Raw genomic sequence first — 141,869 nt, 5'->3', positions numbered from 1 at the left:
CAGAGTGATTTTTGAGTCCTTGTAGGTGAAGATGGTTCATTCATTTATTTTTTTTTTTAATGCAAAAATTACTGTGTCCTAAGAGGTTTTTTAAAATATTTTGGTTGTGGAAGGTCTCACTCTACACAGATTTATTGAGCTCTGTAAGTATACCTTCTGAGGGTCTTACTAATCTAGTAAAATGAACATTACTAATCTCCAGTGTGAAGCATGCCTTGCATGAAGTGAAGCATTGTTAAACCAGCATTACCTCTGTGGCTTTCAAGCCATTTTGCTTCATGAGTTGAAGTGCTGAGGAAGGTCCTTATATGGGCTGCTTCCTGTCCCAGTCTCCCATCGCTTCTTTGTCAAAATGCGTCATTCTGGTGAATGCTGGAAAGAGGTTTCCAAACCATTGTTGGTCTGTATATCAAGAAATGCTATTTAGCAAAATTTATTAAGAGAACTACCACGGCAGTAGGAGTTTTATTGGCAGATAACTAAGGAGTAAGTATTAAAGCGTCCATGCGTTTGTCTGACAAAACGCTGGTATAACTAGAGTAGTGAGCGCTCATGAAAACTGTGTCTTTTTGTTCTTTCTTTGTTCTTTCTATGTTATACCAGAATTAAATCTGATTTATTTCTTAATCAATAAAGATCCAGCTCCAGGTCCTACAGGGGGTCTTCCACCCCAAGAAAAAGATCTTACTCAAGCTCTCGCTCATCATCTTCCCCCGAGAGAAGCAAGAAGCGAAGTCGTTCTAGATCCTCTTCATCTGGTGATCGCAAAAAAAGACGATCGAGATCACGGTCACCCGAAAGGTTTGGGTTTATGTAGAATAAGAATGGGTGTATTTAAATGTGTGATTTTTTTTTTTTTTTTTTTTTCTGAAGGACTGAGATTCACTGGGAAAGAATTGAATCCGATCAGTTATTCTGATATTAAAAGTAGTTTTCTTACTTCCCCTACTCTTGCTTCCTATTAAAACCTCTGTAGTTGCTTTGGTTTCCTGCGCCCCCCCCCCCCCCCATGAAACTTCCTCCTGCTAGGAGCATGTTCCGTAGAAAGACCTGGGTCACCATTCTTTAGTGTGTGAAAGTGTTAATGTGTACATTATTGATTCAATTTCGTAAGTAAATATTGCATTTAAAAATTGTACTTTCAGTATTAAGCTGATATTTTTAGTATTAAATTCACATTCATGAGCTTAAAGTGGTTTAAAGTTATTTCTACGTTCTTATAAGGCCCCTATCAGATATACTTGGCTTCCAGCTATGATAGGATACAGACTACTCAAAAGTGGATGCTAAAATTAATTTCAACTTATTTCTTTGCATGCTTTCTCCGTTTATATCTTACAGACGCCGCAGATCATCATCTGGATCTTCCCATTCTGGTTCCCGTACAAGTTCTAAAAAGAAATAATGTATTAAAGCTCACATTTAAAAAAAAAAAAAAAAAAATCCAGTCAGTGCATGAGACATTTCGAAGAAGTTGGTGTCTTACTTGGTCAGAAGTGCTAAATCTGCTAGTAGAGGTGCATGTCTGTCCTTGCTTTCTGGAAAACTGCAGCTTTGTTCATTCATGAGACAAAAAGTGAGGTAGCATTTTAAGCCATAAACTTCCCAGAGGAGCTGTGAAATTTTATCGTTTGAGTCAGGGGTGGGGGTGGGGGTGTGGGGGGTGGGTGTTGTTATTTTTAAAGACTCAGTTACTCAATTCCTGGCTCTCTTACATGTAGGAGCAGGCACAGGTTGGGTATGTTCTAATACAGCTCTGCTCTTCGTGTGACAAAGAAGTAGCTGAGGAAAACGGGAAGAAGTCACCAGCTTTCTGCATCCAGCCCCTGAGCTCGTTCGGTGTAGCTCGTATGGGACCACAAGATTAGCGTAGCTGTAGGGCGGGTGTTTACCCACTGGATGGCAGTAGGGAGGGCTTGGGTCTAACTTTTTTTTTTCCCTGTGTCGAAGTGAAAGTGTAGATGGATGCCCCTCTCTTTCTCCTTAGCTCTGCTCAGTGCAAAATAGCCATTAAACACCCAGCCCATCGCATGGTTCTGTAGAGACTGAATTAGATGTCATTCCTTCGCAGCGAGGGGGTGCGAGACGCTGGGCGCTGGCCTCTGCGTCGCTCAAGTCTTGTAGCTGCTGGTGCCTGTCACTAGGAATCACTTGCTGCAGCTGGCAAAGCACCCTTTCTGCAGCGGGCACTGGCTGTGGTGGTCTCCTGTGCATGGACCCTGGACCCTGCGATCCTTTCTTGCAAAAGGCTCATGTAGGAGCTGCTCCTGAGATGGAGGAGTGTGGAAGTAGCTTCTTGGAATCAAGTGAAGCTTCTGCAGGTGGTCTAAAATTCATTTGGGGCTGACTAAAATTTTCAAGGTATCTGAATTTTATTTATATTTAAAAGTGAGAATTAATAAATGTGTAGAAAGTTCCAGCATCTTAAATGTGTTCTTCATAATCATTCTTTTTCCGTAAACATAATTTATGGCTTAAAATGCTTTATTGAATCTATTTTACTAGCAATATCACATTAAAACTTGGTCTCTCTTGAGCTCCGTTTGGTTAAGAAAGGTTTAAGTATCTTCAGTGCCATCACAAGGTAAGTATGCTAAGGAAGATTCTTTTTAAGCAAGCAAACAGCAATATATCTGCATTTATTTCAGTAGTAAAACTTCCAGATTTGACCACTGCTTTTTTTAAATGAACTGCACAAAAACAAACGGAGCAAAATTTACAAACTACATTCTGCTTTCTTTCATTTTTAAGACACTTCTTTTGGACTGGTCTAGAAGCAAAATGTTTTTGGTGTAGAAATATTTTGATAATCTTTTTGCAGAAAAAATGCTCTGCAGTTTCTTCTTTAACACTTTCTTTTCTATCTAATTTCAACGCTAAATGTGTGTAGATTGCACAAGAGCAGGTTAGTCTTGTAACTGTGCCTCTGACTTCAAAGTCCAACTAAATTGTAAAAACAAGATCAAATAGATGCTATGTTGTTAGGCTTTGGGTTTTTTTTTTCTTGTGCTTTGTATTAAAATTGTTGCTGTACTTAACAGAAGAAAGTTTTTAAATTTAGCAAATGATAGGCTATAGACAGGACAATTATGGTTTCATTTGGCTTAGATGAAATGTAAGGCAAAATGATTCTGTAGACAAGTGTAAATAAAACCTGTGAGTTAACTGTGCAGTGAGTGCTTTCTCTTGGAAACATAAGCAAATCTTTCCTTATAATCTGTACCGACAGATTATTTCCTCTTCGTTGTTCTCTGGGGGCGAGAAGGGCAGTACATGTGCTTACCTGGCCATACGTATTGTAAATTTTCAGATTGTTTCAGTTCTTTTAAGTACAGAAAATATTTTTTGATTTAAACAGCAGCACGTTTAAAAGGAGCTTTTATAAAACTTTGAGGTATTTTCTTCTGTCTGTGTTCCATATCTTCAGAAAGTTTATAGAAGCAGCAGTATGTTTAAATTGCCTTGATTTCTGCATTTCACAATACGAAATCACAGTGACAATGACAATCTTTGCACACCTGTTAGAAAGGACACAAAATACCTCTCTAGTTGCTGGATTGGCGTGTAAACCAGAGCCAAGCTCTTGGAACTAAACATGGTCAGCCAATGTCTAGTAAGACACAGTGCTGGATTAAGCTCAGGCAGTAGCAAGGTGTGGGTTTACTGTAGTTAGGGGGGTTGTGTGGGTTTGGGGGGGTAGAATTAGCTCCGGTGGCCTAGTGGTAAATTTTTCTGTTTCACTACAACATACTTCCCTTGCCCTCTGTTTAGCCACTGAGAGCAGATAAAGTGCTGCCTGTGGAAATAACCAGGTGTTTCTGTGCAGCCTTATCAGAGATCAGTGACATTTGCCATGGTGAAGGAGGAAGTGTGGGGCAGGTCTAGGGCTAAGGTGCTTTTCCAAGAAAAATGCATTCATGAATAGTAGTGTGTTTGTGTAAGCATTATTCAGCAGTAACTCAAAATGAGAAAGCGATGCTGAAGAAAAGCAGACTGGTGTTTAATTTTATATAAATTTGGCAACAGTAAAATCCACTGCTGAGAAATGTTTCTTTTTTTTCTTCAGGTCGATAGTAAGTTAATGATAAAAACGCACAGGGACACATGACACACGTTGCAGCATGGGCTCATATTGATTGGCAGGCCAGTGTTTGATGGCATGCTAAATGCAATGGTGACATCATCTGCCACCTTTAGGGAATAATTGGGCGTAAATAACGCTTCAAGAATAATGAAAAACGCTGACGTTGCTGAAGACACTTGAAACCTTGCTGTAATTTCTGCGTAGCACTGCTAGACAAGCATTGAAGAACAAAGCCCGAGTATAGCAGGGTGACTGCCACTAGTAATAGTGTTTTCATCCAGGTATCAAAACAGGCTTCTTTAAAGTAAATTTTGCCGATCAAGAGCTGCCCAGTGGAGTTTGGCACTCCGGGGTGGTGCGGGGTGTGCACGGAGAGGTTGGGAGCAGAAGCTTCATTCTTCGCCTTGCGTCACCTGGCTGCAGGGGGGAACCACGAGGTTTGCTGTCTGCCGTTGGTGCCCACGTCCTTTTCAAGTCGGGTGCCAGCTGAGTCACTAAGATACAAGAGTCAATATATGGGAGGATACTTTAAATGGGGAAAAAAATTTGACTGAAGCTGCTGGAAATCCCAAGGAGCTGGCAGTCCCACCTCCCCTCCAGCCCCAGCACCGCACCATTCCCTCCCCTGCTGACGGCCACACCTCAGGACCAGCCTGGCTGTACAACTCGCTGCTGCCGGAGGAGTCTCTCTGCTGGGAGTGCTGCCTCTGCCTGAGTCCCTGCACTAGGTGCATTTGGTGAAGAAACTCCAGCTGATGCTTTTAATCAATTCCATAGTTTGTTCTTGGAGCATTAATCAAAATGTATCACTGGTTACAGAATCTTTTTCTATAATGCCTTTAACATAAAGGAGTTTTTGTTCTTTAATGAGAAATAACATAAGCTAACAGGGTGTTTGTTTGGGGTTGGTTGTTTTTAAGTATGAAAGTGTAGATATTTGTACAAACTTCCAAAATTTGGGCAAGGGAGTAATGCTCCTGTAAGCATTCCATTAGGACAACAGCTTTGAGCAAAGTCCTGCAGAATTTAACTTTATCTGTCCTCTCATTATCAAAATGAGTAGTATTCTTATTGGAAAAAGAGGTTGCTTACACATGCATTAAAAAAAAAAAAAAAGTCTGTGGAACGCTTCATGCTTAGTTTGGAAAATGGGACTAGTAATTTGGTGCTTTCTCATAGGCTGGTGATGGACCCCATCCAGAAGCAGCGCACAACTGAGCTCACAGGGTATGTTCCCCTTGTGAAACTGCAAAGGATGGCACAAAAACATTCCAGATGGCGGAGGGGGGCCGCAGAAGATGTGTGCTGAACTCATGGTGTCTCTGAACCAATGGGTCGCTGTCAGAATTAAAAAGGGAGGAGGAGGGGAAAGGATATTTCCCCCCTTACACTTTTCCAGACTTTGTACTTTAAGCAGGTACAGCTGAGTTTAGTGTGAACATTGTTCCCCCATTGAACTTGCTTTGCAAAGTATATCTGCAGATTTATGTCTGGATTCCTTCATTTAAAGGCAGATTGTTGTACATGTTCTAGAAAGTAGAGAATTAGCAAAGAAGCCACAGCTTGATAGTGTATAAAGCAAGCCCTAGCTTCCAATGGGGCTCTTATTTATGAGAAATGGGGCTCTTCCCATTTCATGGTTTAGCCTGTGCACGTGTGGTCGTACAAAGTAAATCCCGAGCAGGGCAGCATTTTAAAACAGGCTTTGTTCATAGCGCTTTTAACCCGTAAAACTGTTACAAGTTCTGAAAACTGTTAACTCTGTATTCACAGGACAGAAGCGTTACATCAGCCGTAGCTGACTACGTAGAACGAGACCAGAAATTCCTGCTCATAAGCAAAGAAAATACTGCAACACGAAACAAGGGTTTGTAACGATAATTAGCGTCATTACCTACACCGGGCGCAAAGCCAGGTCCCGCCGAGACCCTGAGAGCAGAGAAATGGCAAAAGCTGAAAGTGCCTCAGTGCAGGGAGTGCTGTGGCCTGTGTCTGTCCCCTAAAAGCCGGGGCTGTTCGTTTGTTTAGTCGTCGTTACTCAAGGCAGTTACTGCCTGAGAACGGAGAAACGACTTGTTTGAGCCTGAACTGCGCTCAGGCAGAGCCCCGAGCGCCAGGCAAAGCAGGGAAAGGAAGGAGACGCGGCAGTCCTTGCCTCCTTCAACACAAGGGACGTCCGACAGATGCCGAGCCGGCGGGGTCGGGGGGGGCTGGCCCGGGCCAGCCCCGGTGCCGCCCGGGGGCAGCAGAGCCCACGGACCGGCTGGAGCAGCGCCCGCCGCCGCGATCGCGCTGGGGGCCGGCCGGCAGCGTCCCCCCGGTCCCTGAGGGAGCCATGGCCGCGGCCGGTGCCGCCGGGCCCTCAGACCCGTACTGGGGCACGGCAGTGCTGCCGGCCCCGCGGCTGGAGGGCCACGATCGGCCGTGCCGTGCTGGGCCGCCTCTCCCTTCCCCTCGGGGCGGGGAAGGCCGGCCCCCACCCGCCCGCTCCCGCCTTATAACGGCTCCCGCCCGCTGCGCGCCGACCGGCGGTGCCGCGCCTCGCCTCCGCGCTCCTCGCCGCCATGGGCCGGCCCCTCGCCCCCCCGCCGCCGCCGCCGCTGTAGTCCGCCGCGATGAGCCGCTGGCCGCAGTGCCAGGACGGCCCCAACGGCACCGAGCCCGGCGCCATGGGGCAGCGGGGCAACGGGACGGGGCGGGCGGCAGAGGGCTGCAGCGCCGTGTCGGTGGCGTTCCCGCTGACGATGATGATCACGGGCATCGTGGGCAATGCCTTGGCCATGCTGCTGGTCTCCCGCAGCTACCGAGCCAAGGAGAGCCGGCGGAAGCGGTCGTTCCTGCTGTGCATCGGCTCCCTGGCACTCACCGACCTGCTGGGGCAGCTGCTGACCAGCCCCATCGTCATCTCCGTCTACCTGTCCAACCGCGCCTGGGACGCTGTCGACCCCTCAGGCCACCTCTGCGCCTTCTTCGGCTTCAGCATGACCGTCTTCGGCCTCTGCCCGCTCTTCATCGCCAGCGCCATGGCCGTGGAGAGGACGCTGGCCATCCGCGCTCCCCACTGGTACGCCAGTCACATGAAGACGCGGGTGACGAAGATGGTGCTGCTCAGCATCTGGCTGGCCGTGTTTGCCTTCGCCCTCCTGCCCGTTGCCGGCCTGGGCCAGTACACACTGCAATGGCCCGGCACCTGGTGCTTCATCAGCACCGGTGACAGCCAGCTCACCGGCAGCCTCTTCTTCGCCTCCACCTTCGCCATCCTGGGGCTCCTCTCCCTCGTGGTGACAGTGGCCTGCAACCTGGCCACCATCGAGGCCTTGGTGTCTCGTTGTCGGACCAAAGCGACTGCGTCACGCTCCAGCAAGCAGTGGGGGCGGATAGCCATGGAGACGCTGATCCAGCTCTTGGGGATCATGTGTGTCCTCTCGGCCTGCTGGTCACCGCTGCTGGTAGGTCGCCTTGCCGCCCAGGCCTCCTCCCGCCCTCCCTCCCTTAGGGCAGGAGGCAGGGTGGCCCCGGGAGCAGGGTGGGAGGCACCAGCCGTTCAGGTTTCTCGTGGACAGGATGGCCGTGAATGGCCTCTGAGGAAAGAAAGCGGGGACAGGGACAGAGCCTGGGGGATGGCAGGTGTGGAAAGCTGGTCGGAGAGAAGCTGGGAGAGGTCTAAGAGGATAGCCAAAGAGCAGCGTATTTGGAAAAGTAAGACAAAGGAGCTGGAGTCAAAAGAAGTGACCTTGAGGAAAACAAGGGCCTTGTACAGAGGAGAAAGGTGAGGATACCGTGGGTCTGGGAGCAAGAGGCTGAAGTCGGCGCTGCTCGTGGCACAGAGCTGTAGGCACTGGGCAGGTTCGGAGGGAGGGGGAGCGGCTGACACTGGCAGCGGGCTCCGGTGGCAGGGGTCAGGCTGTGCTCTTGCCTAGCATGTCTCACCCACCCCGTAGCACATGGGGGTCTGCAGGTGGTGGCACAAGAGGAGCCAGAACCTGCTTGTTCCTCATTTAGGGCAGCTTGTGAGGAAATTGGTATCGAGACCTTACTGTGATGGAGCCCTGTGCCTGTGGGAAATGGCCGTTTACAATTTGCTCCCACCTTGTGGCAAAACTTGCTTCAGTGCTTTATGAGAAAAGGTACAAGTTGTGACTTTGCAAGTACCATCTGGTTTTCAGCAGATAGCTCACTGTATCTTATTTGTGGCAGCATTCTGGGCTACTTGTTTCTGTTTTTTTTTTAAAGGAGCCTTGCATTTCTTTCTGCTATTTTGTTATTCCTCACTTATGCCCTTTCTTTCCTGTCAAACTGGGATAAACCCCTCCTCATGATTTAGGAGTGGAGGAGGCTGAATCCACGTCTCTTTCTGCCGTGTGGGACAAGGGCACACTTGGGAGCCCACTACCCCGGAAGGTACGGCTTATTCTGCTGTCAGAGGATAGTTTGATTTTTGGAAAGTTTGTACTTGGGATCCATATGCAGGAAAGGGCTGAAGCTAGCTGTGGTAGTTTTGAAGTTACGTGAAAGGTACTTTATGGCTGCAGAGGGATTTTTCTTCCTTCTTTTGTGTCCAGAGAACTTGAGCTTTTGTAAATGGGGCTGTGACAAAAGGAATGGCTGACCGCCCAGTGGGGTGAGGTAAAGATAGAAAACAAATCAATTTAATGATGTTACACTCATAAATTAGTTAAAATTCCATCAAATCTCAAAAATAACCCCACCCCAAAATAGGCCAGAGGCTGTAAGGTAACGTTCTAGAGATCGTTAACAGCTTGTGACAAAAGTAAAATACAAAAATTTAGTGAGAACATGAGAGCAAAGAACAACGTTCTGCTCCTCAAACCCCGAGGAGCGTTGGATATGGTAAGTTAAACCAGGAGACTGCCCTGCTGCTGTGTCTGTGTCTCCGGGCACTGCTTCCCTGCAGCCCCAGGCACCCTGGCTGGCCACTGGCATCGCTGTGGCATGTCCTGCCGTCTCGCTGACTGGTGCCGTTAAGTCCCAAGGGGACACGCTAGGATTTCTTTATTTCACAGAAGTTAACTGTTGCATGCTTGTCCATAATGAAACAGATGAAAAAATTGGAAAGCATTTGTTAAATGAAGGAAGCACGTTCGCCCCTCAGCCCTTGCTTTTGTAGCCTTTCCCTTGGGATGCAGGTTCTGCCCTGCCCTCCGCAGCCGAGGCGGTAGAACCGCTGGTGCTCCCTCAACCAGCCCCAGGGCCATGGAGCTGTTGTACCTGGGAGTTTAACGAGCCTTGTCGCATGGAGAGAAAATCCCTGAGATGAGGAACGCTTTTTCTCTTCCTTCAGAACCTGAGTACTCAGAAAGATCGATGAGGATGCAGGGATTCCTCTTGGTGGTTTGCTCCCCATGGTGTTTTTGCAGTTTTAACAGACAGAAGTCAAACCGATACAGCTGCCCCCTCTCTACTGACTGGATCTGTGGGAACTGTTAATGGGATGAGCTGATGGAGCAGAGCCCAGGTCAGAGAGCCTGTTGTAAGCAACTCCGACACCTCCAGAAAACGCTCAGGGAGCTGGTGAGAGAGAGCAGGGCTTCTTGGAGGTTTGGCCATGGAAGGTGACCTGACTCCCTGGTGAGGAGCCTAGTGCTCCATGTCAAAGGCAGGGCCAGTTGAAGAGCTACTGGTTGACAATGCCTTGCATGCCTTTTATGATGGTAGGAGGACTGCTGCCCTGCAGGGGGACACAGCTGTGAGCCAGGGTGAAGCTGTAAACAGCTCACTTCCCCGTGTGGCAGCACACTTGAAACCATACAGCTTGTTCTGTGGAGTTCTGCAAAATTTCTCTGTCTAGTCAGTGTGTTCTCCAGTCTTCATAGTCTCGGAATCTAGAGTCATGACTACAGGAGCATTTTTATACATCCACTTCAACTTTTTCTGCACAACTGAAAATATGATTTAGGAATAAGAGGCCAGAATTCTGGAAGAGTGACCATGGAGCAATGCAAGTGCACTTTCAGTGACAGCCAGCTTGTAGAACTCATTTAACCTATAGCTGCATCATGTAGCAGTTGTAAGAAAATTAGTTGAAACAGGAATCCAGGGATTTTCAGAGATTTTTGGGTTTTTTCTTTGGTTTTTTTTTTTAAAAAAAAAAAAAAAAGAAATCTGAGTTTTATAACTGAGAACTGGCGGGCTCTGACTACTATTACTATTAGGTAAACAATGCCCTTTTACACAGACAGTATTTTTAGACTCGATCTGTTGATGAAAATGACAAAATCAAATATGATTTAAGAGAAAAGTGAAGCTTCTGACGACAGTGGCTGTGCTCTAAATGGCTTAATGAAGCGTCCTGCCTTTTCTTGATTTATGCTGGATTTGGTAGGAGAGAGGAGGAGCACCCATAATGCAGGTATTATCTCCTTTTGTTGTGCGCTCAGGATCTTACTTGAATTCAGCATGGAGAACCTGCGAAAACGCTCCACTTAAATAAGATACTGCTTTATCGTAACTGCTTTCCAGTTCATGCTAATCTTCTGTTTATTTTGGTGCTCAACTGTGGAGCATAACCATTGAACTAAACTGACAGCAGATTGAAATAAGCAAAATAGAGGAAGCTATTCCTTGAGTGCACAGAAACACTGGTGCAGCACAAACTGGAATTCTTATAATACTTCTCTTAGAGCTCCAGGCTACAAAATTACCCACTCACAGAGTTGTTTCAAGGCTATTTAAAGCCAAGATGCTCAGGTATTCTGCTGCTTTTCCTATTAAAATACGTTTCCTCCTTAATCCTCTTGTCAGACAGAAATTAAATACATTCTACTTTACAGGTATTTTTATTAAAAATGTATTATTTTGTGATATTTTTAGCTGTGCAAAACATAGTTATGGAAAGCACCTTCACTTAGAAAAAAAAAAGACAGTGCTATCTCTGAGCTGCAAGGAAGATACATAGCTCCTTTTTATGAATCAGTAACTCTTCCCACTCATGTTCCGCTTCCGTCTGAGGGTGAAAGAGCCACCGGTTTCAAAACTGCCCCAGGGTACCGATCGTTTCAGTTTGTCCGAAAGACTGGATTTTGTTGGACTGTATTTGTCCAGACAAGGTCACAACCAAGTGGTAAAAATTAGACCATGGTTGTTGGAATCCCGCTAGGCTTTGATGGGATCTTGTCATGATTCCGTACATTATTATCCTCCGTAAACATGTTCTTACTAAAATCCTCAGCCTTCTCCAGTAATTCTCCTGGAGGATTGCAAATGATTTCACTATCCTGTGTTTCTCGGAAACAGAGAGGTGATTTGCTGGAGGTTGCTCCACCAGCGAGTGTCCTGCGGTGAGAGAGCACTGCATGCCGAGCTGCTAGAAGGTTGCTAATGAAGATAGATCGTCGGGTGCATATAACCGAGGTCCTTTCTGGATTACTGTCAGTCTGATGGATAATCAGCTACAGCGAGGGGGTGAACCAAGGTTAAGGTGGTACAGGTGCCCAACATGCCACTCTGTAGTCTGGTTGGCTGGACTTGTCTTAGCTTTGCCTGCCACAGGCAGTGTTTCTGCTTCAAAAAAGAAATCCACGTCCATGCTAGGCAGCAGGAAGTTCTCCTTCAGGGGTCCGTACGTAGGGTCTGTAACAGCGTTTGGCCTGCTTGAGCTGAAGCCCTCCGTTCTGCATCAGCTTCAGCAGGGGCAGTGGAAGAGAGTCCTAGAAATTTAAGGAGACAGTCACAACTGATTTTAAAACAAGGTGGTACATGAATATAGGTATTATTAGTCATTACGGGGAAAAATCATGTCCTCTTCATCGTGGCTTTCCATGGTTTGCTCACCATAGCCACTGTGTGTATTTCATCAGAAGAATCCTCTGTGCTTCTACAGCTTGCTTCTCTATGTGTGAGAGAACTATGTAAGCAACGGATTAGGGCTAATGGGAGAGGAGAAGCAGTGTGAAAGGATGAATCTCCCTGTCTTCACGATGTATAGAATGTTTGGGTTTTTGGAAGCCATCTCAAGAAAAGATTTTGCAGTCTGGGACCAGGAATTTCCCATCAGATTCTTAGCCCATGTTCCAGATCAGCTACTCAGCTCTTGCTTGGCTGAAAAGTGTGCACCATTAAGCATATCAGCTGGATTTTTCTCCATCTTTTACTGCAGATAGCAGCAGTTTCCAAAATAGTTTGTAAAGCTGTAAAAATATCTTTGGGAAAGTTTTTGTCTTTTTGTTGTTGTTGTTGTTTTCCCCGTGACTACAATGGAAGTTCACTCTAAACTCTTTGCAATATAATGGTGAGCTGCCTGGGAGTCCCTGAGGTGACACAGGCTGCTGGTGTAAAGTTAAGCTAGTGGCAGTATGGTGCAGTGGTGGCTGCCAGCTGGGGAGCCTGTGGAACAGCTCTGAGAAGTTCCGGTGTGCTACAAGCCAACTTTATTCAAAACGCTGTAAAGACACCTCACAAAACGCATCTTGTCTTTGGTTGTTAAGTTTGAAAACTCAAAGCAGTGGAGGTTTGATGTTATTATAAAATTACATTCAGTGATAACAGTCAAGTTTTATCTGCTCTAATTGAATGGATACAATTATCAACTATATGTATTTTGAGGCAAATTTTTTATTGGCATAAATTGTGTAGTCCCATTGACTTTATTCCACCTGATGTTGTTCCTCTACCTTTTGCAGTTGTTCTTTTAATTCATTTAGAAGACCAGTACAGGCCATGATAAACAACCTCTAAGGATATCAAACAAATAAAATTTCTGGTAGAGCAATTATTGGTCCAACAGATATTCCAGTAAATGAATATTATGTAATAAAACCAAAAATAAGCAGCAGTTTTCTGCTTGGGAAATGTATTTTATTAGCCTGATATTTTTGTAGCTCCATGCATTCGCTAACCAAAGAACAAGACAACAAGATCTGCTAAACAAGGGTCACTGCAGAGTTCCCAAAGGAAGAGCTGGAAGAGCTGATCTGGGTGAAAGTAACCGAATACCAGGAATGACAAACGCGGTGTGGTTTCCATTGGCTGTAACGCGGGCACAGGTATTTACGTAACCTGCAGCTTGTTACAGCATGGTGATGCTGCGGTCCCTGTCAGGAGCCGGGTTGTGCTGGGCTCTGGTGAGCACAGGGCCACAGGCAGCATAGGCCGAGCTGTGACAGTGACAGTGTCCTGAACAGCTGGAGGTGACAGAGGAAGGGGTGGGTTTGTGGTTGTGTGGGTCTGGTGCACAACTGGCTGTTTTGTGTGGTTGGGATCTGTATCAAGCCATATTTTTGAAAAGCTCTAGCACTGGTTACTTATTTCCATTTTCATTTAAAGGAAATGTAGTAGATGGAATCCTCAACGGCCTCTATTTAAAGAAACAAAAACATTCCCACTTGGCTGTCTAAACTGCCCTGCCTTCCGGACTCATCTGAGTCTTTCCAAGGTCAACACATAGTTATTGATCCGGCACCCAGAATATCCCTTTGAATGGAAAAATCCTCCCCCGTAGCCCCTGCTCCCGGTCACTCTTGCTCTGACTGTCCCAGTTTGTGGCGACAGCAGGAGTCCAGATGTGACCTTACTGGGTGACGCTCCATTCTGTAGGCAGCCTTCTGTGGGAAAACCTTGGCTGGGATCACTCGGCTTGCGCTGCTGCTGGTGTGGATTTTCATGGTTCTTTTGGAAGGTAGAAGTCAAGAAGTCCGCAGGGCTGTGAGTAACTGACCACGAGTCTCCTCCCTTGAGCTGTTCACTGTGTTTTCAGGACTGGCCACCCATTTGTTTATCGTATGGTACCCCTGGCCTTTGCGAAGACAGTGGATTAGGTGTGTGTTGGAGCCATCATGTGTAGGTATCCATCTCCTTGACAAACACAGTAGACACATCAAAATGTGTGGACCTACTGCACCTCAGTTCTGCAGGGTTTCTTGACAGTAAAGTCAGACAGTCAAGATCTTCAAGTCATGCCCAGAAGAGATTTGCAAGCCAAAAAAGGACCTGTCCAGGAAAAGTTGGTGTTCAATAGCCCTGTCCTCAGAGTAGAGAGGATAGCACACAGGCCCTACCCCTGGTCACTTCACACTGCCACACTTCAGCCCATGGCAGGACCTGGTACCCAGCAAGAAGTCTGCTTGCGGTTACCTGACATAGGTTATGAAGCATGTCCCGCCCTCCTGTCAGCTCTGCCTCTTGCCTTGCTCTAAAGTGCCCGAGAGCTCCGTTGTGCGTCACAGCCAGGTGTAAGAGCACGGGTATTTTCCCCATTATACAGCTGAGACGCACGTCATTGGACAGCAAGTGCCTGCACAGGAGATGTTTTGATCCCCGTGTTTATGGGCTCCTGGGAGAAACACTGCAATACAAAATCTAATGTAGCTTATCTGTAGAGATGCAACTAAAAGCCTCTAAAGTAATGTATTTTTAAGCAGCTGTAGTCAGTACGGAAAGCTCAGGAGAAAACTTCAGACAATGGATACCGACTAAACCACGGAAAATTGTATCTGTCTTACATCTTTCAAAATGGGATTCGTGTCTCCCATGGTTGTGTATTAGTATAGGAGAGCAGCACAACAGCAGCTCTGGTGAGCTCTCTCACTAGCTTTTAAAAACCAACCAAAAAACCAAACAAAGCTTCTCACTGGTTTTACCTGAATAAGCAGCACCCTGACAGCAAGTCCCGTGCTTCCGAGGCCGGAGCGCTGCACGGCAGACCCAGGATGGCTGCTCTCTCAGTTCCAGAATTTCTGTGCAGCCAGCAGCAGCCCTTGGCTGTGCCTTACCTCTCCAGTCTGTAACATGAGGCTAAAGGTGTCCTCGTGTTTCAAGGCTCATGGCGCTGATAGCTGTAAAGTAAGTTTATGTCTTAATTTGGAAAATGAGGATGTAAGAAGTATTGTTATTTTAGTTGATTGAGTCATTACAGTGCAGTCTTCAGTTTACAAGTCTTTTAAAGATTGTAAGCTTTTTAGCAACCCATAAGAAAAATGGATCCTCCCTGCTGCCTGTACCGTACCAACAGCACCTATCTTCGGTGACACTTTGAAATACAAGTGACAAAATTACCTTAAAGTGCAGATTTTGGGGTGAAAGTGTTAAACAAAGCTGCCTCTTCATTGGCTTTTCTGAATAAACGAGTGACTGTTGCTGACCGGTGCTTATGTTCTGACCTGTGCCATGCGTGCAATGCCCATGATAGGACCCCAATAGCCCCATGCTGCATCACTGGTATTGCAAATCAATATGCTGCTGTGTCTGATGGCGTTAAATCCCCCAAACCCAACTTGCCTGGAGCTTTTGGCTCTCAGGCCAGAGCTTGCTGGTCTGTGCTGTGAGGTATGGGAGACATCAGATACGGAAACATCCACTTGTGCGAAACATTATCCAGTGTAAATAGTGTCTCTCAGTTGTGCCAGTTCAGATGCTGTGGTAAACAGATTCCTAAATACATCACCCTGCTCTCTGCGGGGGCTGAACTGAGCAGGGAGGGAGGAAATACAGGGCAGGTTAGCTCAAAATGCGGTCTGTGGCTTTGAACAACAGAAAAAGTTTATTTTTTTTCTGTTAACTTAAAATGTTTTCTTGACTCCTAGCCCAAACCACCTTTATTAACCCTTTTCTTTTAATTTGGCTCCGTTCGTAAGCAGAATAGTTTACCTTAAAATCAGATTCTAGAATCCAGAAGTCATAGAATAAAATATCTTAGCTTTAAAAAAAAAGAGACATTTTTGTATTTGAAATTCTTTTTACCTTTACTGTTCATAACGTAATTTTGAAGTGTTCTGCTCATTGTGAGTTATTCAGTTGTTCCCTGTAATTGTTGATTATACGATTGCTGATAATACGATAATTGATAATACAATCATGATAAAATGAGCCCCTTTAAGGCATTTTGCAAGGTCAGTAATTTCCCTTTCTAGCCAAGGCCATCTTGAACCTCCAGGATTTGGCACACAGCTTCCTGGGGTGTCTCAAGCAGGGAAGAAGCATGTGCTGCCTTGTTTTAGCATGATCTATAAATAAATCTGACAGATAGCTGAAAGGTATCATGTGTATCGCTCATTTTACACGCACACACAAACTGAGCTGTTCTCAGTGCTTATTTGCTCTGATCACAGTTTGGATTGGCCGAGGGAGGAAGAAGATTTCTAGACAGGAGTTTATCTTCGAGGATATTTGCATATAGTGATATACAGATAACTTCTCTTAACATACATCACTTTTTCCTCCTAACTTTCCTTAGATAATGATGTTGAAGATGATCTTCAGCCACACGTTGTTTGAACACTGCAAGAGATTCTCCAGTGAAGCCCAAAGCTCAGAACTGCACAAAGAATGCAAATTCTTCCTGACAGCTGTGCGCTTGGCCTCACTAAACCAGATCCTGGACCCGTGGGTTTACCTGCTGCTCAGAAAGATCCTGCTGCGGAAGTTCTGCCAAGCAGCCAGCGCTGTCTCCAAGTGCTCTAACAACGAGTGGAAGGAGAGATCGATCACCTTGTCAGAGGAAATCCGACGGACGGCGGCGTGAAGGAACGCTGATCCCTTTGCGCGCAAGCTACTTTTGCCAACAAGTAGTTTTAACTCTTACTGTGAATTGGGGTGACTGTAACATGTTAGTGTCTGCATAAATAGCTGAAAGTGGTATTGCTGAGTGGACTTCTAATGCCAAATAATTATTTATCCAATGTGCCAAAAATTCTCAAATACAGAAGAAGGAATTGCTTTTGTTTCTACATTCTGTCATTATTACCATTCGTAACTGCGCTGCAGAACATGATGTTTTGTGTGCCTAAAACAGGGCTTGGAGGGAATTTTCTTGCCTTAAGGTAGAAAAAATGTTTTTTCTATCAGGGGACACTTGGAACAGATTCAAGAGATTAAATTACTGAAGAGACCCACTCCTATATGTATTTTATACTATGATTATCTGCTTCAGAGAGTCCTTCCTCCTCCTTTTTTTCTGGAGAGACAAGTGGGAAAAGGGGCAAAAGATGCAAGAACTAAAGGAAGACAAAATTAGGAGACTTTATTTGGATTTCAGTGGCTTAAAACTGAAAAGGTTGTGTTCTACCAACAATGGTACATTGTTCTCTTTCGAGAGCTGAAGGTGGCACAAGTCTCACAACACATGGATTTGCCCTGATAAATACTCATTCTGCATGGACACTAAAGTGAGTTCATCTGCTGAGGAGGGTGTAGTGTTGGGATGAATAGCACAAGTGAGAAGTCTGTGATTTTATTTTTAAATATCAGCCTGTGATATACTCGGGCATAACAAGAACTGCTGTTTGCAAAGCACACTATAAAACTACTTTGAGCAGATGGAGAGAGTGATAAACAGGTTGTAAGAGACAGTAAATGTTCTTCCTGTAGATTAATGGCAAAGGTTTACAGAGCCAAAAATACTGTTTTCGTATGAGTTCTTTTATTTGGAAATGCACAAGTCCAGGAATAAAATGAACATCAGATGATTTTTAGGTAATGGGGATGCCACTCAAAACTTCTTCATTACTAAAATGTCCTACAAAGTGGCCAAAATAGTTCCCAAAAATAGTTTATTTCTTCTTTCCTCCAGAAAGACAGCTTTGAGCAATATGGCAGCTTTGGGAATTCATAAAATAAAGCAGACTGGAAGAGGTGGGTATGCGTTAGTGTGCATTAGTCTGATCTTTCCCCTAAGTCACTTTCAGGTTGTGTTAGAAAACCGAGTGCTAATCCACTCCTGTCACAACTGAAGTTTATTTGTAAAAGGGCTACATTTTTTCCACATTTTCTTCACTTTTTGTAGATGATAGCCTCTAGTGTCTCCTGTTTCATGGCCTCTTGGGTAAAATTAGATGCAAATACTATAAAATACAATGTATCATATAGCTGTACACCATATACTATGTGCCATATGGTATCAAATTCAGGGGCCTTAAAGGCAAATGTAGTCCTGCATCTGCGAGGGATTTCTTGCCCAAAATCTTTATTTTTACTTCTCTTCCTTTGTTTAGAGAAGTGACTACTCAAAAGAGAAACTGGCTACTGACTTTTATTGTTCTGCCACCGTGTTGGCTAATTCCTTCTCTTCATATCAGTCAAACAAAAATAATAAATCTGACGGCAGGAGTCACTGGCTACATAAATCGAATTTTATCTGGATGGTGTTTGAGTGCAACCTAAAAGCCAATGTCTGTCTTTAGTTCCACAGCCAGCCTGAAGCCACAGAGGCACATTTGGTAAGGTCCTGCCTTCTTTTACCGGTACTTATCATCTTCTTCAATTTAACGAAATAAATTCCTTTTTCAGTTACGAGTCGACCGCACCCTTCAGGCTGGGGACCCACGCCCGGAGCCGTGCAGCCCTGGCGAACTGCTGCGCTGTGCCTGAGCCGGTGTGGAGCCTAACAGCGGCGCACACCCGCTCGTCGACGATCCTGCTCACCCCGCTTCGTTTGCTGGCCAGCACTCGGGGTAACATGGGGAAAGAAAAATTGTACTCGTTCTCTTTGAAAAAGTGCCTTGTGGGATTCATACTTTCTAAAAAACATTATTTTGGAATATAAAAAGCCTGTTGTTCTGCCCAGAGGATTCGTATTGTTCGGTTTATGTACAGTAGCTTTTTAAAACAAATAAACAAACTCAGTCACTTGTAAAACATGTCGGGGTGACCTTAACGATCAGACTGAATCCTTCTTTGTCAAGGCGTTCCTGAGCAGCAGCACCAACAGAGCATGCAGCTTATCTGGGAGACCGAGGAAGACGTTCTGCGAGGAAGAGCGAACCAGCCCCCCTCTGCCAGCTCTTGCCTAGGGTCAGGAGGCGAGCGCCACTGTTCTTGTGTGCAATCGCAGCCGCGGTAATGAGAGAACAGCTCGGGGTGGCGTTGCCGTAAGTCGGTCCTGGGAAGGGACCCTTGTTCAGTTCTAGAGGAACTGGGCACAGGCCTGTTCTTATATGTTGGGGTGGTCTTGCTTTAGCTCGCTTAAAATCCCTGTGTTACGCCGTGCCTTTTTTAGAGAAAGAGGACACTTATATTTGGAAAAGGCCGTTCTGTCCATCTGTGAGTGCGGTAATGTGAAGAAGCTACTTTAAACGTCAGAAAATGGGAAAGAAAGTCTGCTTTCAATTTGTTTACAGCAAAGGAGTTTAAGCACTATTTGCCAGCCACGGCTGCCGTAACGGGACATGGCTGGAGGAATGCACTTTCAAAAATTAATTCAAAGAGCTTCAGCGTAAATGAAAGCTTTTAGCTCCCGTTTCCTCGTTTGAGTGGGAAGCTGTGTTTTTGTTGCATTTATTTTAAGATGCCTTTTATGTGATGTATTTAAATCCCACTACAGTAGTATTTCTAATACTGGTTTTAGAATGTTGTACTTCCGTCAAGATGTTACGGAACTTGTAGTGTATGGAAAAATGATTTTGAGATTGTTATTTGCCTTAGAAACTGGCTTGTTTGTGTACCAAATCAGTGTGTGTTGAATCAGTCAGAATAAAAGTTCGGCGGAGTAACTGGTCTGTTTCCTTGATTACTCTCACAGAGCACACAATGCCACAACTGTTTCAAACAGCCTAGACAGAGCTGCGGGTGGGAGCGCAGCCCCTGGTGCCTGCCTGTGCCCCCTTGCCGAGCGGATCCTGGCGAGCGGAGCCGCAGGGTGCTCACCCACTTTCTACCTGCTGCTCGCTCCCAGTGAGCCGTGCACGACAGCCGTAGGGGATGCAGACGGTCGATCCGAACATGCAGAGCATGATTCAGACCTTCCCACAAATGGTTAAGTGATTCTTGCAAAAGCACCACCTGCCGATAGAACACAAGGGGGCTGGACGGGTTTATGCAGATCAGATTTTATCTGCACAGTCTCCCAGCTAGTGACCCGTGGGAACAGGTTTTTTACATTTTGTGATTTTAACACAACCTTTTTCAGCTTCTAAAGCAAGTTTGTACAGAAGAGCAGCGACTCCACTAAGGTGCTTGTTCGGTTCTAGAGGAACTGGGCACGGGCTTGTTTTTCTTACGTTGGGATCGTTGGTACGGGCAAACCCAACAGAGCTCGGTGTGCTCCTCCAGCAAGCCAGGGAAATGTCACCACTTATTTCTCCCAAGTCAAATGACCTCCAGAAGAGAAATAGCAAATTACTATATGCAATTTTCCCTTATTTCTTGCCTGTTCCCTTCCTGTTCAATGGCTTTATAGCAATGGCCATGCAGCGGTACCATGTTTCAGTGTGGACTGGCACCCCAGAGAAACAGCCACTAGCCAATACATGGAGGGGAGATACCCAGTGAAGATCATCACTCAGATACAGCTTTTCTCGGCTGCTGTCCTGAAAGAAGATTCTCCTGGAAGAAGGCATCCTTCATAAAGGACTTACTGAAGTCTCCCGTGGGTGGGTACCCCGGGGCAGAAACCTGTTTATCATGTAAACCTCTCCTGCAGCTGGGGCAGAGCCTGAGCCACTGGGCGCAGAGTTAATGTCAACAGTCACAGGCTGATGGAAACCTTGAAATCGGTGCCCTGCAATATCAAAAGCATCTTTATTTAAACTTTCTCGACCTAGCATGTCACTGCAGAACTTGAAATACTCACCATGACTTAATTTTGATCTGTTAGCGTGCAAATGTGAGCAGCTGGCAATCAGCAGCGATGGCTATGTTGAAATCTTTCACTTCTGGGGACCAGAAGGGAGCATGAACCACTTCATAGGTGGATGCTTCAGCACAAAAAGGGACATTCTGTGTATCAAAAGACAAAAAACAAATTACAGACAGAGCATCTCTCACGACACACCCAAAGAGCTGTGCAGGGCCGCAGCGGTACTGAGCGCGGTGGTTGGGGCTGTGGTCACTTCGCAGCGTCACGCATTGTTCTGTGGCTCTGCGGCCCCACGTCGGGTCCAATCAGGGGAGAACAAATGAAGATATCTGCCACCCGTGGGCTGCCAGCAGCCAGAGCAACACATGCGGAGCCAACCCAGGGCTTCAGGAGCCCAGGGGGTCCCAGTGGCTGGGGATCCCACAGGACCATCACCAGGCCCAGGGGGAATCTGCCAGCCTTGCCTTCAGCTTCCTCCCTTTGGTGGCCACCCCTCACTGAGAGGCACTGAAACATCAGCCCAGCTTAGCAGAGCCAGAGCAACTCTGTGATCCTAGCATGACCGACAGCAGCACCGCCTGCCTCCTGCACTCTCGCAGACGGTCTTCAAGGTGGTGATGGATGATTTCAGTGCTGATCCCTATCGCTCCAAGCATGTGAATTTGAAAGCAAACAGGTGGCACAGATGCAGCGTTACCCAAGGTGTTTATTTGCAAAACAAGCATGTGAAAGGAGGCCCAAATCTTTGTAATTATGAGAAGTCATTATGAGATGTGTTTGCTGCACGGTGGGAGAATAAGGAAGTTGAACAATGCTCAGTGGTAAAGTGTGAATCACTCCCCAGAAGAGCAAGACAAAACTGGCAAGGAGGAGATGTCAGGCACTCAAACTGGCCTGATGCACTGAAGTAAAACCTCAGACACCAGGGAGATCACCTGCTAATTGCCACATTTTCTGAATTAAAACATAAGCTTTAGACAGCAAGAGTAACTAGTCCCAAATTGGTTTTTTTTTTTTCATTCACCTGACATTTGTAGAGAACATTAAACAATTTAGAACAAAAACTGCACAGCATGCTGGTCAAAGACTGAAGTCTTGTAAAGACAGCAGCAGTTCAGTACAAGACCTCTCCTGCACTGGTCACCCCCATTGTATTTAACAGGTTTGGGGGTTTTTTTGCTTAGTGACAGTTTTCTCCTAGTGGCTTATCAGCTCAGAGTAGCAGCTCAGATGCCTCGATAAGTGGGAGGATTTAGAGGTCAGGTCACCAGCAGGGCTGCCTGCAGCTGGCAGGCGCAGGGGCTGGATCCTGATGCCATCCCTCACCGTGATGCAGGGCTGCTCAGCAGCATCGCTGGGGCTGTGGCACCAGAAATTCACCAGGGAACATGCAGCACTCAGCCTCTAGCATAAAATGTAAGATTTTAGACAGAACATAGAACAAAGGAACCAGTTAGTGGGAGAAGAGGGCACTGCAAACCCAGGGCTGATGTCTCCAGCCCAGTCAGGAAAAGGTAAATGTGAAGAGGGGACACAAGGGGAGCGGTGGGGCTATGCTGGGTCTTTGTTGTGCTGCCTTGGGGCCAGCTTAGGGCTTCAGCCCCATCGTCGGAGCAGTGGGCATGGTGGGATCAACCTGAGCGCTGGCGGCTGGAGTTGCCAAAGATGGTGCTGGGAGAGGAAGGTGGCAGCAGGTCTCAGCAGCTCTCCCACCACCTCGCACGGGCTCCTCTGGAAAGTTTAGGAACAAAACACTGGTATCAGATAAACCATCCCTGCAGAGACAGCTGAGCTCAGTGCAGCACCCCTGGGCGCATCCCTGTGGCTTGGCTTCCTGCAGCTTCTGGCCCTCAGCATCCCGCCAGCACTGGGACAAGCTTCCCAAGGCACTCAGCCTTGCTGCACCTCCGCTCTCGGTGCGAGTACCAGATGTGGTGGCAGGAACACCCTACCACCCAGCCCTGGCCCCCACAGAGCATCTAATTTTAAGTTTCCTTTTATCAGTTTTAAACAATCTCAGTTTAAAAAAAAAAAAAAAAACAAAGCCAAAAAAGAAACTGTGTTTAAAAAAAAGAAAAGAAAAAGCAGAATGCAGGAGAGCATTAAAGGCTGTAAAATGAAAGACATGGGACCACAAAAAGCAAACCTATTTTATCTTGAACAGCAGCAGGAAGAATGACAGCTGATAGGTCTGGTTGCCCAGAGACAGCAGAAAGCTCCCCGAAAACACACTCTGCGAGGATAAACTGCATTTTCAAATAAATGTGTGGTACTGGGTTACCCGAGTCATTGACAGACCGGCCTTAGGGGTGAGCTGATCTCTGTCGAAAGTGGGAGAACCTGCCTGCCTGCCAATAAGATGCTGTATATTCAGTGGAGTATTTTAGATCATGCCAATGAGGTGAAAGATTTGGGACCAAGGATAAACTGCCTGCATGAGTGAGGTGGTTTGGCCCTGGCCAGATGCCAGGTGCCCACCAAAGCCACTCTATCACTCTCACCCCCTCAGCTGGACAGGGGAGAGAAAATATAACAACAGGCACGTGGGTCAGATAAAGACAGTTTAATGAAGCAAAAGCCACGCGTGGAAGCAAAAGCAAAACAGGAGATCTAATTCTCTACTTCCCATCAGCAGGCAATGTCCAGCCACTTTCTGGGAAGCAGGGCTCTGGCACGCATAGTGGTTGCTTCGGACGACAAACGCGAAACGAATGTCCCCCCCTTCTTCCTATTTTCCCCAGCTTATACTGCTGAGCAGACGTCATGTGGTATGGAATATCCCTTTGGTCAGTCTGGGTCAACTGTCCTGGCTATATCCCCTCCCAAGTTTTTACCCACCCCCAGCCTACTGGGGAAATGTTGGGGAAACAGCCTTGGTGCTGTGTGAGCCCTATTCAGCAGTAGTCAAAACACTGGTGTGTTATCTAGCTACCACTGCGCAGCATGGTAAGGGCTGCATCTCAGGCAGACCCATTACAATGAGCTGTGTACCCAAGGCTGCTTTTCGTGAGGGACTGAGGCGTTCCCCTGGCTCGCAGTGACTCCTTGGCCCACCAGTCCTCCAGGTCTCCTGTGCCCAGGACGTTCACCAGCTCCCTCCAGCAGTGCTGGGCTTCACTAACCCTGGGATCCGGCCTTGGCTGATGATGAATGCATGAAAAGCCCATTTATTTCACATATATATGCACGACAACCTGTGCACTGTGCAGATACACCAGTCTGCTATTGCACTTGCTCCTGTCTAATCCCAACTGCAATCCTAGCCAGCTTCCATGAGGCAGCTTCTTCCGTGCTCCAGTGTTCAATGAAGAAGTTCCCTAGACCCAGCAGAAGCTTCTTGGGACGGTCAAGAGGATATCCACCACAGCAAGGGCTGGGGCAGCTGCATTACACGGACGCACCAAGGTCACACCTCTCAGCTCCCACAGGCTGCGTGCGAAGGGGAAAGGAAGGAATGCCTGCAGTCGGGGGTGCAAACGGAAAAAGAGCTGCCTGCTAGCACCCAGGAATCCTCAAGGACTTTCAAAAGAACAATAACCCAAACTTGGCTCATGAAACAACAACTTGCAATACACAGGCTGACTGGGTCCAGCAAGGGTGGACCTTTTCCAAAAACTGTTGGCAAGAGCAACAGGACCGGAAAGGTATTTACAGGCTGAGTCCTGCAGATCACCGCCGATTTATGGGGACTCCAGCCACTGCAAATTAATGTTCCTGAGATTCCTACTTTGAGGTGGCTGGCTGAGTCCCAGCTCCTTTCCGTGCATTATTAATCTGCAGCCATTTCATTTGAGACCAACAGGTTATAAATTAACCAGCTGGTACTTCTGTGGTTTCCTAGGTTTTTCTCAACAGAAGCGTGGGCATTGTGGTGAGCACCATCCCGGGGGCTTGTGCTGAAAAGGGTCAGAGCTTGTCCTGGCTTCAGCAAGCAGCGGGGAGTTATTCCCCCAGCACCCAGGTGGCAGCACACGCCGGCACCCACAGCGCAGGGGACTGTCGGGCCGAATCCAGCCCTTCCTCAGCAACATTGCCATCAAAACTGAGCATACGCTTGGCAGTTATCCTGCTCCCAGGCTGCACGCACTGCAAAGTTAATGCTAGCTACCCTTGAGCCTAACACCCCCATACTCCATTTTCCTCCATGTTTCCATTCCCAGCCACTGACAGTCCTCTGGCCGGCTTCATCAAGCTCTGATTTCCCTCTGAATATTTCTGATTTTTCAGGGATGAAGTCAAAAGGAGAATTAATTCTGAGTTCATCCAGGCTTGTCCCTGCCAGCATCACCCTAAAGTGCAGAGGCGTCTCGGCAGGCCCCAATGCTGATGCTAACAGGGGATGCACAGGCATTCAGCCCTCGCTTCAGTCTGCTGCAGAACATAAAACAACCACTTTGAATACAAAGCATGTTAAATATGTTTGAATGCATTTTGTTAAAGACAATGTATTTATGTTTTGGGCCACTTTGTTTTGATAATAAATTGTAGCGGAGGATAGAAGCCTCAGTTATTATGACTTTTTGTAAACATACTGATTTAATAAACCTTGTCCACCCTTCAACATACAGGCTGTTTGCACAGAGGGGAGCCACAGTTATTACACGCATCCATTAGGAAAAATAAATTCAGCATTTATAAAGGCTTTTGGGCTTGCAGATGAAAAGAAGTATACAGCCCATTTTAGGGTGACTTTATAACATGAAGACATAATTCCCAACAAGTTTCAGTTTATATGACAGGTTGGAGTCAGCTGGGTTTTGCCTCATGTACTTGCAATTCCCTGGCTCTTGACATGAACATGGTTTGAAGAACAGAGACAAAAACATGCCTGGAAACCCTCTACCCACATTTGGGCAAGGTTTTGTCCCATCCTGTCAACTTAGGGAAAGGTCATAGCCTGTCTCTCCCACCATGAGAGCTGTGCAATGTGCAGACGCCTCCAGTGCGCCTCTGAGGCAGCTCGCCCACCAGCGAGTCTGGACCAGTCTTCATGGCTCAGTACCGCGCAACAGCCCGAAACGAGAGAAGTTCCCCTGGAGCTGGGATGAAGCCCACGTGCCGAGGGCGACTGCACGTACAGGAGAGTTTGGTGTGGGAAGTCACCCATGTTGCAGAGCTGGCCCACCCCAGGACATCGGAGGCTGATGATGCTTCCAACCTGCCTCGACCACAGCCTCCCTCCACCCCTCCCCCAGCGCGGGCAGGTAGCACGCTGGGGGCCTCTTCCCCACAGGGGAGAGCTGGATCCTGTACCTCGAGTGTAAGGGATCTTAAACCTTTAAATACTGCAACTTAAAATACTTGAAACTGAAGGAATCTTTGAAATACGAACATGTTTTATGGCACATAAACACAATGAAGGAGAGGCAATACCAGCTTTTTGTAGGGCATGTCATTTAGCAGAATAAAACGCAACAAGGTTCAGTGGCTCAAGACTAAAACCGGTTTCAAATCACAATTTAAAAGTGCTGTGTATATGAAACAGTGAATGTGGTCTTAGACTACAACCTCCAGGTGCAATAGAGTCTCTCTTTCCTGGAGCTGTCAAATCATGATTCTGCCTCGGAAGAGGACAGGTAAAGCCTCCTCCGCTGACACATTCGCCAGACCCTTGCACTAAACCACCTCACTGCCCTTTCTGGTATTCAAAAGCTGCTCAGTTTTCTATTAAATCTGTGCTATTACCTTGCATCTAATGAAGAGGGGGAGAGTTGCCAATTTACAGGGGTTGGATGTGTCAAAACGCTCTGGAAATAAATGGTTTAGTATCAGGATAATCAGGTTTCTCCCCTTCTCATCCCTTTCATGCTGCTGCACTTGAGTTTTTTGAAGGCCCTTGAAAGGACGACAAGACGAGGCTACAGACTCTGCAAATTACTGTTCTCTCCAACTGGAGCCTTTCCCTTGTCAGCCATCCCTGTAGTCAGTCACCTCCTGAGCTAGTGCAGAGCAAGAATGCCTCGTTACTTCCACCATGACAGTGACAAGCTTCAACTGGAGTCTTTTAATTACGAAGTTTTATCCGAACCATGATGATAATTAAACGATCTCTGCTTCGCTGAAGAACGTCCTTTTAACTTGTCTGGCCGCTGGCTTCAGAAGCAGTCAGTGCTGCTGGTGACGCCAGCCCCGCATCTCGGTCAGAGCAGCGATAAAGCAGCCCGGCACATTAAACCTCCAGATAAGTTTACATGATGAAAGGCAGGAACTTACTGTCCTCTTTGTCCTCTGCCAAGGCTGCTGTGTCCTCCCTGAAGGTGACAAGCAAGGGCACGCACTCATTGACCGTAGAGGGACGTTGTGTTTGCAGTGGCAGCTGCCAGCAGTACCCAGCCCAGAGGATGGGGGGCGAAACGTTTACTCCAGGAACACACAAGTCCCACCTTTGCAGGGCTCCTGCTGGATACAGGCTCCCTTCTAAACCCTCTGAGGTTGTCATCAGCCCCAGGTCATTGAATCGAAGGTCAGGTCAGTCTCTACAAAGCCCAGCAGCGTAAATGCTGCATTACCACAACATGTCTCCTTCCATGTCCAGGGTACGGAGGCATCTTCAGCACAGCCTGAGAGCAACCTCCGAAGACAACCAATAGTACAGACCCATTTAACGCCACGTTTACTTTTCCTAAATATATAACAAAAAAAAAATAACCCATGAAGATCAACTGAAACCTGAATTACTGCAGATCGTCTTAACTCATACATATCCTGTACAGTAGATGATTCAAACTATCCTACAGCTCAGCCTCAGACTAAAATCCTGGGGAAGTACATCTTAGTTTATGGAAATGCCTTGCAACCAAACAGGGAGTTCTGCAGGAGACATAAACCATCCCGACTCCATCAGAAGTCACTAAACCTCTGCTGGCCTGCAATATGACGGGATTTCACCTGTTGACAAAATTTATTTCTAGTTTTAAAGTAGCCATTCCTGAGTCTTATAAGCTGAACAGAAATGTAATAAAGGTAACATTATGGTTGCCTTTAGGATGTTTAATAAACTGAGTTTTATTTTTTTTATTGACTGCACACCCAGTTCTCTGGTACCTCTCGCTGGCACATCGTTTGGTCTATGACGGATACCAATACAGTCTAACTGAAGAGCTTCTGACAGAGCGTTTCCCATCATCCTCCCCAGTATGACTCAAAAGATCGACAGCAGCAATATGTCAGATTTTGCTGCCCAGGCTGGGGTGTAAATCCACAGGAGTGAAGCCAAAGGCATTAGCTGACTCTTGACCAACGTAACCTAAGGCAAGAGCTCCTCCAAAAGCAACATGCTACAGTGGTAGCATCCATCCGTCTGCTCTGCACCATTTATTGAAGGCCACATTCAAACCTGCCAGGGTTAGGACTCTCCTTCCAGACTGGTGCTTTCAAAACTACTGTTGCTTCGCTATATAACAAACCCTGAGACACCTTCTTCACAATCCCGCAGAACCTGGCTTCTGCCCACCTCACCCAGGCTTCACTCCTGGGCTGGATCCAGATAATTCAGTTTTCATTCGTGTGTCCCCAGCTGACACAAATAAAGCTCCTATTTGCTGATGTCACGGTTCTTTCAAATAGTATCTAATAACATGCTCGCCCAGAAGTTGTTTTGGTAAATCCCCCAGAATTAAGTTATGGATGAGTCATTTCAATCAAAGTAAAGAAAAAGGTACGATCTCTGCTGCAGAGGCAGTGGGCAGCTGAACCACTCGTCTCTGAGTTACACCACAAGTCGTTCATAGAAGACATTCCCAAGTTTGCAAAGCGCATGGATTCTTACCTTCGAGGGAGGAAAAATATCCCAGATCTTTTCAGAACCTTGATTTGATCTACTAAACTGCAGCCCCCAGAACCCTGTTGCAGCTGACCTCAGGCAAAGAGGTGCCCCAGCATGAAGAGGAACCACTACTGGGTGCAAGTAGAGGGATCATCTGCACCGTGACCACATCAGTGCAAACGGGCAACATGCGCAAACCCTGCAGACAGGTCCGAGCTGTCTGTGTGCCCTCCTCCAAGCTCACAACATGGTTTGCTGTTTTTCATAATAAACATGTCAAAGCCATGGGCGGCTTTGGAAGCCAGCACTTTGATGCATCGTTTGCTAATGAAATAGGAAATCCCTTTGTTCATCACGGAAGATCTCTTTGCTATTAATATGTCTATTGTTTGTGATTAGAAACTGGCATTTAGGCGATCATTGGGTTGCAGCTTAGCTCTGTAGGTCACCTAATGTGACTATCCTAAAGATTTTCCATGGGCCACTTTCAAAGCCCCACTCCGTGGGCTCTCTGCAGAGCCCTGGGTGCTCCACGTCCCTGCCGACGGGCAGGCCCGGTGGAAGCCTCCGCGCTGCCACTCACCTGCCCAGCAAGCTGGCCAAGCCCACCCAGGTCCCGCTGCCAGGCACGGACGCAGCATACACTGCAAAATCCAGCCCAGGATCTGCAGCTGGGATTTTAAGACTCAGAAACCAAGATTTTGGCTTCTGAGCCTGGGTTTCATTGCTCAGAGAAATGGCCTGAGCGTTGCTATTCTTGGCACCTGTGCTGTGCACGGCAGGAGACAACAGCTCCCGCTTCCAGCAGCCAGCTGCCCGTAGCCCCGGCACTGGAACGCGGAGGCATGGCTTAATGAGGCTGGCTACGAGCTGTCAAATGCTCAGGAGCATTTATCCCCATGATAAACAAATCAGTTGGGCAGCAATATTCAAACACTGGTGACCAGATGCCCAGGCTGCCCCTCCTGCCACCCACTCACTCCCTGCTGCTCCCCAACGGTGGCAGCATCCCCTCCCTACCCCCGGTGTACCCCAAACCATGTCCCTGAGCATCCTCAACATCAGATCCCACAGTGGCAGTGGCTGCTGGGGCTGGGAGAGGGGCTGGGTCTCCCCACCCCCTCTGCTCTGCCCTAGTCCTGGTCCTTCGCCTGCTCCAGTCTTAACCTGTGCTGAGAGCATGAGGAGCTGCCACAGTTTATTAACAGCAGCTGAACCACCAGTAAGCAATAATAACTAAAGGACCCAGCAAGTTGTCTGGGAAATACAGTCCGTCCAGGCTTTCCCTTCCCATGCCTTGCTCCCCCAGCTCCAGGCTAGGGTGGGGTATGGAAAGCCATATACACCAGTGCATCAAGCAGGCTCAATCAGTGCATTGTGCAAGCTTGGCCAGTGCATTGCATGAGCTTGGCCAGTTTGTTGCATCAGCTTGGCCAGTACATTGCACGAGCTTGGCCAGTGCATTGCACGAGCTGAGCTGGTGCATCGTCTGATCAGTGCATGGCAGGAGCTTGGCCAGTGCATCACACAAGCATGGTCATGCAGCCATCAGGATCCTCAGAGCCACATGCATCTGTTGGCAAAACATCCTACCAAAAGCAGTCTCAAGGCCAAAAAGACGCACTAGAGCCTGCGCTCGCCCGTGGTCTGCACTTCACACATACACAGTCGAGGGTGCACAGGCTGTGGTGGGCAGTGGGACGAGCCCCGGGTGCCCCATCCATGCCCCCACGCTGGTAGCCCCAGCACCCACCGCAGCCCCGACAGAGCTGCTCCGCGCCTGCTGCCTTTCCATCTGCTCCCCAAGCTGCGCAAGCGCTGGCTGGAGCCTGGCAGGGTTTGGTTTCAATCACCCGCTCTCGCCCAGAGCCTGGTTTTGACAATTCATTTATCAGACTGGCAGAAGCCTGACGGCTGCGATCAGTTTATACACATTCATTTGGGGAAAAACAAAACTGACAGGCCCTGGGTGCCAAGTGCCAAACAAGCTCTGTTTATCTCCTCTCTATCCTCTCCCTTTCTTTAAAAAACACAATTACCACAGTGGGGTTTGATCCTGCTCCCCTGTCCCCTCATATGTATTGACATAGCAGAATTATCTGAGTTACTGGGAATTATTATAGCAGCTATGTCAATAAATTAGTTTGATTACAGTAACAATGTCAAAGTTAATAATTCAGCTGATATTTTACTGGACTATGCAGTCATTGCCCGTTATCGATCGGTTTTATTCAGGTACTTGGTCTCAGGTAGATATCCCTTTTACACTGAGCATCTCAAAACAAAGTACAGGATCACGTTGCACCCTCCCTGCTCTTAGTGCTCTGTCTCCCTTGCTTCTGCTCTGTTAAATCAGAAAGTTCATGCTTTCAGAATAAAATAATATAGCTACTACATGCAGTCCTGTTTCCAAAGTAGGTGCATACATTTCACAGCAAATGCTGCTTTGAAATGACAGGTTGAGCAGCGTCTTGCCTTTCCAGTCTCAGGGCTGGACCCTGTGCAGGCTGGCTGAAGTTGGGTGATGTTATCCACCTTTCTCTCTGCTGCAGCAGTTATTTGAGCACAGGTTGAAATCCTCTATGTCAGTGTAAATGCCTCTCCCAGCTCAGCCCCCAGTGAGGGCTTTGGAAACCCTCCACAATGTGCAGCATCCTGACGAGTGGCTCGTGCCAGTGCCCAGCCCCATGCACAGCCCACCCACACTGGTAAGCAAAGGAGACGGGTACCGTAAATTCCTGCCTTGCCCAGGGCTTTCTGCTGGATGAGGACACAGTGCCAGGGTCACGGTGGGTGGGCAGGCATGTGGCCGGGCAGACCTATCACCAGTGTTATTGGTGTCCCCAGCCACTTTGCTGGGATGGGAGCCAGCACTGAGCTGGTCCCTGCTGGCAGCGATCTGGGGTAGGTGCAAAACAGGTTCTGTGGGATGCTGGCAAGACATCTCTTTCTTTGGATTTTTCACCCCAAATTAAGTAAAATTAGTAGATGATTTTTTTAAAAGCCTTTAGTGGCTCCAGCAGTGCCATTCAATGATAGCTTCAAACCACCTGCTTTGGTTATGATAGGGCAATCTAGCATTTTTACATGCTCCAAAGAGCGAGGCAAACACAAGGTGAGATGCTTCGTTGCTTTGGGAATGCATCTACTAAACGTCACAGCATCACTTGGTTCCCACATCACACCTTCCGCCCCTCCGCATGGAGATCAAGGCACAGAACCCCCATGCTGGGCCCAAGGGCTCCCTGAGGTGGCACCAGCAGGGGAGGGCTCGAGATCAGGGCTGGGTACACAGGCTGGAGGTTACAGGTGAGCACAGAAACCTGCACAGTAATTTGGGAAATGCCAGTTAATAATTTACAGAACATTTTATGGCAATTCTGCCCTGTGTTGGGTGGAAGGTCCCCTTCCAGGAAGGGTCTGTGTCCCCAGAAGTTCCCAGCAATCCTGATAAATAATTAAGGAAAGGCAGTGAAAGGCAATGAAAGGCAGCACTGCTATCCCCCAGACCCCTCAACCTGGGGGCTGCACTCTGCCTGCGGCTGCTCTGGATGCTCCCACTGATGCCCAGCTCTGCAGAAATACGGCTTTAAATCCATAAAGCTGTTAGGATTTCCTAAGAAAGCTCTCCAGCTGGTAAAACCAAAGAGCAAACAGACCTTAGGTACCTCCCGGAGCAGAGGACCAGCTGCATTGCTCATCTGCTGCAGTGCCTGCAGAAACCGGGCGTTTTATGGCACTTCTGCGTTCGCAAAGTGAGTCAGGGGCCACAGCGGTACGATGAAATGCAGCAAACCCGTGGGGTTTGCATGTGAGCGTGTAACTGCCCTCGCTCCTCCCTCCAGTGCCTGCGGTCCTGGCACAGCCAGAGGAGGCCAGTGGCTGCCGAGAGCCAGCAAAGCCGTCCTCCCAGAGAAAGTGCCTGAGTTCAAAGAAACAATGAAGATTTTGTGTGATTTAGTGAATCTAAATGTGTTTGAACGAGCCCTGAAAGCTGAAGCACTGATGAAATCGTGGTGTGCTTTGAGCTATAAGCATACAGTCGGCATGACTCAGAGGAAGCATACGTTCCTGTGCTATTTATAAACAGCCAGTGGGCCAAGTTCCCCCTCATTTTCATACAGAACATTAACAAATCAAGGCTTTAGAAATACTGGCCACCATATTATCCAAGCATCTTATGAGAAATAAATAGATAGATATGTAAATTAATAATTGACTAAATAAATAAACAAATTACATTCAGCAACACGCACATGATGTTGTCACCTTCCCTCGCTAGAGGTGGTGACTGCAAATTCTTCTGACCCTCAGTATCAAGGCCCCGTCACTGTGCAGAGGATGAGCCTGGAGAGGCAAGAGCTGCGCCTGAAAACACTCTGCAAACCTCAGGCTGGGTCCCAAACACTTCAGTGTCACAGAACTGGCATCAAATTCGTATGCAAACCTCAGATTTAAGTCATTTTAAAGCTTCAAGTGAGCTAAATTACAAAGCCCTCATGCTGAAGAAGGGATCCACAGGTGTGGAGCCGAGGGCAGTGTCACTGCCAGCTCTCAGGGGCCCCTTTTACATCCCCACCAAACACATGGGACTGTTGTTTCCAGTTTCTGCTCCCACCACACAGGGACATGGGAGAGGGAGGCTGCTAAGCTGCGGTGCAGGGCAGCAACACAGCACCGTCAATGGCTGCAGTGTGCCAGGCTGATAGGCATCAGCCAGGCTCTGCCCCCAGCACCTGAAGGAGTTTCGACTCTAGGTCCTCACCAGAGCTTCAGTTTCCTCAGTGCCTCTCATGGCAGAGGCTGGGTGTCCCATCGCTGTGTGCCACACGCAGTCACTGGTGCGAGTGCCGTGGGGCAGATCAGCAGCTGTTTGCAGTCACTTGGCAGAGGTGTGAGCAAAGTGCGAGGTGCTGGCACAGGAATCGAGCCCGTCCCCAGGAGCCTAGAGGGAAGGTGGCCGGTGCATCAAGTATGGTTCTGCTGAGCCCTGAAAGCTGCAGTGGGAGCTGAGCAGCCTTTGGAAAACCAACTGCTCACTACCGACAAAATAAACATTTAGAAATACCACGGCATCCTGTTGTCCTTCTCTGTCCTGAATTAACTGGGACAAGCGGCAGCCCAGAAAATAAAAGCTGTTAACCCAAATAAGAGGTCTTTGTGCAAGCATGACCTTGAGATTTCACATCACCAGCAGCAGACAAGGGGTGAAGTCCGCCAGGCTCCCTGTTAGACATTCCCCATCTGCGTTCCCAGTATCACATCTCTCGAGACTCACCCTGGCTTTGCACCAGCCATAACCTTTCCCAGACTGGAAGCCCGCCGATGCTGCTGCCGTTGTTGAGAAAGGGTGGTGAGAGTGCAAGGGCCGATGTGCCAAGGACCGGCGTGCCAAGGGCCGGCGTGCCACAGCAGATGGCGAGGTTTCACCCCGGCCCCCAGCCACGGGAGCACCCCGCTTGCCCTCGTGGTTGTCACTGTCACTACCCGGTTGCAGCACGACAGCCAGAAGCTCCACTCCCAAAGCACTTTGGTTTATCTGTGCAGGGATAGAGATGCTTGGACCTGTTTATAACTACGTGTTATATACAGCCTGACAGTGCTGGAGTGCCAGATATTGCCTTCCCACTGGTTTTCTTCCATTTTTGTGCCCAGCAGGCACAGGCACCCAGCAAAAGCCTGGCAGACAGATAAGGCACCATCAGATTCCACCTGAAGCCACCTGGGATGTGCTTCAAGTGCTTTGAAAGTGAACTTTATTTGTGCTTATATTCACCGTCAAAAGCTTGTGAGGCTTATTTTGCTGGTAGTTTAGCTGATACAGGTGACATGTGGGAGAAGATTCAGGTGCACCAGCAACGTTAGAAAAATACAGCTGGAAGAATAACCTCTATATATCTTTCATGGACATTTTCTGGATGCTGGTAAAGCTTGTTTTTAATTTCAGTTGTTTGTCAGCAATCCTTTTCCTTTGGGACACAGTGTTACTTTGGCAATGCTCCTCAAAGGGATCTTTGCTGAAATACTGAACACGTTTCATAACAGAGCCTGGCGAGCTTGGCGGGACACTGGTTGTGTAATGAAAAGGGTGATCATTAATTACCCTGCCGTGTAGCAGTCATCAGCGGTAAAAGCAGAGCTCTGCTCCTCCAGACATCTCCTGTACATGAGTTGGGGGGGGGACGGGGGACGGGGGACGGAGGACTGGGGGACCTGGAATCCCTTACCTGTGCCCAGTAGCAGGTCCTCACCCTGCCTCCCAAATTCCCCCTGCCTGGGCAGGAAGCAGGGCTTGGCAGCAGGAGCAGAGGGCAGGAACAGCTATGTGCCACCCAGCGAGGCAGTGGGCTCAGCAGCAGTGCCCCAGCAGCTCTGAAACCACAGCAGCTGGCTTGCTGGCGCTTGGGTTTCATTATTTCCCATTAAAAAGGGCTCTCCTTCCTAGAAAGCTGCTGCTTTATGGTAGGTGAGGGGAGGAGAAAGGCACTGATAAAAGCATTAACAGCAAAAGAAATTTGGAAATGTCTGGATAGCACCTAGTTTGAGATCTTTAGTTAAATATTGAGCACGCGGCAGTTCAGTCAATGCTACTTGCAGAGAAAAGAATATCAGGTAACTGGTAGAGGCAGAGCGAGCAGCAGCCCTCACTGTGGTACTGCAGAGAGCAGTGGGGAGCATCTGAAATGAAACTCAGCTGCCCGGATAAGTTGTCAAGGTAGAAAAGTTTGCCAGAACAGCCACAAAGGGGATCACAGCAAAGCACTTCAAAGAACTTTACTCTTCATTAGCGAATCCAAAATTGCAAAGGCTTGAACTAGTACAGCAAGCCGTAACAACAGCAACATCAGTTTTCACTGAAGGGGATCTTAGCCAGTTCCTGAAGGTCTAATTAATTTCCCCTCACTCTCCTCTCAGCCTCTCTAGTTAATATCTGAGGTCGGGTAAAAGACACCCAAAAGTGCTTGGGGGTGCAGAGCAGAGTGAAGGGAGCCGTGAGGCTCCCTGGGGCCATGCTGTTGAGTCGCCACTGCCGCTCCCGACTGAAAACCAACACCCTTCTCTTTTTGTACCAATGATAACCAGGGGTGCTTTCCAACTTGAAAAAAGTGTGTCAAAAAACACAAAAGGCTGGAGAGGGCCCAGGTTGCGGGCTCCTGACGTTCCCATCTCCGCAGGCTGCCGTAGGCCCAGCTGCCGCCTTTCTCCTCCAGACGGTGTGAGAGCCACTGAAGGCAGCGTGTGGTGGAGGGGCTGGCTCCTCATCAGACAAGCTCATCAGTGCCTGCGACATGGAGACCTCTGTTAGCACAAACAGCGCAGCTGGACCACAGCGAGGGCATCGGCTGCAGGCAGCTTCTAGGGCAGTGCTGCTCCCGGCTTCCATCCCCGCTCCTTTCTTCCTCCAGCTGTGAAAGCTCAATGTTTGCAGGATTTGAGGATTTTTTTTATTTTTTTCTTTCAGCAATTGATTTTACAGTTATGAAGAACCAGCTCACCTTGTTCCTGAGGCGAGTACACAGGTTCTGCTGTTTCAGAGCTTACTATAAAATTTGAATAGCCCATCCCAGCTGTACTAAGTGCAAAGGACAGCTGTTTGCTTTCTCCTGGCTGCCACTGAAATACCACTTGATGTGGCTGAGCGGTGTCATTTTTCCCTGCAAAACAGACAGAAGTCGACCAGAAGCAGAGACCCTGGCCAGGGTTCAAAAGACATTTCCTTGTCCGTCTGGGGTCCTGCCTGCAGTGACAGAGCTCTGCATCATGCTGTTGCGACCAGGGGCAGGATCCCACCCGTCAGGTCCACTGAGGAGGGCACTGATGAGGACATAAAGGGTCACGGGGCTTCAGGAACAAGGGGACAAAGCAGAGAGGCAAAAATTGAAGCTGAACATAAAGGGAGTGGTCTTTACAGGGCAAGAGCAAAGAATGGTGATGGCCACAGCCCTTGAGCAAGAACATGGCTGTTGCCAACTCTTTGTGGCAGATAACATATGGCTGAGCCAGAGGGAGAGGAGCAAGCACACCGTTGGGGGGGGGGTGGACGGGACGGACACGACAGGACACAGCCTCCCAGACCTGCAGCCTCCTGCCCAGCAGGCTTTGGGAAGGTGGGGAACAGCACTGAGAGAACTACAAGAATGAGAAAAGACGGAGTTTATCTTCCTCTGGGCACACACCAGCTCTTAGCCATGGCCGTTTGAGAGCCCCACGCTCACAGGGTCTTTGCTCCTGTTGTTGCTTTCCAGCCGAGGAATGCCTGTCCCTGCAAGGTAAGCCTGGGGCTCCAGGTCCCTTCCCTTTCCTCCAGCTCCCCCGCAGCCACCGCAGCCCCCAGGTAGCCCCTCACCACCTTTGCCTCCAGGATGCAGTGTCAGCAACTAGGGAAGCACCACATGCCATCTAAAATTACATCAATGGCCATTATAACAATAACGGCGTATTTTTGTGTCAGACGTTTACACCAGAAAAGTACCAGAGCCATTTACAGAATTACGCCATTACTGGGTTACTGAGGGTACGAGACACGAGCACAGCAACCTGCTGCTGAAACCTCCCCTGGCTTTGTGCCGCAACTCACAGCTCTCACAGGGAGAAGGAGTCACTTTTAAACCCACATGTAAGGTATCACGGACCCCTAATTCAAGTGATATTAAGCATCTGTGTGAGAAGCTTCTCTGGGTAAAATGCAGATGCTAGGAAATGTGTCATTTGTTATTTGTTTAAGCCATTCTGTGTATGAAAGAAACATAGATAAAAGCTGCTGAGACATTAAGCTAGCTACCCATAAGCCCTACCTCCCTCTCAGCCCATGTTCTGTTTAACGTGTCGGGGAGAGGCTGGGTCACTGTATAATTCCCCATTTCTGCTCCCATCAACAGCATATCCCCAACTGTCCTTCGGTGAGTGAGACCCTTGGAAAGGATCCTCGGGCGTCTGTCTGATAGGACCACTATAGGACATGATCTTCCACCTTTTAATTTAATTGCTCATTCCTAAAGTTTCCACCACAGGTGGTCTTCCACGGGTGGGCACAAGCAATGCAGAGGGGTCTGCTAGCTGTTGAGTTTGAGGTTTGCAACATTTTTGGAGTATCGAAGACATTACAGATCTCTTGGGATTACCTAGGCTGGTGCAGGCCCAGCAGGGATGAGGAGGGGGGGTTGGCCACAAGTCCCAGTTTCCTGAAGCCACCTAGGAACCCTCCATGTGGTCCCATTCAGCCCTGAACCCCCCAGAGCTCCACAGAGCTGACGGTCTGACACCCAAGAAACTGTGCGTGGGAATTAGCTGGGCAGGACTCAACCCGGTGCAATACACTGCCCATCTCTATTGCATTATAAGGCACAACTTGAATAGCAATTCCTGTCTTCTGCTAGAAAATGGAATACCACACACCGGATTGCAACACGCTGGTCCTCTTAGAAACCTTCTCTTGCCTCCCTTTGGCACTGACGCCGGGCAGGCGTAGCCTGTGACAAGCCAAGCCACAGGGGCTGCACCTTGGTTTTCCCAGAAGACTTACTGAGCACTGTAAATTAAGCACAAGAGCAACAATTTATTCCTTTTTTGGGAAGCTTTGAATGAAGGAATTTTTATCTCCTTTGAAATATCTCTTCTCACCGGTCAGTAACAAATCCTCCCCCTCCAAAGGCAGAGGAGAACCCAACCCATGAAGGCTGAGGCTGAGACAGCAGAGAATGTATTTGTATGTTGCTCACTACTTATGTTCTTTTTCAAAATCAACTTTTCTAATGTTACTTAATGACCAAGTACATTTCGTTTTCTTAAGCTCATCAGTGTGCAAGTAACAAGGACTCCCGAGGCTGAGTGGGCCAGCAGTGCCCAGCCTGATGCACGGTCGCAAAATGCCATTCTCTGGCGCACTGTATGGTCATGCTGAAAAAATGTGTGAACATTTTGTTCTTGATCTCATCTTGTTTTTTTCCTTTTTCTTTGTCATACACTGTGAAGGTTGCTCTGACTGTTTTTTCACTCGAGTGTCTGTTAAGAACTGTCTGAGCTCGTTACCCATTTCATTTCCCTGGGTGCTGGAAGAAGAAAGACGCCAGCAGCGGAGAGGAGCAGCTGGGGCACCCGGCCATCGCATGGTTGCTGGAGTGAAGGTTTCTGCCTTGCACAATGTCCCTCAGACTCAAAGCCACGCAGGAAACAAACAACTCAAGCGTCTGAATTTCAGGGAAACTTGAGTACCTGGAAAAAGCATTATCTGGCTGCAGATTGGAGGCACTAAATCATTAGGAGCTGGCTCCTAGTGTCAGAACATCTCAAGAGGTTGCAGCACTGGGCTGGGGATTGATTCGGTCAGGGGAAGGATGAACACAGTTTAAAAAAGGAGAAAAAAAAAACCAACAAAACAAAAACCACAAAAACCGCAACAACAACAACAAAACAAGTACCAGGAAATCTACTTATTTCACAGCTGAGTCTAACTCCAGTCCCAACTTTTGTTTTACATCCACCAAATCCGTCAGAGAAGAATAAATGCTGCGCCTTGGTGAGGTATTTTCCAGGGACCTGGAGGGGATGAACCAGAAGTTTCATGGCGTATGGCAGATGAGGCTTCTGCCGCGGCCACTCCAGCCGTTATCTTCACCATCTGCCCGCATGTAACTTGGGTGCAGCGCTACCACATCTGCCGTTTATTTTAACATCTATGCACTGTTTATTTTGGTTTCTATGTCCCTCATTAGAGCATCGCACAGACTTTTTTTTTTTACAGTATTATTCAGTGGTTAATGTTTTATGTCTGCCTATTCTTTTTCTGATCTTTCTTCAAAGTGTTTTAACAAGGGAGAGCCAGACTGGAAGGCCTGGGAAAAGCTGCTGACTTTTCCCGAGGGCTGGAGCTGGGTGCTGGCGCTGGTCCTGTGACCAGCAAGGGCAGCAGTCAGGGCCTGGCAGATCCCCCCAACCTTCCATCCCGGGGTCATGCTCCCCGGTCCCCCATCCTGGGCCACCTGCAGTGGGATGGGCACCAGGATGCTCTGCAGGGACCCCTGCCCTGCTCCTCCCGACCTCGTGCCGCTTTTGGGAGAGAGGGTGGGCTGACCCAAGGGAGGGCTACAGAGGTCAGCTTTTGAGTCCCAACACTTGCATGTTTTGCAAGTAACCGAATGCATTTAGGGGGGAAATTCAGCCATTGCTAAGATGAATTATTCCATTAGGCTGATTTCTACAGCTTTAGAGAACATAAATACTATGTTTAACCATATAAAGCTGTTACTAATTCCAAAGAAAGCAAGCTGAAAGGTGTTTCTTTTATTCTAAGTGTTTGCAGACTGAAATTAAACCATTCACCAAAGGAAGATAAGAAATTAATTATTTTTTTTTAATTTTCACTTTCAAACATAGCATTAAATATTAACTGAAGTGTATTTTACAAAACCCATCTATCCATTTCCTGTGCAGAAAGGAATGGCCCTTCATGTACAAGAGAAGCTTTGATGCATCTAATGAAACCCTGCACTAATAACAGCAATGGAGCAGCATTGTGCAGGACCCCCTTGTGAGGACCTTGCACACAGCGCCCATGGGGCATCAGAAGCCAGCAGACCCAGGCTTACACCATCAGCACCCAGCATTTCCCCGGAGTTTCTCTCCTGCCTTTCTCAAAACCTCATTACTTTTCTAACTTGCACCTCACATCAGGGGCTGCTCTGTATGTGGCTGGGGGGGAACCCTATTTATTGAGTTTCCCTCTAGAGAAGAGGGGGGACATCAGCTGCTCCCTTTCAAGACACCCTCTGTCCAAGAGTAAGGTTAGTCAGTGCATTTTGCTGGGGAAAAAAAGTAGTTTAAAGAGTTCATTTTCATTAGTGCCAAGTTGCATGTATCTCTGCTATACCAATATTTCACTGATGTATATGTAAATGTACACAAATATGATTATAGGCAGTCTAAGTATCAAATAGAACAAGAACGGGTCAATCAGCAGATTCTTTCATACTGTTTCTTACAAAACCAATAATGATTTCTCACATATTCTCCATATGCACACCATGTTGGAGCATATGCTCTAATTTGGGCAGGACGTATTGCACCTCCAGACAGCCACAGTAGTCGTATTCCTCCTGAAGTGCAAAAGATCATCTCAGAGGTTTGCGACAAGGTTGACCTCTTCCTCCACTTGCTTGCCACAGCTTTTGCTAAGAAACCAACAAGTGCAGAAACAGCAATGGAGTGGGCACAGCATGGTCCTGGGTTACCAAAAACGAGCCTGCCTGTAATTAGGTCATCTGGCAGCCCTTCTGCTATGAAATGTGTGTTCTAACACCGCCCCATCTTCTTCCTTGCACTCGCCACGCAACGCTGCAGTTCTGAGGCAGCATAGGTCAGAGCAGTAACTGGATCCAGATACCTCATCTCACAATTTAGTTCATTTTCATCCTGTGTGAATGATCCCAGCGGCGCAAACACAAAGCGCTTGCAAACAGCAACAGAGCTTCAAACGCCGTGGCCAAGAGCCAGCATCCCTGAATGAGCAGCTCAGCTGCCAGCACGGCACTCACAGCAGTTTCTCAAGGACAAAAGGCACATTGGCCATTGCCACCACTCTGGGCTTGAGGTTTGCTTCTTCTTTGGGGGGCGAAAAAAATAAAAATCAAACCATGAAGATATAAATAGAAGAGCCAATCTGGCGAACTCACCCCTAGAAATATGAATTGTACTGGCCATAGCGTAACATACTGAAAGCAGGATATTCCCCTATGGCCAGCAGCACCCTGGATTGGAGAGCAGGATAGTGAAAAATGGCTTGAGACCACTTTCCCTCATAACTAGGATGAGGTGCTGTGTCTTAAGCAAGCAGCATAAAATTAAGAGAGATAACTTCAAAGAAACTTATATTAATGAAAGACATTGACTGGGGCAGACGAAGCCCCCCCCTGCAACTCAAGCCAGTCCTGCTGCCCACAAAATCCCCATTTCAGCAGAGCTTCCCTCTGCGTCCAAAACACCGATCCACAGCGATGGGCAGGGGGAATGAGCGACAGAGTCATGCTGGCGAGACAAACCATGGTTTTTGGAGCCGAGATAGTTATCAGTACCGAAGACAGGAGAGGTCATTGCCCAAGCACGACCTAAGGAAGGGGCTCTTCGGCAGCGACTCCCTGTCGCTTTAAGCAGCAGTGATGTACACCAAAGTACTGACACCGAAGCACTCACCCCACCTGAATGTCTGCTGGGACCGAGATGCCTGTGGGAGGAAACCCAGATGTCACTGCAGATGCTGCAGTGAGAATTTCTGAAGGCACAGCTAGCATGGCGCTTAGTTATTTCCATGGACTAAAGATGTGCGTAAAAAATACTGAAAATTTATAATGCTTATACAAAAGCCCAAGGAACAATTTGACTTGGGCTGCTAATGTGGTCCTCCAGAGCAGCAGACATGAAAGGGTCCGGAAACAAGCATGGTGATGATTAATTGGATGGAGGACTCCCGTAGCAGAAAGGGTGGTGGACTGTTTCCGTGGGATCACCCTTCTTCTTCAAGACACACGAAAACTGCAGGACTCTCCAGCATTGTTGCTGTGCCTCTTCCCGCAAGGTTTCTTCCAGAGCCATCCAGACAGGGAGCCCACAGCTTTGGTACCCGTTGCAGGCAGCGAGGGCCGCTCCTGGGGGAACCGCCTCCCGGGGAGCGGGGTTCCTGCTTTACAGGAAACATTCCTGTTAAATCAGCCAAATAAAAGAGGAGAGAGGTCATTCCACCACGCAGCAGTCTGAGTTGTGACTGCCATACAGAAACCTGGGTCAACCAAAGATGTTCAGCGCATTGGGGAGAGAGTGCAGCACTGTTACTAGGCACTCTGACTTCTCATCTTTTATTCTAATATCCAAAGCTATTAACAGAATATAACACAATTTTATGGCTTTTTAAAAAGAATTTTTAGGAAATAGTCATCCTTTTTTTTTCCCCCTGAGAGGTCTGATTGCTTAGCCACATTTTGTTGCTGCAGAACGTGACAATAAATTTTTAAAATGAGTCTCCTGAGGTTAATGAGTTATCCTAGTGCATATAGCAAAATACTGGATCCTAATATTGCCACTGCTAAATCTGGGTTAATTACATCTGGGGCCTCTGGTGCTCACCCATCCTGCTCACACCTCTATTTCCAGATCTCCCCAGCTTGTGAAAGAGGCTTGCCCACACCATAGGCCCTGTGGGCAGACCCTGGGTACCAACACACAAACCATCTCCATTGGGTTTGGACTCTTCAGGGTGCCCGAGCACTGTGTGGGGGAACAGTCTGGCACCCATCATTGCTTTACTCACTCTTAACAAGCTGTCTTTAAAACCAGAGAGCATGAGCTACCTCACATACCACCAGTATTTGTGGTCACCTCTGAAGCTACAGGCACTTTGGATGTGCCTTCAGAATTTAAAGTATTAAAGACCCTAAAAAACAGCTGTCAAGAGCTCTCGTGTGAACACACCAGCCTAACATCAGTTCATGCAGCTTACACAGATAGGGAAATAGAAACAGATTCGACAAAATTCTAACTCCTTGGCACAGTTATGCTGTGTGTTTATTTTTATGCAGTTTTATTTATTTCTGTGCACAACAGCACTTAAACATAAAAAGAGAGCTTGAGCAGAAACGAGTTGCCCATATGTCTATGCGTTTATTCACATGCGCGAGTATCGATTATTTAGCAGTTAGCCAGTTGCTATGACACCAAACATCACCCATCTACAAGCAAACAAGCACTCTCTCCCGTAGTTCATAAATACCAATTATGGTAGAGCAGCTCAAAATTTTCCATTCGGATAGTCTCATCCAATTTCTCCCCCATCTTCTCTCTATATGACATTCTTTACTTTCTATTAAAAATTTACCTTTTTAAACTGCCTTTTCCCATTTTGCTCAATCCCCAAAAGCAGTCCATGTACAAATGTGTAGCTATTTCATGGTCAGTAGTTCCAGGGGCCTCATGGTGCGTTGGCATCTCCTGCCCTGACCCTGGGGAGATGCAGAGCCAGCATCTCGCAGGAGGTGCTGCAAGCTCACAGCACGAGCCCTGTCCTGCCAGGCACAGTGAGGGAATTCAGGAGGGTGGGTAGGGGAGCGGGGTTGGAAGGGAAAGCTGAAGCTGCAGTGCTGTTGAAACCTTTTAGCAGTTTTTAAAAAGAGTAAATTACCCAGAAATCAAAATAATGGTGCTTGGGTTAAAATACTGCCATGGCAATCTGAACCAAAGCGTCACACCCTCAGATTTAAAGCTTGCAGTACTCTGTGCCACCAATTCAAAGCTAATAAAACAACAACATGGACTAAAAATGTTAACTAAGGTATGAGTAACCTGACAAGTGCTCCATCCACCCAGACATCTTGCACAGCACAGCCCAGCAGCCTGGGGAGAGCCAGGGCTGCTGGCAGGGCAGGATCACAGCACTGGAAGTCCCCCAGAAGCTGGGGCACAGAGCATTATGACACCTTTTAAGCCCAAAAGAAACAATACACATGCGCTTTTCTTCAGAGATCTTAAAGCAACACCCTGTGTGCAAGGCCAAACTCAGCTGAAGGGAGCTGGCTGGTGGAGTGTCGCATCTTTGTGGTCAGAGAGGTCAAAAGAAAGAGGGAAAGAGATGAAAGACCATCTCTAGAGTCCCAGGAGCACAAGACCAGGCACCTGAGAGCCTCACTAGATACACAGGAGCTGGAGGGAGACAAGAGCAGGAGGCGAGTTTGGGGCATGAATACACAGCCCACCAATTAGCACGTGCACCCAGTGCTCTGAATGCGTTCAAGATGATGAGCTCAGACTTCATCGGTACAAAGACACTAATAGCAGCATCTGGTGAAGATCAAGTCTGCTCTACATCTTCCAGGCACTGATCTGTAGGTCTGTGTTTTCCTCAGCTCCTGGTCAAAGCAGAATTTCTGATGAACCTGACTTGAGTCTGGACCAGGTACTCAATAAACAAATGAAAATAAAACCCCACCAACTGGTGCAGCTATGTTGTAATTTCCAAATTCATTTGCTCCCATTTCCTTTCCACTTCACCTCGTCACACTGAAGCCATCCCACAGATCTGACTCCGTCTGATGCCTTTTAGCCTCAAACCTCTAAGAAATCGTCTAACTTAAACTCCATAACTTGAGATATCCTTTAGTTTATTTCTTCTGTCCAGGCTGGAAGGTTGTGGCTTCTAAGTTTACAAGATGCAGGACGGAGGAGGGGACATGAAGAGTCTGTTGACATGGGAATAGTTTTAAAGATATTCCAGAGCTGTGTTCTGGTGAGATTCAAATTATTTTTTAAGCACCAGTAGGTTGTTTCTGTTGTTATAAATCAACAACAGAGTGTTTGGTTGAGTGAGATCTGTGTACAGTACTGGTGATGGAAAGCAGTGAAGAAAGTTGTTTAAAATTTAAAAAAAAAAAAAAAATTCAAGTTTTTTTCACACTGGTAGCAAGCCAGGTTATGTTCTTCTAAATATCCTGCCAAGATATACAATATATGACAGTCTCAGCTTCCAGAAATCCAGAAGACCCAGCAGTCTGCAGTGCTGCTGTGGCCTGAGCATGTCACAGAGTGTGTGAGATAACACGTGCTGCATTTTGCTGAAACGACACCAAATGCCCACCATGAAAATACATTTTTCAAAGCACTATCAGCATGAACACTTGTTTAAACACATGATAAGTCCAAGAAAAATGTTGTTCCTATTGAGACAAGCTGAGAAGAGTCATAAACTTCAAGAGGCAACTCGTGAGATTGCAGAAGTGGACAGGACACAGGCAGGACCCTCAATATTTCATCATCCCAGGCCTCTTCCGCGGCCGCTGCCAAGAGCCGCCTTTGAACGCCGAACACACTGAGTCAGGCTTGCCAGCACCCGCCGGGGCCGTGCAAGTGCCCTCAGAGCCTTGGATGTGTGCTTGGACCTTTTTTTTTTTTTTTAAAGACACCATGTTTAGATTTAATTTTATTGTTTAATGCAAACGCAGGCTATGGGCAAGCTGTCCAAATGGGGCAGCAGTCTGGGAAACAAGGACTGCAGGTGACGAGTGTTACGCACGGATGGCCAAGCATCACTGCCCGCACTTTTCACAGGGGAGGGGAAAAAGCATAGGTGAAAGGAGAAAATGATTTGTTCCGTGGTCAAGACACGGGTCACTGTTTCCAAAGCACTCTAAACTGAGTGCAAGGTCTCACAACAAACGGAGGGACCCAAGTCCCCCACCACAACCAGACTCATTTCCTTCAGAGAGCAAAATTTTAACCATTTCTCTTCAGAATTCAGATCCTCTGGCTTTCAACAAGCATGGAAGGAACAAGTCTAAGGAGAGGGGATGACTGTTCTCCTCACTCACACTTTCCTGCTATAAACCTTAAAGAAACAAACAGAAAAGTAACCAGCTGACCCCAACTCCCACCTCTCCAGGGCAGGCAGCATCTCTGTGGTGCAGGGTTGGGTACAGCAGGCTCTGCAGAGACAGACAGATAGAAGGATGGACTGCAGACTCCCACACCACAGAGCCAAACTTCCCATGGCCTGCCCAGAGCACCGCCCGTCACCAATGGGGACATCCCCTGGGCAGAACCAGGTGTCAATGCAGGCACTCTGCTGGACAAGGGGGTAAAAAAAATATCAAATAATAATTTAAAAAAATCAAACCTGCCTGAAGCCAGAAGCATGCAGGCTGCAATAGCACTGTGTCACTACAAACTGGAGTCAGCACAGTTTTGCTGCTTTACTGTGATTTTGTCTTCATTATCAAACCGTGAAAACTACAAGCATCTGAAAGATAACTTGTACATGCTCGGGGGAATTTTGTACACACATGGATTTGCATTTGTCTTTTCCAGCCAAAACTTACTTCTACCTATTTGTTAGCATAGTGGGTCCACATTACCAATACATACTCGAGGTTTAATGTAAATCAACATGTTTTTACAAAGCATTTAAAACGCTCATTTGAGAAAAGAGGACACCTGCTACAAGGCAGCTTTAGATGGGCACAAGACACACCCATGTAAATACTTTCTCCTCATCTGATTTCTTGCATAACCATATACCTGCAAACTTGGGTTCCCAGGCAAGTTTTAGCGTCTGTTAAAGACCACATCTGTGTCCTGTTCAGTGACGCTAACCCCGCCTCTTCACGCACACCAGGTAAGGTGAACATCACCAGCCAATGATGAGGTTGTCTGGATCCTGCTCTGCAGCTCTCAAATCTGGGACGATCACAGAGATTAATCTCCTTGCTTTACAATGGACCAGTAAGAAACACCTACCCAATGTGGAGAAGAAATTTCCATGTACACAAGTTTTCCAGATTAACAAAAAAAAAAAATTTGTTAATATATATCACTTCTCTCTGTGGTTGTATTTCACAGAGGAAAATTTTCAAAACAACTTTGACTTTTATTAGAGAACAAACGTTACGAACATTTTTTTAATATTTTTATTTTAAAATGAATCAGCTGTTCCATCTCCAGTCCAAGCCCATATCCTCAGAAGAGAATCTATAAATACCCTCAGAAGATGACTTTGAGAACCAAGAACTGAGGATTGATTTGAAACAATTGTTTTATACACTCAGAGAAAATTAAAATCCTAGGCTTATGAGATATTTCACGCTGGAAGGGACCTCAAGAGATCTTCAGCCCAACCGTCCACTCAAAGAAGGGTGCTCCAAGATGCTCAGGACCTTACCCAGTCTGGTCTTGACAGCCTCCAAGGATGAAGACTGCCCATCATCTCTGGGCAGCCTGTGCCCCTTCCCAACAGTCTGCACGGGGTGGAAGGTTTTCCCTATGTCCCACCTGGACCTCTCTTGGTTCAACTGGCACCTGCCCATGTCCTCTCATCCCCCTCCATGCACCACTGCAAAGATCTCAGCTCTGACTGCCCCCTCTAGGTGAGGTCCGCAAAGCCACCCCTGCTCCGAGCTGAACGAACCTCGCTTCTTCAGCCTCTCTTGCAGCCATGAGAGCTCCAGCCTCTGCCCATCCTGGGGGGGCCTCTGAAACTCACACCAGTTTACTCCTATCTTGCTTGTACTGGTGGGGCCCAAAACTGGAGGCAGTGTTCCAGATGCAGCCTGACAAGTGCTGAGAAAGGGGGATGATCAACCCCCTCCTGGCCATGTTAACACACACCAGGATGCCACTGCCCTTCCTTTCTCAACTCACTTTAATTAAATTACACATATACGATGTCTTTATCTGATCTAAAGCCATTCTCATCTCCTTGGCCACTGTAACACAAGAGGTTGTGCTGCCCATTGCTACACTTTGAAATCTGGCTGACAGGAATTAATAGCTTGCAGGAAAGCAGAGCTCTGCCAGGTGTTGTAAAGCCAGTTTTCTGTCTGTAGTGCTAAGTCAGGACTACGAAACGTTGCTCACATATGTTGAGCGACAATATCAGCTCTGTTCCAGTTCTGCTCCAGCCACCAAAGCCTCACTGATGCTGCAACATCGATGAGAGGTTACAGCACAACCCCTCTGCAACGTAAGCTGCAAATATTAAACAGAGCATGAACTCTTGAGGCTGAAACCTGAACCCTGAAAAATAAAATAAATCCCAGCAGCTCGTGCTAATCCTGTTTGCTTCAGCAGCTCTGCTTTGGAGAAAACATTCCCTGTGATGGACAGGAGCCTGGAGCTGGGCTGCAGCCCTGAGCTATGATATCACAAAATGTCTGGACACTTCCATTAACATTATCTTCTTTGTTCTATATTTATAAAATTAATCTTCCAAAACCTGTAAATTTTGTATCAGCTCTTTCTCTAGGAGAGCATGGACAGATGTTTATGTGTACCTCTATCTAGTCCTCATCAATCCCCAGCAGGCTCTTTCCCTCCAGCTCTTTCTTGGACCATCTCTCAGGACACCCAAAAGCATCCTCATTCCCTCATGCAGCCCCTGAGGAGGCAAGAGACCAGTCACGGGGGCTAAAACCAGAGCAGCAGAATGGATTTGTGGGCTCTGGGGCCTCTCCAAAGCCCTTGCACAACTCTTCTGCTTCCTTGGGGCATATGGGTGGCTGCTCCTTCCCAACTGATCTTGGTAGATAAAAGACAAAAAAGAAGCAACACCAAGTACAGAGAAGTGGGACGCGAGCTCTCCCCAGCTGCCCAAGGGTCAGGGCACGCACTGGCGGTCGGTGTCTCACCGAAGCAGGATGCCCAAAACCGTTGCCCCGTCGCTGCCCCGTCAGAGGTTGGTGGATGCCGCACACAGATGGGGCAGCGGAGGAGCAGCTCCAGTCCTGTGCCGTGGTTGGCAGATGAAGAGCACAGCAAGTCTGGGGTTAGGAAAACAGAGAGGTGAAAGCGGGCAGGCTCAATCCACGCTCTCTGAATCCACCTTTCTGCTTTCCTCCCTCCTTTCTTCCCCCTCACTTTGTAATCCTGGGGCTGTTTCAGACAGTGGCTTCGGGTTTGGCTCTTTAAAGGCAGAGCATCTCCAGGCAGTGATGTACCCAGAGCTCCAGCCGTCTCCTAGCATCGGTGCAGCCTCAGACTCAGAGCCCGATTCCTGCAGGGTAAACTGATTCTCAGATCAGGAGTGGGGACCTGGCTCCTTACCCGGCAGCAGGCAGGCAAAGGGAAAAGCACCTGCTGGATGGCAGGAAAGTGCACATGCAGGAATATAAAAGTGGTAGTTTATTTTTTTTTTAAAACAGCCTATTAACTAAAACCGTAGTAAGTTAGCTTCTCTCTCATTTTATGCCAAATCCGGTATAAAGATAAAACTGTGCTATTGTGGTACATCTGACCAAGATGCTTTATGCCACATCCTTCCTCGCCCAGTCGTTAAGGCTGAATTATTTTTGTATCATCCCTTCAAAGAGTAGCAGGAACAGAAATGCTCAGCACAAAGCTAAGATGCACGACTCTGGCTCTGGTGCCTGCTTTTACACTCCCCCTCCCCAAGCACAGCTTTTCTCGATTCAGTTGTATGTCAGTTATGTAATTGACCAATAAGCGAAGGAGAAGACACATGTTTCAGGACAATGTTATTCTCTCCTCATTTGTAAATAACAATCAGTTTATGTATTTTCTTTGTATTAATATATATATTTTTGTTATATGCATTTGTTTCTAGCAGTAAATTCATTTCCTTGGGTACCCCTAGATTACCAGCAGTGGGTAAGCTTCTTGTGATTCTACAAACTGGATATCTCTTGGGAATTTCAAATTTTATTTTTCCCCATGAACAGCAACAAGTACATTTCCCTGCAAATGAGGAGTGTCGTTACTGTAGCCTATGCAAAATCATTCCACAGTCACATTGGATCCCTATCAGGTTTGGGAGAAAAACAATTTCACCCAAATAACCATGTAAGAAAAACGTTCTTTTATCAGGTAGAACAAAGGAGAACTCTGCCACTGGGCCATAAGCAAACAGCAGTTGCAAACGATAACAGAACAATGTGCCACGTGAAGTCAGGGGAGACCTGCTCAGAGAAAAAGGGACACCAGACCCCAGGTCTTTATTGAAAAATAGCTCTCCGGACACAGTGGGGCTCTGCATTTGCTGTGCTTTGTTTTACCTGCAAACCTGAGGGACGATCTGACAGCAAGAGGGTTTGTCCCCGGTCTGAGCACTGACAGGAGTTATAACACCTGTGGACCAGTTTTTGAACTCCTGTCCACAGCCAAGCAGTTTATGCTCTTACACAAGCCTGGAAAAACATATCTGCCTCCTGACCCACAGTTTGAGAGCATAGGTTATTAAACTGCATCTTTAATGACTAAGCCCAGAGGCTGAACAGTAAATTTTTTGCTTTAAAGATTAAACCAGAGAAGCAGATGAATTGCAGTGCCTCGGTGCTGTTGTTTTTGTGAGGCAGGGAACTGTGAGAGTAAAACAACTGACTGATGACGGGACGTACCTGGCGCTCACGGTCGGCAGCCATAGAGGAGGCTGGGACACCCCTGCATAGCTGGAGGGCAGCAAGGACTGCTGCTGCTCTCCAGGGTGCCCCACTCCCCCAAGACACTTATGACCCTCTCCCCAGTACCCCAGCATCCCACCACCCGGCACCACAGATCCAGGCCTGCCCTTTGCTGTGGGCTCAAGAGACCACCTCTCCTCCACCCCCACACCACCAAAACCCATCACTGTGAGGGGGCTTTGTCTGTGGGCTACGTTACTTGTTAAAGAGAAACAGGGATTACCTTTAATGCATCTGCTGGAGGATCATGAGTCATGCCAAATGAGGCTAATTCAGTTTGTTAAACAAATCCAGCTGAAGGTGTGCCAATATTTGCTCAATATTGATAAAATAAATGTTTTAAAGTGAGAAGTACATTTATGCAATTTTTTTATGGAGGCGCTTTAATCAAAACACTGGACCAGGTCCCCACGCAAGCTGTGACATCCCCATCGTTAGGGATGCTCAAGCCTGCCTGGCAGCCCAGCTCCAGGAGACCCTGCTGGGGCAGGGCTGGACCCAGGGGGCTCCAGGGGCCCCTGTCCACCCCAGCCCTCCTGTGCTTCTCACTTGGACATGTTTTTCTTCACTACCTCTTGCCCAGGACCTAAGACCTGTCCCAAAGGTGCTCAGAAGCTGTGCCTAGTGCAGCCTTTTCCCCCTCCCAGGGCAGGGTCCGATGAGGCAGCCAGCACCACAGCCAAAATGCTCTGCCACGTGAGCCGAAAGTGGTACCCTAAACCCACAGCAAAGCTCCTTTTTGTAGTGAAAGCTTTGATTCACCCTAAGCAGCAAGCAAGTGGCTGTGGCACCAGAGTTGGGCCCAGCCACAAAGTGCATCCAAAATGCAAGCACGGGGGCAGCCACTGCCCTGTAGCACTGGCACCATCATGGGCCAGGCTTGTGGCATGTTCCCGGGCCTCTGGGAGAGTTTTGCAGGGGTATGGAAATGACATAAACTAGAGAAATGATGCAGCTCTTTGAACATAGATAATCTGATGAATAACAGCCCCTTGGAGGAGCGTAAAAAAGCAGTAATTCATAGTAGTGAAAATAATCTTGTTAAAGGGAGGCGCAGTGAGGAATGTAACCCAGCCAGGGAAAAACACAATCTGAAATACAGCCCAAGACATAACAACTGTCAGGGCATCCCCTCCTCTCGAAACTGTTCAGCACCTTTTTTCCCACTCCATCCTTAAATACAGCTCCGTGTGCCTCATGACACTGGCCAGAGGTGTTTCACCACATTTCCCTGTGGCATTGTCAGGGCACACAGGCAGATTCCCAGTATTTCAGCAGGACTTGTCAGGGCACACAGGCAGATTCCCAGTATTTCAGCAGGACCACAGTGCATGTGAGGGCAACACTTTGGCTGCTCCACATGATAAAGCAATTACATGATTACAGCCAGATCTGGAAGATCCTGAGCGGGATGATTCCTGAAAACCTCATGCCCTAATCTTTTCAACTCGAACCAGGCATATTACGAAGGCGTGTTTTAAATAATTGCTTTGCTTCGGCAGCCATGGGAGCAGTAAATTCTTCAGCACTTTACACTAGTTTTGGTGCACATGCCATACCAAATTTAACTACATCATCTTAGCTGGAACACATGAAGACAAGCAGGCAGGCAATAAATACACATTACTGCTCTACGAAACAAGATAAATGTCCCTAGGAATATATACGTGGCCTTTAACAAAAGTTAGCATCCCCCCCATCTGAAGCACACAGTAATTATTTTGTGCATGTCAAGAATCCCTCTTTCTTTATTCTGTCTATTTTATCCTTCCTCTCCACTGCTGTTTTTGTAACTTCTAATGATCATTCGAAAATAGGAGTTTGTGCTCAAAACGAGAAGAATTTTCAGCATAGCAACAAGAAAAGGTATAGGATAAACATGCTGCTCTGTAGAGATTAAGTGTGGAGAACTGTCTAGACAGCTAAATTCCTATGGATTTCATTTATCGGATCCGTCACGCCAAGATCTCCATTGTTTCCAAACAAGGTCTGGCAAAGTCTTCACCCCACCACAGCGCCCAGTCTCTCCCTCCGGCTCAGCAGCAGGATCTTCTCGGCCTCGACAAGGCGCCAGGCAGGGTTTAGGGTGATGCATGTAGGTGCTGGTACCTGCTGTGCCACCCAGCATCCCTGCCTCGCGGTGTTCGTCCACCAAGCCCAGGGGCTTGGTGGCCCTGACCTGCAAGACACGCATGGGGTTGACCATGGCAGTGCCCCAGCCTGGCAGGTCCTTCCCAGAAAATCACAGTTCACTGCTCTCCAGCTGTAGCTCCTCAGAGTGTGCTTCCACCGCAGCAGATAAACATCTTTCTTTCTCATTTATGTACAATTGAGGAAGCTGTTGCTTTGAGTCCCAGTGGTCAAGAGATTAAAAAAGCCCACGATTTACGTGCAGCCTTATGTCCATTGTGCATTACCAAACTTTGAGAGACTTGCACAAAGTCAACTCAGTTGTCTGTAAAGCAAATCAATAATACAGTATTGATAATCTCAGCATATTTAAACTTTTCAACTAAGGAATCCTGGGAGTAGGGTTATGGTAAGCCCCCCCCAGCTCATGGTGTCAGCCTGGGCAAAGGGGAGGTGGCACTGTGGCTGACACTCGCAGAAGCGTCCAAAGATGCCAGTGCAAGACCTTAACACCCTGACTGAATGCATGCAGCGTTTGCTAGCTGCAACGCGAGACTGAAACGCTGAAGCCCCCTGACATGCCTATTGCAGACCCTCAGCAGAGCAGGCAGTCAGCCTCTTCGCTGGCAGAGCGTGCACCCACATGGGGCAGGTTACGGCATCACAAACCCCACCTCCATGCTGTATTTGGCAGTGGAAACCTCAAGGAAATGTTGGCAAAATAAGGATTTGTCTCTGAGTCTTGTCTGTCATAAATTATTGCTGTTTCTGCATGGTCACGTGCAGCTAATGCCAACTGTCCATGACAATTAGTATCTGCATTAATCACCATGTAGTTTTCTGATGCAGCAGAGGTACAGAAAAGTAGAGTCAAATCATACTTTTGTAGAAAACCTGCACAGGGGAGCAGGAACATCCTGTTTTCACTATTATGAGATTATAATATTAAACAGGATGTAATTATTTCCTCCTTAGTTATGGTTATACACGTTTATTTGTGGGATTAAATATTTCTATTCAAACCACAAAACTCAACCTAGCCCAAAAAAAACCCCACAGGACAGTTTTCCCCTCTGAAATTAAAAAGTTTTCCTTATGAAGAATGCCAGAGTGTTAATAAAATCTCCTAATAATCAAATAAGCAAGTAACCAAATAAGCAAGTAACCAAATAAGCAAAACTACCACTGGGATCTCAAGTGCTACGGCTATGGCACAGTGGAGATGGCTGAGAAATGACAGCACTTTCCTCCTGGCCAATCATGGAGAAGATTGTCTGGGCCAAGGAGAAGGAGCCCCTGGAGAAGGAGGTCCCACCGGTGGAGCATCCCCCTGCACAAGGGTTGCCCCAAGAGAAGCACTCCAAGCATACCCAAAACCTTCCTTGGCTGCAGGTAGAGGGTTTGTCAGCAGGAGGGACAGGAGCCCACTTTCCTGGGCAGGCAAGGGGTGGTCCTGCTCCTGGGAGGACCAGGGTGCTTCAGCCAAGCTGGATGTCAGCTGCTTCTGCCATCTGCATTGTACAATAACAGATTTGATATTTCATTTTCCAGAAAATACAGCAGGGGCCGAGGGGGGGTTGGTGGGGTGATAGGCAGTCCCCAACCCAGCCAAGGGGTTGCTTGGGCCATTGGCAGGGGTGCCATCATCGCGGGCTTCTGCTCGCTGCTGGGAGGAATGCTCTCCACCGCTTCCCCTAACCCGTTTGTTGCCATCTGTTAGACCTTCACCAAGAGGAAGAAGTAAAGCCAAAAGGAGGAGAAAAACAACTGTCACAGGAGGATAAATCAAGACACCAGAAGGTCTAAAGACTGCCTTCAGCCTGAGCTCACCCTCTGTGCAGCCCAGCCGCAGAGCTCGCCGGGGCCAGTAGCAACCACAGCTGACGGATGTGCAGCCACAGGGGCTTTGAGCCAGGTAGGCTCAGGCTGTGCACGGACCCACAGGCCTTACTCCCATTTTCCTTTTTCTGTTGCTTCATCCATCCACGAACAGCTGCTACACGTGCAATCTGGGGTGATGGCTCACCTCTGCTGGGCAGCAGAGCACTGGCAGGTCCCTGTCAGGCTCACCCAGCAGTTCAGGGAACCGCACCATAAGGGTAGTCACACCCACCACCTGAAATGGTATCTCTCTTCAGAGCCTAAAATATTATTTATTTTCTGATCTGTCTTTTTTTAATGGCAGAGGAAAGCTTCATTGCCTTCCTCCTCATTTATTATGGGCATTAAATTAAACATTGTTTCCTCTTAAATTCATTCTAACTGAATTAATATCAATATTGTACCGAGCCAGGCTAATCTAGTTAGTGTCGATATTTAATATATTTTCTGCAAGTTGTGCTGAGAATGAGCTTCTTGCTTTCCATCATTGAGCCTGGAAAGAAGAAATAGCATTTTCTTCCAGTTCATGAATCCATAGCGAATATGAAGAAGGAAAGACCTGGGGCATTAAGCATTGGCTCCCTTGGCTCCTCCTGCACCCTGTCCGTGTGCATAAACGATGCTCCGGGAGCTGCGAGGGATTGGCCACCCGGGCAGGGCATGTGAGTGCTCTTGGAAGCCAGCAGTGGTAATGCAGAACTCAGCTGCTGGCACATAACTAGCACACACTGAAGCCTCCCTGGAAGAGACAAAAAGTTCATGTCAAAGCTTTGGCTGAACTGGTGGGACTTCTCCCCGTGATAGTCCTGGTGGAGTCTCCCTGGGGGACAGGTACGAGTGGTGGAGCTGGTCACAGGACAGTGATGGGACCCCCCAGCCTGGGGGCGGCTGCGTGGGGGGAACACCCCCAGCACCACTTCGGCTTCACATTTACTGGTCAGTAAGTGCTCATTCGAAAAGTGGGTGCCATTTCTAATGGGTTACCAACGGGTACAGTTCGCAGCTAAAGTGTTCCTCAACTCCCTGGTCCCTGGGCAACACACTTCCACGCGCAGTTTTATTTCATTAGTCCTTTAGAGACACAGAGAAAAAAGAAATCTCCACAATTAATCACCTTTATAAAGTACGTCTTCCTCCTCATGGCATTCTCATACATCCACCAGACACAGCAGGAAAAGCTGACAGGAGAGACGGGTGTACAAACACCAAGTGTCCTTCCTCAACACCTCCCAGCCATCTGCTCCAGCAGGGTGGAGGCTCCAAGCGTGATGGCTCATTAACAAGCCAAGAAGTCATCGGATTCGCTTTTGTTAGTGTTAGCTGATTGCAAAAATGCAGGGTTAGCAAGCTGCATGAGTTACCGTACACAATAGTCACTGAAAAGTAAATAAAATAAATCCAAGATTCCTACATGCAGCTGTCATGAACAACACAAAGAGCTCAGCATTAAGTGCTATAAAAGGAGTTTCATCCTTGATTACTGCAATAGTTATGGTCCACACACTGAACTGGCCTTACAAGTCATAAAATCTGCTGAACACCGTAACTCGACTGGGCAGAAAAAATTATTCACTGGTTACATGAAGGGAGCAGGCACGAACTGCCAGAGGTCAGAGAAAGGCATTTTGAGTAGAATTGCACCGTATTTCGGTTCTAGCAATAGCAGCAAGTTAGACATGATTCGATATTATTCAGAACATAATTCCCTTTTTGTTTCAGACACAGCAGCAAGTAAATAACATCATTTCATGTCAAGAGCTTGTGGAGGCAATGTAATGAAAACTCCACTGTTACCAGCTCCGAAAGTTCAAAAGCAAGAGGTATTCCTCCCCTCAAATCATGAAACTAATATTTTCTTTGCAAGATCACATGTTTTTTAGGGTAGACTACTTCCATTCAGCCTTTGATTCCTGAGGCTGTCTACCACATGCTGGCTTGTGCCCAGGAATATTACTATTTTATCACAGGTAACAGCCTTAGCAGCAATAGCAGTACTTGCAGTAGCAGGAAAATTAGTTAACTTGCTCCTACCCTAACTCATCTCAGCTCTACAAGCCCATTTTCAAATAATTTAGTGTCATACCTCAGCCGCCCTGAACAGCCACCAGTATACTCATGGCTTGACCGCAGCCCTGGGCACCCCTCTCCCAGCATCAGCAGCTGCAGAGGCTTTTTCCCCATTTTTGTAGGAGGGGAACTCAGCACACATGTTGGAGGAGCAACCAGAAGACTTTCAGACAGCAAGAGCCCTAGCTGCCTTGGTCCAGCCAGCAATGGTGCGAGGAGGGTTGGCCAAACCCTCTTCAAGGGCCTGGCACAAAGCATGTCCCAGGCTGGGCTCATCTTGCGCTCCCCCTTGCCCCTCAGCCCCAAATGACTACTTTTTCCAGCTGTTGTGGCTGGCAAGAGGCAAGCAAACAGAGCAGCCAAAGAGCATTTTCCCAACAGTGGTCAGAAGGCATGAACATCGCCAGACAATGCAGCTGGCTTCGGGAATGCCTGGAGTCCATGGCCTCTCTTAACATCTCACTATTACACACTTAAAATACATAGCGTTTTCTACCAAGTCTCTTCAACTTTTATGGACAGAAGAAGGTGGGTTTGTGGTTCTTTTTCCACCTCCTAGTGATAAGAAACCATCTCCTATAACTCTATCACTCACTGCGGTCTGGGAGTGCCTTCACCAGCAGCTGCACTCTTTCTGTGGTCTTTTCTTCAAGGTTTGTCTGAAATATAAGAACTTTATACATAATTAAGGTTATTAAATGAGCCACATAGTCATTTGGCATATAATTGAAGTCAATGCATTTAGCTGTGCCCCTTGCTTCAGGGAGGGAAGGACCAACCATGTGCATAATTTCAGTGGAGCCTCGGGCTTCTCCTCACCTTTCATGTGGGTGCAGATGTGGGGAGGACCCCGTGGCGACCATGGCTTCCCCGCAGGCTCCACACACACCATCCAGCCACCCAGACCTCGCTTAGCCCTTCTTATGGACTGTGCCCACACTGCCCAGGGGACGGCTCTCCTGGGCTTCCCACCAAATTGTGTCTGCTTTTCCACATTTCCTTTGAACCATGGCATTTGGAACCGGACACAGTATTTTAGCTGAAATCTTACCAGCATTGTGGAAAGCAGAAAACAGTCCAAATTCCCAAGTAAAACTTGGCGGTTTTGCAGAGTTGCCTGTTCCTGTTCAGTATGCAGTCCTCCGGACCGCAGCATACAGCTCTGCTGCCTATCTAGCGTTGATGTATTCTACTTTTTTTTCTGCTAAAGCCTTAATTTTGTCTAACTGATAGGCCTTGACTGGACTATCTCCAACTTATGAAGATCATTTTAGGCCTGATCCTGTCAAATGCAGCTCCTTTCAGCTCAGTGTCATCCACAAACATCTTCTGTTCTTCACGTCACCCTGTAGAATGGTCATCATCATTGAAGCAACTAATGAAAACAGTAATGTGGGCATGCCTGGGACCAATGCCACCTGCAACCTGTGACAGCAACCAACAGAACTTTTTTTTTGTATCTTTTCCACTACTATCGTCACCTCATGCACTTTTTTTTTTTCATATTTTCTTTATGAAAACCCAGAAGATAATCAAGCTCCCGACTACAGCTCATAAACATCCTCTGCTGCCTCTCCCTGCCAGTTGCCTTTTACACTGTTGACTGCATCTGTTCCGACATCTCGTTTCCTTTCGTTTTCTCCCCATCTTAGCCTAGATTGAATTCACAGCATGCCTCTGAATGGCTCTCCAACCAGAGAGACCACCAGATCCACCAGATCATTTCCATGTCAATCTCTGCATCCATTTCTGTGGCCCTTTTCTCAACAACTAAGGACAACCCCACCATCCCGTCAGTAATTAAGTCCCAGAACCTGATTGTCACGTCTGTTTTGTACCTTTGCCCCAGTACGTGTGTCCCCAGTGACACGGGCAGATGCTCCAAGTGTGAGGAATGAGAGGGTGAGGTCAGGTTGCTCCTGCTCAAAGTCCCAAGCCAAATGGCATAGCTCCCTCTACCCTGCAGTGTGTGTGCTGCAAACAGCTGCTCCTGCTGACTAGTTTGGGCTGTAGGAAGATGTCAAAGCCTGCAGGAAACCTCCTGACAAGCCTTCAGAGCCAGATACAGAGGAGCGGTGGAAGTTCTGGAGTTACGTAAATATTTTTGTTATACAGTTAAACACAACCACTTTTACCTTCCTCAGCACTGCAATAAAAAGCACATTTCAAATAAACAGGTTTTCAAATGGATGTTTACATTTTGCATGCTTTACACTTTTTTTCATTCATTGGAATATAATCTGGCTGCAAGCACTACAGGTGAGACCCCCCAGCTCCATCAGTTAAATCTGGAAAACACGCCATGTTTCTCCAAAGCCTTTGATTCAGAGTTACCCTTTGGCTTAAACTATAAAAATAACCATTTCTGGAAAAGACAACTTAGACTACAACTGCTTGCTCCATGTTTTTTTCTGGCTCACATGTTAGGAGTCCCTCCTGGGGCAGAGACGATGTCCCTGGCCATGGGGTCAGCTCCGGCTGGGACCCCATGGGCAGAGACGATGTCCCTGGCCATGGGGTCAGCTCCGGCTGGGACCCAGCAGAGACCCCACCACCACCCACTTCAGCATCCCCCAACCGGGGCGCAGAGCCTCCTCCCGATGGCCTTGGCAGTTTGACATTAACAGAGATGATTAAATTACAGAGAGTAAATTGGTTACTTGAGGAAATAGCATTTTTTTCCATTAAGGAGACATTCAGAAACCGTCGCAGATTTCTGAAAGTCTATTTATTTTCAGTAAGCAGCTGCAAAACCGCTTGCAAACAAATGTCAGCCGCGCATATGTTTGCAGGCTGCTCAGCGCCGTCTCAGTCAGGTGGTTTCACATTGATCCAATGTTCTGTGCGCAGCTCTGGTCACACCGCCAAAGCTTTGCACATGATATTAGTATGGATACTTTCGTACTTGTTTAGTGAGCAATAAACGCTCCAGTTCACACGTGAGCACAGCTGACTGTTTGTGTGCAACACGGCCACATCCCCGCATGGTGAAGATAAAAATAGTTAATGTAAATGTTCCCCAGGCGCAACTAATAAGGGTTACAGACGGAGGAATAAATATTATGCTCAGCCCAAGCACACTTTGCTAACCCTGTGTTCCTCTTTGACCAAATCCTACCAAAGCCAATGAAAGCGAAGTCAGATGTTGTTGCAACACAAACTCGTGAGAGAGGGGTTGGCTTTCCCAGGCCCTCAACTGGAAAAACTGGGGATTCACACCTTAGAAAGGACCAGAATTTAAACCAGTTTTCATATGACTGAATGGCAGGGGTCAGAAAAGGGCTGGCCTTTGAAACCTTTGCTATGAAGTATGCTGCAGTCTGCAGGAAGCATGGAATTAAAACCTAAATAGCTTTAATAAACCTGATGAGTTCATTTCAATTGAAAAGAAGTTATTACAACAGCCCTTACTGTCTTATCAGGACATCTAAGCAGGCCCCATTAAAAGATTAGCAAATATTGAGCATTGTAGGGCTTCTTAAACACACTGTTTAGAATATTTCTGTTCAAAAGTATTTCTGTTCAAATACTTCTGTCTAAAAACGACATTATTGGTATTAGGCGTCCATGTCCAAATTTTGGACCACAGGTTTGAGAAGCCCTGAGACCTTCCCCAGGGGCTATCCCCCACAGCCAGGGAAATCCACCTTGGTTTGTAGAAAGTGTTTCCATTCCCCTGAAACACAAAGAAAAAATACTTCAATATTCCTTGATTTTCTAATACTTGTCATCTCCTGCAGCCCAGACCGAACCCAAGAGAGCTGCCAAGCACAAATAACTACCGTTTCCATAGATTAGGAGATGAATCATTCACGTTATTTTTAGCAGGTCATTAAGGGCTGGCAGCAAAATTTGCAAGCTGACTTGTGGGGCTTTTGATTCGTGTTAGCATAACCTTTTAAAGAAAACATAAACTGGGATTTAGAACAAAGAAAACTGAAGGACTGGAAATAATATCTCTAAGTTTTAAAACGACAGTGAGAGATTAAAATAAATAGACTTCATGTGACTCTCCTACTCACTCACAGCTCTCTCATTTGAACATAATGTAGCTAAACAAATACAAGCGAGGGGGTTTATATAAAAGATGCTAAGATAAGGATTTCTTTCCACCCTGCGAATATTGACATGCCCTTGGTAGGGGTGCTGCAGCTCCTGGGAAAAGCTGGGTCCCCACGGCAGCACAGACCGAGAGGGAGTTTTGCACCTCGCCCGCCGTGTTTGGGAACAGGAAAGCTCCCTTTGGCTTCAGAGGGGCATCAGGGCAACTCAGAGGAGTCACTGGGACAGGGCACAGGAGTTGGGTTTACAGTGAGTGGTCTCTGTAGCATGCGGGGGCTGAAGAGCTTTTCACCCATCAGTAGAGCAAAACTTCCTAAATACATGTTTAATAAAGAAATAATAAGCTACATGTTAAATATTCACCTTTTAACAGATACTTCTCTTTTGCTATGCACTTAGCAGCATGATGAGTGCCGTTCTCAGATGGAAATCCGGGGAATATCCTGTGAATTTTCTGAAAACTAAACACAACTGGAATGACCCCAAAGAGGCACCCGCATGCCCAGGGAGGGCCAGGCAACTTTCAGCTCACCAGCTCTTAATGGCAGCTACCCAAAGAGCCGGCGGGCAGGTGGATGGACCACAGCGCACATGCCCCCATGACAGCTATGCACCCCGGGCAGCCAAATTCTGCCACAGCCCGAGTCTGCCAGAGCAAGTCTGAGACCAGACTCGCACATACCTTCCCAAATGCGGAGGGACTTCTTGCAAACAGGATCCCAAACATGGCTTTGACAGGGTGACAGTCATCAGCTTTCCTATATTTCACTGTAAAACGTGCTTAATCCATAGTATCAACAGTGCCCTTTCATGCTGGTGTTTGCCAGCTGCACATCAATGGGTTGGGGCATCACCTCCAACGGGAGCAACCCCGTCCGACTTCCAGAGCTTTACAGATCCACTTGCCAGAATCGGTGAGCCAAGGAGGCTCATTGCACTCTTGCACTCATCCTCGTTAGCAATTTAACACCTCATTGTATGAGATGCTATTGCTGTTGCTGTCCCGAGCCACCGTCTGGCAGTGCAGCCTGTCCATCAGCAGTTAGAGCTGCCTGCTCATGCACACCCAGGATGAGCAAGGAGAGGTGCTGCTGCTCGGGTTGGGGTTGCCCCTGCAGCAAGGAGGGCATGGTGCGGGGGTGTCCCCACAAATGGAGCACCTCACACCATCCATCACTCCCCAGGGTCACCTCACTGCTGACCTGGCCACTGCTGGGAGCAGGAACATGGCCACGGGGTTGGGGGTCCCTTCAGCAGGAGGTGCCATTGCTACCAAACCCCATGCAGGATGGAAATACAGTCAGGAAAATGGGCAACCAGGCAAAGGGAACCTGCACGGGCTGCGCCCTCGGGGATACTCACATTTCGGGGAAAGAACAGTTGATGGATCACAGAAGGCATGAAACCCCTGAACCCTCTGGCTGGCCACCCACCCTGACTTTTGAGCAAATACAACTGCAAAAGGACCCTTACTTCCACATGGGGCTTGGCTGCTTGCAAGAGCCCTGGCAGGACTAAATCTGGCTCCAGCTTTATCAGCTCCCACAGCGGTCGTCAAATTAAAGGGCTCTGGTTCAAGCCTCAAAGGCAGAAAGGATGCTCTGCCGCTGCGGCTGCGCTCGCAGAGAGGTAAATGAGAGGACAGGATGTGCAGGGAGATTGCAGGAGATGAGTTTTGATGAGATGAAGTTCATGTCTTTTCTGAAGGGGGAAATCTGGTGTCAAAAAGGATCAGCACTCAAAAAGGTGGTAAAAAGCAACGTGCCTGACTATCCAAGGGCAAAGGAGAGCTGCTGCCTCGTTATCTGCTTCACAGCCTCCTAATAGAAAGCCCCATCTCCTTTATTAACAAGATCAATAAAACTCATTTCTCAGTAGGTAATGAAATAGTACCTGTCCACTTACAGTAATGCAGATAATTGATGAAATCAGCTCCTGTCCTCCCCTGCATGTCCCTTCTGAGCCCATTATCAGCTTCCCAGCACAGGCACATCCATACATGCATGGCTCGTGTGAACAATACTCCGCAGAAAATAATGGAGCAGATGGCACTGTTCCCAACAGCCGGCGCGACACTCCCTGTTATAAGGAACAGACGCACAGCTGGACAAACACCGTCCTCAGACAGGACGGCAGCAGATGTTCAGGGACGTGGGGAGCTCTTCTGACACCGTGGATGGAGGACACGTGAAATGCATGGCACCAGTCATCTGTGCTAGAAATCCTGCACTGGTTTTGTTTGGCTTTTTCTTTGAAGAATGGATTTAATATAGAGTAAATCGAATTTAACCTTTGCTGTAAATGGAGGCATTTGTTTCTTTGAGTCTCAGGGGGAATTTTCATTAATTATACCGAGCCCAATGGCCAAGTTGGTAAGAAATTTGTTATCAAGGAGAAAAAAAAGCAAGTCAAAGATAGACTTCAGTATGGTTTCCAATAGCAAAAAATAATATATTTCAGCATTAGGGATTAACACTGAATTTTGCCACCTGAAACATACCTCTGAAAATTACAGGCACCATGGGCAAGCTGCCTGCAGAGAGCAGAGGTGGGACTGAGCTCTAGGGGACGTGCTGTTGCAGCGGGATGGTGGTGCCCCACACAGACCAGACTCAATTTACTCTTGCCTGTGGTCCTGCCAAGCTGCCAAAACCCACCAATATGCCCCAGGAGGCAGAAGCCTTCCTCCTCCCAGGTGGCCTGCCTGCAACCCAGAGCTCCCAACCAGCCCAGTCCACAGCCTGGGGCAGAAAAGCCCCTTTCCCAGCCAGGGGTGTCCAGATTTCTCTTTTCTACCAAGCAATGCTGAGGTTGAACTGAGTCCCACCAAGGGCTTTGTGGTCCTCCATCTTCTGGTTTGCTCCATCAACATGTGAGGGCAGGGCTCCAGTGGCACCAGTTTGCTGGGAAATGCAAGGCCTCCTACCAGAGACATTCCTGGAGCTCCTAGGGAAGAGCTTCAGGAGAAACTGCCCAGAGAAATCTGTGCTGGATGCAGGCAGCATGCTGCTAATCCAGAGCTGCAGCTGTCAGCAAAGACATCACTTCAGCTAAATCTTCAGTGAATTATTCTCTGCATTGAAGCCCTCACATAAGATTTGATGTTAGGAACCGAAGCTGTTTTGAAATAAGCCTTTGGAAAAGGCAACAGCATCAGTGAAAACCCACATGTGAAGGAGGACACCAGCACAATTCTCCAGGTTCAGTTGTTTCTGGAGGGAAGGCAGGGAGGAAAGGAGAAAAGGAGGGCAGTGCTTTTCAGTAGGTTTGAATTTGCTAGTTAAACTTCTCTTTCCTTTTAAAAATTAATTAATTTATTTTAGGAAGGCAGTCTTCCTCATGGGGAAAATCAGTTTTTTGCCCTGTTTGTGGAAGCAAAAATGCAAGATGCAGGACAAGAAGCGCTACGCAGAAGGAAAACACTGAACAAGCACAGGAACCTCCTTATGCTGAAGGAAAGATGCAGCTGCCTTCTCCTTTGCTGTGAAGGGAGCTCAACAAATCGGAGCAGCATTTTCGTAACGGTGCAACGAATGTTTGAGAGATGAAAGAGCAAAAGGATTTAACAGAGTTAGTCACGAAGCTCATTAACTTCATTTTTCATGTGAGGTCACAACATGGGAGGCATCAGTGACATGGCTGTACTGGGGAGTCTGCAAAGAGAACTAGGCGGAAGGATGGGCTATGGGACCTGAGTCAGTTAAGAACTCGCTGTGCAGTTAGTGTTTCATGGAAGTAGTGGACATAAAAGGATACTATCATCACACCAAATCTACCGCAGTCCTCAAGCTGCCGGTCAGAACACACCCCTATAGGAAATATGAAATGGGTCCAAGGAGACCACATCACATCTAAAGCAACAAGATAAAATCAAGTTCAATAAGCCAAATATTTGGAATCTGGAAAAATTTTTAGGATTTGGAATATCTGATTGCTTTTGCTTATATTATTCTCTATCTTTGGTTCCTTTCACATTCATTCTTATTTCTATTTTGCCTACAAGCAGAAGCATCTTTATTTGACTTTCTGAGATAGAAAAACAAATATTTGCCTGAAGAGTGAAGTATCTCAAATGGTCCTGTTTCTAAATTTTAAAACTAAACTTCCCATTTTCTCATCTTAACATGTTGCTGAAACTAGCTGTGAACTTGCTGCTTGGATGAAATCACTTACCAAAAGCAGACGTACCAACTCTGAAATGAAGCCTGGGAACAGAAAACATCACTTGTGGCTGGAACTGATCGGTTTCTCTCTTCTTTATGTGTCCAAGCAAAAGAATTCCTCTTACATCCATCTATCCTCATGAAAGCCTAGAAGAGAAGAAGAGATAAATGATTAACATAATCTAAATATAAAGATTTTCTTCATTCTTAGAGCCTTTGTGACACACTCTCTTGGGAAATATTCCCAACTGAGAAGGAATTTCACTCCATCCTTCACAGATCTCGTGTTGCTCTTGTAAGACACACAAAGTCTTTTAAAGTCAGTAATTACAATGTCAATAATTGTGCTGTGGTGAGAACACAACAGGCATCTTGGAAACATGGGCAGACATGGAAATATTTAAAAAACCCCTAACTCAAACTTTCCTACCCAAACTCTGCAGCTGATCTGGACGAAGGTCCATGGGGATAGCATGTGTGTATATACATTAACTAGCACAGCAGCCCTGCTCCAGCGGCGGGTGCAGACCCACAGACCAGTTGAAGACTCTCTCAAAAATCCCTTTCCCACCTTGCAGCCAGGCACTGTAATTTCTAACAGATGAAGGAGCACATTGCACACTTGGAAAAGGAAACGCAGTCTGTAGAATTGCCTGTAAAACTGAGCTTGTCCAAATCAGTAAATTACCTAAAGAAGGCAAAGTGCAACCAGTTAAAGGGCTCAGCTACCTTCTTCCAGAGCATGTCAGGCGGTTTTTGAAACGCAGCTATCAGACCATAAAACTCATTATCAGCCTTTCAATATCCTGTTACTCTCAGTCAGAACTTTTTAAGCATTGGACTCGTGAAAAGGCAGGGGTTTCCAACTCCAGCCCATCATGGTGCCATGGTGGCCGTCGGTCTCAGCCTGGCCCTGCCGGCAGGACTTTCAGCCCCCATCACTCCTGCTTCATGCTTTGAGCTGCCGAAAAAGGCAAAGCCGAGGCCAGCTTCGTGCAGTAATCTGAGTGCTGCCGTTTTGCCAAGAAATATCCACACTCACTAAGACCTGATTGAGGCTCAGACTGTTCTTCTCTCTCGGTAGGACCAAGTATAGGTCCCGTGCCCTCCCCTGTACCTAGCCCCTCTGCCTTGCCCCAGGTCGGCAGCAACGTGGGGCTGGGGGATGCAGAGATGCCAATACAGCAGAAAGACACACATGCAAATAGTTCACACACTCAAAACCAATAAATACATGATGAAAGACTTTGCACGCGATCGGATGGTGGAACTGACCTAAACCTCTCATTAAATGAGGTTCACAGCTAGGCTATAAATCACGGAGGGGAGCTGGGGAGCAGAGTGGATATTCCCACTCCTTGTACGGGACCCAGGAGGATCCTTTCCAGCTCATCTGCCAGAGGATGAATTCAGGACGGAATTGCTACTGCCAGCATGATCATCACAGCTATATATAGTGGTGTCCAGAATGAGGATTTTGCAAGTCTAAATAAACTGATCATGGACAGTTACATGAAGAAGTTAAGAAAAATACATGTCTGAGAAACCAGATGGGATTTGGTCTTGAGTGTGGAAGACAACATGAACTTCTTACTATTGTACCTTAAATAAGTATTATTGCCACTAAGAACTGCAACACATTTTCTAAGAGTAAAAATGCAGTTTAGGCTTGGATTTACACATTATCCTTAGAAATGTAGGTATCAGTTCTTAGGGAATTAGGAAACTTGATTTTCTTGTGCTCCTCTGAAAATTACAGATTTCAGACCCATAAGTACTTCTACATACTTTAGAAATACATTTAAATAAATATCTAGTTTTAATAATTGCAGGGATGATAAATGAGGAAAAAGACCAGAACTTTCTACAAAGGAGGGCTGGTAATTTAAGAACTGACCCTGTGCTGGTGCAGCACTGCATTGAATCTGGAGCCCTGACAAACCTTCTGGAGGCGTCACCCCTTCAGCAGGCGTCACCCCTTCAGCATCTCTGCTACCTCAGTCCTAGCTCAAGTAGGTGGGTTCATCGTGTATCTGAGAGGACCAGGACGGGACCACAGGGGGGATCTTCCCACAGCAGCCATTTTAGAACTAGTCAAAAAAGTAGGGGGAAAACGTGGGTTTTTTAGTTCCATTCAAAAAAAAAAAAAAAATAAACCCAACAAACAAACAAACAAACAAACCACACAGCATTCCCTAGGGACAGAGGAGAAAAATAAGCCCTGTTTGTGGCCATCTCCACATTAGTACAGCTCCAAGTTCTCCCATTTGTTACATCCAACTAAAAAGCTGCTCAGACTTAATTTATTCGTTCCAAATAACCTTGATATTTAGTCTAGATACAGGCAGAACTCTTTCCATGCACTCCAGTTTCTTCACTAATTCTAGACACTAATGTAGACTTACAGTTTTTAGGCTTTTTAAGAGCAGCACACTCAGCATTCCACATGCAAGAACGTACACAAAATTTCTACGGACCAACCTAAATAAAAGAACAAAAGGAAACAGTTGCAGAATCCTTTGTGATTTCTCAAAGGTATCAGTATCTATTGTCATCAATTTGTATTCCCCCTCTCTGCACATCAATCAACAAATGAATTTTCCTTGTTAATGGATCAAACACACACAATTAAGAAATGCTGATAACTGGATTTTTTCTTCCTGTAAATGGCAGGACAGCACTGCAAGGATGCACTACCTTCAGCTGTATGCAAGCTGGACTCTGGAGTGATGGGCTTTGATTTGTTTCTCATGCACGACGGGGAGAGGGCTTGGTGCTACAGGGTCCCAGCAAGCCAGGAGTCCCCATGCTTCAGCCTCTTTAAGTCTCCGTTTTGCAAAAAAGTATGTTCTTGTTTCCACTTCTGCAACCTATGTCCGAGGTACGAGAGCATCGCTCGCCCTTAGAGCGGGGGAAAATGAGTCAGGGGGTGCAGTCCTGGGTGCAGGGAGCAGACTGGGCTCACAGCAGCGATGGAGAGGCAGACATCTGCTCCCACTCCACAGGGACATACAAACCCCCGAGTCATTGGACTTTTTTTTTTATTTTTTCTTCCTCCCCAAGAGAATGGTGTCAGGCTCAAAACATCTTTTTTCATCATATCTTTCCCTTTCCATTTCTGTCCTTGGCAACACCTTGACAACCCCAGTCTGAACCAGACAACTTCCACCAAGGAAGGCGGCGTTCCCATGAAACGCGCTCGCCTGGAGGAAGCGGCACGCTCGGGCAAGAAGCAGCCAGGGCATTGTTTCCTCTGGGGCAAGATGGCGGGGGGCAGCGCCCAGCTCTGGGGAGGGCTCCGCTGCTCTTGGGGTGCAGAGCAGCCACCAGAAAGGGCAGAAAGGAGAGGCAACCCAGGGCCAAGACCCTCGTTGGTCAGGCTCGGGGACAGCAGCGCCGATGCCATGCAAACACCAATAAATGCACGGGGAGGAAATGCAGGCAGTTACACAGGCTCCTGCTTTAACAAAGCAGGAATATAATAGGGGAAAAGCATGTTATGCAATAGAAGAAAAATTAATTTTCTTGGTTGCTTACAGAGCTAGAAACAAAGGCTGAAACCTTTGGGAAAAAAATCTTTCAATCCCCCTCCATGCTCCGATGTCCCAGGGACCCAGCCCAGGGGATGGGGATCTGTCTCCAACCCCAGCACCTGCCCAGAGCAACCTGGGTATCTGTGGAGACCAAGGTGCCCCTACCTCCGCAGCAGCTGAGCGGAGGGAAGCTCTGGGGACCCAGAGCTGGGTTTGCCCACGGCGAGGCTGGCAGGGCAAAAGCCGTGGCTCTGTTTCCATTTTACACCTGGCTTTTTAGCAAGACAGGACAGAATCATTCCTAATGGAAGACATTAGGAACAAAAATTGCATTTGTAAGTCAGCTGCTGCACACAATAGCAGATAAAAAAATTATGAAGCACTTATCAGGCTCAAACTCATTTCACTTTTACAAAGACATGCCTGCAATGGTAGGAAGCCGTATTAACACATGGGTGCATCTGCTTCACTGGAGTTAATGCCTTTGAGTCCAATAAATCCGTAAATATGCAGGATATCGAGCTGCCATTTCCCAGTTCATGCTCTGACACAGACCTACAGCAGCAGAAGATGAAGCATCTTCATATTTCTGTGTTCATGGTCAGTGGTGACAGCGAGGGCCAGTCTGCAAATCTGCAGAATGGACGAGTGCCTCCGCTGAAATGGAAAGTATGCACAGTATCGCTTGACATTTTATATATACACAAGTTTATATAATTATGACAAATAGGGGATTTCAATTGCAGCAACTTTCCTGTAAGTAAAAGCTGGAAGTTTCTAAGAACTACTCTGACTAATGTGGTACAGCTCTTGGCTGTGCTATAGCTGGAAAACAAAAAAGTCCTTCATCAAACGGTTGCAATTGCGACTGCAGCTGATAAATGCCAAAAAAAGCTTAAGTTACAGGGAATCTGAGGCTGGGAGAGAGCACGGGAGGTGCTGACTCCTGCACTCACTGCCATTTGTAACGCTGGGGCCAGGAGCCAGGCGCTGCCTCTGCACAGCACACAGAGCAGAAGTCCCAAAACCTCCCACAGAGGATGTCGCCGCTCGCCTGGTGCCACACTGCTCAGCAGCTCCTAGCATCCTCCACAGGTGATTCAGGCTGGAGACACACTCATGTTCCCTTCCCCAAATACCTTCCCTGGCTGTGGAGGGGGGTTGCGCAGCCACATCTACCTTCAGAGCAAGGTGGTCAATTGGTAGGGGAAGAGCAGCACCTCCTCTCTTTCGCAGCACATTGGATTCACAGGGCAAGGACCGGACCTCTAACACTGCACTGGATTTAGTGTGGGACTCGCCACACTTCCACTTCCCCCCGAACGCCATTAGGCCACCTCGTGGGCTGCAGTTTCTCCGAACAGACATGGTTTAATTGGTCCTATTTCTAGGCTTAGCACTACACAATTACATTCCAGGGAACAAATGCAATCTTTATTCAATACAAGTGTGATCTGGGCTTCAACATAAAAAGGAAATTCCCCTTGAAGTGTAATGCAATCTGAATCCACATCTGCAAGATCTGATCAAAGGATGAAACGCGCCCTTTTAACTTCAGAAAGAATGCAATATGTGAAACACATGATGGATCTGGAGCCGGTCCGTGAGAGGGGGCAGATGGGATGACTCCAGGAAAGTCATACAAAGAACACATATTTAGAGGAGATCTCAAAGGATTATCTTCTGTTCAGATATATAATCAGCTTGCTTTCTCCTACCATTCACTTCAACCCCTCCCCATCAGGAGGCTGTTCCTCGCAGGTCCAACACGAGGCCAGCCAGGGGTGGACAACCTTAGAGCCAACTTTAGGCCAATATTGCATTAAGAAAAATCATTGAACAATTCACTGGGAATTTAGCTGCTGGCAGTTTTGTCTGTCCTTTCCCCAAATAAACGGTATAAAGAAAATTCATGTCTGCAGAAGGCAGCAGCTGAAGAACTAGGAAACACACAATCTATTCATTTCATGGTAGCTATTCTTTTGAGAGAAACCAGACACTTGTGCCCCTCTGCAAGCAGCCAAAGACCAAGCGCTCCCACCCCTGGGGCCCATTGCACACCACAGTGGATGTACACTTAGAAAAACAAACATATCTGAGAGACTTTCTACCGATGGGCTTTCACGAGCTGCTGACCTGGTATAGCCAGTAACCCACATTTTCGGAGGAACAAGAAAAAACAACCCAAAACATTGCACACAACACCCAGCAACCTTATTGACCCTGCCAGAAGCTGCAGGGAGCGTCCTGCCTGGACAGGGGGTGGTGGCTCTGGCAAGGCCCACTGACCCAGCACAAACGCTGATCTCCCCAACCCTCAAACCTCCTCAGAGGCTCGGCCTCATGAGCGGTCCACGCACAGACAGCGGCTGTGGTTAACAGAGCGCTCAGGTTTGTGCACCAGACCTGGGAAAGCCTCAGCAGAAGGAAGCGTATCCTGATTGCAAAGCCCATTTATGTAGCAACACTTAAAGCTTGTTGACTTGATTGTAGGATGACAAATACTTCCTGAGCTGGGGAAGGCTGGAAGGGGACAGCTTGGGCCCCGATCCGCCAAAACGAGCCACACTGAGGCCACAGACCATACAGATGGCAAGACCCAGCCTGTCACGGCTGCAGATTCCTGCCCCAGGACTTGTCTGTATCAGTTTCCTGCCCCCTCGGCTGCAGTGCAGCCTCCCGGGGCTCAGCTCTCCCCTCTGCGCCCAGCCCTGAACCCAGCACAGGCACTACTGCAGCGTGGCAGCTCCTGTATTCGACATTTCGGTGAAATCTTATTTTGATATTTGTGATCTAATTTGGAAACACTGATCAAGGATATTCAGATGAATGAAGAATAATGGAAAAATTACTTCTGGTTCTTCACCTCCTGGGAGGGGATAAATGCAAGCTGCTCACCTTTTATTGCTCCACTCTGGGCAGGCGGGGAGAGGGGGTTCCCAGCCCATCACTGCCACCTAAAGGTGTCCACGCTCCCTGGGACATTCCCCTCTCCTCCTCAATTCCTCGCAGCCATATCTTCCTCTTCAGTTTATCCTTTCCAAAACTGCCATTTTCATTGCTTATTACCTCCTTGTTAGTGAAGATGCTACAAAAACTATCTGGGCTGGGAATATAGACATTAATTCAGATATTTAGTCAAAAAATGTTGTAACCACAAACAGGACAGTTTAAAAAGAGATTAACGTGGAAGAGAATATGTTTTTCACTACAGTTGGGAGTTACGAGCTCACACGATACAACCACGATGCCTCTGAGGCTCGTGACCGGTTGCCAGCTTTCTGAAAAAACAAGAGCTCTGCATTTTCATATCGCCTACCAGCCTACATCCCCTACAGCATCTTATTAATTTTGCACATGCTTTTATAATATATTCATATGCAAGTAAATAAATGAGGTGTTTGTTGGGTATGCATACCTTCATCCCAGTCTTCCCAGGATTTAATCATTCTAGACAATCAAGACTACTCTGTTTATGTGTCAATATACATAATTGTTTGCTGTTCAGAAGGCACAGTGTCTAGGCACGTCGATAGGATTGCCTTTGTACGCTGTGCTTCACACTGAAATGCAGTATTGACCCAGTATAGAAAACACAGTCCTAATTTTAATTACAACAAACAGAAGTTTGTACCGATTTAAAGCTCTGCCTGAGCTCAGACGCCGTGCTGGGCCACGGAAGGCAGGCACGGCTCTGCGGTTACCTGTTAGCAGAGGCACATGGGCACCCTCCGTGCTGGCTCCCGTTTCGGGGAGAGCACACTGACTCACCACGACAGCGGTTCAGCGTGCCCGCACCACTACTGCTGCCATGCTGCACACGGCCCCACCACTTCTGACCTGCTTGCTCGTCCCAAACCCAGGCCCCAGGATCTCACCACCACTCTCCAACCTGTCTGATCCATCAGCTGGCAGGTCTCCCCCGTCACAGCCCCTGCCCACCCTCCGGCTCAGCCGCCAGCCATGAGGATGTGCCACGCACCAGCACACATGCCAACGCAGGTAATCTGGAGCTTGTCAAGGTTTCTAAAGCTGTACTCATAATTTTATATACAAAACCTTATTTGCTGAGGTCTTTCCACAGAAACTAACACTGATGTGCTGCTCATGCTTAGAGTCAAAACCAGCCTGGGACATTACAGGAACAATATTTACCCAGGAGAAGTTAATAAAAAGCTATCTGCAGTGTTTCACTGATCTTACGGACAGGCTAACTGAGAGTGACTCAGAATAACCACTCTGAGGGCTGGATGAAATCCACTCGTTGCCATCTCATGCTCAGCCCCTGCCTTGGCTGTGCAGAAGCCCGAGGGCTTGATTCTCCTACAGCAACAGAAGACAAGTTACCCCTGCTTGGGCACCACCAGGGCTCATGGCAACTGGTAACCAGCAACTAGCAACCACCTACAGCCCCCACGTCTCAGCCACAGCCCCTCATCTCACTTGCACACGTGTTGGGGTGTTCTGTACCACCATCTTTTAATCAGCAGCTTTTAATCAGCTGGCCACTGAAAGTGTCCAAACTCACATTTTCATGTCAGCCCTCAATTTGAGAAAGAAACAAAAAGGAAAAGACACCCCCAGAAAGTCTAATTTTCACTTAGTTTGGGAAAGTGAAACGTTCTTATCAGGAAAGATCTATGTTGTCAGCCCTGTATTGAACACCTGGTAGTACTTGTGCCTCTTCTGTGGTTCTTCAGCACATTTCGGCAGCCAGGGGGAAGCAGGCAGGAGGGCTGAGGTCTGCTCCAGGTAGCTGCCCACCCCCAGCAAGCAGCACCCTGAGGCACTTGATTATCCCTTGCCTGAATTCTGCACAAGTCATTATGCATTAGAATGTACATCACTTTTCTTGACAAAAGTAAAACCATCGATGGCACCATTTTCCCACAGGAAAATTTAAACCAAGTCCAGGGTCACTTTATCATCTGATTTTGAATGTAAGCAGTATACGCAAATGTCAAAACAAGTAACACATCAGGGAAATTCAAAGCATGTTTTAATTAAAATTATTCCGATTCCAAATGTAAGTCATATCATTACCACAATTAACTTTACACGATTTTTCTTCTTTTAAAGTGAAAGAATCCTCTTTGGAAGGTTACCATTGTTTACCAGGTATTGGATTTCACTTCATTTTCAATACTCCATAAAACACCAACAGGAGAAAAAGTATTTAACGACATTTCCAACCTAATTAAAAAAAATAATCTAAGGTAAATCAACAGTTTCTAAGTTGGACTGTTGGATTAGAAGAGATGTGAGAGGCAGCAACAGAAACCAACCCTTGTGACCCAATACCCTTGCAGCACTAGCATGACAAACAAGAAACACTGATCTCCACTGAGAGAACAGGGACAATATTCCTGAGTGTGCACCGCGGCCGTGTGCATCAGACACCACTTACTTACTCCATAAATTCCAAACCCAAAGGATTACAACAGAAGCAGACCCACAGGAGAGCACAGAGTGTGTGCCACAGTGCACAGTCCATGTACAGCCATAATTCAGCAGAGGAAGTGTAACTGTACAATGAGAGAACTCCCCGGGAATTCAGCACTGGATTAAATAGATTTACATTCTCAAAAGCAAATTGAAGGAAAATAGTTAGCAATTTGGCTTTCTGTGCCACCTTCCTTAGCCATTTCGACATTCAATTTCAAGTTTCAGCTTCAGACATCAAGCCTTATGGCCTGCAAACTGCAACGAGAAAGAAAAATGAGAGGCAATTACACTATGCACCTGTATCAACCATGCACCTTTTTTTTTTCCATAAATAACATATTTTAGCATTATATTACCTTCATGCTCTGTGCTGGCACATAGAAATGCATGCAGTTACTGTTGCTAATAATATTCCCTATCAGACAAACAAACAAGAGAAAAAGAGGGACACAAAATTTCTTGTCTGTACAGCACATCAAGCTACTATACCTCTGCTACGATTGCTGCAGGACTCAAATTTGTACTTGACGCACCAATACCACCGTGTTCTCTCACAGACAAAACTATTTCAAACACCCCTATCTTTTTAATTCTTTCAGGGTACGCAGGTGCCTGCAGGGATCCAGGGGTGGCAGACGAGAACAAGGTAGTGCTGAACCTAGCTCTGCCTTGGCCATTGACTGGGAGTTGACTCAAGGTCCACCAAAGACTGTGAACTCCGTCCTTGGCATTGCAAGGACTCCTGAGGAGTCACCACTTCTGCAGAATTCCCACTCAAAGAAAACAAACAGACAAACCAACGAGAGTTACAGTGCTCCGACAGTACAAAAGTGTAAGTTGGGAGAAGGGAAGAAGGAAACTCACACAATTTTAGTGTGGTTATTTACTGAACTATTCCAACACTTGCTGAAACCCCCCTTAAGTGTGTGCCTTGCTGCAGTTCTTGGTTTGTCTCCTGCTCTTTGACCCTCTTGCCCGCCCCACAGCATGGCAGACAGCATACTGCCCTGGCAAAACATTTTCACTGCCTGGTAGCAACATGCCCAATACCTACATTTGCCTGTGTTGGAGCAACGTGTGATCGAATGGATACAGACTAAGAGTACATTTAGATTTTGTAAATCAGAGTTTTTGACTTTCCAGGAGTGAAGTTCTATATCAGGCAAACAGGATACTTGGGAACGGAACCTGAAGTCATAAAGACAGAATAACAAATTTTATGGATGGGATTGTGTGACAGTAGTTGGCGGCTCCCGAGAACAAAAACTAAGCTTGCCACAAGAACTAAAGATCTCATACACATCCTTGAGCAACGGACATCCCAAGACCTCCACAGCATTTGTAAGGACTGGCTGGCACTTTGCTCTGGCAGCAATACCTCTGGGTTCAGTCTGGTGCCCACCAGGAGCAGGAGGAAATTCTCCTTCCTCTGCCCAGCACATAATTGTGCTTATGCAGGTTGGAAGGATTTTAGTCTTCCACTGAAGCTCTGGAGAACAGACAAAATTAGGGGTTGAGGCAGAGAGCCTGGGTAGGCTTAAGGTATCTGGTTCACAGGCTTTGCTCTCACATTCAGATCTAAAGCTGTCATGAGGTTTCGCATCAAGAGGAATTCTCCTGCAAGCCCAAAGGTCAGGGACCTCCTCCCGGGAAAAAGAAAGGACCTTTCACACGACGTGATCTGCTTCCTGGGATCACCTGGGAAACTCACCTAAGTTATCTGCAATTGCAGAAACTAAAGACATTGTCAATGCCCTTGATAAGTCACAGCATGATAAATACAGCGTACAGTACGACATGGCATGTTCTGCAGAGAAATACTGGTACATCAAATGGCAAGTCTGCAGCTGCCAAAGGGGATCAATCAGACTGCGGTACCAGTTCAAAGTCAAGTGCCCATACTTCATGTGTTTCAGCTGTGACTAATCCTTTCCAGTAAAAAAAAAAAAGTGATAAAGTAGCTTGCAAAACCCCCCACTATTCCTTCTGTCACAGCATTAGTGATTCAAAGCACAGCACAAATCTGTGTAGGACGAACAGACAATACACATTTAACCAGCCGCTCCCCTGCACACATGCATGTACACACACACACACACACACACATCTACACCTCGTGTATTTTAGGTGACCTGCCTTGAGAAGAAAAGTTGCTTATGGCATCACATTAATTACCATGTGTAAAGAGCAATTTTGAGCTATTGTCTGAAATACAGAGCTTTGAGTAGGGGTGTAAGTAGCGCTTCTAAACAAAATAGTGTTACTCAAATATGGGACTTACTGTCTGGTAGAAGCTCTTTCATGAAGCTCTTTAATACATTTCAACCCTCAAACTATGACACGACAAATCCAAAGCACCCACTCAGCACTTCGATGCCTATACGAGAGGTGTCTTCAGCCTGACTTTAGCAGCAATCCCCGTCACTCGGGCACCAGGGACGGCCTGTCTGCTGTACGGGAACCCGGAGCAACTCAAATTGTGACTGACAAGGATTGCAAACCTTGATGCATGCAGAAACCCAACAACAACAGCTTCATAACCACATGCACTCTCCAAGGCACGCTGATGAGTAGTTTAAAAATGAAGTGTGGCAAGAATTACCAGGAGACAGTTCAGTGAAAAGGCAGAGGACTAGAGGGGAAATTATTTTTAGAGTGGCAGCACTAAGGTAGCAACCCACTTACCGCAGCTTTCAGAGCTTGATCTACGTCTTCCAGTAAATCTTCTTCATCTTCCAAACCAACTGATAGGCGAATTAATGTATCACTGATTCCAAGAACTTCTCTATCTTCTTTAGGCACTGAAGAGTGAGTCATGATGGCCCTGGAGGAAAAAAAATGGCCTTTTTTCTAAGAAGTTTTTACTTTTATTGGTAAAGACAAAACAAATTGTTTTCTTGCCAGCATCCCCTGAAATTCCATGAAGATTTTGGACCTTTTGTGCCAGTTAACCCACAGAAGAAAAGAGATCCTGTCATCAGTTACTGTAAATTACATGAACTGCAGACAAGTAGCTGCCAGCATTTCAGTAAAGCATTTCCAAGCTACAGATGAACAAGGAGTAGATACTTAACAATCTGGAACTGAAAAAGGAGAAAATCCTATTCCTCTTCCTTCCAGATTAAAAAAAGAGTATGTAAAGCTCTGCTTTAAGCATATGGAGAAACAGCTATAGAACGCAGTCTCCAGTATGAAATCTCCTGACTTTTTTTGGTTTTTAAACTTCTCGTTTCTCAGATCACTTGTCAGACTGAACCCACTTACAGTGCAGAGTTTATCCTCTGCAGCTATGGAAGATACAGGTAAGAAGCTACTTCCCCCATATGCTCAGTCACCAACATCCACCAATTCACAATTATCTTTCAACTGCTTGAGTGTTTTGAGATTTGCTGTTATTCTAAAATGAGCAACTGAAGTGATGTAGCATAAGTTTAGTCATAACTTTCCATGTAGCTTTTTGAAAAGCAAACTGGATTTAAGTAAAATAATCTAATTCCATAAAAATCCTATTTTTAGCCTTTTAACCTAGACAGGGGCAACTAAGCATTACCAAAATCCCAGCAGAATTCACCTGACACGCAGAGCGATGCTGTTCGGTGTAGCATACTGAACGTGCCCTCTTGTGCAAGCAGGCAGAACGGCAGGCCTCTTCCCTCACCAGCGTGACCAAATCTGCTCAATACTACTTATTCAAACACAGGCTGATTTCTGGGATTTGTTATCACAGCAACACACTGCAGCTCAGGCTCCCAGTCAAAACAAGGAAGCGTGTAAACGCTTTCATCGTTGCATTCTTACATTCACAACTGTCACGCTCCTTTCTGGAGCAGCCCCTGGGTTTTCTGCTACGCAACGTACTATCCTCGAATCTCAGTGACATGCAAACTATCTTACCTTTGTGTACTAGAAAAATTTTGTAACTCCCATAAAAATAGATCAGAAAGTTTTTTGTTACTCTGCAGCAGTACTTTTAAGATGAAAAATGACTTACGGATGCTCTGCTAGGCTTTCATATCCTCCCAGACTCTCAGCCAGAGTAAATACCTACAGGAAAAAAATAAACAGAAGTTAAAAGAAGTGTAAGTTTATGAACACTTAGAAGTAGACAGTTAAGGAAAAAGGAAAGTTTAGTGGTTTGTTTGGGGCTTTTTTCTAATTTTTTTCTAGAACAACTTTTCTATTATGAAAGGTATTAGTTACAGTTAGGTGAAAAAGTGTACATTTAGCAGGTAAGAGCTACTAAGATTTGGAGTAGACTTGTTCTAAAAAGGCTCTGAAGAGCAAAATTGAAATTAAAATATGCCCATGTTGAGCAAATACAACTCAGGAGCAGTTGCTACAATGCAATGCATGGGCAGCAATGGCAGAAGTGCAGAAGGGAAAACACACAACACGAGGGAACGGGTTCTGCCTGGGCACCACCAGTCTTCGTTCTGTTCACAGGAAGGATAGAGCAGGCTGCCTGAACAAAGCAAGACTCGGATCTCAAAAATTTCAGTTACGGTTTACATGATTATATCCTATCCTTACATACTGTTCTTTCCGCATCACTCGTCGCTGTTCACATTTAACACCGATGCTTTTCTGACTGGCAAAGAGCCCAGACATTTAAGATTCTTCCCATAAGGCTGAACAGATTTTCTTCCACTCCTTGGGTCTGATGGTTAGTTTAGTACTTTGAAAACCAGCCTAAATTTCTCAGTGCCTAACAGGACTAGTGTTTGTGAAGCACCGACTGTCAGGTAAGGAGTTTTTAGCACTGCTCTTTGAATTGTGGACATCTATGCCTGGATGATGAAAAGGCTCTCTAGAGAGCCAGCTGTGCTCAAACAGTGATTCACGATGTGCCTGCTGCGAATGCACTTACTGCCCTCAACATTGCTTTGCAGCCCCAGTTGCTCATACTGACTTTTTTTCCTCTTTAAAAAAAAAAACCAAACACACACAACTAAACCTACCAACTAAAGAATCCTCTTCTCAGCCTGGTTTAGGGAAATGGCTTTACTTTTGTACAAACTGATGGTTAGCCAAGGGCTGAAGTGAACATACCCATAATGGGCTACTTCTGGAATGTATTCTCTGGTGCTTTTTGTCAAAGCTGGTATATCTCCTGTGCCAGGATTAAACGCTCTCTCTCATGTAAAAGGATGTTTTGTGGGAAAATCGTATTTTTAGTAAATTCATTTTCAGTTGATGACATTAGCTGGCAAGTGAGTAAGACAGGGGGAGAAGGAAGTTGTAATTTACCTTCAGTCAACTATTACTGATTTGTTTTTCCAAGAAGAAACCAGCAAAAAGAGCAGGATGAAAATTAACCAGAGATCAAGACTAGCAAACACATTAAGGAGTACAGGCAGAATTAATACATTGCAAAAGTAAAACCCTGTAGTTTAGGCAAAATAAACAACTATTCTCGGAACTGAGGGACTTCCTCTTTCCTACATGATTCATGTAATTTCTCTATGGGTTTTTCTCCTGAGGAGCACTTGGAAATATTACAACAGTATTACACCAGCCACAGCTTCTCCGCTTTCAAATACTACAGGTATTTTTGCAAAAGGCTGGCATGCAGGCCTTTTATTAGAAGCAATGCCTGGGCTAACCTGGCTATACTACACCCTACTGCATAAACAAGTACTTCAAATGAGCTGAGGCATCCTCTTCCTTCTCATTAGCCTCCCACTTACAAATAATCTATCATTTAGTTACACCCAAAAGACTTTAGGAGCTTTGCAAGTACAGAGAAAGGCTCTCCCCACCCGAAGAAAAACCACATCCTTCCATTATCCCCCTCAGAAGGACAGGCTCAAGTCCTTTTAAGGCAGCATGTATTTACCTTTAAATTCTTGAGAAAGGTAGCAGCATGTTCGAGACTTCCTTTAATGTAAAAGCTCACCATCCCAGGACAGCCAGTACACTGCCGCTTGACCAACTCATGCTGAGGGTGTGAAGGCAAGCCTGGAATTTGTAGAAGTTGCTTTTAAGTTAATTACCATCACTTCAAAGGGTAAAGCAGCTCAATCTCAGCTATGTAGAAACAGCCCATTGCCGAGGTGGACACCTAACCCAGAGTCACCAGACAGGAAGGGAGCACAAACGACACGTAGAATGACAGTACTCAAACCCAGCACTGCTCTGAAGTCTTGCCAGCCTACCTGGGAAAATTACTTTCTCCACCCGGGAATCTGACTCAAGAAATCGAGCAACAGCCAATGCGTTGCGGAAATGTTGCTTCATTCGGATTTCTAGCGTCTTCAAGCCACGATTGCACAGGTAACAGTCAAAGGGAGAGGGAACAGCTCCAAGAGCTACAAAAATTGAAACAAAATTCCACATAATACAATTTATTTTTTTTTTTTTTAGTAAAACTAGTCTTAATTTCCAAAATTTCTAAAGTTAGAACACGACAAGCGGAAAGACATCTGATGCAATCTGTCTTCATCTCACATACACAGAAAGCAAATTAATGAGCTGAATTAACAAGCTGAAGACTCAAGGATTCAATTTATTAGACATAATACACCTTTATTCTTTCTGTTGTAGACAGAGGGCAGACAGAACACTGTACAGAAATTTATTCATTACAATTAAGAGCCACTTAAATTGCTAAAATCAATCTATATTAGAAAATTCTGCATTAGGCATATCCTCCGATGTGTAAATGAGTTTAAAAAACCCCAGATGTACTTACAGTTTTGTAAGAACTTGAGCCTTTCATAGAGATCATCACAGTTTAGTGAAACAAGTCCCATTACAACATCACTATGCCCTAAAAATGCAAGATGACAAGAAGAGAATCAGCCACTCCATCTGCTCCAGGGTTCTGCCACAAACACCCATTTTCTCTGTCTCTGTGCTAACACAATCCCACTTTTGCAGGACGCTGGGTTCTTTCTCATTGCTACACCGTCCTTCTCGTGCAGCACATGAATCATAAGGCAGATTTCAGCTTTTTCCAAAGCTCTGGTCAGCAGCGGGCCCACAGCCCCTTCCCAAGCCCACTACCGCTAACTGCCAGCAAGCAGGACACTGCACACGAATCAGGCTGCCACTGTCTTAGCAAGAGTGAACGCCTGCCAGAAAACCTCCACTTCTATCCACGCCACCAGGGACGTGCGGTTACAGCACTGCTACAGTCACGTCGGCTCCAAGTCTGGGCTGTTTGGGAAACCACATGGCAAACATGCCTTTGGACAGGCTCCACCACAGCCATACGAAACCTCCTTTGTATCTTAATATGATTTCTGGCAGCTACCTTCTACTGAAGCCACTTGCTTTGTTGTAATCAAATTAAAGCCAACATGGCTATAAACACCTCTAGGTCTGTTACTTGAAGTCAAGTCAATATTCTTTCTCCCAGGCATAGTTTAGGAGCTAGGAAGACTAATGGTGTATTCAATGGTCTATCGCCTTTAATGGCCCATCTAAGAATAACTGGCAGACACACTGGCTTTTGTGAACTGCTGGCAGTCACAACGGCTTTCAAACAGCAGCCCGAGCAGTGCTGAGCTCACACACCTACCGTTCATGTACTTGGTTGCAGAATACATACAAATATCGGCCCCCAGAGACAAAGGACGCTGAAATGAAACAAAAATAATAGGTCCAATTAAAGCTTGTGTGCACTGTAGCTCACTTCAAGCTATCCAAAAAGGCTGTGATCCAACACAGAGAACAATAGGTGGAGAAATTTATTTAAAAAAAAGAAAAAAAAAAAATCACAAAAACTTAACACCTTAAACACAAAACCTGAGAATGAAGACAGATAGAGTATGTGACAAACACAACCGTACAGGAACACACTCCCAATTCAAGATAAGCACAACAAAAAGAACCCACAATAAAATGTGATTTAAAAGCACTGGTCTAATTCCCACCAGCTTCAGGGAGAGGAGGGATTGAATACATGTAACATACAGCCTGTTCATATTTGTGAAAAAAAAAAAAGTTCCGTTTCTTGGCTGAGGCAGGGAAAAGTAAGTCGTATCTACTCTAAAGCTTATTTCCTTTGAAAATGAAGACTTCAACACAGTCTGCAAAGCAAAAGAATTGCCTTATTTTCTGGATAACAGTTTTGGTGCCACCACACCAAAAAAACAACTAAAAACCTGAAGAAAGTGCAAAGGGCTTTGTTCGCCCGGGCGCTCTTCCCTAACTTCCCAGCTTTCTTCCCCAGAAGCCTTTTCATGGTGAGCCAAACTGAGATGTTGACGGGCAAGAAATAATGAACAATGCGTTTTTTTAATCAGTCACTCAGTAAAGGACTTTGCACATAATATAAACATATTATAAGGACTGAGGAGTATCAATATGTTAAAAGGTAACAAAGATAACAAAGCAAGCAGGTTTAAGAATAAAAGACTGCTGCTGGCAGACTAAACACGGAGGCCTATTCAAGGAATAATGGGCATTTCCAATGTACAGCCAGGAGAACGGCAGCATAAACACCACTGCCTTTTACAGTCAATATTGCTATATAAATCACTAAAATGATGATCATCTTAGTACAGAGTATCAGGAGCAGCCTGGAGGGGTTTAACTCTAGTAAGCACAATAGGACACGTCTTTAATCATTACAACTGACTTTCTCTTAGCACCAGGCCAATAAAAGACACATTAACTAGCTCATATACCCAGACGCTCCCTTTTCTTCTTTCATACACACTGCAGGGGGGAAAGCACCAACTCTTTGGTATGTACAAGACAAACTCAAGTGCTGCTTTAGCTAAGCATTAACACTTTCTGTAAAGCTCTCTTAATTTATAAAGGTCTCAGTACCCTTAACAAAAACAAAGGCACCTTGCCTTTTGTACTCAAACAAAGTTTTATTTTAGACCCAAAACACAAGGGATTAGCTTGGTCTCCTGGCAAAAATACATGAATATTTCTAGCCCATGTTAAGATGAACAAACCTTCAAAGTTTATTATTCCGCAGCATTTTTAGACCTTAAGAAATTGTCTTCACTTCATGTATTCTAGTTATAAAAGTAGAAAAGTTATGCCAATGTTTGAGATCAAAACTACAAACTTCTAAGCCACATATTCACCAAAATACTGAAGAAAAAGGTAACTTGAATGTCTCAAAGAAAGACTTAAAGTTTGCTTGTTTTAACTTTCTTTCACTACCTTTTTCAGAATATCAAGTGGTTCAGAAGATCATAAACGGCATATACAAAAGAAGTGGTAAAAAAGGCCAAAGTTAGAAAACAGGACACTGTTTAACAGGCCTGTTATGATTTCCATCAGTGAGAACTAAAAATGGTGACTTTTGAATGACAGAGAAGCCATTCTCCCAATGGCTTACCTGACTGTCTTGATTCAGTGTGTTTACTCGACTGCTGAGCTATATTGGTTTTGCTGGTATTATACTGGTACATGGCTAGCTATAGAATACCTTGCATACCATCTTCACTAATGTAAACTGCAGCAGCACAGGGGTTGTATTTGGAAACAGAACAGGTAATTTTACAATACATAGGTCAAAACTTGGTGGTCCTTCCAGTTTAAAAATGTATCTTCAAATACACTGTAAACGAACAAAGAGCTTACCTGAAAATAGGCAGACATAAAAGTGTTGTCTACCACCAGAAGAACATCTTTATGCTTATGCACAACATCTGCACAGGCCTGAATGTCAATGACCTTCAGCGTGGGGTTTGTGGGCGTTTCAATCCAAACGAGCTGCAGTAATTGAACAACACAAAACATCAGTTTAGAGATTTTACAATGCCAGTGACGATACACGTGTAAGTCTCAGTGCTTTTAAACATTAACTCGTCGAGCGCCAGCTTCCCATGGCTGTTTGCAGAGTGGAAATGAGAAAGCGTCCCTGCTGAAGAAAGGCAAGGTTTCTTGGGAGAGGTAATATTCTCCATGAAACCACCTGATACATGGGAAGAACATCAAAGCTTTTGAAAACATAAGTGCATCACATCTGAAGATGGCCTGACATAGCCAGGAGAAAGTCCTTATGCCCAAAAGTCCGTAAACCTTTTCCAGCTGAATTATTGTCCCCTAGAGCAGGGAATTATCTGCTCCAGTGCCTCAGAACACCACCTCCTCCTCCTCCGACCTTGGTCCCTCTGCTGTTTCTTACCTTTTCCCTCCTCCTCTCTCTCCCTCCAGTGTCTTTTGCCCTTCTTAAAATGTTTTCAGTAGAGAAAGCACGTGGTTTGCAGTGGGGATGTGTTGAAGCCAGCTGTGCCCCAACCTGTCCCTGTAGAGGCCAACCCTGTAGCCCCCTCTGCTTGACACATACACCCAATGCCACAAGAGCAAGAATAAAATTATTTAACAATGTTAAGCAAGTAGGTTCAGCAATTTATCTCTCCCCTACCTTGGTCTCTGGTGTAATTGCAGCTTCCAGGCATTCCTTTTTTGTGCAGTCAACAAAAACTACATTCAAACCCATTTTCATGGCTACTTTCCTGAAGTATCTGTTTGTGCCTAAAAAAAAACCCAAACAAAACCAAATCAAACAAAACAAAAAAGTCAGAGACACAAAACTAAAAAACTCCCTTAACTTTCCTTCACTAATCTCGAGTCGCTTGTACGCACACATGGAAAACCAGGAGGGCACAGTTTTATGCTGTACGCCATAAATGGCACACTAGTATTTTTTTATTTCTAAAGAGTTTAAAGATTGTTGTAGTTTTAAACGTTATGGAAAAACAATAATGAGAATATGGAATCAGAGTGATTTATGGAGTACTTTCAATTAGTAGCTGTTTGGGGTGGTTTTAATCAGAAAAATCAAAGACCCCTTTTAGTTTGCCTGCTTCTAACTTTTCCTCCAGCCCTTTGCCATGCACAAGCTAGCAGCTCCAGTTTTTATATCCTCTTTCCCCTGCCCCACTTTTAATATCTTTTTTCCACCACATCTTTTCAAACTCTTTTTTCTATTTAATAAGCTTAATTGTGAATCTGGGAGAAGAAGAATTAGGGGAAGACTCCAGCTACTGTGTTTCTTGTCATTCCATTAAACAAACACATAGCAAGGAACATTAAAAAAAAGTGATTCTTTCCTTCCTTTCCATCTTTGAAGCCTTTTGCTGGAAAGTTTAAGAGAAGAAACCAGGAGCAGTGAGTTGATCACTAAACGCACAACACACTGACTATCTGGCAACACTGCCTGGATTAAAAATTAATTCATTAGATCTTTCTGCCAAGGTTATTCAACATTTACTCTCTTATGCAGAACAGCAGTTTGTCATCTAGCCACAAAGTCATAGTACTAGCAGGGTATGAACGCAGTGTGCCAAATGCTACGCCTGAATCATTTTAGTTGTTTTTAAGGAAACACTTATTTCCACAATAAGCTATATATTATATTCTCTCTTGTGCTGCAAGAAGTTTATTCAAGCATGAGGAATTTTCACATAGGCTGTCAACTCTACAAATACAAACCACAGAAAAGCTACTTTATAGTCTTCTTGCATACCTTTAATAATAGCACACTACAAAAAGCCTTAGATGGAAATGAGAGGTTACACTGAAAGTAGCCCTTTTAGGAAGTTACAGCAAAGGCTCAGAATTCGAGGTACTAACTACCTACAGCTCCTACTCATGCCTCCCAAAACTCAGGGTCTCAAACACATCCCAGAAAATACACTTTCCAGCACTACCCAAGAGCTTTTCACTTTCATTACTGTTTCTCTGACAACCTTGAATACCGCAGACTCAGTTGAGTTAGCAAGTGCAGTACTGCGTTCTTGTCCAACCGGGCTTTTTACAAAAAACGCATTAATAGTTTACCAAAGCTCATGTATCCTTGAGGAAGCAGGGACACATGCCAGCACTCAGTGCCCAGCAACTCAAAGGTTGCTTTTACAGGGCTGAATGATGAAAGGCTGCACAGGGCATGCGTGGTGGAGGAGTAAACCCTGCATGACAAAAAGGAGTCAGTGCAGGCAACAGCGAGGAAGAGGATGACAAAGAACCAGGATGCAGCATGCAAGAACGAGAGCAGGAAAGACAGCAGGAAAGATGGCTAGGACAGCCCAGAGAGCGCAGCCTAGGAGAAAAGCAAGCAGGGACTTAGGGGACAAGGAGCCCCTCATATCCAAGGGAAGAGTGAGGGGCTGAATGCATACTGGCCACAGCAGCCAGTGGCAGATCTGCAGATGTACCATGGCAGAGTTCACACCCCAAGACGAGTAAGGCTGTCTGTTGGTCTCTACAACAAAGTATGAAAAAAATTCAGGGAAGAAGCAATGAAATTCATTTCTGCAGAAACCACCGCAGGCTGAGGCTTTATCGAGCAGGTGAACTGGTTTTGCCTGAAAAATACACCTATGGGCCCTTCTGAAGTGAGGAAATGATAAAATGCTTTGGAAATTTTTTGAATTACTTCGATTTACTGAGTTCTGCAGTTGGAAGGCTGTGTGGAAATTTTTTGAATTACTTCGATTTACTGAGTTCTGCGGTTGGAAGGCCGTGAACTAAGGGAGCAGTCAGTAGGGATTGCTGCTGTCTTCACTCAGCTTGCCTCCAGATGTTCTTTGGAGAAGAGCTGTCTGGCATGACATTAAAAGCAAATGCGTATATTTATATTTGATGTGCACAAGCACAGAGAACTGACTGGCAAACAGTAATCACTGTTGGAAATGGCAAAGGTGATTACTCTTGCTAAAAGGTTTTCCAGCTATCACTTGGGAAAACACTACCTGCTGCTGGCCTCTCTAACCTTCCTTTGAAAACAAAGCAGATTTGATCTCTTTGTGCCCAGGCCTTGAAGCAGACAGAGGGGAACAAGGTTTGCTAATCAGCAAAACGCGGGAGTCGGGTTCTGAGGACACTGATTGTCACATGGCACCCTGGTAGACGTTCTTACTAGGGGCTTTTGGGTGGCATCAACCTTTCAAAGGACTCTAGCAGAGGTGGACACATTCTGTTACTGAGGAGTTTCCTGGAAGAATGGATAAAAAGATCCAAACTATGGAAGACCAACACCTAGCAGTGGGCTGCAGCAGCATTGAGGCATTCAGAAGACACGGACATAACAGATGCAAGTTGTGCTTTCAGACAAGATGACATAATCGTTGTCTGAAACAGACAAAACGCTGTTTGGTAAAGGGTCAAACCTAGAAATACCAGAAGGTGGAAAGCTCTGCTACACTGGACTGCAGAGGGTCCTGCTCTGCAAACAAATCTGTGCAAGGCTAGGATGTTGCTATTTTCCCCTCATTCAAGCACATCTTATTAGTTAGCTATACTTTTTTAAACCTCCGTGTTGTGCCACAATTTTCCACTGTTTGAAGCTCTAACACCAAAAATCAGACAAGAGTGTTCTGTGTTCTCAGGAAGTGAAAAGGCTTTAAAGAAAAGTAAGGTCCTATGTGGGAAATTCAGAAAGTTCATGAGAATCACAAAGAGGTACATTTAATCCTTTGCACAACAAAGATTAAAACCACTCTTGTGCTTTACATACCTCCATAGACATCATCCATGCAGATAATCGTATCGCCTGCCTTTAACAGGTGAGTAATATTCAAAGTAGCAGCTAAGCCAGAAGCATAAGCTAAACCTAAAACAGAAAAGAGTAAGTGGCTGACAGGCTGCGTTTTAATGCGATACAACCTCATTAAACTTGCCTTCGCTTTCCTCACTTTGCTTTTAAAGGGAACCTGTTCTGTCACTCTCGGTTACGCTATCTCACTCGTTAAGTGGATTCATAACAGCAGCAGCCTGGTTTTACACAGAGTGGAACCCAGGACGAACATAGTAATGCAGTCTGGTAACAGCTGCTGCCCGGCTTCCGCTCCCCACTGCGCTCGGTGCTGCTGCACAGGGGCAGATTCAGTTTAGCTTAGGCATCAAGTGCAGCCAGAGGAGGCACTACAGAAAGCCCAGTACTTGAGCTGGACTTTCCTGAATAATGGAACTTTCCTGTTGGACTCTTCTCACACCACAAAGCAGCTCGTACCCATAACCAGCAGTCAAGAGGCAGCAAACGCCTTGCTGCAATACAGCTGCTGTTGACAACTCTGCGTCCTTGCTCCCCAAGTTATGCCTACTGCAGCCAGTCAGGAGACACACAGGCTGACATCTTGCTTGAGGAACCTATTAATTACTTACAATACTTAGCTCCATCTAGCGCTGCCACAGCCTTCTCCAGGCAATTCCGGGTAGGGTTTCCACTCCGGCTGTAGTCATAACCCTATTGTGAATGCAAGAAACAAACATAAGAGAGAGGACTGAGAAAGTGTTGTACAGTAATAGTCCTAGATTCCTTAAAAAGCCCTCACACTCAACACTGAGGTTACACGTCCACCTCCTCCAAGAACAGCAGGCTGGTTTGCTGGCTACGTCAAGCTGCTGTACACAACATCCCACTGGGCATCCCCAACCTAAGGGATGCACTGGGGGTAGTACCATACTGCTAGTCACCTTCTCCTACTTCTTCCTAGATACCCATCTCAGGCATTGGGCTGACACAGTCCACTCTTACTTTATCAGGAAGAATGTGTCCCATCTCCATGATGCTCTGCTTGAAAGATGCAATAGGGCACCAGCCAGTACCAACCTCTACCCATCAAAAGTTCTTGAAAGCTCAAAGGTTCCCCTGGCATGCAATCAGACCAAGTTCCACATTTCAGTGCAACAGCTTTTATGTGAGTATTGAAAAAATTTAATGAGAAAAAAATACTCATGCATGCACAGATGCACTTGTTAGAGACAACCTGGCTAACCATCCTGGTATCTGCGTACTTTCAGGAATTCTGTTTAATGACAACTTCATCATATTCAGGAATCTGGCAGACCACTCTCACAGAGCTTCCGGCAAGAACGCGGCCACTCTATCATCAGTACGTGAATACAGCAGCGTGCGACTCCTTCTTCTGTGGTCTTCTTCATCACAGCTACCTACTTACAAGCATTCACAATTTTAGTCTGTGTAAGTGACTTCGTGTGGAATCAAAGACCACAAGGCAAATTCCTATTGCCCAGCCAGCACAGCGTGACGTTCAGGCCTCAGGTTTGGAACAAATACTGATTAATGTGCCATTTTCCTCATACATGCACAGTAGCCATCAGAAACTTCATAATGCTTCCAATACTTTCTACAATACATCCACAAAATACTTATGCAATATTCAATTGGTCTGGAAAGACAACTGACGCACCCTCTTATACAATCTGTGTAAATGAGAAAATGTATTCTGCCTGGGCCCGGCGACAAAGGAAAGTGTCAGGAAACCACGTAGACTTCAAGTAAGTCCCCTGGCTGCATGCAAACTGCCCGGCCAAGGCCTAAACCTCACCTGGACCAGCAGCCTCCTGCATCCAACACCCGTGCAGGCAGCAGAGCGCAGGGGCACTGGGTGCCCCCTTCATGCGGCTTTCACACTGAAAACCACCCGAAATGTGCCTTCCAGCCCACCCTGGCAGGAACCAGCTCTTCCAGTGGGAAAAAGACCTTTGGAGGGGGCATTCAGGACCTAGCATAAGGGAAAATATTCCCACGACCTGTAAACGCAAAGCCTCCCTTCCCCTTCCGTTCCCAGGGCCTGTCGTCTCCCCGGACGCCCCGGCCGGCCATCACCGCCCACGGCAGCCCGCCGGGCCGGGCCATGGGCCCTCGCGGCGTCCCCAGCTGCACCCTCAGATCCTGTTCGAGCGCGACGTCTTTGACCTCAGAGCCCCCCCGCGGCGCGGACCAGGCCGGTGGCGACAATCCCGTCTCGGGACCCGCCGTCGGCCGCGCTCACCGTGTGCTGCCCGGGGGCCTGCTGCTTGAAGGTGGTGGAGAGGGAGAGGGGCGGCACCAGGGCGGCCGAGCGCCACTGCTCGGGCTCCTGCCCGACGTGGATGGCCTGCGTAGCGAAGTGCGCGAAAGGCGGCAGGAAGCCCCGCGCCCCGCCGCGCTCCATGGCCTCGCTCTAACTACCGCCGCCGCCGCCGCCGCCGCCACAGGAACCGCCACCGGCGCGGGCGGGGCTTCGCCGCCGCCCCCCATTGGCTGGGGCGGGGCGGGGCGGGGCCGGGTAGCGCCCGCGCCGCAAGGCGGGGAGCGGCGTGCCGCAGCGGGACCTCTCGCCCGCGGGGGGGCGCTGCCGAAGCTCAGCTGGGGCGGAGGGGGCCGGTCTGCGGCCTGCCCAGCGCCCCGGTGCCGGCGGCGGTAACGGCAGCGCTGTGCCAGCCCACGGACCGCCGGCAGGGGCCGCGGGCAGGGCGGGCGGTGAGTCGGCGTGGCTCAGGCCCTGAGAGCACAAGTTGCTGCCAGAAGCGGCCGCCCGAAGCCTCGGTTGCAGGCGGAACGCCAAATGGCGGGAAGGCGTTCGCCCCGCCGGGCACCGGCAAGGTGTGGGCGGGTCGGTGAGCCCACCGAGCGATCTCCAGGAACGGCTTCCTCCCGTCGCCGTGCCAGAGGCTGTCAGCCCGACGTGTACTGGGCCCGCGGGCCCTGCGAGGTCGCCCAACCCCAGGGGAGCCGGGTGGGGTTGTCACCAAAGTCGGGAATAAACCCCTGAACGCCGATGGAGTACCAAAAGGCAGGCGTTCTTTTACTGCGGCGTCGGGTGCGATTTCAGTGACAGTTAAGAGACCTCCTAGCCCTCGCACCGTCTTCTCGTACGCTGTGGGCTGAGTTTGAAACGATTTTATACCATTTGCAGGTAAATATAGAGCAAAACTGATCTCAGTGGAAGAAATATGCTGATGATTCTCCAGTATGTTTTTCAGCCTCAGCACATAGTAGAAACCTGAAATTTAGGACAGAGGAATTTAAAATCCCGTGGTGACAAATGTTTCCCGTGGGCCTGTGGGAAATGCCTAAATAAATCCCATTGGCAAAGCTTTGCTTTGAACCCGCCATGCTGTCAGGGCACCAAGTCACAAAGTTTCAGGTGGCCAGTGAATCTTAGGCGGCATCATAAATACTCTGTTTTCTTTTTGTAGTAATTTGTATTATGAGATTCAGGATAGTCAAGCTGGTACAAAGGGGAAGATGGAATTACTTCCTGGTCATACAAAATGTCTTCCTCTACCTTAAGTTCCACGTTACGGCTATCCAGGCAGTAAACACTAGTCTTTTGTGGCTATTTCTGGAGGACGTTGCCCTGTCCATAAGTAACTGTACAGGTGCTACTGCTCTTCACGGACACAGCTCCTCACCCCGATATCCCACAACCAGCTGCTGAAGCACTTCACTGACTAAGTACAAAAGGGAACTCTACAGGTGCTGGTCCTATGGATTAGTCTGAGCAACCTGAGTAAACAGCTTGTGGTTTTTTTTCTTTTTAATAAGGAGATACAAAAATTTAGGAAGTGCTTCGAGACAGCACCAGCTGAAAAGAAAATTAATACTTCCACTTGAATGGAAGCCAGTAAGGCAACAATGTCTTACAATTTCTTACCTGCTTTTTCTTGTTAAGTTTAATTTCCTGAATTCCTTCTGAATGCCTGGGAAAAGCAGAAGTTAATTTCTCCAGAGCTGGCAAATTCCATTCACTGTCCTCCAGAACCTCATTTGTTTTTGTTTTGCCTTGTGGAAGTAAGGGAAAAAAGCACTTCTCTATACTCGGGTGCTTTCAGTATTCTATTAGGTACTCTTCCTAAGTTTAAATGTCCCTGTTAGATGTACAGCCAGAGTAAATGCAGGTGCGCACTGACAGTGTATAATTTTCATTTACTGCCTACCTCTGGGTTTTGTACAAATTCAGTCTTTTATTCCTCTCTCGTTTTTGACCTATTCATTTATATACTACAAAAGTTGGCAACCTTCCTGGAGGAATACACCCATGAGAAATTACTCCTCAATTATTTGTTTCCTACTTGAGAATTCCCTAAGTGCTGTTTCCAAAGACTCACTGCCCAGAAAATGTAAAAATGCAGTTCCACACTGCCACAATATCTGCTCCTGCTACTTTTATCTCAATTGCCTAGTGCTTGGAAGAGAGCAATTGACGTAATTTCAGAAGATGGAGAATATAAACAAGGCAAAGTTCTGTTGTTAGGTGGTAAAAAAAACACCAAACATTCTCAAGAGGTTATAGGTGTACAATAATTACGCAGCACATCCCCAGCATGGGAGGACATCTGGATTCACTACAAACACCAGTTTTTCCAGAGCAGTTCCCATTAGTAATGCGTTTGGTATATTTCTGGATTGAATAAGGGACTCCATAATAAGCTGGTAAACAGTGACTTCATGCCTCTGTCTCCTGTAAGCTGGCCTCCAGTAATTCAAAATGCAACGCAAAGCTTCCAGCATCAGCTAAAACCTGAGCTAGCACACCTCCTCCACAAGACTAGCCAGGCACCGCACGTGTTTCCAGCATGGCACCGGGGCAGACAGCCTCCTGCGCAGCACTGGAGAATGGACAAGAGACGTCGGAGTTGATAACAGTGTCAAACTCTTTGCAAAGGGGTTTTCATTTTCTCTAAAAACAGGAAGAGATGGAAAAATCTTGTCAGACCAATGGGTGTGTAGAGCAAAGGCGCCTTTTTTTTTTTTTTTTCCCAAGAATTATTTAAGATTCCGTATTAGAATTGCCAATAGCTGCGCAGGAAGCAGCTGTGCTGTCACTCTGAAGACAGCAGGCACAGAACTCGTATTTCATAGCTCCCATCTCTGCCTAGAATTCTTCTTAGCCACTTAGTATGAGAGGAGATGATGCAAATTGGGTAAAGAAAGAGGTCACCCAGAAAGACAGTTCTTTTGTCACAGCAGATCTAATCTCCCTGACAACTTGCAGGTTCTTTCCCCTGGAAGCATTACTCAAAAAGCCACTTTGCCTGGAATTTGACACATTATCATTTTTTAAATGATTCATTCCACTCCTGTAAGTAGACACTTGCAGACTAGCACTAAAGAAGGAGCTCCTGCGGGGAAATCTGGAAGCTCTGGACCTAACACAGTTACTTTATAAGAGGATAATGCATCCACAAGGACTGACGTAAGGACAGGACAACTGTCTCGTCTGTCCCTTTTCCTGCATGTGCTTTTGGGGAAGACAACATGTGCAGGTCCCATCATTCTCCAGCTAACTCCTTGTGTCACAGTCCTGATCCATGCTGGGCCTGTTCCTTCTTGGTGAATGAAACAGCTGCAGAAACGAGGGACATGGATGAACAGCAGAGGGATGCAACAACATTTTGTTCACAACAGCATTAGCAGCCCATGACTTTTCCTTGGCTCACAAGGGGATCCATGGAAGGAGCGCAGGGAAAGACTCATGAGTGCTGATTTGAGATTGCGTTGAGAAATCCTTTGACCTTTCGTGACCAGGGAAGTAACCCGGAGCTTCTGTTCTCTTAGCAAATGAGGGGAATTGCCTCATCTCATTTATTTAATTGCTGTGTGGTTTGTTTACATCTCTGGCATGCAGCAACACACAGAACATACACCGTCATCTATACAGTTGCGTTACTAAACCTCAAACCGAGACGCTCTTGGATCCACCTTTCCACTTCACAAATAAATCCAAGAGGAATCCGCAGGAGTCATCCCAGCAGATTTTTGCAACGGAGTAAGAATCTCTGTCCTTTCCTCATGACACACAGCACCAGAGATGGTGCTTCTCCCCCTTGGCGGGCTGAGATAAGCCTGGGTAGCCAGGAGCACTTCCCAAAAGGGGTAACGGCCCAAGGAGAGGGGACGGCAGGTCTGTAGGAAGGCACAGCTGTATGAAGCGCAGAGACCTCAGGGGAAGAATGGCGAGCTGCCTGGCCCACAAGGTATTCCTGTCCCCGCACCCGTGTGAGACAAGGCCAGGCCCTTCCTGCCAGCGTGAGAAGCAGCCGCGTCCCTAGAAATACATTCTTAGAGCAGGTACACCAGCGTGTCCATCAGTCCCTCTGCAGGAGACACCCCGGCCCTAACCTAAAGAGCCACCGCAGCCGCCCGGCCAGGGGCTGCCCGCGGCGCTCCGAGGGCCGGCTCTGCCCTCCCCTCGGCGGGGGCCGCCAGGGCCTGCTCGCGGGTTGCCGCCCCGGCCGAGGGCCCGCTTGGACAGGCGCCTGGCCCCTCCCGGGCCGAGCGAGAGGCGGTACCGGGTGGTACCGGCCTCCGCCGCCTCCCGCCCTCCGCGCAGTCTCGCGGTGCCCGGGGAAGTCTCGCCTTCCCGCCGCGCCTCTCGCGGGAGCAGCCGGCCAAGATGGCGGCGGCGCCGGGCCGTTGAGCGGGTCCCCGCGGGCGGGCAGGCGGCTTCTCGGCGCGGCGGGTCTGCGGGTGCTTTTGGCGGGGGATGCCGACGGGACGGGACTGGCCGCCGCGGCTCTGAGCTGCATCGACACTCCGGCTGCGGCGAAGCTTCCCGGCGGGGGCCCCGCCGCCCGCGGGGCCGCCGCTGGAGATGACCGGAGAGAAGCTGCGCTCGCTGCGCAGGGACCATAAGCCCAGCAAGGAGGACGGGGACCTGCTGGCGCCCGGCGAGGAGGAGGCGGCCGCCGCGCCCGGAGGCATCTTCACTGGGGGGCGCGGGAGCAGCGGCAAGGGCGGCCGGGCCGGGGGCCACCGCATCTTCAGCAACCACCACCACCGGCTGCCGCTGAAGGGGGGGCCGGCGGCCGGCGGGACGGGCCCGCCCGCCGAGCCCGACAAGTGCCCGGCTCACTTCCCCGTGCACGAGTGCGTCTTCAAGGGGGACGTGAGGCGGCTCTCGGCCCTCATCCGCACCCAGGGCATCGGCCAGAAGGACAGTCACGGTGAGCGGCGGGGAGCGGGACGGGCCTGGTGCCTGGCGGGCGGGGGGCGGCGGCCGCCTCGCCCCCGCGATGTGGGGAGCTCCCGCGGACTCGGCGGGAGCCGCGGCCTCTTCCTTCTCGCTCCTGCTGGGCCTGGGACCTCGCCTGTGCGTCCCAGATCGCCGCCGGTGTTTCACTGCTGGGCTTGGGGCGGGGGGGGATGTCTGCGGGGCAGCGCGGCCCCACGCTCGGAGGATCATCGGGGTTTTTGTGACAGGAGCGAGCGTGGAACCAGCTTTTGTAACAGCGTAACGCGGGGAGAGCTTCCTCCTGCCCGGTGTTGCTTCATCTTCAAAACCTTACTTCATTTAAAAAAACCCAAACCTTTTTTTTTTTTTTTTTTTTAAGTGTCTGAACTGTCGCCTGTTTGCTGTCGGAGATGACGAGCACACTCAGGAGTGGTTCCTCTGGCTGTTGGTGGAACTATCTTTGATTTTTCCCCAGGCTAAAAAAAAAAAAGGCAACGCAAAACTTTTTTTTTTATTTTTTTAATTGTGGGATTTGAAAGAGCCAAAACCTTGTTCTCTGCACCTCTGCAGGCTTGCTTTGGACATGGAAGTGGCAGTAGCAGAGGTAGAAGTAAGATCCTCGTGCTACTCTGTAGTGCATAAATATGTAAAATCTTGCTAGGACACTTAAAAATAATGTTTAATTTAGGGGATATTTTACATTGTTAAAAAATAAATCAGCCTGTCAAGTCAGCTTAAGTTTCATGGCTAGTTTTCATCTCTACGTTTCCTACCTACTTCAAGAGTAACACGATACGTTTTTGCTGGAGAATGCAAGTTATACCATATGTGGCATCTGGAGAGGTGATTAAAGGGTACAGTTATGTTCTTTTTCTGATTAAGAGATAAATGTTTCCGTTGTTTTACTTAGTTGTATTATGTAAAATCAAAAGGAGCATTAAGGTAGAGCGATCTTTGGGATCGGTACGATGGGAAGAGTAGTGTAATTGGAAGTTAAAAGCCACGTCCCTGATAACGTTAGGCACTCTGAAACACAAGCTCATGTATGTGGCATAAGATAAAGCTTGGTTTTCTCAATCAAGGCAGGGAGGAGTTTTTCTTACAACTGCCATAACGTTTTTCTAAGTATGTTGTTATAAATACAGCTACAGATATATTTATCCTGTCGTCTTCATTCCAAACGTTGCAGCAAATACTGGGAGAATGAAAGCAACAGACTCAGGAAGAAATTTTCTCACTCCATGTCTTCCTTCTGTTATCTTCTCCCCTACGCCTCCAATTCCTCATCAAATAACTCATCATAAGCTTGATATCTTTACTTTGAAGACACTTCCTGATCCATCTTTGCTGCACTGCCATCCTCAACGTGTATCACAAATGTCGATACCGTCCTTTTTTAAATATCTATATTTACACGCACATATATGTATAAAAATTTCAAATGAACGTCACTCTGCTTGCTCAGTGCTGTTTACAGTAGGAACTCTGGGGATTTCTGTCTCAGTCTCTTCCTCTAAGTTTTTGCTTTGAGTGTTCCTTTGCTACTAAGTTTTCAAAAAAACCCCAACAACAAAACCCTTGGTGTCTTGACCTGCCAAAGGCCTGACTAATATTCATTGTTATTGTTTTCTTTCTGCTGGAATCCATCTGTCCCTTGTTTACATATTTGAACTGTGAGTTATTTGGGGTAGAGAACTTCTGCTTGCAATTACGCTCAGAAATAAGGCAGAAGAATCCTGCTACTCGATAAGGAAGTGACAAAGGGGAGAAGGAACTTCTAGAAACAGTTACTGTTTATAATTTGGTCCTATTTGTAGCGTGTGGTTAAGTGCAGAAAAGCCAAGTCCTGTAGAACATTAAACTCTTGGTGTTCTGATAAAACCACCACTGGCTGTGTCTGTAAATGGAGTGCAGCCCGCCTCGCCCTCTGAATTAACCTCAAAAAACATTACCTGTCAGAAGGCCAGTACCATTATTCCAAAAAGGATGCATTTGTTGGGAGAAGCTTGTATGTATTAGATGACTTTTATTTTTACTATAATACACATTTAGGAGCTTAAACAGATATTCCAAATAAAACCACCTTATATTCTGGAATAGACAAATCTTCTTGCTGAATTACCCTTAGCCAACAGACTCAGCTTCCTTGTAGGTGTGCCAGGTGCCTAGCGAAAGGTTAAAAGCCCCACGTGCGTGTGGACAAGTACTGTGTTTTGTGTGGGTTTCTGTGTGGACAGTTTTTGTTTGCATGCCCTGGATGTGCACGTGCAAGGTTTCAGGCACTGTTGTATCACTGCTTCCTTGGAATAAGGCTCTGTAGGCTGTATGGCTTGGGGAGGGAAGCATACATGCTCATTTCCCAAAGCTATAGATACCGATGAAGTTGTCTTTAGATGGAAGGAACGCGTGAGGTTTGTTTATACGGTGAATCAAGCTGTTGCCAAAAGAGAATGAATTTGTTTGCAACTGTTCGGGTATGTGCCCATTCACGTTTTAGTCGGTGTCTAGAAACGATTGTAGCAAACACATTATCATTATGATTAAATTGCGTGGAAGTCATCAAAACTATACATCAGCTCAATTATTTACAGTGCCCTCTTTATTACAACTCTCTTACAAAGGTAAAGGACATAGTAGTGTATGTGCACCCTTCTCTTTCTTTGTCCAGCAGCTCTCTTGTGTAAAGCTACTTATTTTCATGGAATCTAACGCTTCCTGTTGTGGCTTGTGCTGTGGTTCACTGAAAACCTCAAGCTGTTAAAACCATCCATGCAACAGGAAGAAGTGGAACTGCCCTCTCCCACCGTCTTGCCTGTTCTGGCAGAAATGCTTAGTTGCACTGTGCACTGGCAGGGAAAAGTTGATCAGTGTTAAAGTTCAGCGCCTTTTTCTGTCAGACTAACTTTACCTAGAACTGCTCTGTATGCCCTGGATAATAAACGCTCCAGTGTACTGCTGTGTCCATGCTCATAGAGCTCAGCTGGTCTGGGTTAAGAGTTGTCTGGAGGAGAGTTTATCATGGGCAGTGAGAAGAGGGCCTGACTGGCCAGGTAGTCCAGAATGGTAGGAACTACAGTGTTTGTTAATGTCCCTTCTCTGTGTGTTTGCCTTGCCTCTCCTTGTTCACTTGCCTGGCTTACCCGTCAGCGTAGCTCCTCTCCCTTCGGTACAGCAGCTAACCTGTTCTTTTATCTCACTGATGTTTGTTAAACCTTAGACCCCTCCTTGCCAGGGACTTGCTGGCTGAAGACCAGCAGGCAGGGTGTCACCTCTTTTCAGCCTCCTGTTCAATAGCTTTTTTTTTTTTTTTTTTCTTCTGGAGTGGATAGATTCCAGTTTCTGTGCTTTATCGGTTGTTGTACTGTCTGTTTCTCTGCATGCTTCTCTTCCTTTCCACCTTGTCTGCTGTATCCACGTTTCCTGTCTAGTTTTTGAATTGCATATTTTTTGGTGTGAAGATGATCATTGAGTCAAAGAAAAATCTATGCTGGAAGAGCTCTCTAAGGGTGATATAATCCAACCTCCTGCTCGGAGCAGAGATAGCACTGGAGTTAGATCAGGTTGCTCAGAACCTTGTCCAGAGGAGTTTTGAAAGGATGTGTGTTACTGCACATCTGCTCTTTCTGCTTATCAGCTGAATGAAATCCTGCAGGGTTCTTGGGAACGCTGTCAGGAGCCTGGTTAGCTTTCGTGTTGTTGTTTGTTGCCATTGTACCCAGCCATCATAGCTACAGGAGCTGTCTGGCTCTGTTTTGTTCACCGTTTGAAAGGTGGGGGTGCTTTTTTAAAATTTTATGGTTTATTAATGTAAGAGAAAACTTAATGTAGGCCTATTTATATCTATATATATCCCGCTGAAGTGCTTGATAAGGAAAATGTTTACCCCTTTTTGAATTTTCTGAGTACATGGTTTGGCTCATTCTCGAGTGTGTTCCTCAATAATGTTGTTATTTCGGTCGCTTAGCAAGGAATGGCTGCACCTAAATGATGTTTTGGCTCACAGATGCTGCAAAACCTATTAATAGAAAATTCGAGGTTAGCTTAGTTAGACTGTGCATAATGAACTAGGATGTAGCTGTCTGTGCTGTTGCTAGTGACCCGCAAGAATAATTTGTACTGCATGCTGAGTAGCTGATTTAAAACCTTGTGGAAACTCTGCCTTTGCCTGCTTGCCTATCTAGATCAGAGATTCCATGAGACTGCAGCATGCTGGCAATCACTTTGTGTAGCAGTCCCTCGATGTTTTGGATTACATCTTTTAGATGTACAGTACATCATCCTTTGCACGTAGCAAGTACTTACTGCTAACATGGTACTGTAAAATAACCCTAACATTGAGTGCATCTGTTAAAATTGCAGAAGAAATCTGTTTTCCAGCAATTTTTCTGTTAACTCTGCTCAGAAAATGTTTAAACATCTAAACAGAGCAATACAGTTAGATGGAAGAATTTTGTGTCCTTACGCTACATAAACGAAATGCGTCAGAATTCTGGTAGCAGCATTACTACAGGACAACTCTGTACGTTGTGGTGCATATTTGAGAACAGAAGCAAAAAATGTGTCATATGCAGAGCCAGGAAATAGGGTCATGTTTGTAATACCTGCTAATAATCTCAGAAACTTTCTTTGGAAACAAGGCATTAAAATAACAAAAAGGCTTTTCTGTAGTGAGGTTACTGTTACTTCGCAATCGGTCCAATACTATATTAGTAAAAAATTTGTACTAAATCTTTGAAAAATTAATAAAAGAGGCTCTTAAAATTTTAATCAGTATCATATCTTTGAGTAGCTTTTAACCTAGATATGTCATTCTTTGTAAAGTATCAGACTTTTCAGACCATGATAAGCATAGAAGTTTGGGTTATCTCTTTCTTGAAGATACAATTGGACCTCTTTGGCCGGAGTAAGCGTCAAGACATCATTAAAAAAAAGCTCTCTTGGCCCATGAAGTGTGTTTCAGATATATTTAACTGGTATAATCCAAATGCTGACTTAGAAAAGTGTAGCTGCTCTCGTGTATTTCAGTGTGTTCCTTGGTTAGGTCATGTAGCTAAAGTTTCTTAACACCTAAGATTTGAGTTGTATGTGCAAACACCTGAGGGAATTGCAATGGATTCTGTTACCTTGAATTTAATATCTTTTTATTTCTATTATTTTTTTCAGGAAACACTCCTTTACATCTTGCTGTGATGTTGGGACATAAAGGTGGGTAAAACCGTTGATTCTGTTAGCCCTTAAATTATCCTGAAGACTTAAGGACCAGAGGAAAAAGAAGATTTTTCATTTTTCCTGAATGTGATCTTGTGTTTCGAGCTAGTTCAAAGTTGAGGTTTTCTGAAAAGAAGACACCGTGCAGATTTAGAAGAGAAAAGTTGGAGAAGAAATCAGAGCTGTACTTTAGGCTGAAATGAAGGAGCTCAGTAGCGGGTGGGGTGGAAAGGAGTTGTAGCAGTTGGACTCTCTGTGAGCCTAGAACGAGAACAGTGGGTGGACCCAGCTCCTCTCTCTTGCAGACTTAGAAGGAAATAGGGAAACTTGGAATATCGCGGATTGAAAAAGACCTCTAAGCAGTGGAGGCAAGCATGTGTGTGCCTGCTTCCCCTTTGGTGTGCAGCAGCTGAAGCGGGGCCGTAAGTTCAGTGTGGTGATGCCCTTTCTCTTTGCACTTTTCTGGTTGTTGGTGTCACTGTGTGTGTTGCTGATCTGCTCACTACAGGGGCTGAACAGCCATGTTCAGGTTTTTCACAGTGATCAGAATGACATCCTCTAGAATAAAATGATTCTTTGAGTGGAAATGTAATCGCTCACCTGCTCTTTGCACACTCCTTCGCTCACCTGATTCGAATTTCGGGCTCACTGCCTCGCTGTTTCTTCAACTGTCAGGGCTTCATCCTGCGGGGGCACAGGACAGCCTACAGCTCTGTGCAGCCAGCTGATTCACAATGGCTCTTATCTTCCAGATACCATTTGGGGATTGTTTTACAGTAGAATTTCAAGGCACAGGATTTAAATTTCTACTCCAAATAGAAAGTGTAGAAGTAGACATGTTTCAAGACTGGGAGGAAACCTGGAGTATGATTGTTCAGTCTCTGTGGCAGTAAAATTCTTTTTCATGACTGAAACAAGAATGGCCTGGTTTAATTCAGCCGTGTGAGTCCTGTGCCGGGTACTTGGTACTGCTCCATGAGAGAGCTGTTGTTAATCAAACACCTGGCAGATTTGAAGAGGGGAATGCAGGAAGTGCAATAAGGAATGCAGGAAGTGCAATAAGGTGTCTTAGGACAATTTGGTAAAACCTGTGAAGTGATCCAGGATAACTGAGAGTTGGAGTGGGAAGTAATTTTGAAGGAAGAAGGGAGAGAGGTGGCTTATGCAAAGAAGAAGCAGTAGAGCTTGCTGGAATCTCCAAATATTGGTCTAGCCTGTGTTACTTCTTAAATTAAAAAAAAAAAAAAAAAGGGAAGACAAGAAACAGAAGATACACAAAAGCTTTTTGAGGCAGCAGTGAGGCAAATATGTTTTACAAGTGCCTGCCTGCTACAAGTCTCGGGAGGGTTTTCAGCTTGCAAAAACCAGTGCTTTATCAGAACTGCTGGTTTTTGGTGAGGGTCCTAGACCAGAGGCTTGAAACAACAGAAGGAAACAGAGGCAGAAGCTTTTCTCTAATTTCTCAGCCTTAAATAAGGCATTTTTCTTTGTAGGATAGATTTTGGTTTTGTAACTACTTTGTGTTTTCAAGCGATGATGATCAGCCACATGTATGACTTCTGCTGTGCCTTATTGCAGGGTTTGTTTCAAGCTTTCGCTTGTCACGGTCATTAGTTAATATTTCCAAGTTTTGCACTGCTGGGCGTAGAAGGGTTCATGTTTTTGCTTAAAAGGTGATTAGCTGTCATGAAGGGACACTTTCCATATGGCTACAATACAGATACAACAGTAGCATATACCTTGTTTAATAAATACAGACAATTTTGATCAAAGATGCTTCTTCTAATAAAACTGATAGAAAAGAGTTTACCAACTTTAATTCAGTATGGTTGAATATTTATTCTAAGTCTCTCTTAAAATTTGGTTATTTTATGTTTCAGCTGTACGATAAAAAGCAATCTGGTCAGTGCTGACAGATTCCTTGAGTTTGAGCTATCCTTGTATGTAGCATAGCGAGGAGAAGAGAGGAATTTCTTCCATCTATTCCTTTTCTTGCTTGCGGTGAGCCTTTGTCAGCTTGCCTAGAGCAGGGCTATTCATGCATGACATCCAGCGCAATACCTGATTTTACTGTTTCAACTTCGGATCCTGCGCAGTTGTTGATCCACCAAGAGCCCCAGCTCCTTTCCTACCTCATTAGTCTGTCTCACTGATGTCGAAGGTCAGTTTTCTGTCTTCCTGGGGTGATGCACGCAGACCGCTCAGCTGTATGTAGCAGCATTACAGCCAGTCTCTTCTGAAGCACAAGGTGAATTTACATCCTGTTTGTTTAACTGAAAAGGTGATCTGGCTGGTGAACGCAAGCTTATTTGCCTGCTCACTGTACGCTGTTGTTGTGTTAGGCACTCTGTTTAAGTGGCCATAAAAATACCTCTGTGTTTGCTGACAGAGTAGTCAGGGCTTTTGTTTATTTACCACAAAAGATAGTATATTCACCAGTGAAGTATCTCTTCCTTTCCAAACACTGTGCTTGCCGGTGACTCACGACAGTTGCATCTGGAGTGACTAGTACGGTTTCCTGTAACACCTACTGTGGGAGAATAATCCAGGAAGTTCCTCTTTCTGTCACGCCTGCCCATCCTATTCGTAATGAGGCATTTCTTCAACCTACAGCTCTGTCATTTGCAATGGGTCAGGTTGATTTTAATGAGTTGTGTTGAGGAAACTTTCTGTAGTTAGAAGCTGAAGGACCGCTTCAAGTGAGGACAGCTTATTTGAAACATGGAAATACTGAAAGCTTTCTTCTCTCCTTAATGTTAAGGGCTGTTTGTCATTCCACCATTACCTTTTACCTGTGGGCAGAGAAGGGAGTGCAAGTGACTGTGCTAGGACCTTGTGTGGCTTTGATGAGATGTCAACGTTGCTCTGTTGGCACGGTGTGAGCGTGCTGAGCGTCAGGGGTAGGATTGATGCATGCTGCTGCTGATACTGTTGGTCAAAACCGTAGCACGCTGCAAGTGTACCTCTCTGCTGATGGAGCACATGCCCCTGAGTCGTGTGCTCTGTTACCAGTGCGCCAGATACCCACGTTGGTAGTCCTGCACTACCAGTTACTTCTGGTACAGCCAGTTGTGCGCGTACTTGGAGGCTGTCCTAGGCCAGAGCGTGCTTGTTTGCCTGCTTCCGATGCCGTGTTACCGCAGGATGCTACAGCACGTAGGGATGCATTAGTCCTCTGCCTCCTGTACATGCGATGTTCTCTGATGTTGCCTGAAGTCTGTGTCTCCACGCGCATTTCTAGCAAATCGGTTTGCCGTTGACCTTTGGCGAAGGGGGTTGAGAGAGAGGGGGAAGACCATGAAATGTGTGTCTTCGTACATGGGTTTGCGCATTACATAGAGAGAGCTGATGTTACGTTTTAAAAATATTTGCCCTATAGTTATGTGTATGTATATGCACGTACAGAAATACAGCTTTATAAAAAAGCAAAGTATGAGAAGCAGAGGGCATGTTTCTCAGTGATTATGTAACTGGTGGTGGATCAAAATTGTTTTTAGTTCACAAGGGAGGTGCTGTGAGTACTCACAGAAATTATTTTTGTTTGTTTGAAGTTTGAGTTGGAATCCAGATATGTATTTTGATAAACTGTTTAATTTATTGAATATCTACTACTTTTGCTTTATTATTGTTCCCCTTATTACAAAAGATACTGCTACATCCTTCACGTTTATTGTAAATAATTTTTGCTATTTTGTTACAGAATGTGCCCACTTGCTTTTAGCCCATAATGCTCCAGTAAAGGTGAAAAATGCTCAGGGATGGAGCCCTCTTGCAGAAGCCATCAGCTATGGAGACAGACAAATGAGTAAGAACCTCTGCTTCCTGATTAATCAGAAATTGGGGCCTCATTCAGAATGGGAGAACAAAGATTTTCAAGCTAGGGTTTTTTTATAATACTCCTATTCTAGTTCTCTGAAGAGTATCTTAATAGGCTAATCTTTTTTAAACCTAAATGTGATATGACAAGCTCTACATGTGTCCATTTCCTTGATAAGAAAGAAAATGTGTTAGGATACATAATGCTAAGTAGAGTTAAGGTTTTGCTTAAAGTGATTGTAAAAGCTGTAGGCTAGCATTCTGTATTAAAATTGGGGTTGCAAGGTCAGAATGGATTTTAGCTGTATGGATCATCTAATTGGAACTGCTCCATGTGGTCATATGTATATTTGATAGATCAGTTGGCAATGGATATTGCTTTTGTCTTGCATCTCAGCAGGCCAGTAGGCAAATACAGGGATTACTTAATCACTTCAGATAGGAAGTAGCAGGGGGAAAGTTATTCTACCGCTACTCACTAGTGGACGTTAATGATGTTTGGTATTACCGTGTCTCATAGCAGAAAACTGATAATATTTTTTTTATATATATATTAATATATTAATGCACTAGCTTGTGATATACCAACAACATTCTGCATGTCAGCTCCTTACTGCTAAAGGATGTTCTCAATGGGAGTAGACGTTGTGCAGTCTATGGGCTCGTGTTCAATAGTATACATGTGCACCCACATGTTTACCAATAGGTGTGTAAAAGACCTCTTGACATGATTGTAAACTTTGTATTACAAACCATTATAAAGGCTTTTCTTCCTGTTGTGATCCGAGAAGGCTGTAACTTGAGGTGAATTTCTCCACAGCCTGATGAGATGTTACATTTGCATTGTTTTTTCAAGATGTCAGATAATGACACTAACCTGTAATTAACAAATAGAATAAATTTAATTTACAGTTCATTTCTGTTCAGTTACAGCACTCCTAAGGAAGCTTAAACAGCAGTCCAGGGAAAGTGTTGAAGAAAAGCGACCTCGATTGTTAAAAGCCCTGAAAGAGGTAAGTTCAAGGCAGCCGCGTTGACAAAAACAGGTCGTGATGGAAAGCAGTTGCTTATGTTCTTAGTACGGATGCTCTGGCAAACTGTAAAAAAGTTTTTTACTTGCTTTTACAGATGGCTTTTTCTCTTAATAGCAGTCTTGGCTTACAATGTCCATTTTAAGCGGGTACAGAATTGTGTGTATTTTTAAGGTCATACTTCCTTCTCAACTTCTAGGAATGCGAATAGGAAGGTTTATGTAAGCCGGACCTGCTAGTCTTTGCAATATAAAAGTTGAAGATTGTATTTTTAATCTGTATTTATTTCATTAGATTTTTAAGGCTTTCTTAAGTCTTTTGTTTTAATTAGTAATTTACTGGTTTTGTTTAGTCACCGATCGTGAATGACACTTTCTCTTCTTGCTTAGTATTCAAATATATAAATAAATCAAAAAAGAGATTTTCGGTTTAATTCTCCATCTACGTGCAGCAGCCAGTTCTTGAGCACAGTGAAATATTCCTCAGTTCAGGGAACCCAAGAAGAAAAGCTTAGTTTCCTCCATTTTGGACTGCTGCTAGTGTGCTGAAACTGTGGTTGTAAAACACAGGTGTTTGTTTCCCTTTAGGCGGGGTGAGCTGCTCCTGCCTAGTCAAGTGGTAAAATATGAATGGGTTTGTGGAAAACCAGCTTTTTACCTGAAATTAATGAAACCATACATCTGAGAAGTTGAGCTCAGCTGTGTCAGTGACACACTCAATGAATACATTCTACCAATGTTCCTACATTTTTCTTGGATCCAAGGGAAAAAAACCCTGCTGTCTGTCTAGGAGTGAAAAGCTTTCGGTTCTTGTGTGAGAGCAGACACGGCCTTGCTGAAACAGTTCTGCTGTTCCTTATTCCTGCTGGTGCAAGACCTGGCCTAGAGTTGTGTATTTTTCTTCTTGCACAGAGTGGAAGTATATGGCTACCTCTGTGTGTTACCAACATTTGCTGATTTTAATCAAGTCACCCCTTAGTTTGCTTTTGCTTGGCATACAGATGAAAGGAGTTGGCTGGCATGTGTTTATGGAGGTAGAGGAATTTTTATACAATGATGTAAGCATATTTCCAGAAGGCAAGTTGAGATTTGTGTGTGTGAATACTCCTAGCTGAAACTTGACTCATTAAGACAGAAGACATAGTTCCATGGGGTTGGATGTGATCAAACAAAGCAAGCAAAGAGCTCCATAGATCTTTTTTTAAACCCAGATTTGCAGTAAATCTTTTATAATCCATGGCTTAATAGCTGAGTAAATTATTATTTTTAAAAAGCCATTAAAAATGGGTAGTTCAAATGAGTTATGTAGGTTTATCGTTAATTGATTCTGCTTTAGTTAAAACTTCAGAAATGTTTCAAGTTCGGTATAAATTCACATACTAACATTAGAGAATGAGTTTTCTTTGTTTGGCAAAATACAACTTCTGCCTGTCTTTCAGCAGATTTTACAGTAGTCGTTTAGACTAAAAAGCTTGTTAATGTGTTCTTCTTTTCATCTCAGCTAGGTGACTTCTATCTAGAGCTTCACTGGGATTTTCAAAGTTGGGGTAAGCAATTGCCTGTTCCTTTCACAGGGAGATAATGTAATCAGTCTTCAGCACACTTGTTCTCTCAAGCTGAAATTCTCTTCTGGTTTGCGTGCTGGAAGGTTCACAGTCCAGTTCTCCAGATCTAAGTTATAAAGAAAGGAGAAACAACTTTTTTGCTGAATTATTTTTGCTTATTCATTTTTGGAGCTGAATCCTATTCTGTAATCCAGTGACACAGTATGGGGAGGGGGAGGAGGGACAAGCTGTTGTTTACTCTAAGAAATGGATTATTGGAAGAGCAGAATATTAAAATGTCTCTGGTCGATTGGTGTCACTACAGAACAGTGGTTTGAACAATTTAGTTGAGTAACTGGACTTGGGGCATTTAATTTCCTGAATTTCAGCCTGTTGCCATACTCTGAATGGCAACTGGCAGTTAAGTGCAGCTACGCAAGTTTCATCAAACCCTGTCTTCACCTTAATATTTCTTTTATGTGGCTGTATAACATTTAGTGTTTTCTCAATTTCCACCTTATCTTATCTGTAGAAGAAAAATTAAATAAAGTAACAAAAATGCATTAATAATGACCAACGCGTCTGAATAATGTCAAAATACCAGAGGCAATACCTTCTGTTAGTGGTTGAAATTTGAGTTAGTAATTTTACGTACTTTAATATAGGCATAGTCTAAGTATTTGATGGACTAAATGCCTCTTCCAATATTCAGCGGAGGAAGGAGCAGCAAGGCTGCCATCAAATGTTGAGCAGATACGGAACAAACCCCTCATTTTTCTAGGTGGCCTACTGGGTGCTGCACATCTATTGAGTAGCCTTTTTCATGGAAGAGTCAGCATGAAAAAGAGTAGAGCTGGGCTTGGAGTAAGATAAGACATGGCTTAGTGATGAGACTGCAGCCTGACTGGCAGGGTGATGGTGGCAGGCAGACATGGCACAGCAGAAGTGATGTCAGGTGTCAAGCCAACTTCTAGGGAGCTTCCTCTTCTCCAGGAGCCTCATTGGGCCTCTGTTCAATTTTGGTTTTTCTATATATTCGCTTTCTTGAAGGGGAAAAGATGCTCTGGGCAGTGCCTCTGTCCTAATTAGTGATCCTCTAGGCTAATTACATTTTACAAATGGTCTTCATTCTTCATGGATCATTTTGAAGAAAGACTTGAAAGGCCATTGTGTTGAAGTGGTTTTATTGCTATAAAGTAAATGATCCTTTTTTGAATAAGGGCAGCTGCAGTCTCATATCTGTCTCATAATACTATACTGACTCTCGGTTCCACTGGTGGTTTAAGGTTTGGCTGATGTTTTAAGATTAGTGCATGAGATTATTTTTTTTTTCCTGCTTGTGGGTGGTCTGCTTTTAATTGTAGCTGGGTTTTTGATTATATATAAGGAAACTGTCAAATAATAGAATTAAAATTTCAAACAGATAGAAGGTGATTTACTAGAATTTATAAATGATTTAGCTGTGGCTGAGGACATTTTAAATTATGTCCTGATGCTGGAAGTAGTCTGTACAATTATAAATAATTTTTGAAGTTATTGAATAGAAACAGCCTGGTATTAGTCAGTTGTATTTGTATTGAGATTATGATGGAAAATGGGTATGCTGTATTGGTATTAAAATACCTTGAGATTCAAACTGATGTATGGTTTTACTAGAAATACTTTGCAGAGGAACTTCAAAGTCCTAATTGTGTTCTCTCTCCCTACCTTTAGTGCCTTTACTTTCCCGAATTCTGCCTTCTGATGCATGTAAAATACACAAACAAGGTATAAATATCAGGTAAGTCCTGGTTTTACAGTGTGTGTAATCTAAGTCATAAATACCTGCATGTTAGTGAAAACGCTGGCTTCCAGCATGGTCTGAAAGAAACCAGTGAGGAGACTGTGAAGAGCACTGTGTTTGTACGTTGGCGTTGAGAGGCAAGAAGCGGTTTGAATGTCAGACTGTCTTTTTTTCTCTGTTGATCTGAATTTAACTTCAGTTCCTGAGTCTCTTAATATAAAAGCAACAGCAGTTAAGCTGTATAAGGCTTTATCTACTAGAAATGTCAATGTTTAATTGAAAAACAGGAATGTGATATTTTTAACACAATTTCAAATAGATGAGCTTTCAGTATTTTGTGGAGAAGTGTTGCGGCCCCAGTCTACGTAGTAAGAAAAGTGGTATACTTTCTCTTTTTAAAGTGCTTAATGTGACAGATCCACAAGCTCAATAGAGTGCTTGCAGCAGTCTTTCCAAGCTCAGCCCTTGAACTGGTTTAGTTTGGGGTTTTTGGAGTCTTTTCTGACGTTTTCTTTAGGTTCCAAAGTTTAAAACAAAAGTGAAGAATGTGATTCAGGAGATTCAATCTGTAGAAAATTTTGTCCTGTTGAAGCTGTTGGCATAGGTGTATGAACTGACTTTTTAGGTCAAATTTGAGCCCGAGACCATCATTTCCTTCTCATTTCTGTGTGCTCTTCTTGCATGAGACTGACGCTGAGTGGAAGTAGCTACAGAATCTTTCTTGAAATCAGAGGCCAATATATGATGAGTGTTAAGCAGCCACCCCTTAGAGCTGGAGTGGTCACTAAATTTAGGTTCTTTAATCATCTTTGTAAAGAGGTAAATATTCTAGCAGTAACAGATACGAGTTGCTAGCAAGATCTTTGTCCTTGTTTCCATCTTCTAGTCATTCAGGTCAGCAGAAGCATTTCTTTTGTGTTGGTGAGGGGAAAAAATAGAAATAGCAACTAAAATAAGTCAAATTAAAAAATCAGACTGTTTCTTAGTCCTCTTCATAATGTGGGTCATGTCCTAATATCGTTACTCGAGTTAGTGGCTGCTGCTTGTAGAATGGGATGCTGATCATGTGGAGTAGTTGTATTTCTCAGTGTGGAGCACACGCTCGCTATGTGAACTGCTGCTTCCTCGTGCTGGCAGTTTTGAAATAAACCTTTCTGAAGAAAACTTTACCCTCTAGTGTAAGAATAGTTTGCAACGCGTTTATAACGGCAGGGATGTTATCATGTGAAACTTGTTAATAGCCGTTTTTTTTACTTCTGCATCCAGGCTCCACTTACAAAATACTCAATGAAAACTTAGGCCTTAGTGTGTTTGGTTGTGATTTAAAAAAAAAAAAAGAAAGAAAAAAAAAAAAAAGCTTCTGCTTGCGAACTGAACTTAGGCGTTAAAGTATTGGCATATTTTCACAGGCTGGACACAACTCTCATAGACTTTACCGACATGAAGTGCCAACGAGGGGATTTAAGCTTCATTTTTAACGGTGATGCTGCACCCTCTGAATCTTTTGTAGTTTTAGACAATGAACAAAAAGTTTACCAGCGAATACATCATGAGGTAAGGATCTGTGTCAATGTAGGGTGTGACATACCTCAAGCTTTTACTTGACATCAGAAGTCTGACCTACTTTATTAAACAAAATGTGCTTCTCAAAAAGACCCAAACAAGCTCCAAAGAAATGCAAACCAAAGAATTTTTGGTTGAGTTGCTGTAACTGAAGCTGTATGGGTGACATAACATTTTTTTACGAAAAACAGTGCTTTTGAATACAGACTTCTAAATGACAAAAAAGCTACAATGTGAATCTTGGAAAAACCTTTTACCGTTCTGAATAGGCAAATATGTCTTAAGTTATGATGCATGCTGCTTTTAATCTTTCCAGTGGGCTTAATATAGGTGTCCTTGGGTGGGTTTTCAAACTTGCTTGCCACCGCTTTGCATCTGTTTAGTCACTCCATGGCCAGTTCAGTTGTTAACAGTGCAAGGTCTGACTCGCTGGACCCCTTGTATTTAGTCAGGTTTTTAATTACAGCTTTATCCACCAGTCACTTAAGCATATGGATCTTTGCCGGTGGAAAGGGGGTGGCTGCTGACCTTCTTAATACATCCCACTTGGATGCTTTATTTGCTTAACATTTGAAATTAAACCATTCGGTAACCAATTGGCTAGAGCTTCTATAAAACAGTTGGAAAATTCAGGAAATGCTTGTTTGGAGAAAAGTTCCAAAGGAAAAGGTTTATCAATTTGTTTGTTTGTTTTGATTTGGTTTGTTGTTTTTTGGTTTGTTTTTTTGTTTTCAGAAGTAGTAATAATTATTATTAAGTTCTATTCAGCATTTGGGAATTTTTCTTCTAGGAATCTGAGATGGAAACAGAAGAAGAGGTTGACATTTTGATGAGCAGTGATATTTACTCAGCAACATTATCAACCAAATCAATTACCTTCACGCGTGCCCAAACGGGATGGCTATTTCGAGAAGACAAAACAGTAAGCTGCGAGAAAATCTCACAGACTGCATTACTGGGGGCAAAACAGTTCAGACAGCCTTGTGGTGGTGTGGTTGGGAGAAAATAAGCAAATTCCTTCCAGGGCATGCAGTAAGGATTCTGTGCACTCCTGTGTTGGAGGAATGCAGGAAGCTGGAAGTGTTCTGGGTAGTTCCCCTTTGGTGTGCCTGTCTGGGTTACCAGTGTGACTGGAGTACAAGTTCTCGCCTGTGAAAAAAATGAAACGGCCACTGTTGTAACTCTTTGAGTAGGAAATTGCTGTCTTGTGACTAGCTCTGAGGGATTTTGGTTTCATCTGGTAGCAAGTTTTCGTCTGAGCTGGCGTTTCAGAACCTTTTTCCTTGTGAATACCAAATCCATATTCTACATGTGTAAATTGTCCTTTACCACAGCGTGCTGTGAAGGGGATTTTAGTCAGGTTTCCCTTTGCCGCTCTTAAATTCTTGAACAATCTTTTCTGTCTTAAAGAAGGACTGTTGAAGAAAACAGAAATACCTGTTCCCAATGGAGTTCTGCTGTTTGTGCTGTGCCTGCCTTAGTGGGATTGCCCACTGACATCTCACGTGGTTGCCTGTGTGAATTACAACATTTCAACCCTGAAGTGCAATTATTTGGCTATACAAGAATTAGAATGGTTTTATTTTGTCTTCTCGGAGTCATTAATGTCCCAATTCCTTTCCTGCAGGAAAGAGTAGGAAACTTCTTGGCAGATTTCTACTTGGTTAATGGACTTGTATTAGAATCAAGGAAAAGACGAGAACATCTCAGTGAGGAGGATATTCTTCGAAATAAAGCTATCATGGAGAGCCTGAGTAAAGGTGGCAACTTAATGGAACAAAATTTTGAGGTATACTTAAGTAATTCTTCACAGTATGTGAATTTTTGCATAGGAGAATAATCTTTCACACCAGTTGTTTAGCAAAATCTATAGATAACGGTTTTATTCAATTTTGATTGTCTTAATTTTAAAATAATAAATATGACCTACAAGTATAATCATACACATTAATGAATTATCCTGATTAGTGCACGCATTGAGGAATTTCTGTGATTATATTGGATATTTTGGTCTTAATTTGCCTCTTACTGAAAGATGATGGTTTTGGCTGTGGCAAATCACTTTTAAACTTCTTTTAGACCAAATGTTTATTGTTTAGAATGCCTCTCTGGTTTTCTTTTCAATCGTGTTTTGCTTTAGCTCTATTACAATGTACTAAGCCTGTCATTATCACCATGAAATCAAGAGCTATTCAGAATGAGCCAGACATCATCTGGGAATACACTTACAGCCTTTTCAAAATGATTAATTTATTTCTGTATTAGCTTATGCTTTGTTACTTGTCATTCAGACACTTGAATTAACTGATTAACTGATGTATTAAACCAGCCAACTTCTATGTAAAATACAGTTTGGGGCCGAATACCTAAATGGAGGCTGTGAGAGCAAGAGCATGAGGTGGAACAGCCCAGCGAAGTGCAGCTACAGACTGCATAGGCTATATGGCTGTTCTTCGTAGAATTGAAGTGCGGTTGTGTCTTTCAAATGGCAGAATTCTAAGAGAGCATAAGGACAGATAAACAGTTAAGATATGTTTTTCTGAACAGCCTGTCAGACGGCAGTCTCTTACTCCACCATCACCCAACACAATTACGTGGGAAGAGTACATATCTGCTGAAAACGGAAAGTAAGTGTGCTTGGTTTATTGCCGTTGCCTTCCACAGACCTTTAGATTATTGGGTTGGGGGTGGGGGGATTCGGGTTGTTTTTTTTGTGTTCTCTAGTTTGTAGGTGCTTTTAGTTTATAGTTTTCTTGGGGCAGAGGAGCACTGGGTTTGATGTCGCACATGTTTAACGTTCTTCAGTAGGCTGGCTGGGAAGCTGGTACCTGTGTACCTACATGGTGTTCTTGCATCAGCTGGGGATAAAAATACTGGATGGGCGTCTGCCTGATACCCATGGCTTGGAATTTAAACATTTTGAAAAGATGCACATCAAAGCTGGCTTTTTTTTTTAAGGAAGATTTTCTGACAGATTCGTTTATCTTATGATAGTAATAAATAACCTAATTCGCCATGTTTAAAAAAAAGTTTATGATTTAGTGAGGATCTTGCAGCAGTGGCAGTGTATGAACTGGAATACAAGGACACAGAGATCTCCTAGTACTGGCTAGATCTTGGCAAGGTACTCTCCACTAGGTGCGTAACTAGGTAGTGAACAGCTGTAGTTTAATTTACAGCAGCTTCATTTGTAGAAGGTTCAAGCAGTTGAGTTTATTTTCTAGGACTGCGTGCTGTCTGGCTGTTGAACGTGGAAGGACCAAAAAATGATCTGAGTGCGTCACATAAGTAACAATGATGAAAGTGCTTTTTCCGGAGATGTTAGGCTAGCCTGTAGTCAGATGGTGCCAGGGAATACGATGGTATCACAGTACAGGCGTACTAAAAAGGGATGTTGGTCTGTGTTGGTCTTTTTAAACTAATGTAATTTTTAATATATTTGAGTTAGAATGGACATTCAAGCAGAATAAATAGGTTATGATTGAACAGCTGTTACTATTGGGACAGAAATATGTATGTGAGATTTCCCTTTGTTTAATAATCTGATTAACTGAAGGGAGTTTAGTGGGAAATCTAAGTTTCTAGCTGATATAAAGCAGGAGAGGAGGAGATTTGTTATCTTATTTACTACCTGTCTATTCCTCTTCTATAACAGGATTTTCTGTCCTGTATTTTCCAGTATTGCCTTCTAGTGATAGTAGAGTAACTTCTCCACTTCTCTGAGATTGTTTCATATTTTAGGCTGAAAGCAAACTGACCTTTTTCTAGTTCAACTTGATGCTTTGTTCACATAGAGACTATTTTAATTGACATCTGAAATCAGCTGTATATATTTCTGGGTAGTTGTCATGTCTTTCTGTGATGTTCACTAATGTAATGTTTATGAGGAATTATTTGAAGATTTTTCTTAAGTCATTTCCTGAACTGGTTTTGTCTTGTCTCCCGGTTTAGCAGGACTCCCGGTAACCTAAATTAAGATGGTTACTGACTTGTCTTGGCTACACGCAGCTTCTACTGCTGAAGCATTTGCTTTGTTGTAGGGATTCTTTACTGAGGTTTTCAACCTGAGTCTTTCTTCCTTTCTTTGAAACGGAGGTTTCGCTGAGAGACAAGCTGACTTTGTCTTTCTCCCGTCCCTGTACAGAGCTCCTCACCTGGGTAGAGAGCTGGTCTGCAAAGAAAGCAAGAAAACCTTTAAAGCCACGATAGCTATGAGCCAGGAATTTCCCTTAGGAATCGAATCGTAAGTCAAAACTATTGGCCATGAGTGTTATTTGTACGTAGGAAATTTTTTGATGTATTTATGAACTGCAGAATTCTTCGTGTCTCCAGAAATGGAAATTTGGCAGTTTAAAACCAGCAAATAAAGCCATGCTGTTAAGCAAGAAAACAGTTAAAATTGGAGACCTTGGTGCTGGTGTGCCTGTTGTTGGAAGAGTCAAGCACTTACCCTGCTTGGTCAGGCCAGAGGTTTGCCCAGGTTTATCCGTAACTTGTCACAGTACTGATGTGTCTGATTCTACAGAACTCTTAAGGTGGTTTTTGCCAGTAACAAGTTTTAGCTCGGCGTTACGTTCTCTAAACCAATACAAAACCATGTTAGGTTCCTTATGTCTGTGGAGAAGAGGGCGTGGTGCTGTGTGCTTCGGTCTCTTGTGTAAAATGAGGACTAGGAGTTAGCATCTTGGTGTTTATTTGCACACCTATGGAAATACAATACGGATCACTAAGAACTGAACGTGAGGGTGCTGATATTGAAGGATTTTCAAGTCCTTTTTTATCACCTAGCTCTTTGGGTCATTTTTATGTTTTCTAGAAGGAAAGCTTGTGAAACAAGAGTTTGTAATGAAATTTGTAATGAAAAGAGTTTGTAATTTTTCCTTTTCAGATTGTTGAATGTTTTGGAAGTAATTGCACCCTTCAAGCACTTTAACAAACTTAGAGAATTTGTTCAAATGAAGCTTCCGCCAGGCTTTCCTGTAAAATTAGGTAAGATGACTACAACATCTCTTGTGGCTTTGTATTTCCAAAATGTGTGTACTTACTTATGCAATATGTTCAAAACTTCTGCTAGGTTTTGGAAAAGAACTCTCTTACGCAAGAGTGCGTTGCTGTGGTTTCAGGAGAAAGCGATTAAGTTAGTGGAAGTGACGTTGGGTAGGAAATCTGCAGCTGAAAGGTGAATATAGTCCTAGTTGAGAAGAGAGCTCTGTAATGTACATTTTCCAAACACTGGGGTCCTGCTCTAGGAGCAGTGTGGGTAGGTATGCCGAATTATCCGTGCATTAAAGGATGAGCTCAGTTCCAAGTTGAGTATTTTGTAGCATTTTTATATTTCTTTTTTCCTCAAGGATTACGGGTGATGTGTTTTTTCACTTACAAATAAACAGAAAACTATTACACTTCTGACACATGGAAATGTATAGAGCAGTTGGTTCATGCTATAGATTGTCACAGCATGAACTGCCAAGAAGGAGTAGTACCTTTTCTGAGTGTTACAGGACTTTTTGCAGACTCGTAAGCTGTTTAAGCTAGACAGTTCTGAACAGACTGTGTTCTGCCTCCTGTCATATTTGCACAGCTCTGTTTATTGAGGGTTGAATTTGTGCTTAGCTCAGTAAGTTAGTTCGTGGGCGAGTCAGTTTTACTGAGGATAGCCCTGAAGTGCTCAGTTCAAATTGGAAAAGGGTTTTCTCTTACAGCAAACAGTAAAATGTTCATCTTTCCGTGTGGATTTGCCTAACTGAAGCCTACGTGTGGCAAGGTTGTTTTATCTGGAATCGTCCTCAGGCCAATGTCCTCCATTTTGAGAGATAAATCTGGATGTTCACAGCACCTTAGTTTCCATGTCATCAGTCTGCATCAAGGGAAGAAACCTGCTGAATTAATGATATTAGTGGTTTTTTGAATGGTGTGTTGAGCTGGGTGTTGTTTCTGCACTCGAGGTATCTGAGTATGTTCTGAAATAATTTTCTTTTAAACCACCTCATTTTTTAAGAGCTTTGAATCCCCATCGAGAATCCTAATCAAGCTTCTGTGTCTTCAGCAAGCCTGAAGTTACAGATCTGTTCAGCAGCAGTCGGTAATTATTGGTAGGCCAGTGTTTCTTTGCTCTTCATTGTACCCTTTTGCTTCCATCTAGATATTCCTGTATTTCCCACCATCACAGCCACTGTGACTTTTCAGGAGTTCCGTTACGATGAATTTGATGAATCCATCTTCACTATTCCTGATGACTACAAGGAGGACCCCAGCCGTTTTCCTGATCTCTAACTAAACTGGAAGGCTAGTGGTGAATGACAACACCAGCGTACCACAGTGGAAGCAAGTGGATGCAAATAGCCCACAGACAGAGATACAAAAGTGGGTCGTAAAGAAAGGGATAGACTTAATAATCCAGAAGAAAAGGGAACGTGCATCAAATGATGTACTGCTACTCACTACAATGGGCATCTAATCTAGTTCCTGATTTCCAGCAAGTCTCCTGATGTGTCGTTCACTCTTTTATACATCCAGTACTGCAAGCGTGGTAGTCTGACGCCTCGATGACCCCGAGAGTACTTAACAGCTGTGAGGACTATCATTATTTTTAAATTTTTTACATTTCTTGGTGATACAAAAAGCATTCTTGGACCATTAGCGTAAAAGTTGAAATGTCTTGGCCGGATATTAGCCCTCTAGAACATCCCACCACACTGAAGATGACCATATTCTATTCTTTGGAGCTTTGTTTTCATGAATTGTAAAATATGTATCATTATGTATAGTTCAGTAACTTGAATGTTAGTTGAACGTATAGAAGGAATGCATTTTCTGTAGACGAATGAACCAAACGGTAACCATTAAACAGTTGCATTTTCATACCGCAATACACTTCAGAAATAGCATTCGCTCTGCAGGGAATAAGGTACCTCCTCTAGCACCTTAGTGCGATCCATTGTGGTGCTATCCATGTCTCGGAACCCTTCCTTTCTTCACTGAGCTGTTCGTTATCCTTTCGTTGGCGCTGTGCTTTGCTGCTCTTCATCACACTGGCTTGGAAGTCCTCCCTGTGTCTGCGATGCCGTGTTGATGCGCGTGCTCAGAGGTTCATGGCTAGAAATTGTCGTTTTTGTCGTCTTTTGTCACATTCACTTGGGAGACATGCTCCAGACTGGCCAAGCAGCAGCTAGATTATCCTGTACTGGCGTTCAGCAGCCACTTGGAAACGCGGGATACGCGTCTAGAGAGTTAGAGAACAACCCGCTCCAGCACGAAGTCGTCGTATGAGACGACATTTCTCTTGAATTTAGCTGAATTGTGGTGCATGTTGAATAGGGCACACATCGGAAGATTTTGTTTGCAAATGCTGAGGGTGTTTCCTTCCTCTTAATGTTTTGGATAGGTAGGCGTTTTGGTACTCCGGCTTCTCGGGCTTATGCTCATTCCAGGTGATTCCAGTCTCCCAATTTTACACTAATCCTGCTTTTTGGTTTGTTAGAAAGAATTTGTGCAAAAGGCTAATGGTGCTATTTGTTTGTATTGAGAAATTTAGATTAAAGTGCTGTGGTGTAATTGTACAAAAATGTAAATATTTTCAAAATTATATTCTTTGTGCACAGTAGTTAAAACTTTTTCTGGAAATCAATAGAGTTAACTACCAGACTTTATACTGAGGAGTACCATCAGCGCTTGGTGCGGGGAACCAACCGGCCTGGCGGCGCGCGCAGTGACGGGGGGAGATGGCAGTAACGGTGGCTTGGCCGGCCTGGCGGCAGAGCGCAGAGGTGTGCAGCTGAAGCAGACGTGCTTTCGAAACTCACGGAATCCCTTTGTGTGAAACCCAAAGAGGCCACTCGGGAGGCGCACAGGAGCCGTGTCATAAGCAGAGCCCTAGTGAATCACTGTCAGCAAAACTGCAAATAGGGAGCTGAGGTTGATCCTCTTCACTATAGACCTGCCAGTGGGATGGGTGAGGGGTGTTTACTTTGCAGGCTGTGATCGATACACTGGAGTTATTAATTCAAAATTGAATAAAAAATAAGACTCTAGGGGAAAGAAGCAAAGGGAAATGTAGAATTGCAATGACTTTTGAAGTGCTGTGTCAGCAGCAGATGTTAAACATTTAGTAGGAATGATAGAACTTGCTCTTCCAAGTAATGATGAATTCCGAAAGTGTTTTACATCTATGGCATGAGCTGACGCCCACCTCGTGCTCCTCCTCCGAAGCAGCCGAAACCCTTATCGGGGGGACCACAGCTGGGTGTGTGCAGAGACCGAACCCCCCTGTCGGTGCTGGAAGTGAGGGTGGTGTTGGCGGGGCCAAGCGCAGACATCTCCCGTTGCCCTCCGGTGCAGGTGGCCCCTGCGGGGCAGAACGCTTCGCTGCATCGGCGCTGGTGCCGGTTTGGAGCTGCGAGGAGCGCAGGCGCCGTGCAGGAGGGCTGTCCTGCTTGGGGGTGTCAGCGAACGCAGAGGGACCTTTCTCCGTAAGGTGAACATTAGAAATCCCTTTTCCCAGTATTCCAGGGAAAGCAGTGTGTGTTTGAATTACTGTTCATTTTTGGTTATTCCCAGCTGCCATCGCAGAGCTTGCTGAGGTGGGAAGGAGCGTCCGTAGCTGGAGCCACGTAGGGCAGGCAGTGCAGCAACTGCGATGGGCGGATGCTAGACTTTTAAAAAAAAAAAAAGAAAAAAAAAAAGAAAAAAAAAAGAAAAACAAGGCTTTTAAGGCTTTTTGTGTAGCCTCAGGTGAAAACAGAGTGTTCTGTCTGTCTGCACCTGTGTGCAGAACAGCCCATGTCGTCTTGGTGGCAAACAAGGTGTACGACTCAAAGGCCGCTGCAGTTCATGGAAATGTTTTCTGTGATTTCCATAGACTGGCTGTAGATTCTGTGGGTTTTTTAACCTTCCTGATTACACAACTACTAACTTTGATACGTTTTAAGATTTGCAGAAACTTTTTATAGCGGGTTGCTGTACAAGGCTTGCTCTAGTGTGGAGTGTCAGCAAAGAGCAGACACAGGTTTGGTTGAGGGTAGTCATCTCACCTTGTTATGGTGAACATACCCTGCGCCGCCTTTTCCTCTCGCTCTGGAGCTGAGTGACCTGACTCCAGCCAGACTGACCTTTCCAGCCCAGTGACCATTCCCAGATTCCCGTGACAGCCCCATGAAGTAAGGCTGGGTGAGCTGTCTCTTGGTACCTTTCCTTCCAGCCGTTATTGATGTGTTTTCTGTCTGAAACATTCCTAGCGATGGGTTTGGAAACGTGAATTGTAGGGACGCTTGGAGCGCCGTTTCCTGGTGGATACACAACAAGCTGCAGGAATCCTCATCAGCGAGAGGGACGCTGGGCTGAGCCTGCCTCGGGGGCTGGCGTCTTGGCACAGCCGTAGCAGCCCGCAGGCGTGAAGAGATGTGATCCCCCAGGCTGGCGCATTTCTCTAGCGGTGACGGTCCCTGCTGACGCAGATGTCTTACCCGCTACACTGTGTTTTGCTTGCAGGGGTTTCGTGTTGTGCTGACACGAGGTGCGTGTCTGTCGGGATGGCTGTGCCCGCACGGCAGCTGGCTGGCGCTGTGGGTGGGTGCAGTGGTTCGGGTGTAGGGGAGCCTTAGTCCACAGCTGTGCTGTGGCACCAGCGTCCTTTGCTGCTTGCGGTCTCCTGTTTGGATAGCTTTTGGGTATCTCTTTCTAGCAGGACTGATCTAACACAACTTCGGTTTTGTTTCTCCCCTTATCTCTTCCTTAAGACCTCGTTGGGTGCTAAGGGTCCCCTGCAGAGCACACTCGTACCCACAGGGGTTTTACAGAGGTGGCCTCGTCCCTCCTGCACCACACGCAGCGCGTCGGCTTTGCCTGGGGCAGTTGGCTTGTGCACATGTGGGGCTTCCGTGGTGGTGGGGTGCCCGGGATGAACTAAAACCACCTCTCCGGGCGCACGGTGTCGCCTGGGGTTAACCCAAGTAGGGTGGCGAAGGGAGCTGGCACGGGCCGGGTGAGGACGGCCGCGCTAAGATGCACGTGGGCACTGTGGTGGTCTTTGCGGTGAAGCTGGCACGAGTGGCGGAGGGACCCTCTGTGCCAGGGCTGTGGACGGACCACCTCAGCTTGGCACTGGGGCGGTGCTTCCTTCAGGTCTTGCCACTTCCAGGTTTTTTTTTCCTGATGGCTGAGAGGTTTTTTTATGAGTAAGTATTAAAGCCAGCCATTAATTTTGGTAAACCGACATAAGAAATTGTTGCAAGAGAATTCCTAAGGTTGTTTCTTAACCAAACTGTTTTACTGGTCTTCCAAAACATCGCTTTAATTTGTGGCAAAGGGAATGCGTTTTCTTCTTCCTTCCACGGAGCTGCTGTTCCAGTCACTGTACTCACTTTACTGCAATTCTCGATTTATGTATTGAAACAATTTGTTACAAAACACTCGGGATACATTTGTGCTGGAAACCCACCTCGTTAAGTTGATATTCAAAGCACTGTCTGGTTTTTTTTAAATGTATTTGTTCTTGATTTGTAACAACTCATGCAAGGGTAACTGCATTATTTAATCTGTATTAACAAATCTCCTGTAATGCTGCAGTTTCACATTTATTTTCCTTACTATTTGTAATTATCATGGAAACAATGTCACTTTTTTGCATCTTACTAGTCTGGTTCATGTTTTTAACTTACCTTCACTAATCGTCATTTTTGGTTGTACCATTTGTTAGAATAAAGACCAAAATATACTGTTTGATTCTGAAACTGTTTGGCATGTGAAATCAAGTTTTAACCTCCTGCCCCAGTGCTTTTCTGGATCTATGAACACTGTAGACGTGCATCTCTGAGTAGGGACTCTACCTGAGGGGCCAGGCTCACACGGCTACATCCTGCAAGGGTATTTGTCATTTTTTAGATAAAATCCTCCCATTTCACTGTGGACTGCCCTTTACCCTCATAAAGCTCCATGTCTAGTACACAGGGGAACAGCAGTGGTGGGAGGACAAGGGCAGGAGCTTCTGGCATTTACCTGGAGCAAAGGAGTCAAGTTTAGAAACAGCTGCCTGGGAGGGAGCAAGGGGGAGCTCTTGTTTCTGGAACCATTCAGTAATTACAGAAGTTTTATCTCCTAAATCCAGAAACGTGCTCGTTTAGATAACAAGGTGTGACAGTTGGTCCCAACAGTCTGTTGGCAGAACTGAGGATGACTGGGGGAGCAAGAGTAGAATTTCTAAAGTTCCATTTTGCCTTGTAGAAGGTGTTTTGGTTTTTTAAGGGCTTTTTTTTTTCCTTGGAATTACCCTTCTGTCCTCCTGTGAGTATCTAAAGTTGAGCTTGCAGAGCTGAGAGCAGGACAGTCCGCTGTAGTTAGGGACTGGCTAACTTTTAAAATCTTTTATTTCTAAAGAGCAAGGAGAGCTCACGTTCAGAGTTACAGAGAGTGCTTAAAACATGACCTAAAACAAGCCTGGCTGTGGCAAAGTAACTTTTGCAACGAGTACGACACACCCTGGGGACTGTCCAGACTGACATTTTTCTTTCGCCTATGGTAAGTAAGTCAGTCATGAACGCGCGATCCCCAGCTATTGGGACAGGCCTCCACAGCAGGACAGAACTTCTTCCGCCTGGATCGCAGTGCTTTGCTCTCGCTTAACAACACGGGCCAGGTACGCTCATTCCAAATGAAATAGCGCAGCGTGAGCTGTGTGCTGATGGGTACCCGGGAAGTTGGAACAGTCACTGCTGCCACACTGGGTTTTGTTGTAGAGGAAAAGGCATCTCGTTCCTGAAGACTGGAAGGAAGGTGACGCTGGCCAGCTTGGTGCCGCTGTGCCAACGGACTGCCAGGGATCCGAGGGAAAGCTGAAATCTGTCAGCAAACAGAAATGGATCCTACTTGATACTAAAATGTGTTGGGTTTTAAGAACTCCGGTAGCTGAAACATCAGCTACTGAAACACTTCATGTAGCCTGGGCTTTAACACCACAGTGTTACTCACCTGTGGGTCCTAGCTGGCATTTTCCAACAACTTCAGGTTTAGTTTAAAGTAGAAAAAAAACAGCACGTTACCACAGTCAGTTAAACCCACCTGTAAGAAGGCCAGAGACCAGGAGAGCAGTGTCTTATCAGGATGAAACGATTCAGTAATGCAGGGAGGCACTACAGGCCTTGGAAGGCCTCAGCACGAGAACCAGGTGAGCCTACATGCTCAAATAACAGGCAAACCAAGTTCCAGTTACTAAAATCTGCGGTTCTTCTGGCTCAGCACTTGAACTGCACGACAACACACACATGCAGGGGAGAGGACACTCTTCTACAGGTTCGTGCACCACAGGAGGGCAGAGCCTCGTCCGTAACGCTGCTGGAGGGATGCCGCCGCAGGGCAGGGGCTGCTCCCTGAAGCGATCAGCAACTGCTGCAGCTCTGCAGCCTGGCCAGCACCGGCTCGCCTGAAAGGCAACGAACCAAAACCAGCTGAGGTTACATGTGGAATTAACCAACATGGTCTAAAACCCCATGTGTGTCTCCACCGGGGCTTGGGCAGCGGAGGTATGCAGTTAATGTATGCCGCAGAGCAGGGGGGGCAGGAAAATGAGCCAGAAACAACGTGGGTTAAATACAGGGGGCCCTTCCTCTGTCAGCTTGAGCTCAGGCCCCTGGCTTGGTCCTCCGTGGGAGCACGTGAATGACTTTCACAACAACAAGGTCTAAGGATCAAGGAGGTTTATTACTAGAAATCGTTTTTGTTCTTGTACTTCACACAGAAATCTCCCCAGGACAACAACAAAGGCACATCCATGAAGACCTCATGCACCTTCTCTGTGTCTGTTGGTGTTTTGTTACAAGAACTATCCCGCTCTCCGCTAGAAAGAAAAGCCTAGAACTGGTCGTATGACATATACCTCTCTGTATTGACAAAATACTCAAAACAGTTGGTAAAAATTTCCATTTCTACAAATTCTAAAAATGACGCTGCGTATCTAAAGGGCAAGTTCCACTTTGCCTGGGGCAGGACAGTTTAAAAAGGTGGTTTGACTCCGCAGATTCACCTATAAGCAGCACCACTTACGGCTCGTTCCTAAACTCGGTAATTTAATCCAGTAAGCCTTTAGCTGACATTACCAGCCTACATTCCACGCACAAAGCACTCGCTGTGTCATTCCTGCTTGTCCTCCATTGCCATCCTGAAGAGGTGAGTGTTCATATTCCAATGAAAATACAAAAGATTTTTTACAAATGCACATTTCTTTTTAAAAGCCCCATAATACCTCTAGATTCCCATTTAAGCCCCTTCCCTTCGTTCCCCTAAACAGCAAAATAATTCTTACATCCGTAACCCCGGCTCCAGGGGCCGGCTTGCCAGCTCTGTCACTGCACTTACAGGTTTTGAAGAGATGGAGCTGGTTACGGTCTCTGCAGTAACAGGTAGATGAAGACAAATGTACACTTTAAATCAATGAGGTAACGTTTCATACATTCAGTGGTGTAAATAAATACCAGCAGAGTTTTATAGGAACATGAGTATAAGTTTAAGGGTTTTATTATCAAAGTTTTGTAAAACAATTTCAGAAACTGTACATCGACATGGCACAGACTGTAGCCTACTTTTGTCTTTTTACCTGCACAAAAGTAAAAGCTCTTGAACTTCTGTAACTAAGAGAACAGCTTGCCTAACTACTGTGCATATAACATGGAACCACTGTGTGCATAAGGTTACTACTGCAGTGACAGTAAACACAAATTTATTAGTTTAAACAACTTGAGATCAAGTAAAAAGTACATTATCAAGTAGACTTGCTTTTAAAAGCATACGAAGGTCAATTTAAAATGCACTACCTTTTTGCAACATGTTCAGCTCGTTAACAAATAAAATGACCTGGATTACGAAAACTGCACGAGTCAACCTTTAATCACTGGGCGCTGATCAGGCAGAGACTCTCACCTCCTGAGGCTCAAGAGGCAGCGTTCGGAACCGCTACGACTTGCCCGAGATGGATTTGAACTGACAGACTCAAAGCCCTCAAAAAGGTTAGTGCATTTTAACTTTGTCAGAGCCAAACAAAACCCACCGGGAAAAAGAAAACAAAACAAACCAACCCCAGCCACATGGCTTAAAAAAAAAAAACAAAACAGAAAACTATCTCTATCAGAATGCTTATTTTCAGATGTACTGTCGATTTGTTTTTTTTGTGTAGTCACACTTAAGACCCTTAAGTAGATCCACCCTATGCTGTAGGACTTTAGAACATTGAGGATGTTTCTGCCACACAACATGCAGTCAGTGCATTCCCTATACTGCTCTAGTACTGCAATGAATCAAATTCTAGAAACACTATCATAGGTGAGCTGATTTACTACAGGAGATCATACAACAACAGTCCATGCCTGCTGGAGACGCATGCAGCTTGGTACTTTTGCTTGAAGCATCACCAAGTTAGTAAAAACCGCTCGGCTGCGCGATCCCGTTCGGCCGTAACGAGCACGGTTACCTCTCTAGAAAGCTTTTGACGTGAGTTAGTATCAGGAGATTTACAGACCAGGTATAGCTCAGAGTTGTAGACATCTAGATTTAGGATTAACAAGTACAGCGTAAAAGAATCACACAGGAATGACACTGATGCACGTCTGCAGCTGCGCTCGCTGCAAAGGCAACGCTCAGTCACTCATGTCCATGTCCTCTTCATGGTGATCATCCCCATTCACTTTGGACTCCCTCCCTGAATCCCCACTGCCTTTATCAGCGGCAGGCTCCTTGCCTTTAGGGGAGGAAGAATCTGCCATTTTCTTTTCTTCCTTTTTCTCCTTCTCGCTGTCATACCCTTGTTCCTCTTCGTCATAATCCCTTGTGACCTGCTTTGCCGAGATAAAAAAAAAAATAATTAAAACTTGCTTTCCGGGACCCTGTCAGTTTGAGGTTAATGCTGCAGCACAGGCAGTGCAGCTGAACAGGTTTTTAAACATACTTTCACATCTTTATCACTCTCGGATTTTCGTTCTCGATCCTTCTCTTTGTCTTTGCTTTTTTTTTTCTTGCTTGTTGACCGCTCCCTCTCATCTCTGCTTCTCTCCTTGTCTTTATCCTTCTTTTTTTCCTTTTTATGTCTAGGAGAAGAATGAAAACCACAATCGCACCATCCCGTGAGTGAACACAGGCCACGTCCAGACTTTACCCACAGTTCATCACAAGCCTACAGGGAGAAACAGCGACGTGCAACTACAACACACCGCTCCCTGTCAGAAAATAACCAAACGTCCCCACTTCTTGGCCAAACACAGCCACCACAAAGCAAAGTCTACGAAACGCTGCATTAAGAACAGCAGCGCTAGGGTGCTTTAGGAAGAGCTCCTTGAGTTCAGGGAGAGAGGGTCACAAAATGGCCAGGCCCACCCAAAAGTCAGTTGACTCCTGTTGTACAGAACCAGACGGGCCAGAAACTCTGGGTGTCTCCTGCTCCTCACCCCTGGAATGCCTCACGCTTGGAGTTCTTGGGCACTAACACAGAAGCTCTGCGCTTGAAGGCGATTACATGATGGCAAAAGCAGCAGCAGGCAGCAGAAACCCACCCGCTGAAGAAGTCAACCTACAGGCCAGGTGTAAGGGACAAGCCCAACAGACACCAGCTTCAAAACTACCGCCCTGTGACCATTGCTGCAGCTCACAGCTCGGGAATCTTCCACCTAGACACCACCTCTGTTTTCAGCCAAGAGGCTTTACTGACCTTCTTGGAGACGGGGACCGGGACATTTTCCTTTTAGGAGACCTGGGTTTTTTAGGTGACCGTGTTCCACTTCTGCTTCTTCTACGTCGTCTTTCCCTACAGAAGAGAGAGACCAAAGCTTTTGTGGGTTTAAGGCTACAAGCACATCTCCGGCTCCAAAACCTGCACTGCTCCCAAGGCAGAAGTACGTGTAACCCCCAGGGGCAGTACTGCAAAGCCCTTGCAGCTGCTGACCGCAGCCCGACTTGTTTCCTGCTCCACCACCACCTTCATGAACAAATTGCTGGCTTGGACTGCATGAGGGGTACTGACTCTTCACAGAGACAAACCAGTTTGCTCTTGGTAATACTGTAAGTTAATTTTGGAAGTTTTTAAAAAAAGAATGGCACATTTTGCATGCATTTATTGCACACACCAGGAAAGAGTTCACCATGACCTCAAAGCATCACACGTACTCTCTTTGACAGAGAGCAAGCAGGAACTATCCTAAGCACCAAGAATACCCCCAGAAAATTACAGCATGAGGGGAAAAAATAAAGCATTTTATGGACACAGGCAGAGAGAGTACAGATGGTTTGTGCAGACACCCAGTATAAGAACAACAGAACGAGCATCCCAGTCCACACCAGAATGTTCTTTCTATCGAAGTGAAGGCAGCGTGCTGAAAACAGAGACCAGAAACCTTTGTGTAACTGTACCTGCTTGTGCTTCTCGAGCGTCTGGTTGTGCTGTAGCTTTTGGGGGGAGTTTTAGAACGTTTCTTTTCTTTCTCTTCCTTCTTTTTATCCCTTTTAGTAAAACACAGATTTTAAGTTTAAGTCATTTTCAAACTATTCAAGCAGCATTCACTACTTCTGCTATGTAGGAAAACAACTGAAGACATGATAGCTACTACACAGGATAGCACACACTGTTCCCTATTTCTGGGGGCCAGCCACGTTACAGCAACAGAACAAAGACTACCACTGTCTGTAGCAAAATAGGAGCACAACTCTTACAGCGTCAGTGTATGAACAGCACGAAACCTGCAAGTCTAGATGCCCACACTTCCTGCTTGCCAGGGCAAGCGTCATGCAATTCTGCAAGACGTTACAAGAGACTGTGACTTTAAAAAGAGCCACTAGTTCCTTTTGCCCTAGGTTATTTGTTTGTTTCTGGGGTTGTTTGTTTGGGGTTTTGTTTGTTTGTTTGTTTTAAATTAAGCACCAAAATTTAATAATTTACTTCCTAACAAACAGAATAGATTTACTGAAGCAACTACCTGGTTTTGGATGTGCTCCTAGACCGTCTGCTTCTCTCTCTGGAATGAGATCTTCTTCGCCTTGGACTTTTAGATCGCCTCCTGCTTCTTGACTTTGAATGCGACCTTCTCCTTGATCTGCTTCTCGACCGTCTACCAGTGACACACAGCACACAGGAGTTAAAATACATGACATTTTGATACACTATTCAGAATCCATCTGCTAACGGTACTGTAATGCCCAATGATACAGAAACACAAAACAGCAAAGGAGTCGCACTGAGGCCGCCAACCAAGGAAATGGAAAAAGCAAGTGCACAAATGCTGAAGAACCGTGATGCTTCCATCTTATTACTCTCCCTGTAAGAAACTATCAGTCCTGTTGTAGTGGAAAACTGGTAAGTCACACTGAAACGTGGAGAAATTTTTGGAACACTGAACCAAATGCAAGTTAATGACCGAGTACGCAAACAGTGAGGAAGTAGAGATGGGAAGGCCGGAGGCAACACGGCTTTGCACAGACACAGGCACGCACGGTCTGGCTGGACTTGGCAAGCCAAGAGCACACATGAACCGTGCGTCTTTCTGTTGGGGCAGGACAGTATTAACATCTCCAGTCAGGATACCTGAACAGGCCTGACCTCCAAGTAAATCATAACCTAGGAAACGCTGGAGAAACTTTTGTCCCAGATACTGCCACTAAGCTTAATCTGTTGCACACATCAGAACCCGACAGCTGAACGTTGAGCTACATAAATAACAATGCCCAGAGAAGCCTCCTATGGTTTTAAGACAGGTTATGATTACCACAGGAGCACACTGGAAAGCGACTGATGACAGAACAGAGGTTTAAAGACCTACTGCAAAGTGGACAGCCCACAATGGCGCAGGTGTCACAGTGCTGACATTACTTCCAAGAAGCATTTTTGAAGGAATTCTTTCAGCTATTCAGCTATGTGGCTTTTTTTTTTTTTTTTTTTTTAAGGCAAATAAGCTAACTACCTGTGTCTAGATGAAGAAGGTGTCCTCCTCCTCCTTGAGCGTGACCTTGACCTTGAATGCCTTCTTTTTTCATCTTTTTTGTCTAGAGTTAAAAAGGAAAAACACGGTAAAACACTCAGTGTTATTTTAGTATTCAGTAAGATTTTATGAAGGAAAGGAAGTTGAGCTTCATGCTATAGATGTAAATAAGATAAAGAAAACCCAAGGAATATTTTGACATTTGAAATTAAGGCTTACCTATCCTTTTCCTCAAAAGATGCCATGAAGAAGGAGCACATGACAAAGACATGTGACATAGAACTAATATAAAGTTTGAAGTCGTCAAAATTCAGAAAACGTTTAAATCAGTTAAAAGATGATAGCTGCAGGGCAATGGAAAGTCTTGTTAAAAATCTCAGAATCTCTGCCATTTTGTGAAGGGCTAAAGAACCTCTCAAATTATTATTTTGAATTTGCCCCCAAAAGCCTCAAGCAAAACAATTGGCATATTTTTCTGGTATAATAGAAAAACAGGAGCTCTGGTCTTTCCTGAAAATGATCAGGAAGCTGCGAAACTGTATTTCCAGTGTTGCAAGTTACTGTTCTCAGATTTGGTGAATCTGACATTTGTGGATGAACTGCTGCATCTTGTTCTAAAATAAAGTCTACTGAAAGAAGCTACCAAAAAAAATATTTACAAACTTCCACAGATCTGGTATTAGAAGAAAGGCAATCATCCCCAAGAACAAACATCACCAGGAGGTCAAGTGATTAGGCCACTTGCTGTTTCCAGTGACATCTCAGAGGTGGCAGTACAAACTCCTATCAGGGGAAGCTCGAGCATTTTGCAACCTTCAAATCAAGTGAAGTTTGAGAAAAAACAACAGATGACTAATACCATGCAGCATTCATACTGTAGGACAATTAAAAATCTGTCAACTATAAATTAAGTCACTACAGAACACGAAGGCATTAAGCCAGTATTTTGCAGACTATTAGCTTTTATCACATACTACACCAAAACTCCACCTTGAATTCAATGAGGTATTCTGTGACTTAAAATTACCTGGCTCAATAGCAGCAGAAATTAGTGACTGTGCTTCTCGTACTCTTTTCATAGCTTCTTCTATTTCTTTACTGGAGGTATCTGATTTCAGACTTGGTGAAACAAGACCTGCAGCTACATGGTTCAACCTGGTAAACAAAGAATTTTAGAACTTCAGTATTGCTTCAGTATCCCAGAAACACCCACCTCCGTTGTCAGTTTGCAGCCTACCAAAGTGACTGATCTACGTGAATCTGAATCCACCTGCGTTCTGTCGTTGTTCAGATCCAGACCAGTAAGGCTAATATGTGCTATCTGTGCTGAAGAGTGGCATGAGGTACCAGCACATACGGCTCTTAGAATTCCAGTAAACCTCAAATAGCAGGGAAGTTTGTCTGGTCTTGCACAAAAAGGCTTCTAACGACACTTCTCAGAACATTTTGATACAACATAATTTCAATTCTCATCACCTGAAAGAGCAACTCCACAGGAAACGGTGTATTACACCGCGGAAAGTCAGTTCCCACATTCATAAGCCACAATGAGAAGCTTACAAACAGGGATGAAATTTAACATTCAGAAGATGTGTTCTATAAGGTGGCTCCAAAGCCCGCGAAGTACACCCAATACACCTGACTGACATTTAGCTAACCCATTATCTTGGGTAACCAATTTGTTCAATCAGTCACGCATTCCCTGCTTACAGAAATGTCAATTTACAATAGGGAACAATACACTAGAACAGTACTAAAAGTGAAGACAGATCACATATCCAGCTTTATCCCCAGGTACGGAGTAGATGGCTCTGGCAAACAGCACGCCAATAGAGTGCTCCAATCCTTCCTGACTTGCTGTCCCCATACTACCTTGAACACAATCACCCTTCTTCTGAATGTCGAAACAAATATCAGCAAATACTTGTGCTTACTGTTATTTACTCTTTTTTTTTTTTCTACCAAGTAGTAAGACATGCTGTCTTTTGTTACCTTCTGACAGCTCTAACATACACAGACTCCTTTATTATTGTCTCTCACACCCGCTGCTGCTCTTGGCTCACTCAGCCACAGCCCTTTCATTCCAGCCTCGCAGCATGTACCACAAAAGTGACAAAAATGACACAGGAAAAAATGAATTTATGTCTCTAGCAAAATGAGATCCCAGAAATTAATTGGTGTTATTCCGTAGATGCAAGGCTGAATAGTCTTTATTTCCTCCCCCTCTCCTCTCTACCAGAGAAAAGAGCCTGCACAACATCCCCAAGACACTCATGTTCTCCAACCTTAATTAGATCCAGCAGGACAAAGGTTGGGTACTGAAATCACAACAGACACTCCCAAGATTAAGTCTACTGCAACACAAGCATTCGTAAAATGACGCTTACTTTGGATCCACTGTGCTCATCAGTTTTAGTAGCTGATCTGCTGCAAGAGACTGTGAGGGAAACAAAAAAAAAAGGTTAAAACCATAAGTTCAAACCACGTTGGAAGGCGCGCATGCATAAGAAGGTCATCTTCCTTGAACGTACCCTCAGCAGCAGCTAAAGCAAAACCTCTCTACAGATGAAAAACACAGAACAGAACACGCCCCAAACAAGTTACAGCCGAAAGAGCACACTGTTCTGTTTCAAAACTCGTGGACGGCAGTGAGGGTGTGAACATCGCATTTCAGTGGTGCTCATGTACTTTCTTTCCCCACAGTGGCCAAACAAAGGCCCTGGACAGAATCAAAGCACTTGAAAATAAAAATACCCTTCTGGTAGTTACAGGTTATTTCTCTGTTACTTCAAGAGAACAGAGACCTCATTAGAGAACTGAGTTGCCTGTCCATGGGAAGGCCTCAGTGTCAGTCTACAAACAATAAGCAAAAGCTTCTTTACTCTAAAAACTCTGCAAAGATACCTATTTTACAGCTCTTAGGACAATCCAGGTATTATTACAACTGGTCACTTCCTGTACCAGTGGTGTATTAACAACAAAATGTTTAGTCCCCACTAATTTTCTTCATACAGAGACAAAATGCGAAGTCTGTTACAATCAGCTGGCTTAATGGACACAGGAAACGATCCCTCATGGTACCAAATCTCTATTTTTCTAATATGCACTCAGAATGCTTAGTTTTTTTCATTTGTTGTTTCATTATCACCATTATTTGCTTGTTATTACATAGCATGCATAAAAAGAATGCTAAATAATGGATTTCTTAGCAATGCATTAAATTATTACTACTTTTTGTACCTGTACAACATGTTCTCTGCACGGCATTTGGTTCTTGGATCTTAAATACTAACTCAATGTTCTACTCACTATTACTTAGAAGTCTTTTTTTGTTCAGTTTTAAAAAGACTCCAGTCTAACAAAGTCTCCTCAGTATTTACTACACCTACAAAGTTAAAAAGTCAAACAATTTTCTTTTACTGTAAGTACAAGACAGATTCACAGCTTGATAATGGCACATAATTGAAATATTTCATTCCTAGTCCCAAATTAGTTTTTAGGTCCTTCCAGCATTTAGTGTGATACTCCTACAGACACTATTTATTCCAAACAGGTGCTCAGAAAAATCAATCAGTGGGTTTTTCAGACAGCGGCTGTTAAACTGATGTGAAAGAAAGTCACTTAAAACAGCAAGGGTCGCAAAAGAAAAGCGTTCACATCCAAACCTGCCGTGCCAAGAAACAAAGACTGCACTCTACAACAACCCTAAGAAGTTAAAGAACCAGCCGCCCGTGCAGACTACATTGAGCCAAGCCTTTAATAGAAAGTAGTATTTTATAAGACTTCTTCAATCCTAACTACAGTACTTCCAGATCTTCAGCTGGTCATTTAATACACTGGTGAACACCGAGAGCATCACATATGCAAGTCAAACTACGTATGTGCTAGGGACAATAAAGAAAATTTTAGAATGTGTGACATACCTGAGAGTTCAGGTTTGCTCCAGGAAGCCCAAGAGCAGCTAGGGCAGGATCAAGAGCAGGAGCTCCTAAAGCAGCTAAAGGAACAGCACCAATCTGTAACAAAGACAGCGATTAGAGAAAGCAGGTGATAAAAAGCTGCTAGATCAAGACTCCCATCCATCAGACATGTGGAAACTTGAACTGCCTTTTCCTTAGGCTTCTAGCTGCAGGAAACATTAGACTGAGGTCAGTGAAAGTATTTCAGTTTTTCTTATTCAGGTATTCCAAAGCTTAGTTTATGAAAGATTTTTTTTTTTTCCTATAAATATTCTAAAATTAAATTGTTTCCTCTGCATCCCAACAGGGAGGTGGTATAAAAAAGTAAAGCATTCCACTACGTTCAAGACATAAGTTTAAAATTAAATTCTTTTCCAGTGTTGCAATGAAAATTCACTGCAAGTTTCTGAGCCATCTGGCACCTATCTAAATCAACAGGACTGAAATTAACATGTTTTATGTTAAAAGATGATATTATTACATTTCTGCAAATTTCTCAAATTTCGTTAAAACTGCCAAATAGGTTGAAAAGCTACTGACAGAATAAGTAGGATGATGGCACAGGTCTGAATTCCTTACATTAATCTAGAAGCCTCATAAAAAGCCTCAATCAATTTTTGGCCATTTAAAATGAGATGACCAAAACCTAACACTGAACCCCCCCCACCACGCTGTGCCAAAACCCAACACTCTCACGTTAACCAAACACTGTGCTGTTGCTGTGAGGTCTTGCTCTCCCTTCCTCCATTCTCACTGCCTCCTTTCTGACTGCTCTGGCAGCACTTGAGACTCATTTATCAACCAATTCAACCCACTGAATTGTCAGAGAACTCATTGTTGTGCCATCTGTACCAAGCTAACACAATAGTTCACAAAGGATCCGATGAGCCCCAGAGCCAGCACAAAACCAGCAGCAAGAGCATGCAGTCCAGAGCAAGGGAGCAGAACCTTCCACTTCTTGGCAATGAGTTTTTCAGTCAGCTCACCTCTTGAAACCGTACAGGCTTCTCCCTGTAGCCTCAAAAGAAGCCCGATTCCCACACACTGGTTTTGGGTCTATAACTACAGCTCTAATTTGGTTCTACTGAGCGAGATGCCCAACTCCCAGCAACAGTCCACAGGAGCTACATAACAAGCTTCTAAGTGTGGGTGAAAAGAATGACCACCTGCCACAATTTCCATAAAATGGATGTGTTAAATAAATTCCACCATTAAGGGGACTGCGAGTAAGCTGGGATTCAGAGTGACAGAATTACAACTAAGGTGGTTCAACAACCATCTTCAGGAATTTACATAATACAGGTTTTGGTGAAAGAGATCTTTAAGACAGCATCTATTTCTTCCATCCCCTTCCTCGAGTTTCAAAGTTAAACTTTAGACTTTTCCCTCTACATATGGTTAAAGAGACCTTCTGAACAACTCAATGGCAAGCACATCTTTCATGCAATCTGAAATCTTAACAGAACCTACACAAAGAAGAGCTAAGCAAAAGCTGAAGAAGTAGATTTGAGAACTGCTGAGTAAATGAAGCTTTAGAGTTATTAATTTGCCTCTTGTACTTTGATTCTTCTGTCCTCTCGTAAGTGCTTTGACTGAAACTTTTTCCACAGTGTATTGCTGTTCACCTTCCATATGAATCCTTGTGTATTCAGGTAACTGACAAACACACGCTGTAATCTTCCCCCCTCAGCTGGAGTACTAACGGAAGGTATCTCCACAGCATGCCAATTCCTTGAACATCACAAATTTAAAATCTACAAGATCTCTACCGCTTGTCACACCTGTCTGTAAGCATGTCACGGATAAAAGAGGGATGAGAGAGGTATAAACACAGGGCCCCTGAGACACCAGAAGCATCAGGAGGGAAACAAAAGCATCCCATCTAGCAGCTTATCACCATTTTGCCACAATTGATATCAAATCCATCAAGGTACGTAAACGAAAACATTCTAGGAATCTGAATTAGCATACCAGCCTATTAGTACTGAAAAAAACCCAACAGAAAGCAAGTCAGGATCAAACAGAATCCATCCAACCATTTCCCTTGACCTTGGGCTAAGTAGAAAGCCTACCTGAGAGAGTGGGTTGGGAGTAGGCAGGAGTCCACCTCCAGGCAGCAGACCTGCCACAGCATTAGCTGGTGCCAAGAGAGACAAAGCCTTAGTCTCATCAGGAATAACTCCTGCAGAGAAATAGCCTTGCATTAGAACGCATTCCATTTCAAAGGCAGAAAATACACAAATACACCCAGAAAATGTCTCCCTGATACACCACCTGAGTTTGTTGAAAGTACTTATGTTGGCTAAAATACAAAGCTTGATGTCTATTAATATTTATCATTAACTTTTTTGTCAGAATGAAACTTCAATGTGTGAAAATTTGACTGTTCCTTTTTCTCTACAAATGGTTAAGTTTCTAGAGCAAAAAAATAGCACAATACACACTACTTTTTTGTTAACACTGCCAAGATTTCATCACCTGTACTCGATTTTTAAGTCATGAACCAAACGTAAGCAAGCACAGTCGGTTCTCCAGGGGTGTGCTCTCAACTTTCAAAAGCTGTTTTATGAACAACGACTCGTGTCGGCTGCTTCACTATAAAGCACACAGAAAAATCAAGATACACAAGACAAAAAAAGTTTGATTTAGGGGTTAATAATATGGTACAGTTCACTATGTTTTCTTTTACACCTACCATACAAATTTTGTAAAACTTAAGAGAAGGTATGGAAATATTTTTTGCTGAATCAAGCGTAGGGCTTTTGCTGACTTGTCAAATGAAAATGAAAGTCTCTGCAGATCTTCAAATACACGCTGTGTGTGTGTGTCTGCGGGTGGATGGGTGCATACGTACAGTATATTGCGGCACATTCCTTACCTGTGCAGTAAAATGCATTTGTTCCAATATGTGCCATGCTTATTGTACCAAGAATGCTGCTACATACTGCCATTTCAGAAGAAACTTCTGGCCCAAAATCTTGCAGCCAACTAAGACAAGTGTCTTATTTTACTGCCTGCTCTGCACGTATAATTTTAAAGGTCCTACTACGAAACAAGTAATTAGGTAGGTATTTTTACTCTATCCAACAGCAAAAGCCCTATACAGATGGATTAATTTGTTAATGTGCCCAAGCCCCCAAAATGAGAGTTCAATAAAACAATTTTACTATATATTTGCAAATACCAGTAGTGTTTCTGTAATACATATTAAGAAACTGCATCTCATCATAAAACATACAATATGTACAGGGCACTTAAGAGAAACTGGATAAGCTGCAGAAGAAAACTGTTGGGTGGTATTTTCAGCAGGGCCTGGTATATAGTTCAGGCTGAACCAGGGAAAAGAACTGTAAAACACAACAACAAAAAAGAAAAACCACTGTTAAATAAAGGTAATGGTTCCTTCCACCTATACTGAGAAGTGCCGATAATATAAACAAATGTATAATACACAGCACTGTTATCTTGCTTGTGTCATTGAGCTGTCATCAATTTAGATACCAAAAGTTATGGAGGGAGAGGGGGGGAAAAAGGTCATTTAGATAAAGGGCATTAATGCATCAATATATTAACATACCTACAGAGAGATTATGGGGTAATTTTGCATGCAAAATTATGTCTCAGAGGATAGTTATAAATTATATCTAAACATTTCAAATTAGTGCAACTACAACATTTCTGGTATCTAAATACAAATCCTCAGACTTATCTTGAGACACCTCATAGAAGATCTGCATCCATTAAAAAAAATCATGCATCTGATCCTCTAATTGTTTTTTAAAAAAGTATTTAGAAATAAATAAACTACAATTTTTTAAAAAAAGCAATGAGGCCCCTCACCAGTTAATTTTCATGCTTCAAGAGCTTTTTTTACTGCTGCTTTGTTAGAACCATGAAATACTGCATGAATGTGTAGAAATGAAAGAAAAAGAAACAGACAAAAGAAACAAACATTAACCAAAGAACCTAAATACCCCCCCCAGTCATCTTTAATCTTAGAGCTCCTTCCAAATCTAGGAACATCACAGTGAAAATTACAAATACTAAACCTTACCGTAGACTTTGTGTATAGTTCTATAACACAAAGCAACAGCCAACACCAAAATGTCTGTGTATGCTAAAACTGGAGTGCGCTTGTGATATAGGGGATAATTATTGCACTAAACAGATAATAAACATTTACTTTAGTGACAGGCAATATTAATACAGAATTATCACAACAGAAAATAAAAGATACAAGGGCCCAGTTCAGCACAGTAGTTAAGCATATGCCTGGCTTTAAGCACATGAGCAATTTCACTACAGTTTTAAGAATCTTGCTGTATTGTGCTTAAGTAGCTTGTTGAATTGGGACCCTGGCAGTACGCATTTGCAGGGAGAGCTGTACTCCAGCACAGGGACAGAAGCATGCGATTACAAACCAGGGGGCATAACTTTATTGGCCAACACATCTCTTGTGATACGCCACATCATTAGGCCAAAACCACCCACATTCTGAACCGCTAGAACACCGCTAGAAACAGCCCCTGAGGAACTCCTTGATTTAAGCAGGCCCATTAAAATATTCTACTTTATTAGTTTTCTTTTCTTTACACGATCTGAACCAAATCTACTGGGTAGATTTCTCTATGTGCCAGATTTATCCACCATCAAGCACAATGGACAAAGTCAGACTGACAAAGAGAAAAAGGTTTTTATCCTTACTGGAAAAGTTAAATGCTAACATTCTTCACCATGGGCCTTGGAGAGTATTCCAGTACTCACTCAGACGGACTGTTGCTATACCATGCTTTAATACCAAGACGAGGACAAGATGCCTTTCGACTACGCTACTGTACCTAAACTAGCAAAAGCAGAGGCAGTAACTCAACGGCAATTTCAGAATGTGTTCTGTACTCTCAAAAAGCAGCACCTCTCAATCAAAGGTCATGCTGCAGATTCCTGCATTCCAGAAATTAAGTTTTCACATCTTTTAAGTTTAAGGAATACAAAGATAACACAGCTCCCCAGGCCTCAAAAGACAGCCTACGGCATTACAACGTCTTGATTACAGGTCTGAACCCAGGCCATGTACCAAATTCATTACTGTAGTATGACTTAACCTGCAGAGATTATTTAATTCAAGCGATCTGGGAAAATCCATAATTTCAGAAGTAAATCAAGAAACAGTACAATGGAAATCAGTTACTTCTAAAGCAAGTCTAGAAGAGTTTAATAAGACTTCTGTAAGAAGAGGTGTCTTCTCAGCACTTTGTTTTTAAGGTAAGTTCCAAAAACCCTGCTCATTGCCTTTCAAATTACTGTAACACCCTAAAATGTAAAAATAAAAAGAAGAAGAGAAAATGTAGTTAACAAGTGGTTACACCAGGAAAACACTTGGGGACTTGAGTGCTTGCTGGCCTTTAGTTAATGTCTAGAATCCCCTGTAGCTGCAGAGGACCCACTGTTTTTCAGTCATCTGGAAGGGCTTTGCATTTGCCTTCTCCACTACAAAAATCACACACACAAATAACAGAGAGAAGAGTTTATTATTTAGTGAAATTCTAGAAAATATATCAAGGATGAACAAGAAAACTTGGAATAAAAAACTAGCACCAGTGCCCATTTGGCACCTCTTGGAAGATCCCACTTTCAAATTAAACCATAATTATTCAAACCCTTGGTATACTGGACCTCACAAGGAGAGCGAGTGCCTTTTTGGGGAAGTTCCCAACTAAATGCAGTCGCAGCATATCTCAGAGAAATGTTAATCTGCTCTCCCATGCACTTGCACGGAGGGAGAAACCATTCTCGTGGAGAGATTTATGCCTATGTGAAAGTGGTATACACTTAATTATTAATGCAAAATTTCCTTAAAATGTTGAACTGTTTGCACAAGTCTGTTTAGGAAAATGCCTCATTGAGACGGATAATGAGCAAAATTCGCAAATAATTCTCCTAAAATGTTAATATTCTAAACTGAAGACACACAAAACCAGTAAGAAGTAAACTTTCTGCTTTCATTCAGTGTCACTAGACATAAAAAAATTATTAGATCCATGGGCCAATGGCAATATACCAAGGGTTTCGAAATGTTAATATCTTACATGTCTGACATTTTACTAGTGCTCATTTTTGTGAACTATACTGGAATAAAAATGCCATCATATGGTGGCTTCATAGGCCATTAAACAATTCACAAACCTTCTGCATATGGTACGACTATCAACGCTCTGTCAACGAATACAGTGTTTGTCAGATGCTGGGCCACAACTGCGGAGTCAGGATCATGGAACTTTACAAAACAGACACGCGATGAAACAGGCAAAGGAGAATCACTGAAAAAGAAAGAAATAAGTTACTTAGACGGAAGCAGGTCTGAAGCCTGAAACTTGTAGTTCACCAAGCCAGGAAGTCACAGGGACTACGGGCACTTCTTCACACACGAACATGATCTCAGGTTTTGTATCAAATACCATTTGGCATGACCTCAGAGATGAAATTATACCGAATTAAGCCAATTCACTGTAAAGCTGCAGAAAGAGTCTTACTGCCTCATTCTTAACCGGACATTAATTCCATTATGCGCAACGTATCTGTGACTAGCCACCTCTATGCAAATTAGTTTTCATGACTTGCCTGTGAGCAGGGAAGGAGACAAAAACTTTGCTCAAGATAACTACTATGTACACTGTGCAAGCTAACAAACCCTGAAGCTTTATATTGTCTGCTTTAGGGCCCAAATTACTTAAGGTAAATTATGAAACAAAGACGGTAATGATTAAAAGACCACAATGATTTTACTTATCAACACAATTCTAGACCAAATTCCATCACGCTTCTTCTCACACACACAGCCACTGCCAAGTTCATTCTGAAGCGGCGTGCACTGCTGGACATATGTCTATCCCTCAGCAGCAACAGAACTACACGCAACAAAACTCAAGAAGCTCAGGCAGGCGACATGGCAGTTGAAATCTCACTAATGGGCGAAAAGTTCCTAAAGAACCGATCAGCAAATGCAGACCTCTTTACAAGACAGGTCTGCACCTACTCCAACGCTAAATGAGCGCCTCTCCACAGAGCTGCATAAAAAAATCCCAGACGTGGAAAATCCAAAAGAGAATGCAGAAGTTTTGAATTACTTGGGGGAAGAAAAAAAAAAAAAAAAAAAAAAAAAAGGGGAAGAATTGGTAGGCCATACAACTGTGCCCCACTCCCCTTCCCTGAAACAAAGCCAAACCAAACCCCTAAAAACCAGAGGCAGAATCATCCTGGTAAAGGTCCAGAACAGGTTTCAAAAGCCCATATATCCTGAAAATGGTACAGGTTTTGGTTTACTCAGATGTATAAAAGACAGCAAGAAGAACTGTTACGCAGACACAACTGTGCAGCAGATGAGTTAAAAGCTGCCTCCAGAAGGCGCTGGGCAGACACTGAAAGTAGCAGCACGTCCTAAAACTCTAGTTCCTAAACAAGGCCAGGGTACACGGGCTGTTCAGTTCCGCCCTCAAGTGCCAGAGGTACAAGAGGCAGCTCTGAAAAACATTCACTGATTTTTCATGGCAAAGATCTACCTTCACTAACTCCATTCTCAGAAACAGTTACAAGACCAGCTCTTCAAAATGCATCCCACTGCCAGAACAATTTTATCTAGATTGAAGGATGTTGATCAAGTCTTTAAGCACTAAAAGCGCAGAGAGAGTCGTCAGAATTCAGAGGAAAATTACTTTGACATCAACAAGACAGACATCTAAGACCAAGTGCCAAAAACTATCCAACCCTCACCACCACGGAGCACAGGCTCAGCCCGTTATGCAAACTCAAGAACTGCCATAAACAGATCACACTTGAACATACTTTAAAAGCTGCAATATGCTGGCTCCAGTCTGGTTTTTAACACCAGGTTGAATTTAAAAATATGAAAATTAGAAACATCCGCTTCATCCAACATCTTGTAGAGTTAATAAATTGGAAAATAACGCTGTAGCAATAAATGGCACAGAGATAGAAAACCCAAAACCATTAGCTCTTTTGCACCTACGAATACACAGTAGCTTGCCAAAATGGTGCCTTTTCGTAACCTATGGGCGTGAAACCACAAAAACCAAAGCAGCATTAGCAGACAGTATTTAATGAAATCACAGCAGTAAAATTTTAAAGAAAAGTAAATCAAGGAGTTATGGCACACCTGAATGGTATACTGCTCTAAGGTCTAAAAAATTAAACAATTCATTACATAAATGCAGTCCAATATTTTCATTCATTCTTAAAATGTCTGTGATAACATGGGAACATGAAACAGAGTCCATGCTGTTCATACATGAGTATGACCACATACTAAACCATACAGCTAGCTGAATCTACAACTGCAAATATGTCAGGCTAGGCTTACGCAGCCTGACACTTAATGTACATCAGTGTATTTCATTTTTAAAAATCTATTTCCAGTCACTCTAAAACCCAAGCTGTGGCTGAGTGAAATTCATCAAGAACAGAATGTTCTCAAGAATTACCAAAAAAAGGCCATCATTATTCTAATTCACCAGAGATTGAAAAATTTAGCAATTCTCTCTCAGACACCGTGCCAACGAATGCTGAGACGCACGGTGATTTACTGGGGTTGGCATCCGAGCAACGCGCCCACTCCGAAGTACAGCAGCTCCTGAAATGCAGCAGATAAGCAGGGAAATCAACCTTTGTGTCATAACCTCTAACTACTGCGTCCACCAAGGTTTCCCCATATTGCAACCAGCGTCTTAAATATTAAATCAAAATTTTTTAAGGGATATTTCTGCCACTTCCATAAACACTGTTACTGGCATTATTACTGATGTAAAATCAGGCTCGAGTTGGGCTGGAGTAAACAGACTGTCCATGCAAGAGACGTTCTTCAACATTACAACATTCATTGGGTGGGAAAAAATAAGAGTTTAAAAACCCCAAAAAACAACCAAAAGAACCACCAACTCACGTACTTCACTCGGAAACGGAAGTCGCCAGCCTTTCACCTCTAACAACCTTCCTTAAAAACTGGACAAAACATTAAAATACGGAGCAGCACATCAAGTAAGTGCACCCGTTCAAAGGCGCGTTACCGTGCTGGCTGCCAAGCGTCAACCGTTCTACCTTTTAAGCACAGCTATCCCAGCTATTAACAACACAACTTGCATGCCAGCACTGTCCCTCACTTTAAGTTACACACAGAGTCCACTTCCTTCTGTCCTTCAATTTCCAGCATGAAATTGCCAAAATCCAAGCCAAAGAAACCCCAAGAACACATAGTTTCTGAACTTGCACACATAACCAGCTAGCAGGATGTGTGAGTTCTCCTGGTTTTGTACTAGCAGGGACTAAAGACCCAATGATGAAAAAAAAAAGAATGCTTTACGCTAGATTTTTTTTCCCCAAAGTAAAAAAACCCCAACAGTCTCGGGTATTAACAATAATTGGCTGTGCTCGTTTGATTTTTCTCCAAACAATCTTCGTTCATCATGGTAATAACAAACCTTTGTACTTACATAATTCATATGCAAAGCTCAACATATGACATTAGATTCTGTAAAATAAATCAAACTGACACGACCAAAGTCAACCTTAACACCTAACTAACACAATAAATGTGTATTAGTTGTATATTGGTGATTACCTGCCCATTTTCCACAGAATTCTTCGCAAGGGATGAATACTTTTATCAAAATTTTAGTTTTATGGCCAACCATCCATAAGCTGCCTACAGTGCTGGAGGTTAGCCCGACAGCAGAGCTTAGCGACACAGCCCTTCGACAAACAGCTCCAGAAATACGTGCCTCTGACACGGGAGGAATCCCGCGTCTAACCGCCTACCGTAAATTACTGCCCTTTCCCCACGTACGTGCATAACGTAATCACGTAAAAAATTACAATTGTAATAAGCACGTAAACTCTTACAGCAACTGTATCCGAAAAGAAAGGCTGCCGAGGCATCGCAAGCGGCTCGCTTCGACTCGGCTCCCTGAAATTTCCCCCCCCAGCACCCCCACCCGGTGCTGACCGACGGGGGCCAGCAGGGATCCAGCCGTCCCGCGATCGGGCGAGCTCCACAGAGAGCCAGCGCCGGGGCGGGGGCAGGCCGAGGCCCGGCAGTCTCACCACGGCGGGAGCCCGCTGCCGGCCGCCATGGAGGCGGGAGGCGGGCCGCTGGCCTGCGCTGGGGGAGGGGAGGGGAAGGCGGAGGCGGCGGCCGGGCCGCGGAGAGGCGGAGGAAGGGGCCCACTCCTCGCGGGGGAGGGGAGGGTAGAGGGCCGCCACTCACTCGGGGGGGAAGAGGCGCAGCTCCTCGATCTTTCCGAGGAAGCCGAAGAGCGTCCGCATCTGCTCGGAGCTGGCGCTAGGGGAGACGTTGGTGACCTGGATCACGTCGGTGCCGCTGCTTGAAGCCATTGCGCTGCCGCCCGCTCCGTTGCTACATACGCATCGGGGAGAGGAAGAGCGCGTTAGGCCCGAGCAGCTCCTCGCTGCGCCTCCTGCCTCCTCCTGCCGCCTCCGACCCGGCCCGGCCCAGCCGCCGCCGCGCACAAACCGCCGCCCGCCTCACCAGCCTGCCTGGGCCGCAGTATCCCACAATCCCCCGCCACCGCCCTCCGCGCAGGCGCGCTACGCGCAGCGCGTGGTCCCACGCAGGCTCACAGCCCGGGGCCCGCACGGAGCGGCCGCGCCTGCGCATGCGCGTGTCCCCGGCCTCTCCAGGGAACGTGCAGGGACGGCGCGTGCGCAGCCAGGCAACAGGGCCCCCCCCCCCCCCCCCCAACTC

The 141,869-nt window shown here is 45.4% G+C and overlaps 5 protein-coding genes across 9 annotated transcripts in view; 3 read left to right on the top strand and 2 right to left on the bottom strand.

Moving 5' to 3' along the window:
* The window catches only part of ZRANB2 (zinc finger RANBP2-type containing 2), an 11,206-nt gene extending 9,584 nt beyond the window's left edge, over positions 1 to 1,622 (top strand). The window contains exons 10-11 of one of the 2 annotated variants that reach the window (XM_086463360.1): positions 637 to 801; positions 1,342 to 1,622. In XM_086463360.1, the coding sequence (XP_086319486.1) occupies positions 637 to 801; positions 1,342 to 1,568 (392 nt within the window). In that variant the 3' untranslated portion in view covers positions 1,569 to 1,622. The remainder of the gene's footprint in view (positions 1 to 636; positions 802 to 1,341) is intronic. The other variant, XM_086463361.1, reaches the window with a different exon arrangement.
* Positions 1,623 to 6,699: 5,077 nt separating this feature from the next.
* PTGER3 (prostaglandin E receptor 3) lies at positions 6,700 to 16,559 on the top strand. Its single transcript, XM_009950024.2, has 2 exons — positions 6,700 to 7,533; positions 16,272 to 16,559. The coding sequence occupies exons 1-2, from the start codon at positions 6,700 to 6,702 to the stop codon at positions 16,557 to 16,559; spliced, it is 1,122 nt and encodes a 373-aa protein (XP_009948326.2).
* A 56,574-nt stretch (positions 16,560 to 73,133) lies between these two features.
* CTH (cystathionine gamma-lyase) lies at positions 73,134 to 89,468 on the bottom strand. Its single transcript, XM_086462199.1, has 12 exons — positions 89,307 to 89,468; positions 87,673 to 87,754; positions 87,026 to 87,121; positions 83,933 to 84,042; positions 83,146 to 83,277; positions 81,119 to 81,176; positions 80,288 to 80,365; positions 79,752 to 79,904; positions 79,433 to 79,554; positions 77,588 to 77,640; positions 76,282 to 76,420; positions 73,134 to 73,851 (listed from the first exon to the last, which is right to left on the bottom strand). The coding sequence occupies exons 1-12, from the start codon at positions 89,466 to 89,468 to the stop codon at positions 73,831 to 73,833; spliced, it is 1,206 nt and encodes a 401-aa protein (XP_086318325.1). The 3' UTR covers positions 73,134 to 73,830.
* A 4,425-nt stretch (positions 89,469 to 93,893) lies between these two features.
* Positions 93,894 to 116,066, top strand: ANKRD13C (ankyrin repeat domain 13C). Its single transcript, XM_086463340.1, has 13 exons — positions 93,894 to 94,245; positions 99,417 to 99,458; positions 103,162 to 103,266; positions 104,205 to 104,290; positions 105,809 to 105,854; positions 107,565 to 107,631; positions 109,044 to 109,188; positions 109,988 to 110,119; positions 110,825 to 110,986; positions 111,745 to 111,824; positions 113,342 to 113,440; positions 114,086 to 114,186; positions 115,340 to 116,066. The coding sequence occupies exons 1-13, from the start codon at positions 93,894 to 93,896 to the stop codon at positions 115,468 to 115,470; spliced, it is 1,548 nt and encodes a 515-aa protein (XP_086319466.1). The 3' UTR covers positions 115,471 to 116,066.
* Positions 116,067 to 122,684: 6,618 nt separating this feature from the next.
* SRSF11 (serine and arginine rich splicing factor 11) lies at positions 122,685 to 141,604 on the bottom strand. 4 transcript variants are annotated; one of them, XM_086463337.1, is made up of 13 exons: positions 141,530 to 141,545; positions 141,372 to 141,446; positions 137,282 to 137,415; positions 133,171 to 133,280; positions 131,063 to 131,155; positions 129,527 to 129,576; positions 128,167 to 128,294; positions 127,122 to 127,203; positions 126,141 to 126,272; positions 125,578 to 125,667; positions 124,880 to 124,975; positions 124,124 to 124,262; positions 122,685 to 124,013 (listed from the first exon to the last, which is right to left on the bottom strand). In XM_086463337.1, the coding sequence occupies exons 2-13, from the start codon at positions 141,428 to 141,430 to the stop codon at positions 123,816 to 123,818; spliced, it is 1,311 nt and encodes a 436-aa protein (XP_086319463.1). In that variant the 5' UTR covers positions 141,431 to 141,446; positions 141,530 to 141,545; the 3' UTR covers positions 122,685 to 123,815. The 4 variants fall into 4 exon arrangements, with proteins under 4 accessions (XP_086319463.1, XP_086319461.1, XP_086319462.1 ...); XM_086463335.1 differs by having other exon boundaries at positions 141,372 to 141,604; XM_086463336.1 differs by having other exon boundaries at positions 122,685 to 124,010; positions 141,372 to 141,604.
* Positions 141,605 to 141,869: the final 265 nt, after the last annotated feature.

This window comes from Leptosomus discolor, chromosome 3, assembly GCF_034619465.1.
Source record: "Leptosomus discolor isolate bLepDis1 chromosome 3, bLepDis1.hap2, whole genome shotgun sequence".
NCBI lineage: Eukaryota > Metazoa > Chordata > Aves > Leptosomiformes > Leptosomidae > Leptosomus > Leptosomus discolor.
The sequence above is the reverse complement of the archived record's forward strand: the minus strand, read 5'-3'. Positions and strand labels throughout refer to the sequence as shown.

Excerpts from the sequence above, each read along its gene's own strand:
- ANKRD13C (XM_086463340.1), top strand. The coding sequence starts at position 93,894 with ATGACCGGAGAGAAGCTGCGCTCGCTGCGCAGGGACCATAAGCCCAGC. Across the intron at positions 103,267-104,204 it reads CTATGGAGACAGACAAATGA|TTACAGCACTCCTAAGGAAG; the intron begins GTAAGAACCTCT and ends ATTTCTGTTCAG. Across the intron at positions 110,120-110,824 it reads TATTTCGAGAAGACAAAACA|GAAAGAGTAGGAAACTTCTT; the intron begins GTAAGCTGCGAG and ends CCTTTCCTGCAG.
- PTGER3 (XM_009950024.2), top strand. The coding sequence starts at position 6,700 with ATGAGCCGCTGGCCGCAGTGCCAGGACGGCCCCAACGGCACCGAGCCC. Across the intron at positions 7,534-16,271 it reads CCTGCTGGTCACCGCTGCTG|ATAATGATGTTGAAGATGAT; the intron begins GTAGGTCGCCTT and ends AACTTTCCTTAG.
- SRSF11 (XM_086463335.1), bottom strand. The coding sequence starts at position 141,499 with ATGGCTTCAAGCAGCGGCACCGACGTGATCCAGGTCACCAACGTCTCC. Across the intron at positions 133,281-137,281 it reads AGTCGTACCATATGCAGAAG|GAGTTATTCCTGATGAGACT; the intron begins GTTTGTGAATTG and ends ATTTCTCTGCAG. Across the intron at positions 125,668-126,140 it reads AGGAGCACATCCAAAACCAG|GGATAAAAAGAAGGAAGAGA; the intron begins GTAGTTGCTTCA and ends TTTTACTAAAAG.
- CTH (XM_086462199.1), bottom strand. The coding sequence starts at position 89,468 with ATGGAGCGCGGCGGGGCGCGGGGCTTCCTGCCGCCTTTCGCGCACTTC. Across the intron at positions 81,177-83,145 it reads TTATGTCTGCCTATTTTCAG|CGTCCTTTGTCTCTGGGGGC; the intron begins GTAAGCTCTTTG and ends GTTTCATTTCAG. Across the intron at positions 79,905-80,287 it reads GCTCAAGTTCTTACAAAACT|CTCTTGGAGCTGTTCCCTCT; the intron begins GTAAGTACATCT and ends CAATTTTTGTAG.